The sequence below is a fragment of the Mixophyes fleayi genome, chromosome 11 (assembly GCF_038048845.1).
Source record: "Mixophyes fleayi isolate aMixFle1 chromosome 11, aMixFle1.hap1, whole genome shotgun sequence".
NCBI classification, from domain to species: Eukaryota; Metazoa; Chordata; class Amphibia; order Anura; family Limnodynastidae; genus Mixophyes; species Mixophyes fleayi.
The window spans coordinates 94,161,397-94,305,575 of record NC_134412.1 but is presented as its reverse complement, the minus strand read 5'-3'; the positions used below and the strand labels follow the sequence as shown (position 1 = coordinate 94,305,575).

The 144,179-nt window shown below is 43.2% G+C and overlaps 4 protein-coding genes across 6 annotated transcripts in view; 2 read left to right on the top strand and 2 right to left on the bottom strand.

The window, feature by feature from the left end:
* ROBO4 (roundabout guidance receptor 4) overlaps positions 1-43,993 on the bottom strand; it is a 70,088-nt gene extending 26,095 nt beyond the window's left edge. Inside the window, exons 1-13 of one of the 2 annotated variants that reach the window (XM_075190392.1) lie at positions 43,493-43,993; positions 27,544-27,846; positions 19,783-19,940; positions 17,608-17,728; positions 16,724-16,862; positions 16,184-16,311; positions 12,894-13,015; positions 10,273-10,498; positions 8,358-8,470; positions 5,861-6,032; positions 5,404-5,586; positions 4,874-4,916; positions 2,209-2,348 (exon numbers count right to left, since the gene is read on the bottom strand). In XM_075190392.1, coding sequence (XP_075046493.1) covers positions 2,209-2,348; positions 4,874-4,916; positions 5,404-5,586; positions 5,861-6,032; positions 8,358-8,470; positions 10,273-10,498; positions 12,894-13,015; positions 16,184-16,311; positions 16,724-16,862; positions 17,608-17,728; positions 19,783-19,940; positions 27,544-27,846; positions 43,493-43,670 — 2,026 coding nt within the window. In that variant the 5' untranslated portion in view covers positions 43,671-43,993. Of the gene's footprint in view, positions 1-2,208; positions 2,349-4,873; positions 4,917-5,403; positions 5,587-5,860; positions 6,033-8,357; positions 8,471-10,272; positions 10,499-12,893; positions 13,016-16,183; positions 16,312-16,723; positions 16,863-17,607; positions 17,729-19,782; positions 19,941-27,543; positions 27,847-34,142; positions 34,381-43,492 lie in introns of those variants that run through there. The other variant, XM_075190393.1, reaches the window with a different exon arrangement.
* Positions 43,994-63,547: 19,554 nt separating this feature from the next.
* Positions 63,548-82,841, bottom strand: HEPACAM (hepatic and glial cell adhesion molecule). The gene is made up of 7 exons (XM_075190402.1): positions 82,720-82,841; positions 77,038-77,379; positions 71,770-72,051; positions 70,214-70,307; positions 69,458-69,531; positions 66,191-66,261; positions 63,548-64,003 (listed from the first exon to the last, which is right to left on the bottom strand). The coding sequence occupies exons 1-7, from the start codon at positions 82,802-82,804 to the stop codon at positions 63,743-63,745; spliced, it is 1,209 nt and encodes a 402-aa protein (XP_075046503.1). The 5' UTR covers positions 82,805-82,841; the 3' UTR covers positions 63,548-63,742.
* Positions 82,842-87,378: 4,537 nt separating this feature from the next.
* CCDC15 (coiled-coil domain containing 15) lies at positions 87,379-104,488 on the top strand. The gene is made up of 10 exons (XM_075190400.1): positions 87,379-87,606; positions 90,606-90,755; positions 92,847-93,062; positions 94,694-94,804; positions 96,120-96,263; positions 96,458-96,577; positions 101,954-102,057; positions 102,513-102,674; positions 102,993-103,141; positions 103,782-104,488. Exons 1-10 carry the CDS (start codon positions 87,424-87,426, stop codon positions 103,895-103,897), a joined length of 1,455 nt encoding a protein of 484 aa, XP_075046501.1. The 5' UTR covers positions 87,379-87,423; the 3' UTR covers positions 103,898-104,488.
* Positions 104,489-116,619: 12,131 nt separating this feature from the next.
* Positions 116,620-140,291, top strand: SLC37A2 (solute carrier family 37 member 2). 2 transcript variants are annotated; one of them, XM_075190398.1, is made up of 19 exons: positions 116,620-116,856; positions 121,935-122,016; positions 122,965-123,055; positions 127,830-127,908; positions 129,825-129,960; positions 130,711-130,787; positions 132,272-132,438; positions 133,273-133,310; positions 133,572-133,730; positions 133,821-133,911; positions 135,553-135,615; positions 136,057-136,142; positions 136,767-136,815; positions 136,898-136,971; positions 137,214-137,292; positions 137,799-137,896; positions 138,052-138,116; positions 138,658-138,714; positions 140,008-140,291. In XM_075190398.1, the coding sequence occupies exons 1-18, from the start codon at positions 116,798-116,800 to the stop codon at positions 138,680-138,682; spliced, it is 1,518 nt and encodes a 505-aa protein (XP_075046499.1). In that variant the 5' UTR covers positions 116,620-116,797; the 3' UTR covers positions 138,683-138,714; positions 140,008-140,291. The 2 variants fall into 2 exon arrangements, with proteins under 2 accessions (XP_075046499.1, XP_075046500.1); XM_075190399.1 differs by lacking the exon at positions 138,658-138,714 and having other exon boundaries at positions 116,621-116,856.
* The last annotated feature ends 3,888 nt before the right edge of the window (positions 140,292-144,179 follow it).

Genomic DNA, 144,179 nt, shown 5'->3' with positions numbered 1-144,179 from the left:
CATGTCTATAGATATGGTGTATCCTGATAGACCTGCAATAATATCACACTGGGGTCATGTCTATAGATATGGTGTATCCTGATAGACCTGCAATAATATCACACTGGGGTCATGTCTATAGATATGGTGTATCCTGATAGACCTGCAATAATATCACACTGAGGTCATATCTATACATTTGGTGTATCCTCAGATGTCTGCAATAATCTCACACTGGGGTCACGCCTATAGATCTGGCGTATCCTCTGAGATCTGCAATAATGTAACACTGATAGATGGCTGCTACTGATCTGGTGTATTCCACAATCAGACATAGCAATAATCTAACACACTGATCGGGTTTATTGATCTGACGTATACCAAGAGGTCAAGACTGAGGTCAACTCTATGGATCTGTTGCATCTTTTACAACTTAGTAAATGTTCTGCTCATGAAGATGCCATAGAGGGTGCAGAATTTAACAATATGGTTCCCACAAATATATATCTCATATAATAAGTGCAGATCGGAGAACCTATTTATTATACTTGCATAGAGAATATATGGAGGATGCTGTACAAGTAAAAACATTGCAACAATGTGTTTACAGGGAAACAATAGATTTGATGTTTCATTAGAATTAGAGAGAACAGCCCCCAAAATACAGAACTATTTCCCTACACCAGAGTGCCAGTCTGCCTCCTAGTGGTTGCATGCTCTCATTGCAGTTCTCTGTGTGTGCAGAACTTAAATTGGGATTTTAATTGAGGAATTTCAGATTTTCAACCACATCCACAGCTGACAAGGATACGCTATTAGAGACATAACTAAAATGCAGAAAATGATGTGTAAATGTAAGGCAGCTAATTACCAGGCGGACACAATATTACGCCACTAAAACATTCATGGCTTCTATTACCAGAGACAGTAAAAGTCGTAAGAAGTGAAGTAGATGGGAAGGAAGATTCAGCCGCTGAACTGGGATTTTCTGGAACAAACCCAAGGAGAGATGTATAGATCCGAAGGAGGAAAACCTCTCACCTCAATTAAAGATTTTGCAGTGCAAGCACTAACAAGGCTATAAAACGCTCTATGTGCGAGTACTAATTACCGCGCTGGCAGAGACGGGTATTGGGCTCTGCAGCGGGCAGGACATAATTTACATGTCTATTATAAAGAAATCTCCTTCTTAATACTGTGCAGACTCTGTTCAGAGAGCCACAATATTTCCACTTAAATCTACAGTGAACAGGAATGACGGAATTATAATGACGACATTCTAAACCTTATATTACATTACGCTGCGTTTTATAACACTGTCCACTGACCCCCACCGTGACCCCTTCACACCATCAGCACTGTATAAATGTGCACTGTATACTTCCAATATCACCGGGATTCCCGATAGCGGAAGAATCCCGATGGTGGACCTTATATGGAGATGGGCGGAGCTTTGACAAAAGTGGGTGGATCAGAGTGGAATTTGGGCGTGTCAGGGATGGGGCACATTCTGTCCTGACTTTATATGTATAAATGTTGGGCGATAAGGATAAGGTCAGGACATAATATTTCCAGCATTGAGGATTCCGTGTCCATCATACTATAACGCAGACGCACAAGTTTACAATAATCTGAGCTATAGGTCAGTTTGCTCGCTGAAATGTAATTATGATCACTATATTTGTGATCAGTGTAATGTCTTACTGATACATTGTCATGAGAAAGACGAGAATGAAGGCGAGGAGCTGTAAGTATTGTTCAGAGAAGCGCATGAACAAAGGCAAAGTATATTTTCTTTGTTACTTTGGCATAAATCTGGAATGTCCTGCTGTGACCACCGTAGTGAAAGACGTTATTATCGATGAGGACCAGTGATGTCAGAGTTTGTCCAATATGAGAATCTCTTTCCCAGCTGTTTCTTCACATATTCCCACCACACATATGTATGAACTACAGGGCTATGCAGGAACTACAGCGCTATGTAGGCACTACAGCGCTATGGAGGAACTACAGCGCTATGGAGGAACTACAGCGCTATGTAGGCAATACAGCGCTATGGAGGAACTACAGCGCTATGTAGGCACTACAGCGCTATGTAGGCACTACAGCGCTATGTAGGCACTACAGGGCTATGGAGGAACTACAGCGCTATGGAGGAACTACAGCGCTATGGAGGAACTACAGGGCTATGGAGGAACTACAGCGCTATGGAGGAAATACAGCACTTACTGGATTTCTGGAAGTCGCCAGTGTCCTTGTTTTCCATCCACAGCAACTGGCTGTTCATGCTGGTTGTGCTGCTGTAATTCCTGGAACACGACGCAGATTTCCAGGTGTTCGAGAGCCAGGGCGAGTCGCTCGTGTCCATCCTGCGGGAATAAATGGATCATCATGTAAACCAGGGGGGGCACAAACCCTCCAGCCGCGCTCCCTACAGGCCAGGGCGTCTGGATATCTCACCGTGTAGTTAGCAGATCTATGCTCACAAAAAAATAGCAGATCCTTCAAATGCTGTGAGCCCCCAATGTACATCTGTTCAATGTCTTATTTACAGTGCGGGAGAGAAGAGGTTAATCTGTAGATGCACATTTACATCTCCAACAGCCCCCAGCACCTCCCCCTATCCAGGACCACCAGAGAGGGTGGGATGTTGTAATACTAGGAGGCAGAATCAATTTGGCGCAAGGAGACGCGATGAGTCACCAGAACAGTCCGCAGAGACAGAGTTTATACTAAAATCTCTGCTCATGATCCCTCATGTCCTATAGTCATGCAAGGGAAAATAAGCGGAGATTTCTGTACCGTATTAGCCGGCGAAATGCCCGGCTGGACATCCAGGCGGCGTCCGGCGACACCTCACGGCTAATTGAATCTCCCCTTCGATGTCAGAGAACAGTATCACCCAGCATTGATCCCTCAGCAGTCCAACACCCCAAGAAACAGTCTTACGTTGTAGATTTCCAGTTCAGTTAAACATTTCCACACACCCCTTTGACCCTCCGTAATAATGTATTCACATATTTACGTTTCTGCATTCAGTGCTGTACACCCCCAGGTCCCTGATTCATCCTGTCTGGGAATGGATTTGACGGGTCTGTTATTATAACACAGAGCACATTAAAGTACATTACATAGGCCGCAGAGCTGTACGGAAACAGCGGCCTGCAGACCTGTCAAACCTGTAACAATTCCTACCGGAATAGGGAGCACTGAATCACTGAAAAATTATGTAAAATTAAATATATATAAAAACTAAAAAAAAAATGTCTCTTATGGGAAATAATGTAAAGAGCAGGGGGCAGGAGGGAATTTCAATTTAGCAAATGACAGCTTTAAAGCAAATATGTCTAATGTGAATTGACGTTAACCATTTCTGACATTAGCCAAGTCATGCACACCATACAATGCAATATGTATTCTTATTACTTGCAGATTCAGTCACAAAGACATTTCCCTCTTGTGTTATGGTCATAATTAATATTGTTATCTGTGCAACCTGATTCTTATATGAGAATCTATTACAAGGAAGCGGGAGACTATCCTGCGGTGGCGTGTCATTTCAGTACCGGTGAGACGTGTCGCGCAGAGTACACGCTGCCATATATCTCCCTGGGCTGCAATTTATAGCTGGATGTGAAGGACGAACGCAAATGAGTCTTATTGAGCTGAGAACTTGCTGAAACATAATGATATTTTATAGCAGTTAATGGCGCTGCCACAAACCTATTTCCTAACTTATTTTTTTCTTCCATTGAATTACGTCCTGCCTTCATCTGACATGACACCGAATTCAATACAAAGTGCAGCCCGTGGTACTGTACAACGCAGCAGCTAAGGATCGTTCCTAATCACGTTATAAGGTGATGAAAGGTGGGTATCTTGCCGTTTTTCTACAGAAGGTGGGCGCTGAAGATCACATGACTAATATGCCATTGTGAACAGTCCCAAACCTGTGCCAAGATTGGATTTGTGGCATAGCGGGACTGGACTGATTGCTAGCCTCTGACACCAGCCGTGAATGTCAACTGCAGCGCTCTGGGATGTTTTAAAAATACATTTTTCCTTATATATTATTTTTATTTATAGGAATTTATTATGTATACTGTAAAAGCCTAATTAACTCTGAAAAAGAAACATTTTATTTCAGATTACTGTGATGGAGTCCTGCTGTGTTTAGTATCGGCTGCAACTTAAACTCAGTGTTCAGCTGTCATTAAACGCTCAGGATCCCCGCCGTCCCCTGCAGACCTACAGATTGGAAGAGGACCTGAACATGTGTTGTTTGGTGGTCCTGATGAAGATGGTCTCCCCATTGTTGTGGAATGACAAGGAAACCTCACCCTGGCTTCTCACTAAAGACCTGCACATCACAGGTGGAGGGTCTTCTAGTCCTTTAAAGTGGTTGTCAAATTCCGGACAACTCTCTTTCAAAGCTGCCACCACCATTTCAGCATGGAGGCCTGTATGCAGCTGTGGTCAGAGGAGTCGCAGCTCTAGCGTTACAGTCGTCTGCTTTATTTACTAACATTCAGGCTCTGCCAAGAATTGGCTGCTAAGAGAAGAGCGATTTTGCTTCATCTCCTGGGAATGACAGCTGCATTCAGGTAACGGCAGATGGACAACCCCTTAATTGTTGCGCGCCTCAAACGCCAGGACAGATAGAATAACCCTAGCAACACCCCTGTTGTGCATCTCTATCCAGAGATGGTTTCTAAATAATGACATTGATGTTCTATTTCTCCTCATTTCTTCCTGCTCGAGCCCCTGCTGACTATATATACAGCCCAGTACGTGATCTGACTGCGGCTCAGTCACATGACCACTGAACAGATTTAAATGACGGATCCATGAGATCGCTGGACGACAGACACGAATAAAACGGCTACTCTCCTACCTGTGTTTAATGATGGTATCTTCACTTGCAAATCTGTACAGGCCTGGAATAAAATGGAATAATTGCATTTAGGTCACACTCTACGGGCAGGAAGTAAATGATCACCAATATCTGCTCTGTTGGTTGAAATCTTCTAATATTTATCAGTAAATGCACAGATGTAGCGATAAAGGCTTGGCTCAATCAACATACAGAGGCCTTGCATACGGGAATCCTTCTAAAGCGACGTTTCACAACAAAACAAACATTTCTGTAAAATATTTCCCAGATTACACATTCATGAAGATCACTGATGGTCAGCCGGTGACCACCGGTATATAAGAAACGAGGTTGGAGGTTGTGGAAGCACGCACGCTGAATGGATCGCCATTCGTGTGTCCACTTTGAGGGCGGCTCTCTGTGGCCTTGTGTCAGTGATTTCACAGATAAATTTACTTATATTTATACTTATATTTATACTTATATATTTTTCAGGATGGATATTCTCACACAAAGCATGAATGTAATAATTTGAGGACACGGTATCTCACCGCTGTGCTTCTTGGCGCTGTAACGCTTTGAGTGTCGCTGACACAAGTAGACCACCGCCGCCATTAGCATCACCCACATGGCTCCTCCCACTGTAGCTATAAACGCCGGGTGTTTTATAACCTGAAGGATCAGATCCAGAGGAATCTTATCTTCCTGCGTTTCTTGTCTCACCTCCGGAGGTTCTACAGGACAGTAATGTAAGAGGAAGACTGAGGAAACGGATGAGGACATCGGAGAAGACATAAGAGTTTGGATGACATTTCTTGAACACGTTCACGGCATCCGCCTTTGGCCGACACCAGGAGTCTCTAACCACAAGATACAATTATTTACAGATGCAGGGTTGGGGCATACATGGACGGAGATTACACAGGGTCTGTCTGAGCCACTATCCCGCTCTCCCATACGAGACCCTCTCTATTTATAACATAAATCTATCATTGTGGGTAATCTCACCTATGAAGACGTATTTTGGATTACTTGGTCTTCCCATCCCGGCATCGTAGATGGCCGCCACCTGAACCTGGTACTTGATACCGGCGGACAACGTAGGAATCTCCAGGCTCCTGGTTCCTCCGTCCACTGTCCAGTTGGCTTCATCAAGGGTCTCATTTCCAAAACACCAAATCTGAGGAACAGATGGAGATAAAATTATATTATTAGAGAGGAACACAGACACCGGACAGGACCGTGACCTGACTATAAGTAGAAGCTCATTGGATTTTGTGAACGAGCAGGAGATCCATGAGTTTCTGTAGATCCCTCCAACATTCCTGCTGTGGGTTTACAATTATTTTCGGATTCCAACATGTGATAAAACCACCTCTTATTGGTTACCTGTGGAAGAAGCGTGTGGTGCGCATGACATTGTAGGTACCCTCTGTTGTAATGCTTCCATCCCTATCTGCGGCTCGAAAACTATGTGACAAACGTATTGTCAAGATGTATCGGATACAAGATATCACAACCATACAAAACAGGTCTCTGTACACAACTGTTCAACTCCTAGTCCTATATTAGGGTTAGTACTTCCTTAGACTGGCTTCCTTTGCGCATTTACATATATTCAAACCCCCCCTAAGCACAAATCTGGGATTCAGAACAATATAAACTGAGACACTACATTTATTTCATATATACACTAAACTATTACACATCATACACTTCAATGAACAAACCAATCTGACCATAGTTTTGATTCCACTATAAATTATCTGCCTATTAGAACATGGTTAATTAATGTGCGCAACACGATAAAAGTAATTAATTCCACCAACATGATTGCATGAGGCATAGTGCAATCTCCAGATACATAAACTGAGATAGGGGAGGTCAGGTTTGAAAAAGTGGAGATTTTGCCTATAGCAACCAATCAGATTCTAGCTGTGATTTATTTAGTGCTTTCTATAAAATGATAGCTAGAATCTGATTGGTTGCTATAGGCAACATTTCCACTTTTTCAAACCCGCAGTTTAGTAAATGTACCCATAAAGATATTTAATTCTAAGACGTACTGCTTAATATAAAGTGCAGCAGATGTAAAGTGACTGTATTATAATAAACAAAATTGGAAGCAGCTGTCACTCGGATCCGGCAAAGCATTCGGCCGTAACAGGATGACCGCCGTAGGGCGTTGTACACCTCCTAATGTGTGTGTTCTGGGCACACTCAGAGATCTCACCATCCACTTCACACATTTGTGCCGTCTCTGCCAGCCAGAGACAAAGCTTAGCGGTAGAGACAGACCGACGCGGCCAGAATACGCCAATCTACGCCAATGACCAGACCCAAGTGTTTACCGTAATAATATAAACTGAATCCCAGTTATTAACAACGTCTGCTCAAACCAATGACACTCTTCGTTAAGATCTTCTGGATGTTGATGTAAATTAAATATCAGGTTATTTGTAAACTGTAAAAGTCTCTTTTCCATATTACCGCCCAGTGCCATTATATGAATCCTATCCATCCCCTGTATTTGTAAGGTGGAAGGACCACATTTGTAGGTAAAATGACAAGAACCATAACAATTACAGATTTAGCTTTGGGTGGTATTTTACTTACAGGCAGCCAGTCACTAGTGCGCCTAATCACCTTGTTTACATAAACACTGGGGTTGTCAAGCCCCCTTTCCTCCTGATTAATGTGCATGAGAAATTAAAAGGGGGAGGGGCTCTGACAACCCTAAATAAGGCACACTTATTAGAGGGGATTGTCTGCTTGGGACTATTAGACACTTTGGGAGACCGGCTGGAGCGCAGGTCATATTTAGTTCTATGTACCTCTCTTAAACGTAAATTTGATTCAAACATGAACAAATCCTGTTATTTAAACGTCTGCTGAGTGATGAACCACAGTGTGGAATCTTTATCTTACACCTGAAGTACAACTTTGTCATGTCAACCTCATAGTATTGCTACAATGCAGCCGTTATCTCCCTGAAATAATCAGCTATATAGGGCTGGATGTGTTAGAGACTTTCAGGTGTCATTCATAATAGGAGAACACCTGATGAAGTGGCTCCGTGATCTGCCACCCAGTCACATCCATCCCTCCTGTGTGTCCGAGACGTTACCCAGCAGAGAATCAAATAATTTCCCGCTGCGTGAGCGTCTCTGCGTTCTGCTTCCAGACAAGTAAATGCTAATTTGTAATGAAAATTAAAATACAATTAATAAAAACTCCTCTGTCAGATGTGACTGACCGGAGCCACAGTCTGTTCCCGAGAAATTGTCATTTGCATTTGTAATAAATTCTGAATTTCAACACGATCCAAAGATCCCTAGTTCAGAGGTGAACATCACAGGGGAGCGTAGAGGGTTTTACATGGTATTGTCTGTTCATCAGAAGCAGAAGGAAGTGACTGCAGCTACGAGAGACATTAATGTTGTAGAAAACGATTAGATAACATGGTGCAAAGGATGGACAGGAAGTTTTTGCGGAAGGAACTCACTTTATAAGCTTTAATGTTCTCGTTTTGCGTCGGAGGCTCCCAGCTCACAATCACTGACCCGTTCCCACCGCCGGCCATGGTGACATTGACGTCCTGAGGAGCGTAGCCGGGAACTAGGAGAAGTGGTGACAAGGTTATCATTCATAAACCGGTTCATGGTAACAGTGATGTCATCATGATATTGCTCCGTAAACCTAAGCGCTGTGGTGGAAATCTAGACGCACTGGCACAAATCGAGGAGTGCGGCACCATCACAGAGAATTATGCATTGTGCCTCGGCTATTGTGCACTTTGTAAAGGAGGCACAGAATGACTGACAGCTTGGCAGTCTTGCTTTGCAGAAATGCACAGTGTGGATTGGTGGATTTACACATAGGATGTTGGGGTTTAGGTCACATAGAAGCACACTTAGATGACATTAATATCCTGTCTTTTTTTTAGAAAAATATAGGAGCTCGGATGGTAGCGTGTAATAAATGTTTGAGTTACCGACTTGATCTAAGTCACATCGACACGCAGGTCTGATCCGCTGCCTATCCCGAGCGCGCTCTGTGGCGGGGAAGCGCAATCGCCATCTGACACCCGCATTGTGTAAGAGATCTGTGCGGCTACAATGTAGCGGATACAGGTGGTTTGTATGAATCACACAATATCCGGCCGATTCTCTAATGTGATATTGATAATTCAGTATAGATTTTGGGCTACGCTGCAGTGTCTGTATTAAACACAGACACATAATTTAATGTACATAATATTATGTAGCCGAATGTATTTCCTAAACAAGCCGTGCAAGTAAAGGGACACTGGGACTGTGTTCATGCATCACATTTCTACATTCACATGATGTTTACCGTGATATTTCTTTTGTGCCACCTGCAAAAAAAATGAAGTTCGCAGGTGGAAATCAAATTTTGCATCCATCCCTGAACCGGGACCACCTCCACTGAACCGGGACCACCTCCACTGAACCGGGACCACCTCCCCCAATGCCCAAGTCTGCAGCTAATACGAATATCTTTTCCTGCAATGTGACATCTTATTATTGTACTTTCATGCACCTAACCGGTGATTAGCGAGGACTATCCCGATCCGCCAAGCTCCTGCCATCAGAGGGGGAACGTTGCTCCCTACAATCATACTAAACCATGTGCACAAATTATAAACAGAAGCAAAGAGCAAAATCAGGCGCTCGGCGTCACACAATTTGCGCTGCGCAGTCGCCGTTATGAAGGCCCAAAAACATGTATGCAGCTGAATTCATATAACCAGAGCTCCACCCGCAATGTCATTTATTGACGCATAGGTGCTCTCCTGCACTTTTATGAAATACATTTATTTTCCTTCTGTGCTTTCCAGCCAGGTATTTATTTAACTGTACGCAAATTGTTTATTGAGACAGGGCTGAGATTGAGGCAGAGCTTTCCTTTGGAATCTTATTATTTGTTTATGAATAGTTTTTTTTTTATATAGCGCCTACTTCTGATTCGGAAATAACATATAAATATTGAGGTACACGGTGGCACAGTGGTTAGCACTGCTGCCTCACAGCACCGGGGTCATGGGTTCCACTCCGACCCATCTGTGAGGAGTTTGTATGTGTTCTCCGTTGTTCGTGTGGGTTTCCGAAGCCAATTCAAATTGCAAGTAGGGTGCACTCATTTATCATTACCTCAGTGAGCCCTAACAGTGCAGGTTTTCCAGATCTCCTTTCTGGAGCACAGGTGTAGTCATTAGTGACTGATACAATGTAACAGATCCACAGGTGGTGTTATTATATCACTGGGCACCTGGAAAACCTGCCCTGTAGTGGTCCTGAGAACTGGGTTTGGGAAACTCTGCCCTAGAATAAATGATATGAATGGCTCCTTGTTACATTAAACACATACAGATATAATGCACGTAGACACCCAGTTACCTCCATCAGGAACATGGACGTGTTTGATGTTACTGTCCGCGCCGTAGATTGTCCGCCCGTACGGTCGTACTTTAAACTCGTATCTCTGTCCTCTGCCCAAGGCTGGAATCACGATACTGTTCTCGTTGATCGGGACCAGGTGCCACTTCACCCAATCAGAACTGGCGGGTGTATGAGGGCGATAGAACACGGCGTAGCCCTCGGTGTATCGCGAGGCTGAGGACACCTGGGTGACAGAACAATGTCAGAGAACTTACACCAGGCTCAACCGTTGTAGAAAACATTGTTTACTGACAATTTTACGAACATTTGCTGACAACCACAGTTTTATATTGATGCAGATCTTACATAGTATGTCAATGGAAAAAGAATTTAAAAGATCAGTAATGTAGAAGACAAAGGGGTCTCACTAATTGGAAGTAGGGGGTCCACGAGACAGCTCAGGCCTGAATGCCTAAAACAAAACAACCATTATGGGGTTGTGTTCAAACGAAGTTACAGGTCGGGCAGTTCCTGTTGTCCTGTAAGATGATTATCTTTAAATACATATGTGTCGTATTGTTATTGTATCATCCATCAAAACAATTTACTTTTGCCAAAACTTTCTTATGAATGGTTTTACTTTCCATTAGGAACATAACACAACTTAAATTATATTGACATATTTTGACATTAAATTATATTGAATCATAAGGATCGTAAATGCCGATATGTGTCGTATTTCCTTTAAACTCGCTTTGTGCATTCCCAGAAACGGACTATACATTGCTGACTGCACACACATGTTCTAGCTGTATACACAGCCGTCGTCACTAGTAACCAGCACTTACACCTGCCCTGTAGCTGCTGATACAGACACATGTTCTAGCTGTATACACAGCCGTCGTCACTAGTAACCAGCACTTACACCTGACCTGTAGCTGCTGATACAGACACATGTTCTAGCTGTATACACAGCCGTCATCACTAGTAATCAGCACTTACACCTGACCTGTAGCTGCTGATACAGACACATGTTCTAGCTGTATACACAGCCGTCATCACTAGTAATCACCACTTACACCTGACCTGTAGCTGCTGATACAGACACATGTTCTAGCTGTATACACAGCCGTCATCACTAGTAATCAGCACTTACACCTGCCCTGTAGCTGCTGATACAGACACATGTTCTAGCTGTATACACAGCCGTCATCACTAGTAATCAGCACTTACACCTGACCTGTAGCTGCTGATACAGACACATGTTCTAGCTGTATACACAGCCGTCATCACTAGTAATCAGCACTTACACCTGACCTGTAGCTGCTGATACAAACACATGTTCTAGCTGTATACACAGCCGTCGTCACTAGTAACCAGCACTTACACCTGACCTGTAGCTGCTGATACAGACACATGTTCTAGCTGTATACACAGCCGTCGTCACTAGTAACCAGCACTTACACCTGACCTGTAGCTGCTGATACAGACACATGTTCTAGCTGTATACACAGCCGTCGTCACTAGTAACCAGCACTTACACCTGACCTGTAGCTGCTGATACAGACACATGTTCTAGCTGTATACACAGCCGTCATCACTAGTAACCAGCACTTACACCTGACCTGTAGCTGCTGATACAGACACATGTTCTAGCTGTATACACAGCCGTCATCACTAGTAATCAGCACTTACACCTGACCTGTAGCTGGTGATACAGACACATGTTCTAGCTGTATACACAGCCATCATCACTAGTAATCACCACTTACACCTGACCTGTAGCTGCTGATACAAACACATGTTCTAGCTGTATACACAGCCGTCATCACTAGTAACCAGCACTTACACCTGCCCTGTAGCTGCTGATACAGACACATGTTCTAGCTGTATACACAGCCGTCATCACTAGTAATCAGCACTTACACCTGACCTGTAGCTGCTGATACAGACACATGTTCTAGCTGTATACACAGCCGTCGTCACTAGTAACCAGCACTTACACCTGACCTGTAGCTGCTGATACAGACACATGTTCTAGCTGTATACACAGCCGTCATCACTAGTAATCAGCACTTACACCCGACCTGTAGCTGCTGATACAAACACATGTTCTAGCTGTATACACAGCCGTCGTCACTAGTAACCAGCACTTACACCTGACCTGTAGCTTGAGCGAGTGATACAACAGAAAATCACATACCTTAGAGATGCCCAGAGCTGACTCAGGTGCTGCTGAGTGTGCTCAATGTTGACACGACCTTACTGTACACTGACTACGTGGATACACCCAATGCCCTCCCCGTAACGCCCCAGTATATATAGTAAGCTGTCGTAAGGGTCCTTTGTGCTTGAAGATGAATTGGACGTTGCTGCGTTCACAGGCTACGTCCGGTTCTAGGCACACGCAGAGCGATTTTATACAAAATACGCAACGTATCAGCATTTACGTTCCATAATGAATCAGATCCAACGGGGGTAATTTAGAGTTAGACACAAGTGTATTGGAATTTTGCGTATTAAGTGCATGTCCAGCTGACCATCTGGGAGCCCACTACTCATCCAGAAGAGCGACATAGGTCTCTGACATCCACAGTAGAGATGTACAGAGGAGAATGTGGCCTCATGGACTGTCTTACCCGCCACTGGACTCTGACCGATGACGAGTTCTGTACTACGACGGCGTCCAGGTAGACGCGGACATTGGATAGTTCTTCAATGATCTCCTTCTGTCTGTCCCGCTGACCGGTATCCAGAGGATCTACGACAATAACACATTCACTGGTAGAATGAACTGTCTCGTATGTATCTCTGACAGGTGTCGGCATCCCTAAAGAAAATCTCGCCCACTAATTCCAAAATACATAAGTCAGTCATAAGCCCAGAAGATCTTACTGTGAGGGGTTGTGAATGCCGTAGTCAGTGTCGTTTCCTAAATTAGTAATTGTGCCTGAGAATGTCATGTTTCCATATCCAGTGCCCTATAGTTATATCTGGGAATGATCAATAGTGCAAACAAAAAAAGTAACAAAATCTAATTTTACTATCGTCATCTCAGCATATCTAAGGCTAGATTTACTAAACGGCGGGTTTGAAAAAGTGGAGATGTTGCCTATAGCAACCAATCAGATTCTAGCTGTCATTTTGTAGAATGTACTAAATAAATGACAGAGAGAATCTGATTGGTTGCTATAGGTAACATCTCCACTTTTTCAAACCCGCCTTTTAGTAAATCTAGCCGCTAGAATTGCCATATCCCACAATATGAATATATATTCCCTACCATGTGCTGCAACAGCTTTTCACATAGGAAGTCTAACATGCATAGGAAAAATACTTCCCGAATTAAATGCAACTTACATCACCTATATGTTCCTAAAACATGGACCTATATATGTGTGAGCAGTGATTAATGTGACGCCAGGAGAAGACTACACATACGTGTCCCCGGCTACATGGCCTGGCGGCTGATATCTGACATGGACACGTACATAGATGGCCAGATCTGATGGCGTGACGTTAGCGAGGGTGAGGGTGATTAGCACAAACACGGGCAGGAGCGCACATTGTCCGAGCACATCTACCAATTGTCCCATTCAACAACCGATGGCCCTCTGTCCGATCAGACGGGATCAGAGGCCTTTTTATGTCCAGATAGGTTTCCTTTTGTGTCCAGACAGACCCCCAAATCTCAGCCTGCGTGGGCACCTACAGGGAGATTTGCAAGATACATTCTCTAAACATAATATGCAAATAAGGTCCTCACAAGGAGAAGGGGCTTCTGGGTAATATACATTGCATTGGTAAGACGTCAGGGGCTCACTCCAGTAACTCAGAATCCCCTCTTCCCTAATCACAGAACCTCCCAGTTAGTGTGTATATTAAATGTACTAAAATACATTGAGCCTGAGTCATTAGGGCAGTGTTGGCTAACCTGTGCCTCTCCAGGTGTTGTAAAACTACAAGTCCCAACATGCTTTGCCAATATATAGCAGCTTATTGCTGGAAGGGTATGCTGGGACTTGTAGTTTCACAACACCTGGAGTGTCACAGGTAAGCCAACACTGCATTAGGGAGTAAGACAAAAAAAGGAGTAAAAATTCTCCTGTACAAACCATGTTACAATACAAGGGGTGCAAATTAGTTTATTATTTTGCACATAAGTTAAATACTGACTGTTTTTTCATGTAGCACACAAATACTGGATAGCTTATTGTGACACTGAAATATAAAGTTGATCTAGGACATGTCCTACCCCAACTATAAGTCTGTCCCCACATTTTACATTTACCTCCCCCTCCATAGTTTTGCCAAGATGCAAAGTTACTCCTTCATTTTTGATTGGCTCTCCTTAATGAACCAGACCACTTGTCTGCAGCCTAGGACACATTCCCATGGACATCTCCATATGTTATCATGAACATTGGCCTCAACAAAATGACCGTCGTCACTTTTCTCTCTAGTGTATTATTTATACAGTTGTGTATCTAGTGCTCTGTGTCTGTGTGACAGAAAATACAGAAAGTAAATGTCCTGTTATCACTGCAGTCTGATGTACAGCGATGGGTGAGTCACTGTAACACTGAGTTTAATAGTTTTTAATTTTAATTGTGTGTGAGAGGATTAATATTAGTTTTGTAGAGTAATAGTAATGTGGTTAGATGGTCAGATGTATATAAAGCAGTGATCACATTAATGTACAGATTACTTTATGCCTCATTCTTTTTTATGTAACATTTTATTACATTTATGTACATTGTACTGTTCTAATTTTAGTTTTCATATGTAAATATAGCACTAATGCCTAATTTCTGCTTTGTATGTAATTCTGAATTGTTTTCGTTATGCTGAATGTATAGGCACTGCACAGTACCACTTCTATTTATGTCATTTGCATGCTGTCCATATATACATGCACAGTACCATTTCTATGTAGGTCATTTTCTATGCTGTTCATAAATACATGCACAGTACCACTTCTATTTATGTCATTTGCATGCTGTCCATATATACATGCACAGTACCACTTCTCTGTATGTCATTTGCATGCTGTCCATATATACATGCACAGTACCACTTCTGTTTAAGTCAGTGTTGGCTAACCTGTGACACTCCAGATGTTGTGAAACTACAAGTCCCAGCATACCCTTCCAGCAATAAGCTGCTTTATATTGGGAAAGCATGCTGGGACTTGTAGTTTCACAATACCTGGAGTGTCACAGGTTAGCCAACACTGCTTTAGGTCATACTTGCCAACTCTCCCGGACTCCTGGGAGAGCAGGCAAGTCTCCCGCATCCCGCAAATCCCTGGCCAAAATAATGCGATTTGCGGTGAATTGCAGCATTTTGGCCCCGCCCCACGACAAAACGTCATTTCCATCGCGGAGGGTGGGTCCAAAATGCCGCGATTGACCGGCCCCGCCCTCTAGTCACGCCCCTCTCCCGTACTGCACTACCTGAAAGTAGGCAAGTATGCTTCATGTCATTCTCACGCTGTACGTTTGGGAAAATCTCCCCTGCTGATTCACCACCTAAAGTCTTGGAGCCCTGGCAGTGGCCATGTTTTTTGTTTGTTTGTTTTTTAATTAATGTTAAACTTACAATATAAAAAATTTCCTGATCAGGGTCAAAAACTGTGAATAAAACCGACAAGTGGAAACAGCGGAGGAAACGCCTCTCAGTAGCGGTTTCCGCACCAGTTATTAGATTACGTTTTAAGTCTCTGTTGTCGGATTATTGCAGTAAGTTTGTTTTTCATTGTTTTTGCTTTGTTCCAAAGTCAAACATTTGGTAACCCCACCCCCCCCTACAAACCCTGGGTTTGCTCCGGACGTCTAATCTCTTTGGGTAATGATAGTAGATTACTCGGAGGGCATCAGTCACCCACAGGAAAACACAGAGCGGGTACAACTTGCAGTGTTATATTCACCTTCTACCAGCAGCTGGGCTGTAACGGAGACGGCGTCCACCTGGTTCCTGGCCGTGCACAAATATCTCCCCGAATCCTGGATCGTTACTCGCTGAAGACTTAACGTGTTCTCATTGGTGATCGCATACCTGCCAGAGAGTGACGCTGGTTAAACCGACCAATCACTGCGTCCTGACTGCCAGACCCTGACCCGGGGAGCTGACACTCATTCCGTAGTTACCTATATTTTAAAGTGATTTCCAAAGACGTCATGCAGTCACTGCACTACAATTCCCAGCATGTCGCCTTTACTGGACTTAACTACTTTGATCCTTTTTAAATATTCCACTTATATGCATATTGATTTATAAAGCCCAGATAATAAGAATAAATGTGAGAATAGAATCTAACATGCAGAAAAAGAGGGATTTTATTGTGCATTTGGTCAATATTGAAAAACAGGGAGATCTTGAGGCACAAAATCGGAAACCATTGGCAACTACGTATTTTAGTGTATAATGACTTGTATACATTATAATAGTTAGCTGTAGTTACACCTACCTCCCAGTGGGGAGCGCTCCCTGCTCTTTGCTCCATTGTACAACAGGTCTGGGGAACCCCTGCGCTCCGCAGGTGAACTGGACCGTGCTTCCAGACTTCGTCACCACGTCGGCCGGCTTACTGGTGAACTGGGGGGGTTCTAGGGAACAGGCAGAGTACAACGTCTTTAAGGGCCGCCCTATGTTTACACGTCTGTCTGCTGCAGTGTGCAGGGCCATCTTAACAACATTATGGGCCCCGGGCAAAGCAGTGCACCGGGGCCCATATATATATATATATATATATATATATATATATATATATATATATATATATATATATATATATATACAGATATAGATATATAGAAATAGAGATATAGATAGATAGATAGATAGATGTACCTGCTCAGTGACCCTTGAAGAGTATTTTTGCAGGGGTTTTTTTTTTTGCAGTATTATTTATTCTAATTAAGAGTCCTGCCTATGGGGCCCCCTTGCCCGTGGGGCCTCGGGCACCTGCCCATCGTGCCCAATGGAAAAGATGGCCCTGGCAGTGTGACCCTCTCATGAGACCAGGCGTGTAACATACCTCCCAACTGTCCCGATTTTGCTGGGACATCCCAATTCCAAAGGGGCGTGGCTTAACTGAAAAGTGGGTGGTGTTATACAAAAAATGTGCCCATTTGTGGGTGGAGTTTGAATGGGGTGGGGCTTATATTGTCCCACTTTCAGGATTCTAAATGTTGAGGTGTGGTTTAACGCTTTCATCCCCGCGGCGGTAGAACATTTGATAGTGACAATACAGTTCTTGCATCGTGACAATGAGACGATAACCAGCTCTCCAGTCTGTACAATGGAATAAAGACTTTATTAAATGTGTAAAGGAATGAAAAGCTGTCTCACCCAACACGGAGATGTGCGCAGCGCGGCTCGTCTTCTCTCCGGCCTGATTGGCGGCAACACAAATGTACACCCCTGAATCTGTCCTCAGTGCGCGGGCGATGGAGAGCTTACCAGCGGCAAACTGAGGGTTAATGAGAAATCAATCAATAAATAGCTTTCTGTATAGAGGAGACACTAAAAGTAATCTATTCAATGTGTATGACTTTGGTGCTTATATTGGCGTGAATGCACCTGTTGGTAAGAGCATGAATCAGCTAGACAAGATGGAGGCATGTGCGGCAGTGCTAAAGACGCGGCTTCTGATTGGCGGATCAGGAGCGCAGGCCGGATGTATGAAGACACTTAGTGACAATGACACATGCAAAAGCGAGAATGGTTCAAGATTATTTAAATCAGATCAGTGCCGGATAAGGGGGATTTAGGGGGGGTCGCTGTGCTTAGTGGGGGGCCACGGGGCATTTTGCTACCTACAAAAAGACTCATTTCACAGGTTCTCAGGAATTGTCTCAGGTGCCCTTTGTACAGAAAAGCGCATTATAACCAATGCAATAAAACGTTCACACACAATGCCGGTCTCTCCCGTTACACTTGTGATTAATCTACTCCAGAAGCCAGGCCAAGTCCCGCAGTTTTATAAGAGCAAAATGGAAACGTTTAAATGAATGAAGGAGATTATGCTAAAGTGGAACCAGATTGGACTTTGAAGTCCGGTTTTCATTCTCTCCCCATTTCCAGATCCAGCAGACATAGGACTTATATTCTGGGGGCTGTTCCCGAAACCCAGATGTGGGTGGTCACCTATCAATATGCTAAGCAGAAGATCTCTGAGCGGCCGTGTGTTTTGCAGGAAGACAAGGGGTCGATTTATCTAACTTTAATATAAGGAAAAGTGGAGGTGTTGCCCATAGCAACCAATCAGATTCTACCTATCATGTATCTAGTACATTCTAGAACACCTAGGGGTAAATGTATCAAGCTGCGGGTTTGAGAAAGTGGAGATGTTGCCTATAGCAACCAATCAGATTCTAGCTGTCATTTTGTAGAATGTACTAAATAATTGATAACTAGAAGTTTTCCTGCTATAATACCACCAGCCCTGGCCGACATAATCTAGTGTTGGTACTGGTAATTTTGGGGGGACCACATACTCTTTGTCCGTCCAATTTTGCCAGTACCAGCCGAGGCCGGCAGCAATTGGGCTGGTTATGCTTTTTTGGAGGGGCACATTTAAATATTAATTTTGATTTTCCGACCTCGGGGCCCATTACATATAATAGGCTTTAAGTGTAACTTAGACGCACCTTTAGATACATGCGGCTCTGAAGCAACGCTTATGTTGTACCACTCTACATAAAGCCACAAGTGTGCTACATAAATATCATTAACAGGAATACAACGGTTTAATGAAGATGTGACTTCTGTATTACATCATTTCATTACGTCTGCTCATTATAGAACATTCATATTGTTTTAATTAAATCAGAGGAAGATTAATGAGCACAGTCTCGTAATATAATGAAATCCAGGTACAAATGCATCATTGGCTTTAATTACCTAATTACATTATTTGGGTTAAATGAGCCCAGCTTTAATAATACAGAAATGAGGAAAGAACCATATTCAGGGATACAAAGTTGGGGTGTTCTGTTATTAATTTCCTCCGCTAAGGAAGGAATCTCCGCAGATATCATATACGTTAGCGCCACCTAGTGTCACACAGGAAATCTGTCTACAGTAGGGAAAGAACCCTGAGAATAAGACGGTGTGACGAAAAATGTTAATCTGTTATTTTACTACTAAATTTGCGTGTGGGAAAACTTGTAAAAATGAACAAAATTAAAAATAGATAAATTGGATTTAAATATTCAAAAGAATAAAGCATTGTTTAGTGAGTTCAATCTGTTAATGCCAAGATGGCGGTGAGAAAACAGGTATCGCTTTTGTTGTTTTAACTTGTTCCGCCATGATACTCTGTAAATAGTATTTGACATTTATAGTAAAACAAAAAAACAAAGCTTATCGCCAGTGAGGACTCCTTTTCACCCTTTGATAAATCAGTCCATAAAAGTGTGATAAGTAGTTTGCACCTGGAGAGCCAGGTGTTGTATAGGTGTTGTATATTATAGTAGTTGTAGAAATGACACAGTAACAGTGTAATTAATGCATGGGCTGTACCGTGTAATGGCTGCTATTCCGGTCCAGGGCCACTCCGTCCTTCTTCCATGTCACCACTGGCTCCGGGTGCCCTTTGGGCGGGGAACACTCGATCACCAGCTGTTTGCCGGTGGCCGCCACCTTATCGGAGGGCTCATGGCGGAATTCTTCTTTTAGGACTGGAACACAATAATAGCAGATGATGGGAGTGAATATTACATAACGTAGACATGGTTGGGGGGGTGTCATTCACAGGAACCATAAACAGTGAGCGGGGTACCAGCGGGTTACAGGGCTCTGAGACGTTACTGCTCCCGTCTATTCTGTGCACCAGCTGACATGGGGCTGTACCTTCTACATAATGAGTACGGGGAAGGGGGGCCTGAGTAGACTCGGGGATGGGTCTGTGGTTGGGACGAGCCACAGAGGGTTTTTCAAAACACAAATTTGACTTTTACACCTGTAGACTGTGCTAGGTACAAAGCAGAACCAGAAATCAGGCACAAACCATTTATTCGTTAACGTACCTTGGCTGTTTAACCTCTCGCAGACTGGAGGGTTTCTGCCCTTTCATGACTAAGATCGAATTCCAATTTTTATGATCTGTCACTTTGACTTTAAAAAAAAAGCATTTCTTACTTATTAGTCCACTAAAACAAATATTATATTGTTTTTTCTTTTGGGACAGATAGCACTTTTTTATGGTAGTATATTAAAAAAAACCTCATGATACTTCCTGTAATTACTTTAATGCAGCAAATGCAGCCAGAGACATTTATCAGAAGACAGCAACACCAAATATGTGTGAAAGTGGTGGGACTGCAAGGTGCCAAAGACACCATGGTTCCAGCGTCAGTGCGTCAGGGAATTGTGTGTGACCACCATTAAGGCAATAGGCACGTGATGAAATTTCTCCAAGGACAAGGTTATAACTACTTACAGCAACACTGCCACAGCACTAAGGAAAAGGGGTTCCTACGGGCATACTGGATTTTCAGATGACCGATACGGGAGCTCTACACTTAAGGTGACTGTTTGCTGTATCGGTAACGTGTTACTTTGTTGCTGTGTTCTGTGCTACTGTTATATAAACAAAAGGAAGATCTGAAATGTGGGAAAGTAGGGGTGCTCATGTCACATGACCCCTAATAGACAGCAACGGACAGCAATCGAGAAGGGGGCTTGGAGTTATCTAATTTTTCCCATGAACCCAGTTGGCGAGGGCAGGACTTGTATCATTTTTTCCTGTCTGTTAATAATGATAATACTTTGGCTCTGGACAGTATCTATGTTGCTTCCTGCTTGCTACGCCACTCTGTGTCCTCTCTGGCTTACACACGGTCATCTGTCTGTCCTGCAGGACGTCTATACACAGCACAGTCTCACACTCTGCAGCGTTGCTCTTGGTGCTATAGGACAGGTATGGACACAATCGTGTAGAACACAGTGATTATCAGTACAGGGATCTTGTGGATCTCCTCCCAGGATCACAGGTGTGTCAGACTGTGTGATCAGTAATTACTCCTCCTGAGCTCATGGGAGTAGTTGCCAAGTTCATGTTAGTGAGGCCCTGGTGTAAAGTGCCGGGGCTTGTAGGAAATTGATAGACTGCTCAGTGTGTATAGGAACTGAGAGAGGGACACTCTATAAATATATAGAAGATACCACAAGAATGAGGCAGCAGCAGTAATATATAATACAGGTATGGCAAGAGGGATCCTGTGGAGTGTCCACCCCATGTAATGAATCTAGGTCATTCCACCAAGTAGGTTACTTGTCCTCTGGATGACTCCATATTAACATGACACAGAGAACTGATGGACCCAGGAACTTGTCACATCACATATAGTATCATACAGCAGCGCAGTCTTTCATTGTGAATGGTGAAGTAACTGCGGTTTTAAATGGCTTTAGGCTCTGATTCCGCACTGAATATAGACAGCCAGGGAGGCCGTGTACACAGTGCTAGTGATTACAGCCTGGTCCAAGCGGTTCTGAAGATGGAACATGATGTCACATGGGTATAAAGATACATGTTGCCCGCTGGAATACCTAGATCAGTGATGGGCAACAGGCAGCCCTCCGAGCCCTCAACTACGGCCCCCAGCAGGTGAAATGAGATGTGTGTGTGTGTGTGTGTGATATATATGTGGATATCATACATCTTTATAATACAGTACGTGAAGAGAAAGCGCAGAATCAGAGAGCAGGATGTCAGACAATATCACACAGTCCCTTCCTGCTTCCTCCCCTCTCTGAGAGCTCAATCTCTCTGCTTCCGGACCCACACCTGGACTGGGATCCCCCGGGGAATGTCTGTATAGATGGGACATAGCTGGGGAATGACTGATTGTCAGATATACTGGAGGAGAGTTAAATGCTCACACTGAGGTTCGCCATCTATAATTAAGAACAAGGAGCAGGGTCTCCCAAACCTAGAGGCACCAGACCCCAATTCAGGCTTATATCTTACAACATAGTATGGGTTTGTAAAGACCCCTTGACATAAGATATGGGGTCATAAACAAGTGAAATAATCCTGACACCAAAGAGATAGGGGTAAGAACAGTAGCCCCCAGCATGCACTTTTCAGTGTCAAAAATAAGCCACTTATGGGGCACGTTAAAGATACTTTTTTAATGCTACAAAAGCAGAGAAATCGGATACAAAGGTTCTAGAGGTCAACTCTCTTAGTAACAGCGGAGATCAGGCAGTGGCTCTAGACCTCAGGTCTCGCCATAACAGCAGAGATCAGGCAGTGGCTCTAGACCTCAGGTCTCTCTATAACAGCGGAGATAAGACAGTGGCTCTAGACCTGAGGTCTCTCCATAACAGCAGAGATCAGGCAGTGGCTCTAGACCTCAGGTCTCTACAACAGCGGAGATCAGGCAGTGGCTCTAGACCTCAGGTCTCGCCATAACAGCAGAGATCAGGCAGTGGCTCTAGACCTCAGGTCTCTCTATAACAGCGGAGATAAGACAGTGGCTCTAGACCTGAGGTCTCTCCATAACAGCAGAGATCAGGCAGTGGCTCTAGACCTCAGGTCTCTACAACAGCGGAGATCAGGCAGTGGCTCTAGACCTCAGGTCTCGCCATAACAGCAGAGATCAGGCAGTGGCTCTAGACCTCAGGTCTCTCTATAACAGCGGAGATAAGACAGTGGCTCTAGACCTGAGGTCTCTCCATAACAGCAGAGATCAGGCAGTGGCTCTAGACCTCAGGTCTCTACAACAGCGGAGATCAGGCAGTGGCTCTAGACCTCAGGTCTCGCCATAACAGCAGAGATCAGGCAGTGGCTCTAGACCTCAGGTCTCTCTATAACAGCGGAGATAAGACAGTGGCTCTAGACCTGAGGTCTCTCCATAACAGCAGAGATCAGGCAGTGGCTCTGGAGCTCAGGTCTCTTCATAACAGCAGAGATCAGACAGTGGCTCTAAGACTTTCACCTGCTGCATCAGATCTCTTCTGCATTGTACAGAGCCAACCAGAAAAAATGCTAAGTTTAAAAGTTGAAAAACGTGTCAATTTGAAATTTTTAGTAAAATTGCACAAAACACCAAATGAATGTTTTCAATGCTTACTACGGCCTATGGGAATGACTGCCTGTCTCGTGCGCGTGTGTCTGAGTGACACAAAAGATTTAGCGAGGGAAGTGATAATGTGGAAGATGATGAACGCCCTGGACGACCTTACACTTTAAGAACCGAAGAAAATGTAGGAAAAATCAGTCAGATTGTTGGAAAAGACCGCCGACTCAGTGTTCGATGATAGCTGAATCCGTGAACATTGACAAAGACACCGTATGGAAAATTTTGCGTGAGGAACTTAACATGACGAAAGTTTGTGCAAAGATGGTCCCAAGGGTTCTCACACCAGAGCAGGCAGAACGTTGCAAGGAATGTTGTGTTGATATTCTGCAGCAACTTGACACAGATCCAAACCGGTTTCATAAAGTAATCAATTGTGATGAGCCCTGGATCTTCCAGTATAATCCTGAAACCAAAAGACAGTCAATGCACTGGAAAACACCGTCATCACCAAGAATGAAAAAAGCTTGTCAAAGCAAATCAAAATTCAAAGCAATGCTCATTGGTTTTTTTCGATATCAAGGGTGTCATTTTGGAAGAATGGGTTCCAGAAGGCACAACAGTTAATCAGCATTATTATAAGGACATTTTGCAAAAGCTGAGTCAGAAAGAAACGGCTGCAACTGTGGAAAAATGGTTTCTTCCTTCACCAGGACAATGCGCTGCTCACACAGCACTTTCTGTGAAGCAGTGTTTGACCGACAAACACATTACTACTTGAACATCCTCCATATTCGCCCCATTTAGCAGCTTGCGATTTTTATCTTTTCCAAAAAGTTAAATCAGTGCTTAAAGGGGCACATTGTGAGTCAGTTGATGCTGTAAAGAAGAAAACAGCAAATATGCTGAAACAAGTGACAGACATTGATTTGCTCCATGACTTCCACCAGTGGAAAACAAGACCACAGCCATGTATTAGTGCAAATGGGGAGTAGATTGAAGGGGACAAACATTACATTTGTAATACTAATAGATAAAGGTGGGTCTCGTTATTTAATAGACATACCTCGTATCTCTATTGTAGATCACTGTATATTTAGAATATAATGTATGTGTTACTGATACTGTTTGTATGGAAGTTTTTTTTGATTTATGCATTTAGTTTAATGTATAAAACACAAGCTGTCTGATGGCTGCGGGCACAGTTTTCCCATGTCTGTTCATGCAGTCATGTAACTTAGTGAATATATATGAAAGGAGAGAGGAGGGGGTTGGGAGCGGTCCCCTAAAATAGGGATTGTCTTGCCTAAATCTGGATAGTTTAGATATTATACAGTTAGTGGCAGTCGTACCTGCGCCCTGGTCTACTTGTATCGCAATCACGTTTGTCATGTTTTGTACACATGCACAATATAAAATTGTGTATTTTACGCAAATAAAACAGACCCTACATGAGCCTTGCAGAGTTTAAGCAGATAAATAGGTGCAAATTTAAAAAGCAGACGTATCTATGCTGCCCCAGCGCCGCGCGGGGCCTACGTCTCGCTAGTCCTACAAACCGGCTTGTATGCTTGTGGTTTCCTCATTAGAAATGGTTGTATTCTTTACACTGAGCGCCAGCGGAAGAACAGGCACTGCGCTCTGACACTTTTATGCCTTTCCCATCGTGTTACATGTGATAATGGAGCCCGCCGCCCTCCTCCATATGAATATTTATAAACACCGACCCCTGGGAGCAGCCTATATAGAAATCCCGTGGGAGCCAAGAAGGAAAATTGTAAACTTGACAACTAACCAAGTGTTAATTAAAGACTCTGCCTTTATGTTTGTCAGGAATCAATTACATTGCTAATTAATCAGCTCGTTAGTTGTTGTTCTCCATATTACTCCCAGAGTATACACAGAAATCCCGGCAATGGGGAAGAGAATGGATCAGTGTAACTTTGTGTCCCGCACAATCACAGCGGTTGTTGTGTTGGTCTTACACACTGGAGCGGGAGGTGGTGAAATGGTTAAGTCTTAACGCTCATCTGCATTGTGTAGGCTGCAGATTGTGAAACATTTTCATGGTTGTTGTGAGGACTTTGACAAGACACCGGGGGTCATTTCATGGGCCGGTACAATCACATCATGTATGGGCACATCACGGTACACATATGGGATTTAGATGCTGATAGGTGGCATACGATGGCTGCAGGTCACACTGTATAAGTGTGGGGTACGTTATTCCTTTGATAGTTATTGTGATAACTAATATACCGACAAAATAATACAGAACAGTAAGAGTCCGATATGAATTAAATGTAGACTTACTATAAACAGACACAAGATCTGCGACCCGCCTGCTTTCAATTCCGAATACATTAAATGTCGGCACTTCACATTTACATCACATAATATAGCGACATTGGGATTTCCTCATTTAAAGCGACAATGCCGGGTCCCGGCAACTGTGCAATATAAAGTAAGGGTTAGGGTTAGGCGCCGGGACGTGACATTGCCGCTTTAAGCACACCCACAGCGCGCAATACGCGATTCTGATATTTATTATAAATCTGGGGGGTGGGCTAGTCATTGCTGATATGGAGAAGACCTTTATCACTGGTTAGACCAGGCTTAGGCAGCTTGTGACACCAGCTGTGGTGAAACTACAAGTCCCAGCATGCACCACCATTTTTTGGGACTTGAGGTTCCAGCACAGGTATAGGCCAAAGGTTGTCTATTTCTGGGTCAGAGGACACTCGTGTACTGAAAGAAGTACTGTGTAAAGCAAATATGTAAAGAACGCTATGGAACACAATAATGACACATAACACAATAATAACACAGAACACAATACCGACACGGAACACAATACCGACACGGAACACAATACTCGCACCTTTTATTCTGCACATCGTATCCTTTATAGAGACACCAAATATATGCACTTTACTGGAGGTGTGGTCTCTATTCTGGGTCATAATATTATATATTTTTGTGTGTCTGTGATTTTTTTTTAGTTGTATTTTGTACCTTTATTAACAAAAAGTTATTGTAATTTTTTTTCTAAGCCATGTGTTATCAATTTGCCTAAAACAGAATGTGGAGTGAAGCTCTTCCTCTGTGTTATTAATGTGCAGGTCGTTGTGTGTCCACAGGAGCAGCCATGACTCCCTTTGTGATAACCCTCCATTCGCTCCATTCACTCATAGACAACACTATCGGCTAATTTATGGTAATACCAGGTACCTGTCGTCTGCTGCACCTTTATACTCGGGAAGACTCCGCAGTAAAACCAGCGGCAGCATCAACAATAAAACAGTACAAATTGGTCTATTTATTACATCACGATGATAAGTGATGTAATGATCCTAAGACGGCGTTACCAGAGCAGGTATGACTGCAGTACAAGTACCACCGCCATATTTGTCAAATAGGCTTTTCCAATGTTATTATAACTGAGGAATTATTAAGGGAAATTCAAAGATTAGGTGTGTGTCTGTAACTTTATTTGTCTCCTCTCTAAAGGGGTTAAAGTGGACAGGCAAAGATCCTTGGGTACGCCCAGATTGTATCCTGTTGGAGGTCACTTAGGCCACATTATAAATTTCCCTGGCGGCCTACGCTAGGTGGGATCACATTAGCCTAATTTATGTAATGGCAGAACCCGCCTCCCTACAAGTCAGGCTTTGGTTTCGGGACACGCACCACCCTTAAGGGCAGATTTGTTGACTGTGTTCCGTTAGTCCAGCAGGGACGCAGGTTCTCGAATGGTTATGATAAGGGATATCCACGTTTTGATAAGGGTGTTCCCGGGTGAAATTGTTCCCCATTTCTTTATATCAAGAGGGTAAATGACCCTCACCGTGATATGATGGGCATTGGTCCTGCCCGAACTGTTTATCATATTATCCTCCACCATAAACTGTTTGTATTTTAATAATTTCCTTTTTTTGCCAAGCTCTGGTTTTGTGACTTTTGCTTATTAGTAGGTTTGTAAGAAGGGATGTTAAATGGGGGACTTATCATTATGTGAGAACATCAACCGTTTTATTGCCTGCGGTAACGAACTCTATCGATGGTGAAAACTCAATTTTTTGGATGGCAACAGTACTCGTCGACCTTTTATAAATAGACCTTTTGTCTGCAAAATTGTATCAACACAAAATAGCTATTGATTATAGAGTGTAAAGATAAGTTTACACATTAATATAAAATATTCAGACGTGTGATAAGAGCGTGTCTTTATGCAGCTCTGCATCGGTTTTCTTACCAGCGATGGAGAGAGACGCGTTTCTGCTGAGCGCGGTACCCAGGCGATTTGTAGCCAGACAGGTGTAAACCCCCTCATCAGACTTCCCTTTAATTTGATAGAAGAACAGAGATCCGCCCAGGATGAGCGAGCTGCGCGATGTAGACAAGTCCACGTACTCTCCGTTCCGGCGCCACTCTATGCTGGGTTCTGGGTTCCCTTCAGCGCGACAGTACATGGTGCCCGGCTGGTCTCTCCGTACCACCAGGTCCGAAGGGTGCTCGATGATACGAGGCGGAAACTCATCAGAGCGGGATTTTGGACCTAAAAGACAGTAACATTATCTTATTATTAATCATTATCATCACCGTGCCACAAGATCACGATGGAAATCTCTACGGGAAGACGTGAATGTAGCGTTAGGTGGTCTCAGGGTGATCAGCCACAATTACTCCCACAGGAAAATATTCCACTCCACTGGGACGAGATAGTGTTTTCATTACACATAGTACAAGCCTGTAAATTTCATCGGTGCTAAAAGAATGACATGATCAGCATATTTTTTCAGTTCATGTTCTCCCACTATGTCTATTTGTCTATATTCATACATTATTAGGTGCCCATACATTCCAGAGCAGAGGGTCTGTACACTTGTCATAATGCAAAGTGTGACTCACGAGTGTCTGATTCACACTTTGGGCATCTCTAAGGTATGTGATTTACTGTCGTATCACTGGCACCAGCTACAGGTCGGGTGTAAGTGCTGATTACTAATGATGACGGCTGACGGCTGTTTATGCAGCTAGAACATGTGTTTGCAAACAGGAGCAACTGTAAAAATGTATTTTATATACAGTAGACATTAATAACATCATGAATAAATGGGGAGGTGGGATTTTTTCCAGGTGACATTAATTTAACTTTTTTCTGTGTGCTCTTTATGAATTGATATTCCATATATGTATTGGACGTATCCTATGTATCTTACTGCTACGTCTCAGAGAAACACTTACTCATCAATTACTATACAATATGTTTTACATACATTGTTCCTAGGATCCATTATGTATCAGAGAAATAGTTCATTAGTTGAAAGATTTAGGCTGGGTACACACTATACAAAATTTCTCCTAATGCAATATTGTTAACGATTTTACCAACAATTAGATAAAAAAAAGAAAGGTCCAGATCAGAATGCTGATTCCTGTGTACACACTATACACGTTGTACACAATTTACCCTCATATCTGTGCTCTTCATCATAACCATCGGCTGAAAAGATGATGACTTTGCACGGAGTTAGTATTTATTATATATTATAGGATTAGAATATGTCACCCCGAGTTATATAAGAAGATCGATGTCTTTGGGGTCATGGTCAGCTCTGGAGGGTGAGGACACCGTCATATCGGTCACATTGTAATCTACATTTGTAAACAATTACAACCAAGTACAATTCGTATGAATTGTTCAAATGCTCTGGATGAAGGCAATAGTGGTCTGTTTTGGGACCAATGCAGTTTAATTCTTTTTATAAATGATGTAGATGCTGAAATAAACAGCACTTTGTGTTTGTAGATGATATACAATGGTGTAATGGAATACTGAGTCCATAAAAGACGTCTTATCCTCACAAGGGTACTTAGAGATTGGGCAGCTACCAAGCCGTGGATAAGGTACATTTGGGGTGGGTGAAGGACAGCATTTACCAGACATAATGAAACTAAACCGTGCGGTATTTTAGGAGAACAACATAAATGTTTATATTAATAAAGATACAGCTTCCACAGTGCACGTTTCCGGGGGCAGACAGATTTTACAAGGATGTATCCCAAGTGCTGGAAGTGGTTAATTAATGACCTCTGATAATAATTGAGTAGACAGAAGTGCTGGTAGATTATTTTTTCCTATATGAATATATCTGTATGAAATGCCAGGAACGCGGTTAGCAGGAAGAGGTTCCGGAAAGGACAGGACACAAAGGGACACGATGACAGTCACTTCCTGGAAATGACTTTGGTTATATTTAGAGCTTGGCAGTCTGTGTGTTTACTGGACACAGACAATGGCAGGAAATAAATATTGTGATGCTGAATAGCACATTGTAAATAACATTATATTACAGGTTGTACCTGCCTGGTGTGTATTGGGCCTCTCCTGCAGTCGCTGATTCCACCCACCCTTACCTGTACTGTAAAATCTCCCAAAAATGCTATTTTATGTATTAAACCTTTAATCTTGCACTGGCCCCTGTATAATGACAGCAAGCAGATGACTGGGACAATTATAGGGGTTCTGCTGTAAGATACAAATCGCACCTGGCAAACGGGACTGGTCTTATTCATTCTCTCGTCCCTTACACAAGGCAAAAACGGCTCTCCATATGTTATGGAACTACCCACTCCCAGCATGCCGTTCATCCCACAGACAGTATCCAAAACAGTGGTTACACGATACTTTAAACATTACGTATATGCTGATATAATAGCAGGCACTTGGATTAAAAGTTATTACTTAAAACATTATTCAAGTTTTGTAAAGTTTCCTGCTTGGAGCCATGAACTAGCACAGTACCTGTAATCATCAGCTACCAGGAGCCAGGAACTAGCACAGTGCCTGTAATCATCAGCTACCAGGAGCCAGAAACTAGCACAGTACCTGTAATCATCAACTACCTGGAGCCAGGAACTAGCACAGTGCCTGTAATCATCAACTACCTGGAGCCAGGAACTAGCACAGTACCTGTAATCATCAACTACCTGGAGCCTGGAACTAGCACAGTACCTGTAATCATCAACTATCTGGAGCCAGGAACTAGCACAGTGCCTGTAATAATCAGCTACTTCGAGCCAGGAACTAGCACAGTGCCTGTAATTCTCAACTACCAGGAGCTAGCACAGTGCCTGTAATCATCAACTACTTGGAGCCAGGAACTAGCACAGTGCCTGTAATCATCAACTACTTGGAGCCAGGAACTAGCACAGTGCCTGTAATCAACTACTTGGAGTCAGGAATTAGCACAGTACCTGTAATCATCAGCTACTTGGAGCCAGGAATTAGCACAGCACCTGTAATCATCAGCTACTTGGAGCTAGGAACTAGCACAGTGCCTGTAATCAACTACTTGGAGCCAGGAACTAGCACAGTGCCTGTAATCATCAGCTACTTGGAGCTAGGAACTAGCACAGTGCCTGTAATCAACTACTTAGAGTCAGGAACTAGCACAGTACCTGTAATCATCAGCTACTTGGAGCCAGGAACTAGCATAGAGCCTGTAATCATCAACTACCTGGAGCCATGAACTAGCACAGCACCTGTAATCATCAACTATCTGGAGCCAGGAACTAGCACAGTGCCTGTAATCATCAACTACCTGGAGCCAGGAACTAGCACAGTGCCTGTAATCATCAACTACCAGGAGCCAGGAACTAGCACAGTACTTGTAATCATCAACTACCTGGAGCCAGGAACTAGCACAGTGCCTGTAATAATCAGCTACTTGGAGCCAGGAATTAGCACAGCGCCTGTAATTCTCAACTACCAGGAACCAGGAGGTAGCACAGTACCTGTAATCATCAACTACCTGGAGCCAGGAACTAGCACAGTGCCTGTAATCATCAACTACCAGGAGCCAGGAACTAGCACAGTACCTGTAATCATCAACTACCTGGAGCCAGGAACTAGCACAGTACCTGTAATCATCATCTACTTGGAGCCAGGAATTAGCACAGTGCCTGTAATAATCAGCTACCTGGAGCCAGTAACTAGCACTGTGCCTGTAATCATCAGCTACTTGGAGTCAGGAACTAGCACAGTGTCTTTAATAAGCAACTACTTGGAGTCAGGAACTAGCACAGAGCCTGTAATCATCAGCTACTTGGAGTCAGGAACTAGCACAGTGTCTTTAATCAGCAACTACTTGGAGTCAGGAACTAGCACAGTGCCTGTAATCACCAATTGCCCGGAGCCAGGAACTAGCACAGTGCCTGTAATCATCAACTACCTGGAGCCAGGAACTAGCACTGTGCCTGTAATCATCAACTACCTGGAGCCAGGAACTAGCACTGTGCCTGTAATCATCAACTACCTGGAGCCAGGAACTAGCACTGTGCCTGTAATCATCAACTACCTGGAGCCAGGAACTAGCACTGTGCCTGTAATCATCAACTACCTGGAGCCAGGAACTAGCACAGTGCCTGTAATCATCAGCTACTTGGAGCCAGAAACTAGCACTGTGCCTGTATATTCACCAGCTGCCCAGAACAATAAATGAGAACGGTGTCTGTATCGACTGACTGCCTGGAATTGGGGACTACCACAGTGCTTGTAATTATCAGCAAACTGGAGCCATAAACCTGTACCTGTAATTATCAGCTGCCCAGAGCCATAACCTAGCACAGCGTCTGTATCCACTGAACCTATATCCCCACCACCAGCTACAGTGATTATTCTGCTGTCTTATGTATCCAGTGTTCCCAGCACCTGTTACATTGTAAGCTGATTTGGGCAGTTCACCTCTATACCATCTGTTTCATGTCATTGTATGTAATTTGTCTATATCACAATCACCTTAATGACAGCGCTGCATAGTATGCCGGCACTTTATATATAAAAGATATAGTAATATATTATTAATATTATTAGCGTTATTGGATTTATTTCAACTTCATTTTCAACTTATTTTCAGTCAGATATATGATCATACATCTTAACAGAGACAAATTCATTGGCATATTTAGCCTGTGAGCTGCCATCTTGTCCAATGTCACCTCAAATCAATGTGACGGCTCCCCGCGTATTACAGGCGATGGTAAAGAGCTTGGCTCAGTCAAGCAGTAAAATGAGTGATAGCCTCTTCTCAGCACAAGGAGGTGTACAGAATACCCCCAGGAGCATTAATATAACCTGGCACACTGGAAAATGTCATTGTGTCCTATAGAAACTAGTCAGGGGTCTGTACATTTATACCGCACTAAAATTACAGACAGTTAGGGGCTGGCACTCTAAGTGGTTAGCACTTCTGCTTTACAGCACTGGGGTCATGAGTTCGATTCCCAACCATGGCCTTATCTGTGTGGAGTTTGTATGTTCTCCCCGTGTTTGCGTGGGTTTCCTCCGGGTGCTCCGGTTTCCTCCCACACTCCAAAAACATACTGGTAGGTTAATTGACTGCTATCAAATTGACCTTAGTGTGTGTGTGTGTTAAGGAATTAGACTGTAAGCTCCAATGGGGCAGGGACTGATGTGAGTGAGTTCTCTGTACAGCGCTGCAGAATTAGTGGCGCTATATAAATACATGATGACGATATTCCAGCATGGACTATATTGCTGGTATTTCTTGAATCACAAGCACATGCATATCCTTATTTACACACTTTTGTTGTATTGGGCAGCGGTCATTCCATTATACTGGGATGAACATAGTGGCCACACCAGGGGTCTTCAACCTTGGGGGTGGGGGACGTGTCTCACAGCCATGCGCCGACTAGCCGGGGGCTGGTATCCACAATGACAAGGGGATGTTACGCTCTGTGTTATAACTTCCATGGATGGATTGTAGTTGTGCATTTGCTAATTGTGTATAATTGTCACACCAGGCAGATGTGCCGCTCACACAACACAACAGTGGAGCAGAGGAGGGTTACGTTTAGCCCTGGGACACAAAGAATCCACCAAAATGACTTCACAGCTTTGTCATGTAATCAGACACTAAACAAAATGTTACAAAACTAATTATCTGCAAATTAGTTTGTTAAATGGAAAAAGCAAATTAAAAATCGTAACAGTAGTAAGTGTTTGTTTTATAATATCATTGCACATAGGCCTGACCTGACGGGACATCCAGCATACATGATGCTTTATTCATATGTAATAATAATGAGATAGTTACATCAATAGGTAACATTGGTTGGGGGGCTGCACACAAGACTCCTGGGTCACAATGTTTCCAGGTTTACTGCATTTAGCAATGTGGTATTTTTACTGGGATCATTTATGAAAAAGGTGTCCCAGCTTCTTGTTTAATATAACAGGATCTGCCGTTATACCTCCTGTGTTACTGTATTTAGATATTGTTTCTCGTCCTTCGTAATTATGTAGCATATTCACAATCTCACACTATTATTGGAGGAGGGGGGCATCCATATATACACTCCAAACGCAAATATAGCCAGTCATGTTCACTTCAGTCAGAAGTCATCAGCAAACTGGGAATCTCTACACTCCGAGCATTGCTGCATGTGAGTGACCACTCCACACAGCACATAATGACATGTGAGAATCTCTTCACTGCCAGCATTATATCACTACACAATGAGAACGTCTCTTCTCCAGCAGCACAGAACATCTCCCTCTGAGAGCCATCACCACCATAATTAAACTTTCTAGACTCCCAGCAGTATAGTGTGACCTAGTGTGAGAATCTCTTCACTCCCAGCATTATACAATAAGAACGTATCTTCCCCCAGCAGCACAGCACATCTCCCTCTGAGAATCTTTTCACTCCCAGCATTGTATATCTAGATCATGATATAAGGCCAGTATACGTCGTCACAAACAAATGTCCCAAATATTGGGATTCTAGACTCCCTGCATCGTATTACACCCATGAGAGTACTCACCTTGTAGCAGCTCAGTCTCTGCCGCACACACTATAATCACTAGGTAGAGACCCCAACAGGGAGACATGTCTGTCCTGGACCGCTGTCCCGAGTCACCAAAATCCTGTTCTTCCTTTCCAGGCAGCAGGTCACATTCCTGGGCTGTATGACAATGATCCCTCTGCTACCACTAAGAGTCCTGTTTCCTATTTCCTCCCAGAAAAGCTGCTGCTTGTCAGCCCGTGACCCAGGTCCCTCCCAGCACAGAGCAAGAAACAATTCAAAGTTACTGGTTAACCTCAATTTCTAAGGGTCTGTTGTGGCATCATCCCCCCCCCCCCCCCCTGACATCTATCATCGTTCCATTACTGACTGCTAGCTATTGTCCTCCTGTAACACAATAACAGCACATTTAAAGGATAGGAGGGATACTTTATAAAACACAAAAAAGATTGACATATCTAAAGGTTATCTGAAAATAAAATATTCTTCCCATACTGTTGTGTGTGTGTGTGTGTGTGTATATATATATATATATATATATATATATATATATATATATATATATATATATATATATATAATTACATTACAGACAGGACGAAACAACCTTCTGTCACACTTGGTGGTAAATTCACAAATGTAATAAGTGTTTGTAAATCTAATCAAATTTCACTGGTTCATAGGCCCCAAACATGTTTGAGGTTCAGTAACTAATAGACCCAGACTGTGGGTTTGTTTGCAGCTCACGTTCACCACCAATGTTTGCAGTTCACTTTTCTTGGTCAAATTAGTGTGTTTAATTTTTTTCATACTATTTAGATAATATTTTTAATTTATTAAAAAGTATATTAATGGGTTTTTAAAAAAATAAATAAATCTCCGAACAGTTTCAAATTCACTGTTCTACAATTCAAGAAATTCCAATGAATTCTAGAACCAAATCACCGAAGTGAAATGAAACGCAGACGCATGTGTACTAACCAGTAATACACATACTGTAGCCCTATTAGTAAATAATCATCAAACTCCACCCTTTTCATCTAAATGCTACACTTATTAACTACAGTGTATTTATATAGCGCCACCAAAATAGCACTGTATAAAGAATATTTAATTATTCCTACCTGAAGTTTTAAAGGTTTCCTGAAATTCACCTTCCCTGGTAAGTACATTAAACTCCCTAAGTACCCTGCTACGAAGTCCCCTACTTTAATCTGACACCCCCCCTCTTTCATCTATGCCCCTCTCTCCACATCCTCTCTACTGTCTGTCCGTGGCCTGATTCACAGTTGCATGCAAGTGCATTTAAGTGTTGCATGTTGTTATTTTTTTGTCTCATGTAAAATTTGTTGCACATTCGCACAGTTTCAGTCAGTATTTTGAGCAGCAGGTATCTAACATTTGCAGCCTCCTGCGTTTTCGAGAGGCGGATCAGTGCATTCACAGTACAATAACTACAGAGTTGTGTCTGAAATGTGTAAGATCTGTGCAAGTACTAAGTTGTACGTTACTTTTATCCGTATTTAGCGTTGAGGTGTACCCAGGTGCAACATGGTAGAGATGTATTTAGCTTGAGTAGGTTCATTTTAGCATATTTACATAAATCACCACCTTTATGTTCTAGCAGAGAAACAAGCTGGGAGGATGTTTCATATCAAGAAGCCAAAGAACAAAGTCATCCTTATGGTATATAGTATCCATAGTACAGAACAAGCGCTATTTATCCTCTGTATCGCCTTAGAGCTAGTGAGCAAAGCTCTCTCATGGTCTGTTACATGGTATTGTTGTGATAGCACGTCCTAAGTGTACAGCCCTGCAGAATATGTTGCCACTATGTAAATAAAGGATGCTGATGAAATTCTCTACACACTGCAGTAAGGTTTATTAGGAGGGAAGAAAAAGAGATCCTATCTCATTACACAGACACAAGTTAAATCAAAGCTGGTCAAATGTATTCATCACGTTTAAGTGCTTGCTCACACCTATCAGCTGTAAGTGTGCTTCTCAGCTGCCAACCGCATTACAAATGGGATGAATGGTTTATTATGGGCTAATTGCAACTGTTCCATTTTAAAATTTGAACATTGCACAAGAGCTCTCTCATGCGCTATCGCACGAATCCTGTACCATAGATTGTACTGGTAAGAGAGCAATGCATGGAAAGCGCATGAAAAAATGTTAGAAATGCATCGATGAAATGGTCTAAAGTTGCGCTTGTTGTGAGGCTCTTTACCCATTTACCAGTGTGTATGTGTGCACGAGCTATGAATGGTGTGCACAGTGTACTATCATATACCCGGCTGCTATAAATATGTTTACTGTAATCATCTGATCCCCACTTGTAGAAATCAATGACTGGAACATGGAGATCAAAGCTCTGTCTAATTAAAGGAGAGAAACTAAACACAGGCCCGGGACACACAGTGTGCTGCAGATCAGACACACCGACAGTGTACACATCAATCATTTCTTGCAGGATGATTGCACTTGTAGCAAAACTGCTTGTTTAAATGCCTGTAATCTGATTTCATGATGAGATGATCATTTAGTAAATAAACTCTAATAAATCGGGAGGGAGGGAGATTAGTGACTAGAATGTGCTGTTTATTTCTGTTATCTCTACAGGACACATTAGGTGATGAGCTCTTATAATAGATTTGCTAGAAAAGCCCTAAGAAGTGAGAATTATAGCTACTGTCTTAGAACGATCCTATTTATACACATTGTAGACTAACCATGAGCAATTAGCCAACAACATCCCTGAGAAGGCGGCCTCTGAAATCCACAAGAGACATCACTGATACCTCCCAACACTGAACCAGATCCAAATTGGAACAAATTTTGTGCCACCGCGCATGCACACAAAAGGAGGTGTGGTCACATAGAGGGGGCGGTGGTTGGGCTCTAGACCACCCCCCAATCCATCTCCCTCCCCCTAAAAAGGAACTGAGAACGCAGCCTATCCTGTCACTAGGAACCAGTGACATCACTGAGAGTGCAGCCTATCCAGTCACTGGGAACCAGTAACATCACTGATAATGCAGCCTATCCAGTCATTAGGAACCAGTGACATCACTGAGAATGCAGCCTATCCATTCAATAGTGACCAGTGACATCACTGAGAGTGCAGCCTATCCATTCAGTAGGAACCAGAGACATCACGGAGAATGCAGCCTATCCTGTCACTAGGAACCAGTGACATCACTGAGAGTGCAGCCTATGCAGTCACTAGGAACCAGTGACATCACTGAGCGTGCAGCCTATCCATTAACTAATGACCAGTGACATCACTGAGAATGCAACCTATCCATTCACTAGGAACCAGTGACATCACTGAGAGTGCAGCCTATGCAGTCACTAGGAACCAGTGACATCACTGAGTGTGCAACCTATCCATTCACTAGGAACCAGTGACATCACTGAGAATGCAGCCTATCCACTCACTAGGAATCAGTGACCTCACTGAGAATGCAGCCTATCCACTCACTAGGAACCAGTGACATCACTGAGAGTGCAGCCTATCCATTCACTAGGAACCAGTGACATCACTGAGCGTGCAGCCTATTCAGTCACTAGGAACCAGTGACATCACTGAGCGTGCAGCCTATCCAGTCGCTAGGAACCAGTGACATCACTGAGAATGCAGCCTATCCACTCACTAGGAACCAGTGACATAATTGAGCGTGCAGCCTATCCACTCACTAGGAACCAGTGACATCACTGAGAATGCAGCCTATCCACTCACTAGGAACCAGTGACATCACTGAGAGTGCAACCTATCCATTCACTAGGAACCAGTGACATCACTGAGAATGCAACCTATCCATTCACTAGGAACCAGTGACATCACTGAGAGTGCAGCCTATGCAGTCACTAGGAACCAGTGACATCACTGAGTGTGCAACCTATCCATTCACTAGGAACCAGTGACATCACTGAGAATGCAGCCTATCCACTCACTAGGAACCAGTGACCTCACTGAGAATGCAGCCTATCCACTCACTAGGAACCAGTGACATCACTGAGAGTGCAGCCTATCCATTCACTAGGAACCAGTGACATCACTGAGCGTGCAGCCTATTCAGTCACTAGGAACCAGTGACATCACTGAGCGTGCAGCCTATCCAGTCGCTAGGAACCAGTGACATCACTGAGAATGCAGCCTATCCACTCACTAGGAACCAGTGACATCATTGAGCGTGCAGCCTATCCACTCACTAGGAACCAGTGACATCACTGAGAATGCAGCCTATCCACTCACTAGGAACCAGTGACATCACTGAGAGTGCAACCTATCCATTCACTAGGAACCAGTGACATCACTGAGAGTGCAGCCTATCCAGTCACTAGGAACCAGTGACATCACTGAGAGTGCAGCCTATCCAGTCACTAGGAACAAGTGACATCACTGAGAGTGCAGCCTATCCACTCACTAGGAACCAGTGACATCACTGAGAGTGCAACCTATCCATTCACTATGAACCAGTGACATCACTGAGAATGCAGCCTATCCAGTCACTAGGAACCAGTGACATCACTGAGAATGCAGCCTATCCAGTCACTAGGAACCAGTGACATCACTGAGCGTGCAGCCTATCCACTCACTAGGAACCAGTGACATCACTGAGAATGCAGCCTATCCACTCACTAGGAACCAGTGACATCATTGAGCGAGTAGGTGTGCAGAGCATCCGGGCCCATGAGTCAGGGGGGGTCCACCTCCAGCCCCTGCACTTGTCGGTCCAGCCTGCACACATGGGGCGTGCTCGTTGCACCACCTGGTGTCTTTCTCCAGCGGGCCACGCTGTCTAGTCCTCTCCCCCTGCTGTGGAAGAGCACGAGAGCCACGACACAGTGTCTGGAATAAGAGAGCACCGCTGGTCACCTTGTGACTTGGAGCCGCTGCATCACGTGTACTGGTGCAAGGACCGCAGGGAGAGATCCTTAAACACAGTGAAAGAGGAAGAGCGGACAGGAGATGCAGAGAAACATTAAATACGGAAGAAAATGCAGAATGACTCAATGCTCTACAGGTGTCTCTGCAGGATGTTCATGGTTAGAATCTTTGCTCATTTTTGCTCACTGCTCGTAGAGGTTATTGCTACTGTTTGACTTCATCACTAAGTGTTTTCTCCTACAATCACTGTGAGGAGCACTGATAAAGGAGAGAAGTGTCAGGGGCAGTGTGGGAAAAGGCAGGTCACTTTTATATATAATTTAGTATATTTTATTCATTGTGTTCCGAATTATGACAAAACCTTAAGTCCCAAGTGTTACGGAGCATAGACCTGTACATATCTTACCTTATTCACATATTAATATGTTATGAAATGTCATCTGCTTCTTAAATACAAGATAAACTGTATCTGTGGGACATATGTACTGTACTATGGTCTATGGAGGTGATATTGCAGCTGGAAATTTGTATCTTATCTCAGTAAGTGTGCGTGGTGTGAACAGGAAAGACGTTAATCATCTAGATGGCAAATACTTTACACCCCTGAAGACCATTCAAAGAAGAATCCAGATTGTCCTCTGTCCTTGAAAACAGGAAGTCAACGTGGCGGCCTGATAAAGCCTCGGGGCACAATGACTTGTAATAGAAGAGAAAAGGCAGGAAATATTACTACAATGAGAAGAGTTTCCAAATACAGAAATGTCGTGTCCAGTTTTAGACCCTCGTAAAAAGTGTGCATGCCGTGGGCTCAACCGCGCTGCGCTCTGCTTAAAAACATCAGGGCGAGAGGTCACAACGTCTCTCAGTGTTTATTTTGTGTTGACTCTAATTTGACCACTGCCGTCATTACATGGAAGTAGACCGTTGACTGCCGGAGGGTGTCTGACATCTGTCCAACAGCAGTCCTTATACCAGTAACTCTCAGGGATACCTACTGGTTCTAATCTGAGGGTAGGGAGGTTGTCAGTCTCTCATCTCAATAGGTGGAGCACCCCGTAGTAATCTCGGGCCAGATCAGTATATATCCCAGTTGTGTTTACATTGATTTACTCTTGTTTCCAATTGTGGTAGAATAATTTTAAGGCATCTACCACTTCTGCAGTATAATAATAATTTTATTTAGTATCATTTAGTTATATATCACCTGCATATTCCGTAGCACTGTACAGAAAATAAACATTCACATCAATCCCTGCCGCGTTGGAGCTTCCAGTCTGAATTCCCTATCACACACTAGTCAGCAACCAATTAACCTACCTTATGGGAGGAAACCCAAAGCAAACACGGAGAGAACATGCAAACTCTACACAGATGGGACTGTGGTCACATTCAAACTCATGACCCAGTACCGTGAGGTAGCAATGCTAACCACTGTGCCACTCAGTATTCCAATACTTACAACACTGTAGCCAATCCAATCATAAGAACATTTCCTGGACTGAGCAAAGTTTTATTTAATCAGAGCGTGAGACACATTAACAGAGCTGCACCAGCCAGAGTATGAGACTATTGTCAGGGTTGGAATCAACCTGTGGCCAAAGTTTGAGAAAATTCACAGCAAAAGGCAACCAACTGCCAACTGCTATAGCAATGATAGTTATATAAATCTATATGTAAAATGCATATGTATAATGAACCAACGTTTGTAAATCCAGGTATTTTATATACGATTACCATGAATAGTATAAACGATAAGTTAGTAATGTGGTATACAAAATATAAACCCAAAGAGGTAAGAGGTATTTCTCCCGGTTGCTGCCCACTTCCTAGCAAAGTGGACGGGATCGGGGGCCTCAGTGATGCAATTTGCGACACCATTACTGCTTGATCTCCAGGAGTGTTGATGATGGAAGTTGTCAAGTATGTGTTCCTTACATATCATGGCTAAATATCACCATCATCAAAGTGTGTAAATAAGGATATGCATGTGCTTGTGATTCAAGAAATACCAGCAATATAGTCCATGCTGGAATATCGTCATCATTTATTTATATAGCGCCACTAATTCCCCAGCGCTGTACAGAGAACTCATCCACATCAGTCCCTGCCCCATTGGAGCTTACAGTCTAAATTCCCTAACATATACACAGAGACAGAGAGAGAGAGAGGAAGAGACTAGGATCAGTTTGATAGCAGCCAATCAACCTACCAGTATGTTTTTGGAGTGTGGGAGGAAACCGGAGCACCCGGAGGAAACCCACACAAACATGGAGAGAACATACAAACTCCACATAGATAAGGCCATGGTCGGGAATTGAACTCATGACCCCAGTGCTGTGAGGCAGAAGTGCTAACCGCTGAGCCACCGTGCTACCCTAAATGCAAATGTATGTGATTATGCAGTGACCTATAGTGGATTTGCATACCTGCCAAATTGCAAGTCGCCGGTAGCGGGACGGATGGAGGCATGGTGACGCCCCCAGAGGGCTGCCCAAAGTTGTAAAACGCTAGGCTGACCATTTGCTACCTCCTTTTCACTCAAAAATTCCCACCCACGGGACAAACGTGTCATGGGACAGACAGCAGGATAAAGCCCTAAATTCAGGACTGTCCCACTGAAATCGGGACGGTTGTAAGGTTTGGGTTTGGTTCTAACATTCTATGAAGAAACTATGTTCTGTGCACATTGGTTAAATGAATGTACTGACACTTCCTGCATGTGTCCCATGTCTGTAACCTGCTACACACAAGGGATATGACTGTTGCAGTGATCACTTGCAAGTCTAATGCTCAACATTATAAACATATCCTTAGTCCTGCTTCAGAAAGTCTCTAACATTGGAGTGAGAGTATTTTACCGGGGATGTATTTGTAGGGGTGTTCCTTGCAATGTGAAGACCTGGGGGTAAATGTATCAAGCTGAGAGTTTTCCGGTGGGTTTGAAAAACCAATCCGATTCTAGCTATCATTTATTTAGTACATTATACAAAATGACAGCTAGAATCTGATTGGTTGCTATAGGCAACATCTCCACTTTTCAAACCCGCCGGAAAACTCTCAGCTTGATACATTTACCCCCTGGTCTCACTTAAGGGGATTCCCGTTGCCCAGAAACCCCCACAGACTGGAATCTCCCAGTTGGTGCATAAAAAAACCCTATAACACTTTGTCTGCAATCTAAGACTAATTTTTGAGGGTTATGCCTGTTTTAATAAGCTTGAGCTTCAACAAAATGGACGCTATTATTGCTGTTTATTTTTTGCCTTTAGTGCATGGTTCTTAGTTATAAAATGGATCTAGTGTTGTTCTGTAACTCGAGACAAAAAGAAAATGAAATAAAAGTGAGTAACTGTAACACTAATTGTATATTTTTATTTAATTGGATGCTACTCACTTTATATAGTTGTATTCATTTACAAAATATTATATATTGTTACACTGATATAAATTGTACTTTTCTAAAAACAATTATCAATGCGGAAAGTGTTTTGTTTTTATTTTTTGTGCTTTGTTCCGGAATCAAACATTACAGTACGTGACACAGAGCATCCACCTACACTTATATGTCTGTATTTGTGGGTGCACTAGTGTACAAAGTGGTTCAGCCACAATCTCCAGGAGAGTTTATTCACAAATGGAAAAATCTTTATTGAGAAGGTAAAAAACGGCTCTGCGGGTCTGACAGTAATCGGACTAGTTTTGCACCATGAAGTTGAGGTGTGAGGCATGATTTAATACATGCATCTTAAAGAGACTGAACAATTTAAATGACTTCAGCATATGGTTATTAAAGAAGCAATATTAAAGCCACACATAAATGTTAATCCAATAAATAAATATACATACACACACTTAACACAATCGCTTAATGAGTCCCACAAACAAGAAAAACGAAATGAAGAAGAGATGCGCACTAGCATGTCTATGTAGGTATATCAATGATAATATGCCCTGTTAACTACAGTGACATCAGTAACAGACATATGAAATATTTTAAGAAGCCAGATCCTCTGTCCCAAAGAGCGTACATTCTATGTAGCTTCTATTGTGAATGTCTTAAAAATGATTCCCCAGTCACTGATATGGTATTTTTTACTAGGCGTTTCAGGGACAACAGAGGAGAGCAGGAAGTATTCTCACACCTTTGGTAATATTAATGTATTATAGTAATACATGAGTACATCCCACAGGATGCGCTTACAGTATTAGTCATTTCTTCTGACTATAGACATTTGGGCCAGGCCCTTGGTTTCCTCAGTCAATTATGGATTTGTTTAATTTTTCTGCATTTGAACAAACTGCGGAAGGTTGTATTCTTCTCTATGTCTCAGTATCCCTGCAGTACTCGAGGAAGAAATTCCAAATATGCAACTGATGTTCCAAAGAGTTTACAACCTGTGTAGTTTCTACTGTGCTCTGATTGCTGGATGGTTTGGGTCAGACTCAGACTACCCTTGGCGGCCACTCTTACCTCTCATACGGTGCCTCCTGCTGGGTCTCTGGTGATGAAGGTGTCTGGGGTGACGGTGGGAAGTTACCAGACCACGCTCCTTATGTTCTACTGCTTGGCGGCACGGACAATAGTCCACCTGTAAACTCCATCCTAGTGTCGGCCAGACACAAGCCATGAGGAGGACAGTTATAAACATATTTATCGAGAAGTGTTCAGCGTAGTTCAGCGTATAGCTTTGGGTCAGGTAAAATAAACTCCCAAGAGACGACTCTCAAATGAAAAAGCGAAGAAGGACCTGTCTCGCGGATAAACTTGCAGTTTGTGCATCCTACCCCCTTCTGTTCAGCCTTCTGCTAAATTATTCAGAATTTGTTATTAAGGATGTTTTTCAACAGCTTTTGTTCTCTTTTTTTTACTTTCTCTTTCCTCCTCCTTTTTTTTTCATTATGAAGTTGCGGAACAATGGAGGAGAAAAGCATGCAGACCCCATGCTGGGAGAAGGGCTAAGAAGTTTAGACAGGGGCTCCTGTCTCCTCGGCATCTGTGTCATCTGAAAGTGGAGTGGTGGGGGCTCGTTTGATAGCATTTTGCACTACTCTGATATAAAGTAAACAGTGAAGTAATTTATGTTTTATTTTCGCATGAAAACTGGACTGATCGTTTTCTCCGACTTTATTTTTTTTGCCCTTTTGTCTTACGTTTCTTCTTGCGCTTTGCGAAAGTCCTGTGAAAATGCGATTTTCAACATTCCTCCACAAGATTGACTGCACAATTGAATAGCAGAGCAGCTTTGCTGACGACCGTTTCCAAACTGAATTGATTGTCCTTTGATAGTGCTTAAAGCATCTGAGGGGTCTTTGTCAAACTGGTTGAAGAAATGTGAATTTTGAAGGCAGCTTAAGACATTTCCAATTGTCGGGAAGGAACAATGCCCTCTAAATGTCCGCAATCACATTTACCACCGTAGGTTGCAATTATTTTTGAGGGGGTCACCAGTGTTGGGAAACATTCGTCGATGGTGGCAACTCTTAGCATTACCGCTTCTTGTTTCCATGTTGTGGAGCCCAATTCTTTCTCTCCTGGTGAGGTACAAACATAATTAGCTGTAAGAAATTTGTACCACTTAGTGTTCGATGTATGGACCATTTATCATCCTAAATAGCAGAACCCCTTGAATGGCTGTCAAGACTGTGCTGAAAGTGATGAAGAAACCATTTAGGGCAGAAAAACTTGGACTGTTTAGAACTGAATGATGTTTTGTAACATGGGCCAGAAGAATTGAGAAAATGTTGATTGTTTTCTCAATGAAATGACTACACAGTGTTATAGGTTTCAGTAATAATACAGTTTGCACGTGATTAGTGATGGACCATGACGTTTGGTTACATTCATTCCTTTGATGTTGGGGTGGGTTGTGCTGACCTGTTATTGGCCTTTGTAGATTATCCCCTCTTCCCCTAAATGTCTTGGCCCACCAATGTATAATAGCTACAACTCTTAGTAAAAATTGCAGGTAGAACAGATTTGGTAATGAGGTGTGTCATTTCTGGCTGTAAAGACTTATTACTAAATGTTCTTAAGTCCACTGAGTTACCCGCTATGTAACTTCTTTTGTTTGATCACTGTACGTGTATAGTAACAGTCTGTTTGTATTAATCTGATCAGTACCTGTCACTCTATAGATTTGTATAGGATCAGTTCTAACCAAGAGCTGCTGACATGGTCCTAATATGTATTCAGTTCCTGTATTGTTACGTTGCATGGTTTTATTAAAGAAATAGAAAGTCAAATTTAGCGTAACAGGAAAAGGTTGATCACTATGCAAAATATAAGGTCTTATAGCCTGTTGTCTCTATACCCATGTTGTAGCATTGTGAGTGACAGCCACTAAGTAGTAATCAGTCATGTCAGAAGTGTCACATTGTCTTCTGTTTGATCCTGTGAGTGTCCTCGCTGATCCACTGCTAGTAGACTCGGCAAATAAGCTGCTTCCTTGGTCTTGGCTTACTATTTCTTGAAGCAGCCCATCCAATCACTCATTGGGTCCTGCTGCTTGACCACAATGTGGGATATGCAGCATCCATATATCTTTGCTACTTGCCCAGACAGTATCAGGAGCCCGGCGGCCGCGGGCACCACTGCGACTCTCCTGCCTTTTCCCGGCGTCCTGGCTGTCTCCATGACGACCGGGACGTCACTTCCTGGATTCGGCCCGACCGTTGCCAGGGCAATGGCCGGACGCCGAAAATTACTGTGCTTGCTCCCCGGCAATTCAGAGCAGCCAGGCGCGCATCACCAAGCCTGCGGGCTAATTTAGCTCCCTGATTGGCCAATAGCAGTATTTAAGACAGGGAGGGCTTAGCCTCCCTGCCGGTTATAGTGTCCTGATACTCAGTTTGCTTACCTGCTCCTGTGCTGTGTTGGAGTATACCTTTTTGGATTGCTTTTCTGTGTATGACCCTCTGCCTGTTACCTGGACTCCGAACCATCGCTAGTTGCTCTGACCGTTTGGCTTGTTTACTGGACTCCGCAATTTGCCTGTGACCCTGACCTCGGCCTGCTTCTGTCCATCCGCTCCAGCCTGGGCCAGCGCTCCTGATTCCACCTGCGCTGTGGCCATCTTTGCTGAGCTTTTACTACTCTGAGTCTAAGACCTGGGGGCATCTGAGTACCTGTGAGCATATTAAGCTCTACGGGAAAGGCGGCTGTTATAGGTGAAATCTACCCTCTCTGTTCTAAAAGCTCATCTAGGTGGTCGTAGGCCATAACAGACATGGACTATTTTTTGCAGTTAAAAGTGTACTGTTATCACTATATTGTTTGGTAGACTCTAGGCTTATATGAGTGAATTTAGATGGTTCCAGGTTTAGGGATCAATTAACTAAAGAACAAAAAGCCATTTTTGCAAGAGACAGGGCTTATCCACATTTTTGTGCAGTACTTGTTCTACCTATTTGGTTATCAGGGGAGGGCTGGCAAATTTCATCCCGGGAGGACAAAACTCGACTAGGCAGCCTATTTTAAAAGAAAAAAATGCAGGTGGCCCAGTGACCCAGCCCAAGATAGCCGGTTGTGGGACCGGCCCAGGGGACAGATGCCCCCCTGCCCCCCAGCCCAGCCTGCCCTTGTCGGTTATCGCCATTTCAGTCCCACTGTGCATGTATGAGCCAGCTCACACAAATCTACAGAGACAGGCCCAGCGCAACACAATATTAACTCTTACAGCTCCTTGGCACGATCAGTCGGCTGACCTGGCGGTATCTCTTTGTAGTCTACCTGCCCTACTTGGTTAGGCATTATTTATCTTGGTTGGCACTTTCTCACTTCTGCGTATGTAGTACAGTTTTAGTATTTGTCTAGCCCAATAGTAAGTTTTCTCTTTTCCAAAATGTCGACTTGCTCTCCAACTTGGTAACAATGTTGTTTGGCCTCTGAAGAATAACAAGCTATCAGTGTAGATCACCAAACGGTTTTCCTTTTTTTCTAGGATCACCATTGGCAGTGTTTGAAGTTCTCATACTGGCTTGATCCACCATGGCTTTGCAGTTGCAGGATTGTTTCATGATCTGAAAGCGACTGCCACCCATAGGCTTTATTTACCTCGGATGGTGATAGATCCATCTGTAAACCACAAATGTTGACTTGATGCTCGTTAGGAAGTTGGTCAGTTTTTTTGTCTCTCACTCATCCTGTATTTGGCAACAATGACCCCAGTATTTGTGAGGGTCCTGTTTCTCTCTGCATCCAACAAGGCCCAGAGGGCACAAAGGAGTTGTTTCCCCAGTAGGAAATGTTTGGTTTGTGCGGTACATAGTGCCATAAACTCCATGTAGCAGTGTTCTTTTTCTCGGTTGCTTGCAGTACAAACGGCATGCCTGGATGTTTCACTCCTACTGAAACTGCACACTCACTACACATCACACTCTTGATAAACAAGTGGGAAACAGAATGAAACACTTTTAGAACAAAATAACCAATTTATGCAAATAACAATTATTCAATAGTTTGAGTAGTCAATCACCATGAGTAAATTTGCACCTGGGCAAAACTATGTTACATTGGAGGGGGAGGTAAATTTAAAATGCGGGGACAGATTTATTTTTGGGGTAGGGTACGTCCTAGATTGACTTTTTAAATTTCAATGTAAAAATAAATCTATCAAGTATTTGTGTGCTACATGAAAAAACAGCCAATATTTTCCTTACGTGCAAGATAATAAACTAAGTTGTACCCCTTGCATTGTAACATCGTTTGTCCAGGAGCAAATGTACTCCTTTTTTCTTGTTTTGCTCTCCTCAATGACTCAGACCCATAATGTCTACATGGGCATAAGGTCGACACAGTTAAAATGTCAACAGGTAAATTGTCTACAGGGTTGTAAAGTCTGCAATTAAAATGTAGACTAAAGCACTAGATTTAAAACTGCATTATATAATGCCCCCCCCCCCCCAAGCAGCTTAACCAACTCTGAGCTCAAGCCGACATTTTAACTGTGTCGACCTTATGACCATGTAGACATTATGACAGTAAATATAACTGTGTCGACCTTATTACTGTAGACATTTTGGCGTAGACATTTTCACAGTTGACTTTTCATACCCAACCCAGAAGTCCTTGTAGATTCCCCTGGTCTTGTATCCATTCTGCAGTTATATCATAATGTAAGACGTATACTATCAATTTATAATTAAATAGCACTAACCGCTTACTAATCACTAATCTTTAGTTTTGAGTGGAATGTTCTTAACTAAACCCCAGTCCTCAAGTTACCACATGGGGTCAAATATTCAGGATATCAGGACGTCCTGTGCGCTCCTATACACAGACAACACACTGTCTGGAAAAGACTGCGACGACAGGAGCAATTAAGAGTGCGGAAAACCTCAATGGACTCTCCTCAGTCCTGCCCACTGCGGGAGGGATCACTAGTGACCACAGAAGCTTCGGGAGCAAGAATGACTTTGCTGGACACTCTGCATATGCTAAATGCCAGGGGAGGGCTGGCAAATTTTAGCCTGGGGGGCAAGACTCGACTCAGCAGCCTATTTTAAAGGAAATAAATGCAGGTGGCCCAGTGACCCAGCCCAAAGTAGCCCACTATGGGACCAGTCCGGGGGGCAGATGCCCCCCCTGCCCCCCAGCCCAGCCTGCCCCGGATGCCAGATCACTGGTAAGTACGTTTTTTGGTTTCTGAGATAAGTGTAAATTTAATACATTATTCCCCTAAATCTCTGGAATATATTCCATACTTGCCTGCTTTTTCAATTTGTCTTCCGGGAGGTCCAGAGGCAGGTGTGTGTGTGTGTGTGTGTGTGTGTGTGTGTGTGTGTCCGCAGTATGTTAATATAGTGTGTGTGTGGCTGCTGTGTGTTAATATAGTGTGTGTGTGTGGTCGCAGTATATTAATATAGTGTGTGTGTGTCCGCAGTATGTTAATATAGTGTGTGTGTGTGTGTCCGCAGTATGTTAATATAGTGTGTGTGTGGCCGCTGTCTGCTAATATAATATGTGACTGAAGGGAGGAGCTTAATAAAGTGTGGGAGGTAGGCTATTTAATGGTGAAGTGTAGGTGGGGGATAATTATTTAAGGTGCCTTTAATTTAATGCTGGTGTGGTTTGGGGCTATTAATTGAACATGGGGCTGATTTTGGGGAGGAGGGCTATTTATTAAATGTGAATTATTTAATGCCGGGGATGGTTGTGGAAAATGAGGATATTTATTAAACGTAAATGCTATTTAGTTTATTGCTGGGACTGCTTGGAGGGAGGGAAATAGGTTTTGAGTAAATGGGTATACTGATAATTTAATGTTGGGGCTGGTTGGAGGGAAATAGGTCTACTTATTAAATGTGAATATTATTATTGTTGGGAATTGAGGGAGGCCTAATTATAAAACGAGGGTGCAATTGATTTAACTCCGGGGCTGGTTGGAGTTTTCTAAATCTTATGTACCAATTTTTTTCCCAAATAGGACATCCAACATTCCAGGATCAAGTCAATCAGAAACTGAGCTAAAGACACCAGCAGCCACAGGTGGTGAAAGTGACAAGAACAGGTAGGAGAGAGCAGGACAGTCTGCCAACTGCCCTGGATCTGGTGGGGCAGTCCTGAATTTGGGTGACTGTCTCACTTAGTCAGGATTTGGTCTGTCTGCAAGGACAGTTGGGAGGTATGTCCCGCTTCACAACATACTGCTTGTGAAAGCAGAGCTTTGTGCATCTAACAGTAGTGCACACAGTATTGCCTGTGTATTTATCTAAAATTATAACCATGTTACATAATAGGGGCCCTGCTGTCTTAAATTCCCTTGGCCCCCTGAGCCTTAATCCAGCTCTGGTTAGGGGAATGGAGCTGATAGCTGCTCCTGGTCCCCGTACAGGACACAGCTTGCAGAACAAGCAGAGGAGCTCTTAGTAACACAAGATTTGGTAATCTCGTGAGACAAAGAGCTTCCCTGCTCACTCTACAGGAAGTTTCCACCCTGATGGATGCCAGCAGCACCAGAAGGATAGATAAGTACAGTGAGCTGAGGGTGTCATAATGTGGCTGGAAGGGCGTGATAAATGTAATTTTTTCTTACAATATATGTATCAATGCCCCATGTTGACCACACCCCCAGCACAATGTGGTCACCCCCTTTTTGGCACCGCCGTTGTGCGGCGGCAGACAGTTTCTTTACTACTCGTCTATGGAGGGGGGTCCCAAAAGTTCACTGTACCCAGGCCCCAAATTTCTCTTGCTGGTCCTGTACATACCATTATCTGATACAGGTGCACTCTATGCTGCAAATAGAGAGTCAAGCTGTGCGTAATACATTTCTATCTCACGGGACACCGTATAACAATGATCTTTGCAAAAAGTACTGTAATATTATCATCACCTGGAACAGAGATGGACCTGTGTGCTTTAAATGCCAGGGCTGATTTTTAGTCCCAGTCCGGCCCTGGCCATCGGAACATATCCTCCCCCCCCCATACAGTGCTTAGCGGCTGATATCTCTTACTTCACTTAACCTCTTATCAACCTTTAGCCACTTAAATTAAATAACACAAGGCGTAAGTGTGGCAAATCAAAGAACTTTTATTTAAATGGTGTTGAAAAAAATAGCAGTGTCCGACTTCCGCCAGGCAACCAGGATGTCCCCGCATCAACCAAGGGACAACCACAAAAAATGGGGACTCTAACCGCGGGCGCACATATTTACCTCCAGGACACCTGTCCTGGGCACTACTGACCCGCAACCCTTCTGGGTTAAAGGAACGTATCCATAAGTCTACCCATCGGGGCGGTACTTGGACCGAGACTATAAACAACTGCTCTGACAGAGGCGGGATCAGTGTGCCCATTCCCTTACTGTGCGCCCGACCACTGGGCATCGTTTTCAACTGATTTTCCGGCCACTCTCCATCCGCTATTTCCACTGGCACTGTACTGAATGCCAGGCAGAGTATATTGATCCCAGTACAGCTTGCCTCTGACTGCAGGCATCAATGTAACAATCGGGGAGAGTGGGTGGGCAACACCAGGAATTCCAAATACTGATTCTATCTCCACCCATCCTATTTAAAGACTATCTTCCCTCTCCTGTGACCCCTCCAGTTAAACTTTTGACCTTGAGGACTAACTAAAGCCTAGTGTCACATCCTAAAAATGTTATTATCCTTCATGCTTATTTCAGCCCTCAGTTCTTATTTATCATAGAAAACCACATACTGGTCCCGATTCAAGTCTGAACGCAAATTTGGCGTAGCTTACGTGTTTAAAAAGAGTATCTAACTTATTCAAATCAAAGCCATTTGATATGATTTGAATAGGAGTGGAAATATGCTCTGTATAATAGTACTTTCCGCACGTAGACACACATAGCTGAATAACGTACATGTACGTGCATATATACAATGATTTCACATCAGAATGCACAAACCTAATCTCGAACAATATAATAAATATAAAATATAAGTTTTTCAAATATAATTTTGAAATGAAATCTTAAATGCATTCTGTGATAGTTATTGAGATGCATACAAGTCATGTGAATTTTGTCCAATCACACACTAACCTGCTACATAGACTGTGTGACTGTGCTCACTGTGTGATATCACCATCCAATCACACACTAACCTGCTACATAGACTGTGTGACTGCGCTCACTGTGTGATATCACCATCCAATCACACACTAACCTGCTACATAGACTGTGTGACTGCGCTGTGACATCACCATCCAATCACACACTAACCTGCTACATACTGTGTGACTGTCCTCACTGTGTGACATCACCATCCAATCACACACTAACCTCCTGCTACATAGACTGTTTGACTGCGCTCACTGTGTGATATCACCATCCAATCACACACTAACCTGCTACATAGACTGTGTGACTGCGCTGTGACATCACCATCCAATCACACACTAACCTGCTACATAGACTGTGTGACTGCGCTGTGACATCACCATCCAATCACACACTAACCTGCTACATAGACTGTGTGACTGCGCTGTGACATCACCATCCAATCACACACTAACCTGCTACATAGACTGTGTGACTGCGCTGTGACATCATCATCCAATCACACACTAACCTGCTACATAGACTGTGTGACTGCGCTGTGACATCACCATCCAATCACACACTAACCTGCTACATAGACTGTGTGACTGCGCTGTGACATCACCATCCAATCACACACTAACCTGCTACATAGACTGTGTTATTCACCTGTCCATTTATCTAACCACTTACCTATTAATTTATGTCACCACTCGCCTTTCTACCTATGTAACACTTCCCTGTCTGTCTATGTCGCTACTCACCTGTCTATCTACATCATCACTTCCCTTTCTATGTCACTACTAAATATAGTGACACAAAATAATATTATAAAATTATTTTTGTGACGTCGCAACCCAAATTTAAATACCCATAAAGTAAGTCTACCACCCTCTCAGTCACTGCAGAAGAATTATAAACACTTCATTTATTTCATGTATATTCTTCAGCTCAGTAATACACAACATTTATATATATTAATGTCAAATGGTTACTTTACTTTCTTAAACGTACAAAACCCCCAAATCTATCAGCCAGCCGAAGCCTTCCATACCAAACCGCCCTCCTACACCTGTGCTGCATTATGGGTATGTTGTGGTTACTCTGATCATTGCGCCATATACACAACCACATCATCTTTAAGACGTTTCAGGGAATATTATTTGGTGAAGAGGCCAAACATGTGTCGCCATCTCTAATCTTCACAGGACAGCGCTTTAGTCTACCAGCTGCGGCTCCCGTTCTCCACATCGCCCCCTTGATATTCTGGTCACACGTGCAAGACAAAAAAAAGGCCCCTCCATTTTATGTTACACCAACAATGGTCCCTTTCATCCACGGCTTTCAAATAGCAGTGTTTGCAAACATAAAACTGCAAATAAGACTGAAGTCGTCTTTGTAGGACTTCATCACTAGAGCAAATAGATTATTGTCTCTGGCCATTATTCAGAGACTCGCTATTCAGGGACTTGTGATGAACCTGTAACACTGGACAGCGACAATGCGAATGTTTGTTTCTGTCTGTGATCAATATATTATAGTACCTGTTCTCCGTCTGCGTCAAGCAAGACATAGAGTTAGACCTGAAAAAATACAGAGACAAAGAATGCCTCCTCCCTTCTCAACCTGAATGTCAGGCTGAGCAGTAACATTTGCGAATACGGTTGTGCAAAATAGTATCAAAATTACTGTGTAAAGCATATAGGAATCACAATATTAACTACTATAAACTGTGTAGCTCAGTTAATCTAATTGTGGATCGTTATAGCTGCTAAAGAGCAACTATATTTATTGCCACTTAGAGAATATCTGTCAGAGGTGGCAGAAATTATGTCACAAGTAGGGGGGTATTCAATTACAATTTGCGTCATTAAGGTAGCGCAATATCGCGGATTTCTGTGCGCACCCCACTGATGTGCACAGAAATCCACGATGTTGCAGTACTAGGACCCGTGCTTGCGGCCGCGAATCGTAATTGAATATGCCCCGTAGAGTCAGAGATCTGGGAAATTGTAGAATTCTTTATTACGCATGAAAACTTACAAGAGTTGAAATGGTAGGGAGTCATTAGGCTGTAGGGGTAGATCAGGTTTGCATATGGGTAGCCGAGTATCTGCAAATCAGGATTGCAAACAGGTAGAAGAATTCCAGGAACTCACAATTTACACTCATAGCAGAGATTCAGAAATTTAGGATTGCATTCAGGTAGCAGAGTGCCAGGAAATCATGATAGCACTTGGCTTGAAGACTTTTAGAAACTCGGGATGGCACAGTGGTAGTGTTAGGATTCAAAAGCAGAAATAAAAGGTAATGTTGAGAAATAAGCAATAGTTTATTTCAACCTACAGGTAAATTGTAGACAAATGGCAGAAAAATGAAGGAATGCAAGACAGGAGCAGTCTCAGGGTATGGTAAGGTTTACGGAACAACTTTGGCAATTGCAAGTAGAAGCAACAGTCTATGTAAACTTGAGGTAATGCAGATAATATGGTAGCGTTCACTGAACAACTTCTGTATTGCAGATAGAAGCAGCAATCTATGTAAACTTGAAATAATGTAGATAATATGGTAATGTTGACTGAACAACTTTGGCAATGCACATAAAAGCAACCAGATAAGATGATACAAGTACCAAGAGTTCTAGTTCTAGAATAATGTGATGTACACAACAAACGATGGAGACACTGGATATACAAGAGACAGAAATGCAGATAGTTCAAACGGATGACAGTCCAAGCACCACAGAATTGGGATTCAAAGTTGAGCGGATGCTACTGAGACTAGCCCCTCAGTGCAAGATGTAAGGAGTCACAAAGAGACTCTGTGCTACTGTGTATATCTGTAAGTCTGTGAAAAGTTCCATAGAGTTCACAGTCAGGAATCAGAGGTCAGCAGTGTACCGTCTTAACTTCCAGTGCATCAGGAACCAGAAAGTAGCAAAATACAATGACAGGGTTTAGAAACCAGAGAGCACAACAACCAGGAAGCTAGCACAGAACAGTATCACTGGCAAAGGAAACGTCTTAAATAGTGCAGCTCACCAATCAGCTATTCAGAGGAAGGCACACCTGCACAGCAGCTCAGAACTAATTGAAAGCAAAGGTGCAGGGAACAACCAGCTGATCCCTAACAGGTGGCAGACGTCCAGGAACTCACAACTGCACACTAGTCAGGGGCGGGCTGGGCCGGGGAGCAGGGGGGCATCGGTCCCCCGGGCCGCTCAGAGTGACCATTTTTAGGTCTGGCCGCACCCCCCGTGGATGCAATATTACCTTAATATTGCATCCACGGACACGCGATGTGGCCGCGTCAGCGCACAGGCGGCCGCATCACATGACACGCGATGTGGCCGCGTCATCAATGATGCGGCCGCATCGCGTGTCACGTAATGCGGCTGCCTGTGTGCCCCCTGGGCTGCATGTTGCCAGCCCACGCCTGACAAAGCTCACAAATAGCAGGATCAGGATATCAAGAAATCAGAATAGCAGGGTCAGGATCTGGGTGCTGTGTTCCTCCCACAGTCAAAAACATACTGGTAGGTTATTTGCTTCCGACAAAAATGTATCCTGATCCCTGTGTGTGTGTGTGTGTGTGTTTGGAATTTAGATTGTAAGCTTCAATGGGGAGTGATTGTATATTTTCTGGGGAATGATAACAGATTCTCTACAGCGCTGCGTAATATGCTTTTGTGCTGTAAAAATAAACAATGATACTAATAATACACACCAAATGCAGCTGCAGGGCGAGGCTGAACAATTAACACACAGATTAATAGTTTCAATATTTATTTTTACATTTCATAAATAATTTTATATTAAATAATTCTTCAGTGCGTACATTTTACTGAGACGCAAGTATAACATTTAATAAATGGGGACATCACTGTGTCAGTCATCGCCACCATCCTGCAGCGGGTGCAACTGATGTAACTGACAACATATGTGGTTAAACGATAAACACGGGATTTGAATTAACGGCATCTCTGTGAACGCGTCCTGACTGTACATGGCCTATGTTATACCGCCCCATACCTCCTGTGTTCCACTTCTCCTCTGGTTGTAAGTGTCAGACACGTGGGGGATATGAATTCCGTGCGATTATGTGCAGATGTGTAAGTCTGGTTTCTGGGCAAGCACAGTGTGAAATCACGCAAGATATGCTGCGCAAACAGGCGTCAATCAGGCTCTGGTTGTACAAAGCACAGGAGTAAATCGCTATTTGGTGCAGTAAAACAGGACAGCAGATATTGTCTGATCTGCAGCATTTTTATCATGGTAAATATCTCCCATTCGCTGCGGAAAAGTGACTTTCTCTTTCCGATTGTTCTTTTTTTGGGCTCTCCTCAGCCCTGTCTAATTCCCCAGGCCGTTATTTGCAGTCACCTGTGAACCGCTCTCAGTTGGGGCTGCACAGGACACACTCCAGCCCGGCAGGCAGGTAGTGTCAGAGCAGCGTGGGGCCTTTACATATAGCTTGACCCTTAAATTGGACCCTAATCATCCCCACGGGAATGCTCAGCTTTCTAATCCCACCCGAGGAGAGGCCATTTCTCTTTGCCCTGGCCCTTTTGTTCCCATCCTTTGCTATTTGACAGCTTCTGACGATACAAAGTGTGGAGCTGAGTAGATGAAGGCGCTTCTAGAAATTGCTAAATTCATCCTCACCGCAGGTCAGCCATTTTGGCGTGGTTTTTGCATTTGGCACAGGCCACACATGATTACCATAGCAACCCCCCCCCCCCAATGAGACAAGAACTGGCCCATGTATTTTATGTTCCATCTACCCGCTGCTCATGAAAGGAAATATGAAGTGCGAGGCGCCCTTTCACAGTCAGTTAAAATGAAAAGTACATCTTTCTCTAGGGACTTCCCAATGGAGGGAGCGGAGAGGTGCTGGAAGTGGAATTTTGTTTAACAGAAGACAAAAAAGGGGAAAGAGATTTGAAAGGGCCGAGTCTGAGGTCTCCCTTCTGCTTGAGTGATGCTGAATGCTGGATACACTGGCTGTAAGGAAGGGGATCTCTTTGTGACTTCTTACCAGCTGGATCCTGACAAAGGGGTTGGTATACAGAATCTCCAATGACACAGTGATTCAGCGGACCATTGTTCCCAGCATTTTCCCACTCTGAGCGAGGAAGGGTTGGGGCGTCCTAGGGTGGGCCGAGCAGTGAGGAGATCAAGGTGCTGATTAGCCGCCATTGGATTTGCATACATTTCTCAGCTCGTGCTCCGCGGCTGACATGAGTTCTCAAAAAACAAGGTCACTCGGATAAAAATCCGCTGGTTCTGCTGGAGTCGTTCCCAGTGAGAACAATGAGTCATAAGAGGGCACCAAGATAGGTTCAAACGAAAAGGGTAGATATAAGTTATCACGCCCTGGCACAACAGGTTATATAACACCCTGGAGAATAATATTCTAACACACTCACCATAACATCAATATCAAAAATGATATAGGAATCTCATAAACATCCAGCCAAACCCGCCGGTGGGCAGAGATATCAGTGTCACGGGTAATGCCAAGGGCTGATCACTTGTCCTGTAGACCTTGGTATACACTGATACAATTATCGTGCAGATCACACGATAAACGACCGTTTGGTCACATATTGCAGTAGTGTGTATGCTTCCACGATCATGTTTTATTGTACCAATACACATTTTATCATTTGACTTGTTTTATCAGCTTCACGATCAATGATGGAACGATGTCGGGCAAATGTGGCAGTGTGTACGCACTCCCCACCAGCAGCGTTGGCAGATCTCTGTAGGGTGTACAGAGTCACAATCTTTTCAGCAGATGTTTATGAGAGATGAAGTTCAAGTTCTGTAGGTAAATTGTGTATAGTGTGTACGTAGAAATTGGCATGCTCATCGGGCCCTTCAGTCGTTGGTAAAATTGTTACAGAAATTGTATCTGAAGTAATTCTCAATAATGTGTACCCAAATTTACAGTTATATTTTTAATGCAGGTTCGTGTTGCTAACCTAGTAGCTGCCAGCATGAATCCTTGTTTTCTGATACTGTAATTCAGTTTGTGTGTACTATAATACACTTTTTGTATTATACTACAACCCTGTATTATATAGTTTATATCAACTGTGTATATCTCAGATGTACATTATAACTTCCAACTGATGTGTTAATGTGTTTATACAGTACTTAAAAAATATGGTTTCAGCTATATTATTCAGTGTGTATATATATGTGTGTATATATATATATATATATATATATATATATATATATATATATTATTATTATTATCATTTATTTGTTAGGCTCCACAAGGTATCCGCAGCACCGCACACAGTACTAACAGTAGACTATACAGGGTGAAGCCATACAGAACAATGAACAAAAAGTACCAATACTTCAGAAACTCCGGCTAGTCATATGCAGTAAAGACGGAGCGGAAGAACAGGTATGGAGACAGGAGGGGAGGGGGCCCTGCTCATACGAGCTTACATCCTAAGGGAGGGTAAACAGACCAGGCACAAGAGGAGCCATTGTAGAATTCAGGAGACTGTCATATCTAGAAGTGGATCTCTGGAGCAAGGGAGATTGTATATATACAATATACAGGATGGGTGGCTGTAAGTAAAACAAATGGGTTTGAGAGCAATTAACCGAGCATGATTTGCTTGGTTATTTGAGCTTTTTGAACCATTGTAACACCCTTTCAGTCATTCAGGTCACAAGGCCAATGCTGTTAGTGATAAATGGGGAGTGCACTCTCCATCACATTTTTCTTTTAAATGGAGCGGCAGTGGAATGTACTGAATAGAGCATTTTATCTTACATCTTAATGAACTGAACAAACATTGTCAAATGATCACTAATCCTAATATGTACAATTCATTTATAGGCACATTTTTTTTGCCTACTGTTGCATGAACCCACTGGCCCATTTGATAACCGTCAGCGTGTGTTACAGAGACCGTATACTGGATCATACGGAACATTAAAGCATCTTGCTGGTATTAAATGATGACTGTGCTCCTGTCTGCTCTGAGACCGCTCTTATACAGGACGTTGCTGCACTTAGTGGCTTAGATTAAGAAGATATATCCCGTTCATGATTAATTCATTAAATGTATCTGTTTCCATGCAAGGAGGACACCAGGCTCAGGGCTCACGCTGAGCAATCCTTAGGTGAAGGCACTGACATTTATGATGTCCTGTCAGTAGTGGGCACCCTGCGGGGGATTACTCCTGGTACAATGTATGGAGATGAGGCATCAGAGTATGCCTGTCACTTCATATCCCTCATTCTATTCACAACCTTTCAGCATTATCCAAACGAGGACCACCCTGCCCACCGTCCCCCTAATATCTGTCAATGTTCCACACTGATCTCTACAAAATATTTTGGCCTTCACTGCACAATGTGACCTTTCCATACATGTAAAATGTACATCTAGTGATTCTGTCACCCAGAAGGCGATTTGGACGCAGTAACAATACTGATCTGCATTCCAAGACCAATGTCTGGTTTTCAACAAGACTTTTTTGATTCAATAAAAAAAACTGCCCCATACATGTCCCAAATTCTCTCATCCTACCCAGAGAAATAGGGCGAATGTACTAAAGATGTCAGAGCATTTATTAAATCCATGGCTGTCAATCTACTAACGATATTGGAGGGCATTTACCAAGTGCAAAATATCAGCTACAATTTGCAAAGCAGCGTTGTATGTGTACACAAGATGTACGCAACAGCGCAGAAACAAAGTATCACTCTGCGCACCGCCCCCTATCAATACAGAGGTCACTCTATACATGCTGGTATCAGTGGGCATGCAGTGACACACTATAGTATGTTACACACTTTGTGGAGGTCATTAATAAAAGCAGAAACACACATAGATAAATGCAGGAAGACTGCACGGCTAAAGCCATCATTTGCAATTGCAATTTTTGGGCCAAATGTGATGGCAGATGTTACTAGGATCTTACTTTTTCAGACACACGTTTCAGTGCTGACAAAAAAATCTGCCAAATGTCGTGCAAAGTTCTAGTGGAAAGAGGTAACGTGGAATGGGGCAGTGCATCTAGAATAACGCTTTTCAGATGTATGGATAGTACATAATCTGCATTGACAAAAGAACTAGACGTATACTTGTTTTCTAGAGCACAAGTAGTAAAATCAGGTTCTACACAACAATTAAAAGACTAAAGTGCAATTAAACGTGTCTGTATCCTGCAGACCACCCTAATGATAGGCGACTTCTAGCTACATTCACTTACAGTATATGCATTTATTTCACACTACAGAGAAATCCTCATTCATCAGCATTAGATCAAGTCCTACTTAACGCTGATTTTCTGTGTTTACTGATGACAGTTTGCGCTCTGTCTAATTATAAACAATTCTGAATTCACATCTTGAACAGTTGACTACACCGAGTCTACCGCTTATTCCAGGGTTTCCTAAACCAGTCCTCAGGGCTCCCCAACAGTGCAGGTTTTCTGGATCACATGTGACATAATTAGGACCACCTGTGGGTCTGTTACAATGTGACAGTCAGTTATGAATACACCTGTGCTCCAGCAGGGAGATATGGAAAACCTGCCCTGTTAGGGATCCCCGAGGACTGGGTTTGGGAAACCCTGGCTTATTCGACAGCATTCGGTGAACAAACCTTTGTAAAACAACAATGAACTGAGCAGGTGGACTGCAGTCTTCAGTTCTGGTTAATACTAAGCGCTGACACATCTCTAACTACTTCAGCTAGTTCATTAAAGTTTTTAAAAGTGCAATTTGTGTTCACAACACAAGGCGATGTTTCAAGTGTCTGCGCGTTCCTGCACTGCCCCCCTCCTGTCTTCCAAGAAACACAACCCGTAACTAATAGGATTGACTCTGTTTCATTAAATCCCCTTTATTAGGCCAGGATTGGTTTCCATCACACGTAGCGATATCTTTCCAAACATCTATCATGGGCTCAGGAATGCGGTGAGCTAATCGGGATTGCTATACATCTCGTAGGACACGCAGGGCTGCAGGAAAATACTGCGAGGGAGATTAAAGGCTGTGTTCCTCTAATACGTTTTCACGCTGCTGGGCGTCTGGTTTTATATTTAAGACGCTGCTCCTGCCCATGTTTTATCATGCAATGGTTTTCAATGAGATGAGCAGACACTTCATCCGTCTAGTGTTTTTTTTATAGGAAGGATTTTTTTCTCGTCAGATAATTTAAAGGTTGTTAATTGTGTATCACAAAAAGGTAGTGAGTGTAGGAATAAGGAAAACTCTATAGGATAGATTTACCAAAGCTTCCTAAAAGGAAAAGTGGAGGCGTTGCCCACAGCAACCAATCAGGTTCTAGTTATTTATCTAGTACATTGTAGAAAATGATAGGTAGAACCTGATTGGTTGCTGTGGGCAACGCCTCCACTTTTCCTTTTAGAAGCTTTGGTAAATCTACTTCTAAGGGTCATTTACAAAAGCATATGCTTCTGGGACCCCTAACAGTGCAAGTCTACCAGGAGCCCGGTGATATAATTACACCACCTGCGGATCTGTCAGTAATTAATACACCTGTGCTCCAGAAATGAGATCTGTAATACCTGCCCTGTTAGGGCCCATGACTTGCGTAACCCTGGGGTAGAAAGTTACTGGTTGCCATGGGTTACATCACTCTTTCTGCACCTCTTGGTACTATTCTCATAAATACTTCTCACTGCAGCTCCTGGTGTCCGATCTATGACGGGATTCTCTATCTCATGGTTACACTTGTGCTGTAGCACATGTGATATTGCAGTGATTATAGGGACCATATGCTGGGACTGGTGGAGGACCTGGGACCTTTTAGTGCTGCACGTTTTCCACATAAATCCCCCCCCCCCACACAGACTGTGGTCTGCCAGTAGTTTGCAATATACTGTTACTAGTTTCTTACCGTGTCCACATTGCCCACATACAAACCAGGCTGTCTGACCCCCGTCCGAGTGCTTGTTACAATGTTGCAGTTGTCACTCCTGAGCTCCAGACACGCGGGGGCGGAGCCTGTTCTCCCCTCAGAGGTATCTGGGTTCCGCGCTGCTCGTCCTATGAGAGGAGGAGGAAGGGCTGCCGGGGGGCCCAATCAGCGCAGGGTATAAGCTCTTCACACCCGCTGGATGACACCCAGGTTCCTACTTCCTGCATTCTCATTGGTTCAGCCCACAAGATGTCTGCCCCCACTGTGTCCAGGTAACAGGTTCTTTTTAATGACTTATATATTCCTTTTTTTTCTACTATTATAACACTATAAATACTGTTATTCAGCCTGTTCTCTATTCAGGGCATGGACTAGGGTCCCTGAAATTTCTCCTGGCTTTAAATGATACCAGCTGTACATATTAGAGGGTCCCTGAAAGCTTATTGCTGTAAAGCAGACAGGGTTTAGTGTAAAATCATTCAGAGATGTCTTTTTTATGAAAATGTCTAATCCATACTTGTCAACTCTCCCGGAATGTCCGGGAGACTCCCGGAATTTGGGTTGGTCTCACGGACTCCCGTGAGAGCTGGCAAATCTCCCGCATCCCGTAATTGCAGGGCTAAAGTGATGCGATTCGCGGTGAATCGCGTCATTTTGGCCCCGCCCCATGCGACAAAACGGCATATTTGGCGCAGGGGAGGGGCCAAAGTGCCGCTATTCACCATGCCCCGCCCCTCCCGTCCTCTAGACACGCCTCTCTCCTGGATACAACTTGCCAAAGGTAGGCAAGTATGGTCTAATCTCAAGTTCCACCTCATTTACTGACAGAGCGCTGTGATGAGACAACTTACTGACACCTGTAGGGAAAAAACTGGTTTTCGGCAGAGATATCAATAAGCAGGTGACTATCCTGTAATCTGCTATAATAGTCTCACATCCAGATGCATCTGTGATATAGGATCCCCTTCTAGTCTTACAGGCTTATGTTTGCTAATGCTACATTACCATTTAGGAAAATACTTAACTATGAGGTTCCTCCCCCTAGCTGGAGCCCCCAGGGAGAAAACAAGAGGGGGGGTACCCTTTGTATTGACAAGGAATACATAAGTGAGGTTTTAGTGAGACGATATTATCTACCTATTTTTTACCTTCATAGTTCAAATTAGAATATTTAAATTTGAGGATTTAGAGTTCCGTTATGATCCTAATGGAGAAATCTGTATTATACCTTTAGTCACACACCACTGTTGGTGCATTACTGAGCTAAATAATATACTGTACATGAAATAACTGGAGTGTTTATACACAGGGGTGCCAGGGGGTGGGTAGAAGTGACAGGCCTGGGCCTGCCTGGGTAGTGGGAGCAGTTACCAACCTGGTGTGGTCTGCCCCCTTCGGAGGCTATGTAAAGGGCCCCAAAAAGTTGCTGTACTGGGGCCTGAAATTTCACTTGGCGGCCCTGTTTATACATAACTATACAAATTATAGTCTCTCACTCCTCTGCAGCAGTCTGTCCTGTCAGAGGGGAGGGGCTTCTCTATACACGGAGACAGTGACTGACAGCTTGCCCATCTTGCTTTGTGGAAATGTGCAGTGTGGATTGGTGAATTCCAATACAGGTGTGGAACAAGTGATCTCACAGTAACTTAATTTCAGCTTTTTGGCCTGTATGAAATCCTATCTGGATATTGTTCTAAATATGTCCGTAGTAGAGAGGGGAGATGATGGTTTGCTATGTAGCAGGCACTGGAATGTCAGGGTAATACTGAACAGTGTATTTTACATTTTGGGATTTTACGGTCCTGATGGAGAAATTCCTCCCCAGGCTCCTTCTCCTTCACAGCTCTACTGGAACAAAAGACCGGCATCAAGTAAACCAGTGAAGCCCCTTTACTGGCAGATTACTAAGAATATTTACTAATAAGTTTCATAGAAGACTTTGTTTATCACCCCTTATAAATAGTGTACCTCCCTGCTATATATAGTATTATACCCTTGTTCATGTCACCCTAGACCGCTGCCTGCTTTGCCCCAGGCCTCTGGTTGAGAACTAGTGAATATGTAAAGGTGTTTTAGCGAAACATCAAGTTCATTGTTTCCTGCAGTGATTTGTCCACTGCTAGAAGTCACTTTATTCTATCGCACTAGATTGAGGAGTTACAAGGCAGTAATACACATTATACGCCCTAGAAGAAAGTGTGGCCCAGTTACCCTAATCTTTAATAAGTGTGTCGCCGGATCCCAGTGATTGTAGGGTGATTACAGTTCCTGTTCCAGGTTGTGGGCGTCACTCTTCTTCCTGCTCCCGGATCATCTGCACACCGGCGGCCCGGATCGTCCGGACTGTACTTCTGGGGGCTGCTGGCAAGGGTGGAGATCCGTGGTCTTTGTTGGCAGGTGGTGACCTCACAGGGGAACGCTGGCACCTGTGAGCGCAATGGGTGGGAGATCTGCTTAGTGGGGCTGTACTGGTATAACTGGGAGACCCAGACGTGTCGGATGCGGTCCTGGATTCTGTGGGGGAGTCTTCTTCTGCTTCCGTGGATTCCTGATGGTAGAACAGAGACCATATGTCAGCATCACAGCTATATATTATCCGCTAATCATTCCTTTCTATCCATCACTGCTGTTACATGAATGGTCTATGATTGGGAACTCGACTGTCAGGGGCTGCGCTTGTAATATAACACCTGTCTCATTACGGTAAAGTGTTGGAAGATCGCCGTCGAGAGGCCATTTCTCCAGCCACATCGGCTTCGAAGAACACTGGCTCCAGTGATGAACCATCCAAAATATAGAGACGTGATCTGTAATCTAGAATCTACAGGAATTAGGGTTTTCTGGGTAAGGTTTGTCAATTGAAGCATCATGCCTAAAATATTCTAACTTATCTTGGCTTTCTTCTCATTAGCAGAGCTCCTCATAGTGACTGTTAGAGGAGACACTTGGAAATCATGTTTGTGTGGAGGACATTACCAGCAGCAATTATCTAATATATAAATGCTTAGTGGCGTCTGTCTGTCTGTATGTGTGTGGAAAAAAAAACCCAAATTGCAGCGCCACCTGCTGGGCAGAGTTATACACTGACCTACTAAATTCTTAGTGTGTGTGGGAAAAAAAATTCAAAAAGGGCTGAAATTTGGTAGGGCTCAAACTCATTTTCGTGAGGTAATTTTATCTCATGAACACACATGTGTAGAGGCGTGCGTTAGTGTGTGTGTGTGTGTGGAAAAAACTATTTTTTCAGAAAGGGCTCATCCAATTGACCTGAAATTTGGTATACTGACATTATTTGACCAAAAAATTAGAATAGTCAAGTCAGTTAACTTCCATCATCCCCCCTTCCCCCCGTGGGAGGGGTAGTAAAGGCTAAATTTACGAGTTGAGGGGTCAAACTCATTTTCGTGAGGTAATTTTACCTCATGAACACACATTAAAAAGGGCGCTTGCGTCGGGAAGTAACGATCTTCCTCTGAGGAGGCCTAGGCTAGGCCCAAATGCATGACAAGAATTTTTTAAGACCTTAAGTATCTTGATTTGACTAGAATGCATGAGTATCATGCACGGGTTAACTTTATGGTTTTCAGAATATTCTACAGAAAAGACCCCTTGCCTTTACCTCACCTGCTCCAAACTAATACCTAAATACCATGTGACTTTTCTCCAAAACACAAATAAAGACCCAGACATCACCCTACCAAGCCTGAGAAGGTCTGCGGGCAATTAATATGATCATTTAGAAGTGCTTTATTCCTACTTTTAATGTGTTCCCCCAGCACCTATTTCCTGGGTGCTCCACCCGGCTGGTTTTACTTGTCACCCGGCTCTTGGACCCCAGCAGAGTCCTATTATAATAGAATAGACCATTGTTTCTCCTATTAGAACAGGCACTATGTGAGCACTACAGCCAGCAGAGTGTGTTAGACCACTGACCACCAGTCTGACCAGTCCTGGCAGGTGTGGGCAATAAGATCCAACATTTGTCATTATTATTACAAAGTATTAGACTGCCCCCACCCGGCTGCTTCTTAATGCCAGCCAGCTGGCACATTTTTCTGGGGAGAACTGAACACTGCATCTATATGTATTGTACCCCAGCAGTCAGCCACCATTGTAGATAGGCAGATTGGTGCTGGATTAAAGGGGTCTATTTCAGAGAGCCCGTAGTATAACTAAATACTAAGGGACTACTGTATGCCACTAAGGGCGGGTGCCTCAGGATAGGGCCACAATCCAATGTACTAGCAGGGGTGGAAATTTGTTTATCAAGATTTCGTTACTGGTTTCTTTTAAACATTAATGTCCTTTTCATGTATAACAAAATATATAACTGTTAAAAACAGCAATGAGCTGCCATGTGCATCCTGACCTGTTGTTCAGTCACAATTTAATTTCACAATCATGAAGAACAGAACAAGAGTGACACCTGGTGGAGTCATGACAACATTACACAAATATAACTGAATAATATAAGGGGTCTATTTAGCAAAACCCTTGTTTATCACAGTGATAAAAGATGCTTTCTAGTACAATTTAACAATAGTATATTGAAAGCTAAAAACTAAATAGCTGAAGATTTTAAGAGTGATCAAAATCCCGAGGGCTGTATGTAATACAGCAATACAACAGCGCCACGCGGTGGCCAGATTATTCTTAAACTTGGAGGAATATTTGCATGAAATATACCTTATACACTTATAACATCTCAGCATAGTTTCCTCTGACATAATCTCACCTTTTCTTTCAATATGTACAAAGAGACAGGATTCTTACAGTCCCGCTCCGTGGCCCGAGGAATTACTTCAACTGCACATTAATGGGAAGAAACAATAAGCAATGAAGATAATATAAATATATATTTATATATATATTTTATTTTATTATGCGCTCTGATGTGACCTTTTAGTGAACAGACGCTTGTGTGTATCCTGCAGTCTGTTCTCATTGTCTATGTACGGCAGCGCGTACTTACACCCAGATTCACATGGAAACGTATCTTTCAGATCCGCTTGGATTTGAATACAGCTGGAACTACACTCAAGGTCACATTTTTTGACACAAGTTGCGCGCAGGTTACGTTGCTCAATGCTGAGTTATTACATGCACTACCACGATTATTCCATTATTAATACAACTACAACTTCCATTCTGACTAATTACTACTCCCACTAACTACACTGCTGCCAGGGCACAATGCTCCTATATGTATACCAGCAGAGTCTGCTGAGCAGACAGTAATAAGTACAATATAAAACAAATGCTCTCACTTATATCTCACAGACGCCATAGACTATATGAGAATGAGCATAGGTCACACTTGGAGATGAAAAACACAAACTAACCATCCACCCCAACACAATTTGTGGGGGGAACCAGCCTTACCTCTCATCCTACAGAATATGTCTATTTCATACTTTGCCTAAAAGCAGATTAGGCTTTATATACAATGTTGTTAGGGATGCACCAGGAACTTGAGCTGTTCTATGACTGTGCTCTATTATAATCACAAACGGGGCAATCTGCTCACCCAACTTTATTGTTTTCAGTTTCATTCTTCCAACACTACTCAAATGACCACCAATCGCTGCTGTCTAATCAAAATCAGATTGTGTTTGGGAAGACTGGCAAATATGAGGTCAGACAGAGTTTTGGGGCCTACTTCATCTTCAGACGTAACCTGCAGCAACCAGTGTTTAAACCACGAGCACGTAATTTGAGTGTGGTTCCGATCATATTCAAATACAAGCGGATCTCAATATACGTTTCCATTTAATCTGTGTATAATTACGCTCTGACTATACGGTACTTGCCGTATGTGATAGACAGACTGCAGGGTACGCACATGGGTATGTGCTATATAAAGTCACATCAGAATACGTGCACAAAAAAAGACTTTATAATATAAATCAACACTACTGTAATTGTTAATAAAAATATGTGTTAAAAACAAATGGTTTTTATCTTTTTTTTTTACAGTAAATACAGTCATGGCCAAAAGCTTTGAGAATGACAAGTTTTGGTTTTCACAAAGTTTGCTGCTTCAGTGTTTTTAGACGTTTTTGTCAGAATTTGCTATGGAATACTGAAGTACAATTACAGGCATTTCATAAGTGTCAAAGGCTTTTATTGACAATTACATTAAGTTTATGCAAAGAGTCAATATTTGCAGTGTTGAACCTTCTTTTTGAAGACCTCTGCAATTTGCCCTGACATGTTGTCAATCAACTTCTGGGCCACATACTGACTGATGGCCGTCCATTCTTGCCTAATCAATGCTTGGAGTTTGTCAGAATTTGTGGGTTTTTGTTTGTCCACCCGCCTCTTGAGGATTGACCACAAGTTCTGGGGAGTTTCCTGACCATGGACCCAAAATTTTGATGTTTTGATCTCCGAGCCACTTAATTATCACTTTTGCCTTATGGCAAGGTGCTCCATCATGCTGGAAAAGGCATTGTTCATCACCAAACTGTTCTTGGATGGTTGGGAGAAGTTGCTCTTGGAGGATGTTTTGGTACCATTCTTTATTTATGGCTGTGTTCTTAGGCAGAATTGTGAGTGAGCCCACTCCCTTGGCTGAGAAGTAACCCCACACATGAATGGTCTCAGGATGCTTTACTGTGGGCATGACACAGGACTAATGGTAGCGCTCACCTTTCCTTCTCCGGACAAGAGTTTTTTCAGATACCCCAAACAATCTGAAAGGAGATTCATCACAGAAAATGACTTTACCCCAGTCCTCAGCAGTCCAATCCCTGTAGCTTTTGCAAAATTTTAGTCTGTCCCTGATGTTTTTCCTGGAGAGAAATGGCTTCTTTGCAGGCCTTCTTGACACCAGGTCATCCTCCAAAAGTCTTCACCTCACTGTGCGTGCAGATGCACTCACACCTGCCTGCTGCTTTTCCTGAGTAAGCTCTGCACTGGTGGTGCCCCGATCCTGCAGCTGAATCAACTTTAGGAGACGGTCCTGGCGCTTGCTGGACGTTCTTGGGCGCCCTGAAGCCTTCTTCACAACTATTGAACCTCTCTCCTTGAAGTTCTTGATGATCCGATAAATGGTTGATTTATGTGCAATCTTACTAGCAGCAATATCCTTGCCTGTGAAGCCCTTTTTGTGCAAGGCAATGATGACTGCACGTGTTTACTTGCAGATAACCATGGTTAACATAGGAAGAGCAATGATTTCAAGCACCACCCTCCTTTTAAAGCTTCCAGTCTGTTATTCTAACTTAATCAGCATGACAGAGTGATCTCCAGCCTTGTCCTCATCAACACTTTCACCTGTGTTAACAAGAGAATCACTGACCTGATGTCAGCTGGTCCTTTTGTGGCAGGGCTGAAATGCAGTGGAAATGTTGTTTTTGGGATAAAGTTCATAGTCATGGAAAAGAGGGACTTTGAAATTAATTGCAATTCATCTGATCACTCTTCATGACATTCTGGAGTATATGCAAATTGCCATCATAAAAACTGAGGCAGCAAACTTTGTGAAAAATAATGTTTGTGTCATTCTCAAAACTTTTGGTCGTGACTGTATATAAATCAGATAAGCAGCAATATTGTGTCTAGTGCGCTGCCTCCATGTTAAAGGGAGACCCAGACAAATAAATTTAAGTTAACTTTCAAGGGTTACGCTCATTTTTTAAATTTTTGCCCATTGTTCTCTGTGTCACACACCTAAGTTATTCCTGTCACCGTGCTACCAACAGAAAGCTCTGTCTGCCCCAAGAAACGCCCAGGTTAACCTCACTAGGATACACAATCCGTCACATCATTTAATGCCAGCTTAATGAACACAGAGCGAAAGTGTGACTTGGGCTCTGGGCGTGAAGGGGTTAATCCGGGTGTAGGGGCTGGTATCACTACGGGGACCGTCACAGCCACTAATAACACTGATATTCCCTCCACACGCAGACATCTCCGGGTGAACATGGGGCAGGTCTCTGTGTGATTCCTCATGACACACACAATGCCGTGTCACATGTTGATCATACATGGAAGTCACCTTCGTGTTTTAGAGGATCCTCTGTGTGCTCCACGTATTCACAAGACGCCTGTGACTGCAGCTTGTGTTTTTCCCTAGGAGATACAATTGTAGAAGTGATACATGTTGTAATTAGCAACTGCTAGTATAGTCTCTAAAATGCAGTGATTAATAAATATGCCTGTAAGACACCAGTGGGCCTTGGACAAAGCTCAGTGGACCTGTCACTCCTTTACAAAACACTTCCACACGTTCCTCCTACACAAAACATCAGGACCATGGAGGTGGGTTGTGCTGGGTTAAATCTCAGTATTCATTAAAAAAACAAAAAAAAACTATTTAAAGTCATCTGCGGTGATGTATTAAATCAGTTTCTTAAGCAAGGTGTCTTTTGTCTTCCTTAGCGGCCAGGGACTTTATATAGGATCTTTTAGAACTGTCCACTATCTACACCTATCTATTAGGAAGGGAAAATGATAGTTCCCTATTCTGGTGGGGAAATGCCCTTTGTGTCCATTTATTAAAAGGACCCGGCTATCTCATTTACATTATGTGCAGCCATGTGTAGATCAGGACCATGCTGCGTGTGACGATAAAGGGCCAAATCCGGCTACAGCGCAGATTGCACGCGGACAAACCATGTTGCGCTGTAAGGGGTACACGGGGAATGTTTGTCTACAGGGAAATCACTGTGTGTTTGCACACAAATACTGGGCAGTGATTTAGAGTTGAGCTGGGATGGAACCAGAATGAGAGTACTCCTGTTTGTCACCGTACTTCCTGGATGGTTTCCAACAGGCGCAGACTGTTACCAAGGTAACCAGCAGGAATATCCCCCCTGTGGACAGGATGATATACAGAGAACTTCTTCCTGTATGAGAGAACAGAGGATACAATGTAACAGTTGTGAGTGTTCCGGGTGATGCCGTTAATCTACCTGTGAGACATTTCCCTCTAGAACCGTGTTCCCACCATAGTACAGCGCACTCTGGTGTGATGTGAAGCATTTCTTTGTGTACGGCAGTGTCTGCCCCTAATACACAGTACAGGAATGCAAACATTCTGCTATTATAATATATATTTAATTAGATCAAACCTCTCAACATTTATAAATGCAAAATGGGACAAAATGAGCCCCAACCCCAATCTACCCGACCCAAATTTGCCAAATCTGCAGGTAAGCCCCACCCCTTTCGAGATCTGTTAATATGTTAGATGGTATGAATTAGACCCATATATGTTTAAATAGAAAGTGCTCTCCTTTACATTCTACCCTGATTCTGGAATGTGTTTGATATTTACAGTGGCTCAGTGGTTAGCACTTCTGCCTCACAGCGCTGGGGTCATGAATTCAATTTGTATGTTCTCCCCGTGTTTGCGTGGGTTTCCTCCGGGTGCTCCGGTTTCCTCCCACACTCCAAAAACATACTGGTAGGTTAATTGACTGATCTCAAATTGATCCTAGTCTCTCTCTGTATGTGTGTATATTAGGTAATTTAGACTGTAAGTACCAATGGGGCAGGGACTGATGTGAGTGAGTTCTCTGTACAGCGCTGCGGAATTAGTGGCGCTATATAAATAAATGGTGATGATGAGGATGATATTTATTAAACATAAATTAATATATGGGATAATATACCCCTTAATATGTAGAAAAGTGGACATTCTATTATAATTAATAAGTGTATTAGAAGTCACAGAGGGGGTCAAGTGATTGCAAAGATCGATGACTTCAAATATACTTATAATCTACAGAAAGAAGATGTGTTATTGATTATAATACACAAATGAGGACATTATTAAGACATAAGTATACCGATGTCATTTGCCGTTTTTTTCAATATATATATATATATATATATTATTTTTTTTATTTTTTTTTATTTTTTTGTTACACTTAAATGCATTACGTTTTTGTCTAATGTATGTAATGACTAAAATAAAAATACTTGTAAGTAACTTTATTAAAGCTATAGGGCCTGATTCATTAAAGAAAGTTAACCAAAAATATTGTGTAAGTTTTCTTACTCAAGTTTTCTGGACAAAACCACATTGAACGCGAGGGGTGTAAATTAGTTTATTATTTTGCACATAAGTTAAATACCGTCTTTTTTTTTTTTAAGTAGCGCACAAATACCTGATAGCTTATGTGTACAATGAAGTTTAAAGTTGATCTAGGACACGCCCTACCCCAAATATAAATCTGTCATCACATTTTAAATTTACCTCCCCCTCCAGTGCAACATGGTTTTACCTCACTTACTTTTGCTTATATTTCCTTAATGAATCAGGCCCATAATTATCTTGTAATAAGTCTCTATTCTCCTACTTACTGTAGACCGTCAGTTTAATTGGAGCGCTACGTCCACTGCTGATGGGATTCTTGACCAGACAAGTATATATATTGTCATCGGGTAATAGGACCTTTGTGATGGTCATCACACGATGGTTGTGGGACAGGAGTATCCTGGAGTCATTGGTCAGTGACTTCCCGTCCTTCAGCCAGGTGTATATTGGCTTGGTACCATTATCATGGTCGCAGGTGAGGGTGAAGTTCTCTGCAAGCTCCAGAACAGTGGACGAGGGAGCCAAGACTCGAGGCTTAGATATAGGAACTGGTAGGAAAGAATGAACGATAGGTAGATTAGTCATCCTACAGTGCAACTAGTGATGTCTGGAGTTAGACTCAATGAGATTTTCTGCACCATGTTCTGGAATATGGCTGGATGCATCCTCTCTGTTTCAAGTGACTATTTTGTGAATGTTTAGACTAGACTTCATTTGGGGAGCTTCTTATTTTCTTCTATCTTCCTTAGTGTTTTTCTTCAAACTGCTTTTAAGGATTTACAGTTTGGTAACTGTCATGTGATTGCCATGGCAACCACAGTCACATGACATATAATGTAGTGAGCAGAGGCGTTGGAACACCTGTTTTCTCAGCATGCATGTTCATAGCATAAACTCCCCCCCCCCCCCTTCCACTGCCATCATGTGACTGCTGAAGAGCTTCATGACTGACTGGCTCAGACTCCAAGATCAGGTTACACTCTCCTCCGAAATGAACTAAAACCAAATGCATTCAGTTGAGCGACACCTTTTTAGAGTGGCATAGATGTAAGTAGACTACCTAAGAGAGATTTAGAGAGGGATGACTGAGTTTTAAGTGAACTTCCTGGAGAAATTAAACCCGCTTCTTATTACTAAGGTAAATTAAACTGACTGTTTGAAAAAAAACATACAAGAAATGTTTATGCCTTTAACTAAAGCATTCTGTCTGTTTACAATACACCAGTTCAAAGGCACCAAATATGTTTGCAGTACAATAAACCCTAATTTGAACTGTGGGTTAAGAATTTGCTGCCTGAACTCCTCATTCATTTCTCCTTTGTATTTCGCTGTTCACGTTTAAAATTCATCATTTAAATTTTTTGTAAAACACTATTTAATATTTAATTATCTGCTCAGCCAATCATAAGCGACTAGTATGGCAAACCGCATGTGATTGGCTGAGTGACTACCGACCCTCCCAGCAAATTGAGCACAATGTTATTTCTGGGCCAGGTGTTCCCAGTGAGCAGTTATTATGGCATAATAGAGCGTTTTTAGTTTACTCTCTGGACTACATCGAGAAAGAAGATTCCTATTAGACTGTATTGTGAAAGACTACATTTGATAAAGGATGGCCAAGCGAAACGCGTCACCAGTTTACTTTCCCTGGAGCAAGCTGTATATGTATCTGCACGTTGAAGTGGCTGCATTTACTGATAAAGAGATATATATCCCAGTGGCCACCATGGGGTAATTATATCCTATGTGTCATTTTATCACGTCTGACTCTAAGCAGCTGGTCTAGTAGTACTGACGGTGGAACTGAGTTAGTTTGTACATCCTTGTGACACAAGTGTATAAAGTGCTTATATCAGAACCAGCTGCATTGGATATTGTAGACTGCTTGTAAAGAAGACGTTTTATCCACCTGGATCCACTGACACTCGTAGAGGGATTTTTCTCATCATTTAATAAGGAACTCTTATATACCCTATTTATACCAAGTCACCGAATAATTGTTTCCTGCAGTGGATAACAGTCTTGTACTCTGAGCGTAATTGTTTTAGGTCTCGTTAGATCTTTTTTTGTATCTATGTCTATAATTGTGTGGTTTTCTATGAATGTAATTTATATCATTTATATCATTTTGCTAGTTTTGGGAGCCTTTATTTAAATAAAAATAGTTTAACCCTTTGTGTGTGTGTTTTGTTTACTTACTAGTGATATATTCGTATAATGGGAGAGGGGTCTTAGTGAGAAAGTTACCTCTCCAGGGTGCTGTATTTTTTAATGGCCATTAGCGTAAAACCCTAAAGTCCAAGAGTGTCGAAAAGAGAGCATTACCATTCAGCACAGAGCAGGTTGTCTCTTGGCGTGTTTGGGGTGCAGGGGGGCACACAGTTTTTTTTTCCTGGCAACCCCTGTAAAAGCTATAACCCTGAGCTGACCAGATTGTGTTTGGTTTACTTTATGACAATGCAGGTCCCATTTCCAGAGAGAAAGCTATATTCACCATTAACAACGCTGCTATAGAAGAAACGTCCCAGGCTGACCTTGATTTGACTTTGGAGAAAGCTGCGTCCATCTGCAGAATCATAGAGACTGCAAAAGCCAAAGCAGAAGCTATGGGTGGAGGTTCATGCGAGAGGTCAGTGCAAGCTCATTCTCAGTACTAAGTAAAGAGTTAGGACACATAAAGCAAGGTTTTCAGAGATCAGTTAATACACATGTTATCAACTGCAGGCAGGGCGCTCGTTGGTGCAGAATTGATGAACTTGCATCATACTTATACCTGCACATATCTTACACCTGTGACACTTTGTGTTTGGAGGGACACTAAGAGAGAAGTCAAACAGTAATACCAGAAATCAGTCTTAAGGATCCTTAATGTTCAATAACTGAAAGAACTTTCACAGCTTCTTAACTTGACACAGTGAGTCATTAAGGAAAGTAAGGTAAAGAAAGGAGGACAAACCATGTTACATTAGAAGGGGTCAAATTAGTTTATCATTTATAGCACATAAGGAACATATTGGCTACTTTTTAGTCATGTATCAGACAAATACTTGATAGCTTTATTTTTACACTGAAATTTACAGCTGATCTAGGACATACCCTACCACAAATATAAATCTGTCCCCACATTTTAAATTTACCTCCCCCTCCAATGCAACATGGTTTTGCCAAGGTGCAAAGTTACTCCTTTTTTTGCTTTGCTCTCCTTAATGACTCAGACGCAATCATTCTAATTAAGCATACATGTTGTTAGTACAGTATGTATATATTAATGCCTCAAGCAATTTAGGATTTTTCAAGTAGATATTTTTTGATATATCAATGAAATAAAAAAAAAATAGATTAATATATTTTCTCTTTATAACGTTTTAAAAAATACATTTTGCATATGAGCGCTCTCATTTTTGTATAATAGCTTTGTGGTTCATAGGTGTAGAGGGTTTCATTAGCCCTCAGTATTGAGAGCTGCAGAGATGCATAGGACACTGTTGGGTTAATTAGTAAAGTACAAGATATGTTGTTGGCGCCTGATTGATTATGTTCTTTTATTAATTTTGTCAAGTAAACAAACCAACCAAAAATAAACCTTGTAATAAAATAAAATAACATGAGATACTGGAGCTTCCTTGGCAAAAGTTATCAACTGACTTTTTATTCTAGGGGAAAGGGATTTTAGGTGATTGTGGACTATTTCTCCCGATACAATCATTGCAAAACTTCAGTCTGTTTTTCCAAGACATGGTATTGCATGGGGTAGTGGTTTTAGATAACAGGTCGTCCTTCAGTAGAGAGATACAATGGGGAATTTGACTAGTTCACTCTAGTCCTGGATATCCTCAGTTGGGCAAGTTGAGAAGACGATGTAGACTGTCATTTACCAAAATCATTCGTCACTGGTGTTAATAAATATTTAGTACTTCTCCGGTACAAATACCGCTCCAATTACTGATGGGAAGAGTGTTGAAAAACGCTCTTTCTGGAATTATGCAGACTCTTTATCTCAAAATTCCTGAAAATGCTCACAAAATGTTGCTAAACATACGTAAAAAGCAAGGACGTCACTACAACCTTGATGGCAAAGCTCTGCCAGTCTGTCATCGTGGAACAGAGTAAGGATCCTCGCTAACAATGGGTGGCAGCCAGCAGTGTCTGTAGGGCCTACAGCAGAGCCACAATCATATAAGGTAGTCACGACCAAGTCAAGCGTTTTAACGGAAGAACAGACTTCATGGGGAACATGTATTTTTATTATTATTAATTTTTATTTATAAGGCGCCACTAGGTATCCGTAGCGCCGTAGAGGGACAGACAGAAACACGATACAGGGTGAGACAGCACGGTACAGTTAACAAAAAGCACAGTAACTCAGAAGCTCAAAGTACAGCTAGATGAGAGGTGAGAGCCCCCAGCGGTGAAGCTAGAGGGGCAGAAGGGCAGGAGGACCTCACGGAGGAGACAAGGAGCTGGAGAGCAGAGTTAAGGTGGTGGAGAACAGGAGGAGAGGAGGCCCTGCTCAAAGGAGCGTACAATCTAAGGGGAGGGTAGGACGGATAGAGACACAAGGATAGGAGGAGGAAAGGGGGAGAACGCAGAGAGGGAGAGGGGGGAGAGGAGAATGACGAGGAGGGAGGCAGGAGGAGGGCAGGATAGGGAGGGCGGTACAACATGTACAAGAAGATGCAAGCAATGCATCCAGTATGAATGCCCCCCCGGTTTGCACCAAAGATTATTTTGGTTTGGTGCACATTAAACAGTTTTTATTTTTTACTAAGTGCAACTGAAAGCCTAAATCTGCACCAGCAAGTAACTCCAGCTATTACGAGCTAGTACCGTTCATCTGCCTTGGTGATATTTCCTTGATAAATAAGATCATTTTTATTGCAGTGATGAAAAACTCATAAAACTTATAAGTGGGTCGGGGACATATTGATAATCTGTCCATATGTTACCAGTTAAATATTAACTGTCTTTCAGAATACAGTCATGTTATAGCTAAGTATAAGGCTACTTGTCTTCCTACTAGTTTTATTTGAAAAGGGGTTTGTCCTTTATAGTACTGTCACTTTAAATGTTAGATAGTACCTGGTCACATGGTATTAGTATGGATCGTTGGGGTGTTTGTTGTCTAGTGCAGAAACAGACAGAACTGGGCTGTCATTGGGATGTTTCTTCTCCTGTTGCAGTAAAAAGCTGTCAATAAAGTGAAGTTTTTACAACCTCAGTTCCCAGGTCTATTCTTCCCCTGGTTGACTAACGCCCACCGATTGCAGAATGTACTTCTAGAACCAAAGTGAGCGACTGCAAACAGTCTATAGTAAGATAGGACTGTATCTGTCATGAAGGACTAGTGAGGTGAGACTGATGCATTGTTCCCACTAAGCTGAGTGATTGAGAAATGAGTTCCTAACCTAACGTGTACTTCATCCTGAAGGACTGCATAGAGAATCTCCTGTTCAGTGCAACCCAGCACAATGGACTTCCCATGTCCTGCTTTTAACACTAGCCTTCCGCAGCACTCAGAGAGAGCTAACACATACCATCCACAGTGAGGTTGATGGACTTCTCTCCGGTGAACGTGTCATCAGTGATAGAGATCTCCACCTCGTAGGTCCCCTCGTCGGACAGAAGGAGGTTGCTGATCAGGAGGGAGCCATTCTCGAAGATTTGTATCCGATCCTTGTAGTCCATGCGCAGATTCCCTATGATCTCTGTGCCGACGGACTGCACTACGGTTACGGCTTTCTCTCTCTTCACTTGCCATTTCACCACTGGTTTATCACTGCTTGCGCTGCTGTACTGAACTGAGAGAAGGGCCGACTTTCCGTACGTACCATGGATGTGCTGGATGTGGCTGGTGATGTTGACAACTTCTACGAGATCTGCAAGAGAAGATATGATGAGGACTTCCTGATGGTGAAGGTCTGTCCTAATTAGTGGATATTACGTGACTAATACCTCAACTAAGGACAGGTTACTGGACAATGACTGAGTAACATCCTATGGGGGCAGTATGGTGGCTCAGTGGTTAGCACTTCTGGCTTACAGCACTGGGGTCATGAGTTCAATTCCCATCCACGGTCTTATTTGTGTGGAGTTTGTATGTTCTCCCCGTGTTTGCGTGGCTTTCCTCTGGGTGCTCCGATTTCCTCCCACACTCTAAAAGCATACTAGTAGGTTAATTGGCTGCTAACAAAATTGACCTTAGTCTGTGTATGTGTGTGTATATTAGGGAATTTAGACTGTAAGCTCCAATGGGGCAGGGACTGATATGAATGAGTTCTCTGTACAGCTCTGAGGAATTAGTGGCGCTATGTAAATAAATGATGATGGATGATATGGGTAAAAGCTGCCAGGATCGAATATGACATTTTGATATGGGTACGAAGGTTAGACATTCATTTGATTGATATTCTGAAAGTTGACAACATTAGATTGACAATTCAAATGGTCAACAGTGTTGTTAGGTGGACCATGCGACTGTAGACAGTATTACTAGGTTAACAGTAATATCCCTACTACCTGGCATTGCCCAAGACTGTGTTACCTTGCACCAGAAATATCTTCAGTGTTCTTAGTCATAATTTACATTACCTTAGACTGTCATATTCTGTTTTGCACATAAGTTAAATACTGACTGTGTTTTCATGTAGCACACAAATATCAACTTTAACTTAACTTTAACTTATGTGCAAAACAAATTGCTAATTTGCACCCCTTGCATTGTAACATGGTTTTATCCAGGAGACTGAAATAAGACGTTTCTCAAGTTAAGATCCTTAATGAATCAGGCCCTAGAACTTCAAATTTCAGGTTTGAATTTGAGTTAAGAGCCTACACTTTAAAATAAGCGCCACAGTCCTCTAACCAGAAGCTAGCTGCATTATTTTGGAGATTGGTTCCACTAAATGTTTGTAGTTGTCCACATATATTATTGTAACAAATATTATTGTAACAAATCTAACTTACTTGTTCTCCTACCCATTAGTACTATATAGAACATCAGGATATGCCACCTCAGTTACCACTTCACCTTTACACAGTAACATCTCAGGGCAGGATTCACAAGCAATCAATTAATAATTAACTACATTAATAGCCATTCCCTGTGTTGTGGAAACACTTCTATTTCATAGGCTAAGTTTGTCCAAAATTAAGTTTATAGCTAAATAAATGTAGTATCACTTTTACCCTCATCAATAATAATCCCATTAAACTAAGATCAGACTCTCACGTGTAGAAACTGTTTGTGTGGAGTCACTTAGTTATTTTAATTAGTTATTTATCTGATGCAGTCTGTAAAACAGGAACCCAACCTCCCCAGCTATAAAATACTCGCTCCGTCAATTATGGACTGTGCTTTAAATAACAGTTTCTCCTATTCTGGATACCAAATGCAGTTTTCACTTTCTTGGTTGTTAACATAATATTTTTTGCAGTAAAAATGTTAAAGTGCTAAAATAAATCATCAAGGGGCCTGTCTGCAGCAGTGTGTAAGACTATAGTACACCCCCTCCTCTTCCGCATATACCCCATGACAGCCCCCCGACATTATGCAGGGGGGGTCAGTTGACACATACGTCATTAGCCCTGTTCTAATGAGATCGGGAGCAGCAAGTTGGGAGTCCACAAACAAAGATTCGGCGGACCGTACACCACCTGTTGACTCCCTCTTACCTGCCAGGTCTCGACACTCCAACCAACGCTAATGTTGGGAAACCATAGTCTTACATAGACTCTGGTCCCCACCTGAGGCTGACATACCAAAAATAATACAAAATAACACATTTTCAAATAAATTTTATTTGAGTAAAACACTCCCCAAATCCTCAATCACCATCTTATAATTAAATAACTTTTTTTTTTTTGTTCTTCTGGTTTTTCAATCCAATGGGACTGGTTCTTAAACAAAGGTCTTCAATTGATTACTCGTGTCTGACCTTGGCTTCCTGCGACTTCCCTCCCAGCGCTATTCTGCCTGGCATCACCTGACCAATCTTCTATACCCCCCGCTACTCTTCTGACTATTCCACCTACCCTGCATTCTGCCGCTACCGGCACAGGTACTTTCATTATTACTTCAAGTTTGGCTCAGACTTTAACAGGCTTTCTGATATTTGAATCCATCTTGCCGGAATCATTGGTTGCAATTACACTGTTTAAGGATGAGGTCCTTCTGACAAGAGCTGGTTATTTACTATAGAACTGACAGGACAGTAATCACAGACAACCTGTTCCCTGTATGCAGTGAAGGAAATCATTTAGTGGAGAAAACCTATTTGTAGAAGAGTGCGGAAAACAGGGCAATATAGTAAGTGTCTGGAACAGTGACTGAGTTATACACACTCGGATTGCCGGGATAACTGGATAAAGTCAGTTCCTGTGACCGCCTGCTGCTCTGGGACTGAAAACATTCTGTTGTAAGAAAAAAATCAGCAAAACAGTAGTTAAATAACTGTGACTGCACCAGTGACTCCTCTCAATAGTCACAGCCTAGACGCCTGCTTCTGGGAGCATGAAGCATGTAATCCCATAATCTCCAGCACCAGGACCGCAGATGTAGGACTGGTTATAGCGCCATAATTGGCACTCGATGTTCATCACAAAATGCCAGGATGGTCCTCTCAGAACTGCCGAGGTGTGCAAATCCCCCCCCCCCAATACAACAAGGAACATCCCTAAAAAAGACTCTCCTCTGATGTCTTTTGGGTGACCTTAATTGGCTGCTATCAAATTGTCCCTAGTCTCTCTTGGTGTGTGTTAGGAGCTCCCAAGCCAGTACAGTGAAACTCGGGGACTACTCTGAAGGCCCGGTATTCGCTGGAGCCCCTAGTGGTGGGGACAGACTTGGCTGCGGGCCAACCGAGGGTCGAGTAACGTGTACTGACTTAAAGGAGAACCCAGGAGTGAGTGATTGGCAGGCCGAAGTGAGGAAGAGATCTAAGGTCAAAAGGACACTAGCACAGGTACGAAATCCAGGGACAGGCGAAAGGTCAGGTGCACAAGCGAAAGGAGCAAAATCCGGAGTTCAGGCAAATGGTCAGGGTCAGAAGCGAGGGTTCAAAGGTCCAGGAACAAGCAGAGGTCAAACACGGGTAGTCAATCAACGGTAATGGTAACCAAACAGGGAGCACAAGCAGGTAGCAGAACTGAGGACAGAACGCTATAACCGGCAGTGAGGCTCAGTCCTCACTGCCCTAAATACCTCTGCTAGCCAATCAGAGCCTAGCTCTGAAACAAGTCACAGCCCCTGCCTGATTAATTCCTATAGGTTGCGCTAGACTGCGCATGTGCCCAGCTGTTTATTGCGCCCAGAGCGCCTGGGTAAAGTTCTCGGCGCCCGGCCGTTGCCCTGGTAACGGTCGGGCCGGATTTCCGGAAGTGACGTCCCGGTTGCCATAGCGACAGCCGGGACGTCAGAAGAAACATGAACGGAGTCGCGGCGGTGCCCGCGGCCGCCGCGGCTCGTGACAGTGTGTGGACGTGCGTTAGGGAATTTAGACTGTAAACTCCAATGGGGCAGGGACTGATGTGAGTTCTCTGTACAGCGCTGTGGAATTAGTGGCACTATATAAATAGATGAAGATAATGATGATGACCTCCATGGATTTTTTTATTCAGCTTGCCCACTATAGGCACAAATGTGATTTTTTTTTTTCTTTTGTGATTTGTGTCATATATTACGTGATTGCATAGTAATGCATCTGGGACAGCTCCAACATGCAAACATGAGATTTTGTGTTGCAATTTGAATCTTATCCTGCCATTTTCAAGGGAGGTTAAAGTGTAGATTTACCGGGAATTCCAATTTTGGTGGATGGCTTCAGTGCCTTTAACCCCCTGGACTTGAATGTTACAGGTTTTCAGGGTTGCTGCAGATTGGACGTTAGTTTCGATGTGACACCTCACACAATCTAGGTGCAGTTTATACAAGTGAGGACGTACACACAGAAATGGTCTTTTGATAGATAAAGATGGAGCTAGCAATTTCATCCACACCTATATAGAGGAAACATTTAAAAGCCGTCTACAAATTCTTGTTATAGTCACTTCTACAATGGAAACACGGAGGTTTTCAAAGTATCAAAGTCGACAGGTAAGAATACTAGGAATACATGTCTAATATTCACAAGTCTGTAGGGAAAAAGTTCTCAGAACATGAGACAACTTTATATATTTGACCGGGTTTGGTTTACAAAGTTGACAGTGAAAATGTCTAAAGTCAAAAGGTTACACTTTCTTTCAATCTGAGTGCAAGATACTCTGTGTGGCTCCAAGCAAAGATCTTCAACAGACCTACAGCTTACAGGAGAACCTACTTTCCCCATAATCACACCGTTAATCTAGATTATCTTTGTATCCCTGGTAATAATTGCAGGCACTTGTCAGCACTGTTTGCACCTGTACATAGAATGTTATTAATATCCTTATTGTAGTAATGAAATCATCTCATGCTTGAATATAAAAGTGTCATTGTCCATCTGAAATCACTTTGAAAGAACTGACACTGTCACTGTGTAACCTTTGGGCTATCAGTATATATTGATATCATATTGATACAAATATTGCAACAATGCACAAATTGGTGATGACAACCATTGAAAATCCATTTTACTGTCAACGTTATAAAATACTGATGACTGACATTTATAACTGACACAGTATGATACCACATATCAGAACCTGTCTCGGAGAGGACGTAGAAGCATCTACAATAAACTGGGGAGTCGGGGTTATAATAAGGGGTTCACAATCTCCCATGATTCCAAAATTCATTGGTGTGATCCTTCTCTGTTTCTGACTGTTATCAGGACTGGGACAATTTTTACAGAGTTCAACTTTTTTCTTATCGACGAGTGAAAATAGTGCATAATTTTTACTGACAGTAACTGACAATTGGAAAACCTCGGCACAAATGATTACAAGCATATAAATATATCTAAATGCATTTAATAAGAGATGTGTATCTACTGACAAAACCTACTGCCAGTGCTTTAAGTTTTTATGTAATTTCTATAGCTTCTAAAACTTTCCTGATGATTTAAATGTTCCATGTGGCAGTGAGTGTTGTATTATCCCTAACTGACAATAAACATGTCCAATGGTTACATAAAAACAGGAGAATAGAGGAACATCCTGTTCTGGGACAACACTCACAGAACTATAAAATGACCCACAGACTGGTATCCTGAGATACTGTAATAATGCACAAGACATCTCACCTGTGTACACAGCCAGCAGCCAGACTAGGTGAAGCAAAGTGGGGGACCGGAGAGCCCGTACTGAGCCCGCTCGCTCTGTCTTCATCTTGGTTTGATCCCCCAGGGATGATTAACATGTTTTATCCACGCTGGGCACGTCTCTTAGTACTGCTTGGTGTTCCGTGCCAGCGTCTGTTGAATAGAGCCGCCTCTGTGCTTTGTTCTCAATTCTCTGCTGTGGTTTTTTGTTTCTTTTTGCTTTTCATTTCACCAAACGCTTTTTAAAATAACATTATCCTAAATGCCGCTACAATCCCAAACACATATACACAAAGAAAGAAAACATGTCCGTTATATTGACCTATGCAATACGGTTGCTTTACTCGCTATGTCATCGATGTATTAAGGGCCCAGAAATTTGGGCACTAGTGGAAAAGACTACAGATGTTGTGTAGCGAAAGTCACTAGAGACATGGATAAGTAGAACGTAAGGCATGTTACCTTATTATTTGTATAACTATAGGTTTGTCACCAAGGGATGGGTGTTATAACATATCTAGCTGGCTGGCAAATCTTAATATGCATATATGATTCAAGGCTAGGAAGTGATTCGGGAGAAGGGCCTACCCGGAATTCAGGAGTTTACCGGACATTCCGTGAGTGTGGGCAAGTATGATATAAATTCCTGTTCCTCTCTCAACCTCCCGCTAAACTTATTCACTGATGCACTTGTGGTCCCTGAACAGTTTTATAAACTACTACCTTGCGCCTCATTTATCAAAATATTTTTTTTCTATCACTGCTTATAATACTTAACTTACTGCTACGCTGCGCCAGTCTCTGCAGACGTACGCATGCGCGTGCCGCTTTGCACTTCCGCAGTGGAACTAAACGCCCGGATGATAAAAAGTAGATAAATAATGGTTTATACATAGATCAAATTTATTTTAAAAAGCAAAATAATAAAATGAAAAGACATTTATGCATAACACATTGAAAGAATATAGCATTTTTTTGATCCTGAGATGGCAGCGACAGAACCGGTATCGCGGTGTGCAAGTTCCGCCACAATACTTGGTAAACAGACTTCCCTGTGCACAGTTATGTGAAAGACTTTGCCGGGGGAAGCTGGTGGAATGCTACCATAGGCAGGAGAGCAGTACTGTTGTCCAGTTATGTATTGGGCAAAAATAACAAATAATCCCTATAACTGGCAATAGAGTTTTTAACCCTTTATCGCACTTAGATTCCTGCAAACAGGTGAATGCACCTCTCTGCAAGCAGCCTTTTCTTATAGTAAGACTTTATCACAACCTGCTGCTCCAACCTCCACCTCTTGCTCTGTTGCTCTTCACCCCTCACCCTTCAGTGGTTCTTGTCCTCTCTCTCTCCTCTGATGTCACCTTCATCCCTTTATGTAAACAGTCTTTACTCGCCCTCCTTCCATCTGTAGCCCAGTTCTGCTCTTGTCAGTCACTTCTCCTTGTTCCTCACAGTCAGACCCCCTGTTGCTTTTCCCTATAACTTATGTCTACATCCTGTTTTTCTGGTCATTCCAACCCCCGCAGCTGCCTCTTCCAGCCCAAGAATTAACTGTTTTGCCACTTTCACTGCTCCACTTACCCTCTCTGTGACAGATACATAGACATCGCTTCCGCCACATCTCCTCTATATCAGAAAATTGTTAGTAAACTCATCTCTCAGGAATGTTTTTGTAATGCTGGGGAGCATCCGCTGCACCAATAAAGTAAGATGATAAAACAAATGACAGTTTGCTCCCTCTGCCGTTCTAACGCCTTAGGCTGGAGCCTACGTGGACTTCCCACAAATAAAGGCCTGGAGGTAGATTTACTAAAACGCCTAAAAATGAAAAGTGGAGGTGTTGCCCATAGCAACCAATCACATTCTAGTTATCATGTATCTCGTACATACTATAAAGTTATAGCTAGAATCTGGTTGCTATGGGCAACACTTCCACCATTCCTTTTTAGAAAGTTCAGTAAATCTATCTCCCTGGTCACTTCCCTGCAACGCTTAACGCCCTGTAACCCTATTCTCCATTACTCACAATCTACAATGCCCCCCCCCCCCTCTAATTCTTACATCTGACCATATTATCATGATGGGTAATATCATATTATTTGGAACCATTCTCAATAGTTTGAGGGCAAAAATAAGCAGGTGCTACAAGTTGGAATTCATACAGAAATAAAGATCTTCCCTGAAAGTCAAGTTACTCTCAGCCTGGGAGGATCTGTCGCCTGAAAAGCCCAAAGCACCGAAAGAGTAAATAAGTGTCCAGAGTCCGCCCTGCTCCTGTCCCATTCATCGGATGATTTATGGCTGGGAAAAAAACATTGTCCAGCTTGGAGGCCTCACAACCACAGGCAGGCCAGCTTGTTTCTTCCTAAAACACTTCTGGGAACTGATACAGAGACCGTGCCCCTCACTCCAAGAAGAGCTGAATTATTTTAGCTCCTGCAAAAACAAAACCATGTAATATACAATGTTTTAGAACATCGATGGGCACCCTGATACACTTCAGGGGCCACACTCTAACCTTTAAAAGGGCCACACATTACCCTTAATATCTGTAATAAGATAAATCTCAAGTCTTGATACATCACACAATTAACTCTTTCGCAGCGCACTATGAAATCGATCATTATTCATATGAATATTTGTGTTTACTAGCATGAGTTATAATACTTCACCATGAAAGTATAACTAGTTATTGGCCACAGACTCCCTGGATCCCTGGAGTGGTCCTACTCTTTGATATTCGGGTTGTCGCTTGTTGTATTTACCCATGAGTGGCTTAATGCTTTAATATCGGGATAATCATAGTCCGTTCCTATTGTTCACTCGATCCAGGGTAAATGGAGATGGTCCGATAAGCAGGATATGTCACTAGGAGAAGGGGGCACAGGGAAGGTCTTTATTTTTGTGCTACATTTGTGCTCATTAGTGGTCTTATTACATGTGAAAAAAGCACCTGGTTGGTGCAGGTGGCAGCTCATTGATCCTGATCTATGCCACATATCATAAGATGTAACAATCAGGTTGTATGCTCAGTCTGCCACTGGATAAGCCATTGTGAACCTAGGAAAGGGCACAGCTGCAGAAGCAGGAGCGCGCTGTCACAAACCAGTGTCTACATTTTTGCAGTTTTGTAAATGACCCATATAGGCCACTATAACGCCACGTCCTACCCTGGCATGTCACTTTAAATCCTATGCCATATTCTGCAATGTAGTGGGAAGTACGGCCTCGTGGGAGACCTCGATGAATGGGGCTGGCAAAGTCATCATTATTGTTCTCTCTTTATTGCTGTTTTTAGGAACAATTTATGTGACATGTGACATTAGCCTCGCTATGGAATGACATTGACAGGACTGCCCAGCGTAACCGACAAACAGGATTCTGTCATTAATCGTTGGCTGTTTAGCAGGTTTATAACGACATCATTTGTCTCTCATTTCCATACAACAATGCTCCACTTTTATGGGGAGTATTAGATATTTATGTTACTGTGTACATGTTTTGGGTCCGGAGTAAAGAAATAGGATGCTTGATGTTTGTTTTGTATGACAGTACAGTATTCCTGGATCATTGTAAATGTGACAGGAGCCTGTTATCAGTACTCAGAGCTGCTGGGGACCCTACTCCTTTAACTATCAGTCTGTGGCTACCTGCTGCCTCCATTCCCCTCCTCACATCATGTCACTCATCTCCTGATACACTCTGTGCTCCATGAACATATGAATGCCACTGATACATTGTATCACTCTGTCTCTGGGGTTAGTGGTAAGACCACATGGGGGATGTCGCCACTAATAACCAATACAGATCAGCTTTCCCATGCTCTGACCAATCAGAGCAAATCCACTCTGAATTGGTTAGAGAGTTGTTTGCGGCGCAGCTCCTGAAAGGATCGGTTCTTATCTCTAAATGTTGTTATTTTCTTAAGCCTTTGGGTTGCAAGCTGGTATGAAAGAAGAGGACCCCCTGGATTTAGGTGAAACATAAAGAGGGTAAGAGCTGGGGAGTGTATTTAAAAAAAAAATAAACACATTGTCATTGGGTATTTTTATTTAAGTGTATTTTAGCATAGAGAGTGCTAAGTGTAAGGTGCGTCCTGAGGCTGCATTTTTCACATGCATTTTACGCTAATAAAATGGACAATTTGTCCAACTCTTCATGACGCTTTCTGTAATAAAAATGACATAATATACATAGAAAAAGTCATTAAGGAGCTAAGAAACCAGTAATTTCCCTGTCAGCTGGCTAACTGCCCTTCAAATATAATATCCAGAAGGGGGTGAGCTGTTCTCACTGACCCTGTAGTAAATGTAACAGGTATCTTAGCTGTAGGACAGCCTGGTCAACCTGTGGGTCTCCTAGTCTTGTGGAACTACAAGTCCCAGCATGCAGTACCAACTATCAGCTGTCTATCTACTGGCAAAGCATGCCGGGACTTGTAGTTTTACACACCTGAAGAGCCACAGGTTCAGCCATAACCACTGGCAGAAATTCAATGTTGGATAATGGGAAGATAGCTGGCCAATCAGAATGAGCGACTCATCTGGCTCTGATAAGCCGAGTTCTTTGATTGGATGAGTGAGCAGCTAATCAGCGTTCTCTCAGCACGCCGGAAGTCTGATGCTGTTGCCATGGAGACTCCTGGACGCGGCCGTTTGAAAGTGTTGGTTTGGATGCGGGAAGATGGCGCCGCCCGGCCCGGTCCCTGTGAGGAGGAATGCCGGGGAGAACCCACAGCCAGGTAGTCGGAAAGCAACCCGGCTGGTGGTGAACCAAGCAGTGCTAGCGGAGAGGAACCCGGGCTCCATTGCACCTGTGGGCGCCTGGATAGAGCCGGCTGACTGGGGGGCGGAGGGTCCAGCAGTGGTGAGTGTGACCTGGGGGAGCAGGGGTTACAACCCCCCTATTCACCTGGTACATGATACTGTGCCCCCCAACATCCACCTGGTACGTGATACTGTACCTCCCAATATCCACCTGGTACGTGATACTGTGCCCCCCAACATCCACCTGGTACGTGACACTGTGCCCCCCAACATCCACCTGGTACGTAATACTGTGCCCCCCCAACATCCACCTGGTACGTGACACTGTGCCCCCCAACATCCACCTGGTACGTGATACTGTGCCCCCCAACATCCACCTGGTACGTGATACTGTGCCCCCCAACATCCACCTGGTACGTGATACTGTGCCCCCCAACATCCACCTGGTACGTGACACTGTGCCCCCCAACATCCACCTGGTACGTGACACTGTGCCCCCCAACATCCACCTGGTACGTGACACTGTACCTCCCAACATCCACCTGGTACGTGATACTGTACCTCCCAACATCCACCTGGTACGTGATACTGTGCCCCCCAACATCCACCTGGTACGTGATACTGTGCCCCCCAACATCCACCTGGTACGTGACACTGTGCCTCCCAACATCCACCTGGTACGTGACACTGTGCCCCCCAACATCCACCTGGTACGTGATACTGTGCCCCCCAACATCCACCTGGTACGTGACACTGTGCCCCCCTAACACCCACCTGGTACGTGACACTGTGCCCCCCAACATCCACCTGGTACGTGACACTGTGCCCCCCAACATCCACCTGGTACGTGACACTGTGCCCCCCAACATCCACCTGGTACGTGACACTGTGCCCCCCAACATCCACCTGGTGCGTGACACTGTGCCCCCCAACATCCACCTGGTGCGTGACACTGTGCCCCCCAACATCCACCTGGTGCGTGACACTGTGCCCCCCAACATCCACCTGGTACGTGACACTGTGCCCCCCAACATCCACCTGGTACGTGATACTGTGCCCCCCAACATCCACCTGGTGCGTGACACTGTGCCCCCCAACATCCACCTGGTACGTGACACTGTGCCCCCCAACATCCACCTGGTACGTGACACTGTGCCCCCCAACATCCACCTGGTGCGTGACACTGTGCCCCCCAACATCCACCTGGTGCGTGACACTGTGCCCCCCAACATCCACCTGGTACGTGATACTGTGCCCCCCAACATCCACCTGGTGCGTGACACTGTGCCCCCCAACATTCCCCCCCTCATTCACTTGGTACATCACACTGTGCCCCCATCCACCTGGAACATCACACAGTGCCCCCCAACATCTCCCCTTCACCTGGTACATAATGCTGTACCCCCCTCCATCATGTCCCCAGACCCCCTAAAAGGTCCACATCAACATGGTACATTGTATTCTGTCCCCCCCCCTTCCCAACATCTCCCCATCCACCTGGTACATAATACTGTGCCCGCATCCACCTGGTACATAATACTGTGCCGCATCCACCTGGTACATCATACTGTGCCCCCATCCATCTGGTGGATTATACTGTGCCCCCCAACGACCCCCCCAGCCACCTGGTACATAATGCCCTTCCCAGCAGGTGCGGATCTAATATTTTTTTTAGTGGAGGCCATTTATACCCCGCCCCCTTTGTTACTTTTATTAATGGACTGCCTGCGGCCGCGCACTGCAGGTCCGTGTCAGCAGGTAGTGTATGCTGCCCAGTCGCTATGATTGTGGTTAAAACACAATGATTGAGGCCGGGCAGGATTCTCTGTCTGCTGACACGGTCTTGCAGTGTGCGGCCGCAGGCAGACCACCCAATACTAGGTCCTCTAGGAGCTCACTTTGGATCCTTATCAGGCTGAGACTGGGGTGCACTATAAACAGGGTGGTACGTGATGGCTCAGCCTACAGACAATCACAGGAGAAGTCACCTACTGTGCTTTTTCCTCAGCTGTCTATGCATATGTGGGTCCTCTGCTGGAATTTGAAATAAACTACACTGGCCTATAGGTGGCAGCATGTACTAGTGGGGTTTATTGTGACAGCAGGCTAGGTTTATACCTGTTGTGATGTAACTTACTACTGATTTGGTTTATGACACTGAGGAGCCACAGTTATCCCCCACAGTCCAGCCACCGCCTACCTTTCCATTTTTTTAGTGTGTGTGACGTAATATGGAATGGGCTTGGCAAATGTTTAGAAAATCTCGGAATATAAATAGTGACACAGACCAGTGCTGGAAAATTGTGCTGACACATGTCTCTTCCTATATGAAGTTCTTACATCTGACTTTCTTCTATACCTCACTGCTGAGAATATGAGCAAGAATCATTTTTTGTAGCATTATGTCCATCTCTCCTTGTATTGGCTCAGGTTGTATGTAGTTGTAGATGCAGCCACTAGATGGCATGATTTACATCCATTGCTGTAGACAATGAAACTACTGTAATTCTTGTGGTGGACACGTTCTCTTCATAAAGGTTTTAGGTGGATTGTTGAATGGTTTTGTTAGTTGCCTGATTATTGCTATATATTTGTGTCCACTGACAGTGTTGTAACGCTCCCTTATTGTTATATCGAACCCTTATTCTTATCCTGTTACCCCCCCGTTACACAGTTTCACACAAGACAACTACCCCCTGACCGACATTGTTGTGTGATGGGATCATTTAGCTTATGAATCACTTTTACCTTTGCAGTCTGGCAGAACCGAAATGCAAAATGTAGACTTAACCTCATCTATCAAACTCCCAATGTCCCATAGATTGTAAGCTTGCGAGCAGCCTTCTCACCTCTCTGTCTGTTTTACCCAGTTTGTTTCTTACTGTATTTGTCCCCAATTGTAAAGCGCTACGGAATATGTTGGCGCTATATAAATAAATGATGATGATGAAAAGTTCCAGTATATTTGGCTGTGCTACACAATGAGTGATTCTTCTTAGACTACATGTAGTCACCAGATGGTTATGCATCCCGGCTATAATCTGCTCCTATCCATAAGTGATACTGAGGCATCTGTCTTCATATTCCTCCTTTTTTCAGGTGTCTGCTGAACAAATTGAAGAACAACTAATTCAATACCAGAGGGAGAAACAGCAGAGATTGATCCGTTTTCAAGGGGAAGTGAAGCATAGGGTTAATCAGCATGCCAAACAGCGCAAGAGGCATCAGCTCCAGAAATCCTATGATGCAGTAAGTTGCGGACTCCTGACCCGCTCCCTCCTCCCTGTATTGTATACAGTGCCCACCTATCCTGGTCCTGCTCCCTCAGCCCTGTATTGTGTACAGTGACTACCCAGCCTGGTCTTGCTCCCTCAGCCCTGTATCGTGATCACTGTCTACCTCTCCTGGTCCTGCTTCCTCATCCCTGTATTGTGTACAGTGCCTACCTATCCTGGTCCTGCTCCCTCAGCCCTGTATTGTGTACAGTGCCTACCCATCCTGGTCCTGCTCCCTCATCCCTATATTGTGTACAGTGGCTACCTCTCCTGGTCCTGCTTCCTCATCCCTGTATTGTGTACGCTGCCTACCCATCCTGGTCCTGCTCCCTCATCCCTATATTGTGTACAGTGGCTACCTCTCCTGGTCCTGCTTCCTCATCCCTGTATTGTGTACACTGCCTACCCATCCTGGTCCTGCTCCCTCATCCCTGTATTGTGTACAGTGCCTACCCATCCTGGTCCTGCTCCCTCATCCCTTATATTGTGTACAGTGGCTACCTCTCCTGGTCCTGCTTCCTCATCCCTGTATTGTGTACACTGCCTACCCATCCTGGTCCTGCTCCCTCATCCCTGTATTGTGTACACTGCCTACCCATCCTGGTCCTGCTCCCTCATCCCTATATTGTGTACAGTGGCTACCTCTCCTGGTCCTGCTCCCTCATCCCTATATTGTGTACAGTGGCTACCTCTCCTGGTCCTGCTCCCTCATCCCTATATTGTGTACAGTGCCTACCCATCCTGGTCCTGCTCCCTCAGGCCTGTATTGTGTACAGTGGCTACCTATCCTGGTCCTGCTCCCTCAGCCCTGTATTGTGTACAGTGACTACCCAGCCTGGTCCTGCTCCCTCAGCCCTGTATCGTGATCACTGTCTACCTCTCCTGGTCCTGCTTCCTCATCCCTGTATTGTGTACTGTGCCTACCTCTCCTGGTCCTGCTCCCTCAGCCCTGTATTGTGTACAGTGCCTACCTATCCTGGTCCTGCTCCCTCAGCCCTGTATTGTGTACAGTGCCTACCCATCCTGGTCCTGCTCCCTCATCCCTATATTGTGTACAGTGGCTACCTCTCCTGGTCCTGCTCCCTCATCCCTGTATTGTGTACAGTGCCTACCTAGCCTGGTCCTGCTCCCAGCCCTGTATTGTGTACAGTGACTACCCATCCTGGTCCTGCTCCCTAATCCCTGCATTGTGTACAGTGCCTATCTATCCTGGTCCTGTATTGTGTACAGTGCCTACCTCTCCTGGTCCTGCTCCCTCATCCCTGTATTGTGTACAGTGACTACCCATCCAGGTCCTGCTCCCTCATCCCTGTATTGTGTACAGTGACTACCCATCCAGGTCCTGCTCCCTCATCCCTGTATTGTGTACAGTGGCTACCTCTCCTGGTCCTGCTTCCTCATCCCTGTATTGTGTACACTGCCTACCCATCCTGGTCCTGCTCCCTCATCCCTGTATTGTGTACAGTAACTTAGTTGCTATTCTTAATAATAAGGTAACTGATCCAGCAGCCATAATGATACTGTGACACCCCTGCCCTCAAACTATAGGGGGTGTTTAAAAAAAATTCACTGAATACTATTAAAAATCTATCATTTTGTTTTAGTTCCTTATTTTTAAACTCCTCTCCTGTCGGACACATTTATAGAAGCTGTATTGTGAGCCTCCACCTTTACGTCACCAGTGTACTGTAGCCGGTCACATAGCCGCGCTCCTGATGACATCACACATATGGTATTATATGACACATCTCTGTCACACCCACATTGATATTGTACATCTCAGCCATATCCCCAGTGATATCACAGCCACAGTTTATCAGCCTTTTCTGTGAGTCTGTTATTTTTAATTTTCCTGTTCCAAAATGCTGTTCTACCAGAGCACTGTCAGTGTTTGTGCATTATGAGAATATAAACACAACATCTTCCCTCTGTTAGCACTTAATAAGGGCAGGTTACTGGGTTGACGTATGTGCTCAGTGATCTAGTATATACATTGCTGTGAGTGCTGTCTGCTGCACCAGTTCATAGGACGATGGATTTGTCTAACTCTGCTTCTCCTGTTCAGCTTGCGAGGGAAGGGGCTATTGTCAAACAGTCCTCTGATGCCGCCGTTCCCTTTACCCCCAAGAGGAACACCTGCGTTTACCGCAATACACAAGTTGCCATCTGTTGTCCCCGCGCCCGCCGTGTCTCTGCTCAGAAGATCAGTGACAACGTTGAGGAGGAGCAGGAAGAAAAAGATGAAAACGGAAATAAGTTATTTAAACAACATGCTAAAATGGTAAGCGTCTTCTGGTGACACCTGCGCATAGTCCTGACATGACAGAACACTAGTCTGTTATGTCAGGACTGTGAGCGTGTCATGATATCACTGTGTGTATAGTTAATCACACTGTAAAGGTTTTTGGAGCCAATGTCCACAGAAAAGATTTGAAGGTCCCATTGGTTGCATAGTGCTTAGGTGACGTGGCCAAGAAGAGCTGTCAATGTATATTAGCACAGGGTCCACCCTCATGTCGCTTTGTGCTTGGCATGTGATATTGCTCCGTGCTCATTTCCGTCCATATTTCCTGTTTTATCGCAGTCCGAGTGGTCTATGGGTAATATGCAACTAATTCTGTATTAGAAGTGTAACACTGTCAGTATAACTGTGGCCTGAACGCTAAGCAACTTGATCTGTGTCCATAATGTCCACCCACATGTGTGACCTCGCACACTGGCAGATCGTGGGCGTCGATAGACATTAATTTTCCTCCAATTTCAATCAGCATCTGACGAATCCTGGTCAGATATTATATAGCGGCATATTGGAAAGCTAGGGTTGCTGAGTCACTTCAATCTCCCAATGTCAGGTGTCCTGCAGAGCCTGTCCGACCATAGACGGTCAGCAGACGACTCCCCCCTATAGATTTCTCTGTAGCTAATGATAGAGTCCATGTAGAGAGGACATTATTTCCCTGTATGTGCAGTGGAATATAACAGCTCCCCCAGTGGAAATGTTGTCATATTGGCCATAATTAATGGATTTTCTATGTATATATCTTGTAAATAAAAACTCTCGGACAGTAATTCCCCATTTCATTCACCTAGAACTGTAGAAAAGCTATATACATCTCATTCAGAGGGATACAGTACTAGATGTAGTGTATAATTTGATCTTTGCCAACCTGCTCACACAGAGATTCCACACCAGTAACACACAGGAAAATATTACTGTGATAGCCTACATTGCTCTATATTTAGAATAGGAAAACAATATTTTCATGGTCATGTACCTTTAATGTCTCATCCACTGTGTAAATTAACAGTAACTATTTGTGATGCTCTTCTCCCAATACTGTCAGTTCTGTATATTAATATTATTGGAATGTTTCTGTTCTGTAGAAATGAGATGTGATTAGATCTTGGTCTGGTTTTACACACCCGACTTCTGGTGTCCTGACTCGATCATATTGCTTTATATATCCTATAACTAATGTCCCGTCTGCCCGCACACATAGGTGGCCGGGGATCAGACTGTTATGTTCTGGGCTGCTCCTAGTTCCCCTTCTTGGTAGGGTCAGAAGCTCACCACAAGCGCAGGCTGATAGTGGTCCTTGACTATCTGCATTATCAGGCTGTTGTGGAAATATCATGTTTATGTGGTGGTGGTTTTTTATTTTTGTTTATTCTTGCGGTGTTAGCACTTATCTGCAGTCATTTTCATGTTGCTTCCTCCAAGCGACTCAGTAGGAGTGTCAGCTCTTAAAGGCCCTGATCCACATCTGTTTAACTGAGCATATATAGACAATTCTCTAAGCTTATAATTTTCAAGCCCCCAGGTGACGTGTTCTGGGGAGGGTATTGTGAGATATCTCTGTAACCTGGAGACGTTATGTATCTTTGTCTTCTCTCCCCATGATTTGCTACCAGCTGAAGAGAACCATGCGGCAGGTGCGGGAGCGTCTGGCCGCTCTGAAGACTGTGGAGAGCGAGGAGTTAACCCTGCCTGGCGGCGTGTGGAAGGTCTCCCCCACCAGAGACGTGAGTGCAGTGCCCGTTTATGGCGTTTTACTGTGCACCATTCCAAAGGGCAGAGCAATATCACATCCTCCAAACCGTGACTTCAAGAGGGTGAAATACCTAATCCCAAATTTCCACTTTTATGGCGCCTTTATATCCTCGGGCGATTCCGCTCATAAATCTTTTATTCTTGTAATTGTATGTTGCAAAACCAAATCAGCCAGCAATAAAATATTTGGGGCTTTGCATCTCAGCAGAATATTGTATGATAAAAGTAATTGATGTACTGATGTAATTGTAATTGATGTGTGTCTTCATTACACAATGCGGGTCTTGTATCCAGGTTGTTGATCTGCCCGTCCTGTCACACTTGTCCTGTCTTTTTATGAGCAGTCCCAGTATTTAACATCTGCATCACCCCAGAATACAACCTCCTGTACACAGGCTGACATGACGGCAATTTGCGCTTTTTGTTCAGATTCTCTGACCTTGGAGCTTTTAACATGGATAGTGTCTAACAAGTGACCTGGGCCGTCTGGTGCAGTGATTGAATCTGCCTCCTGCAGACGCTACAGTGGATTATTATTGTCAGTAATGTATAAAGTTGTTGTCTTTTCCTGCATATAACTGAGTTAAACCTTAATCACTTAAAAGAAGTTGTCCACCTTCACGTGACTTTACTGGAGGGGGTACCAAATAGTATATAATTCATCAGCCGTAGGGTAAGTCTAGGAGCCAGCAGGGCTTTTAATGAACCGGGGCATCAATAGAAATGACTTCCAAAAGTTAGACCCCTGCAGTAATTTTTATGTTACTTGGCTTCAGGTACTTAAGTGTACCTGATTGTGTACACCCTCCTGCAAACTTTACTAAATACATTGATTTCCTCTTTCCTTTTCTTCTATGTTTTTAAATCACCAGTAGAGTGGATTCAAGAGCAATAAAAACATTCTGCCTGATTAAATAGTCGTACATTATTATAATGCAGAGGAAGAAATCCTAATGCTACATCAATGTATGTAGCGACATATGCAGAAGACGGTGAATAATCTTGTAAATTAACGTCTACAAGGTGGACTTGCGTCCTGTGATGCCCATCGGCGGCTTCTGGCCGCGCCATCCAGGGTATCTGTGGAGAGAGATTCCTATAGCTCATACTCAGCCTGTGGCTCTCCGGGTGTTTGTGAAACTACAAGTCCCAGCATACCCTGCTAGCTATCGGCTGGCAAAGCATGCTGGGACTTGTAGTTTCACATGTTGTCCAGACCTGCTCCAGTTCTAAGCTCAGTGCATGCTGAATACTGACTGTATGGTGACATTTAATCTGCCTCCTCAGCATCCCGTCTCCCGGAGATCCCTGGTCCTACAGGTTCCAGATGCTGAGGGAGATGAACCACTTCTGAGAGGCCGTCATGATCTGCCGGTAGAGCTCCTCACTCGTGGGTCGGAGAACGTCAACCCCATGACGCCTGGAAAACCTGTGAGTTTAATCTGCACGTTCTGTCATTAATATAGTAATACCCACAAATATATGTAACGCACAGGAGAGCCCATTACTTGCAGCAGGCTGACCTGGCGTTCATACCGCGCAGATTACTGCGCGCTCTGGTTCTCACCGGAGCCTGGGCATCACGTAAGCATTGTCCTTACTTCACCCTGTGGTCTCCTTTCCAGATGTGCCATCGGTTAATGAAGGCGTCTTATCCAGCTGGGCCAGCGCCAGCATTCAACACAGATTATCATGCCGCTCTTGTACTTCGCCCGGGCGTTGATGAAGAGGACGACCGAAAACAAGTGGGTGAAAGATTAACGATTTATTAATTTGTTTTTATTTTTAATAATTGTGCTGTGATCTCAATATTTATTACAAGGGGTTGGGTCTTGGCTGACTCTCAAATCCTCTGTTCACCTTCACGAACTCCAAATACCTGGTTCTGCTTTCACCCTTAAAGGAGAACTCCACCTATGAACTATATGCTCCCCCACAAACCCCCTCCCGACACCTAGTGTACTGACCGGGTCCCAACACGGTTCCTGCCGCTACCTGTAGTTACACATTTCCCAGGGTGTGAGCCGCACTGATCACCATCCCACGTGTTCCAGCTCAGCTCATAGACCTACTGAGCAAACCTACATCTGAGATAATACGGTGTTCTCAAATTAGTAGTAAAGTAAATGTAAAATCTCATTTTGCATTATTGTGACTGTCTTTATTTAGAAAATACAAAATGTTACATTTAAAATTGTAAATTGAAATGAAACCTTCTCACAATCCTTTTTAAAGATTTGTTGTTCCAGCAGTCCAGTTTTAATTTTTATTTTAGCACACTTAGGGCTAGATTTACTAAGCTGCGGGTTTGAAAAAGTGGGGATGTTGCCTATAGCAACCAATCAGATTCTAGCTGTCATTTTGTAGAAGGTACTAAATAAATGAAAGCTAGAATCTGATTGGTTGCTATAGGCAACATCTCCACTTTTTCAAACCCGCAGCTTAGTAAATCTAGCCCTTAGAATTCTTCTCTACATAGAGAACTAAATGAAACAAGGCAGATTGTTGTAGACTGGAATAAACTGTGTACCCACCATAAAGAGGGAAGAGCAAGGGAAACCTTTCCTTACAGTATAGAAATCTTGGTACATTATTATTATCATTTATTTGTAAGGCGCCACAAGGTATCCGCAGCGCCGCACACAGTACTAACAGTAGACTATACAGGGTGAAACCATACAGAACAATGAACAAAATGTACCAATACTTCAGAAACTCCGGCCAGTCATATGCAGTAAAGACGGAGCGGAAGAACGGGTAAGGAGACAGGAGGGGAGGGGGCCCTGCTCATACGAGCTTACATCCTAAGGGAGGGTAAACAGACCAGGCACAAGAGGAGCCAGTTGAGGCAAGAGGAGAGAAGGGAGGACGAGGAGATGGGGGTTAAGTAGATGGTTGGTAGGCTTTGAGGAAGAGGTGAGTTTTGAGTGCACGTTTGAAGGAGCACAGAGTAGGAGAGAGACGGATGGAACGACATACATATTGATAAATGAACCGATGTAATTGACCGGGACCATTAAGACAAAAATAGGATTGTACGTATTACAGCATTCTCACCATTGTACCCGTCCGACAATTCCTAGGTGTCTGATTGGCTATGAAAGACCACCTGACCTCTTCTTTTTAGGTCTTAATATGATAAATGATGTAAATAATGCTATATATCACACATATAAGACTACCCCCCCGCCCCCCTGCACTCTCGTCCTTATATAAAGTGGATAATAAATCCCATCAGATCCGCACGTTCTGTTGGCAGTGATGGTCTGGGCTCTTGTATCGGAACGAGCGAGTATATTTCAGTGTATTTATTTAAAAGAAGTAATTAATGTGTATTGCTGTCAGTTTGACATGTGCCCCACGTGTTAGTCACCCTGAGTTCTAGAGATAACAGCCATATAAATATATAGAGGTGTGTGATTGTCCTGGGAGTGTCCGATCATCATCACAATTAGTATTGATGACTTCCTGACTTGCAGCAGGTTATCCTTCAGGAGAGAGAAGTGGAGGCTTCTAGAGGTCAAACGTCTTCCACAACCATCTCTGGGACGCGTATTCTAGACCACATCTCTACATTGTAAGCTCTTGTGGCCAAACTAAACTTGTATAGAATTTAGTTTGTTGATGAAGTCAGCTGGGTTAATGGAGTCAGCTGGTTTCTGCCACCCATATTTACCCCAAACTGTTTCCGTAACTCCTTGCTGCTGCCCCCAGCTGGAAAGACAATCCAAGCGTGAGCCCCCAATCCTAGTCCTCCCAGTAGGGACCTCTCTGCTGCTCTCCGTCTGTTTCTGGTTAAGGCCCCAGATTGTGTTTGTTACTGTGTAATTCTGACTTGTAGTATCCTGGTAAGTTTCCTTCTTTCTCCTCTCTGGGGGATGCAGGGCAGATATATACGATATTCTGGGTAAACCATGTGTCCCCCTCCATCCGTCATGTACAGGTTGTACGAGGTCTCCATCACATGAATGTTTCATAGCGCTGCTTCTTGTAGTATCCTCCCCGTATTACATTGTATAAGGAGAGTAGCGCTGATTCTTGTAGTATCCTCCTCGTATTACATCGTATAAGGAGAGTAGCGCTGATTCTTGTAGTATCCTCCTCGTATTACATCGTATAAGGAGAGTAGCGCTGTTTCTTGTAGTATCCTCCTCGTATTACATCGTATAAGGAGAGTAGCGCTGCTTCTTGTAGTATCCTCCCCGTATTACATCGTATAAGGAGAGTAGCGCTGCTTCATGTAGTATCCTCCTCGTATTACATCGTATAAGGAGAGTAGTGCTGCTTCTTGTAGTATCCTCCCCGTATTACATCGTATAAGGAGAGTAGCGCTGCTTCATGTAGTATCCTCCCCGTATTACATCGTATAAGGAGAGTAGCGCTGTTTCTTGTAGTATCCTCCTCGTATTACATCGTATAAGGAGAGTAGTGCTGCTTCTTGTAGTATCCTCCCCGTATTACATTGTATAAGGAGAGTAGCGCTGCTTCTTGTAGTATCCTCCCCGTATTACATTGTATAAGGAGAGTAGCGCTGATTCTTGTAGTATCCTCCTCGTATTACATCGTATAAGGAGAGTAGTGCTGCTTCTTGTAGTATCCTCCCCGTATTACATCGTATAAGGAGAGTAGCGCTGATTCTTGTAGTATCCTCCTCGTATTACATCGTATAAGGAGAGTAGCGCTGCTTCTTGTAGTATCCTCCCCGTATTACATCGTATAAGGAGAGTAGTGCTGCTTCTTGTAGTATCCTCCCCGTATTACATCGTATAAGGAGAGTAGCGCTGCTTCTTTTAGTATCCTCCCCGTATTACATCGTATAAGGAGAGTAGCGCTGCTTCTTGTAGTATCCTCCCTGTATTACATCGTATAAGGAGAGTAGCGCTGCTTCTTGTAGTATCCTCCCCGTATTACATCGTATAAGGAGAGTAGCGCTGCTTCTTGTAGTATCCTCCTCGTATTACATCGTATAAGGAGAGTAGCGCTGTTTCTTGTAGTATCCTCCTCGTATTACATCGTATAAGGAGAGTAGCGCTGTTTCTTGTAGTATCCTCCCCGTATTACATCGTATAAGGAGAGTAGCGCTGCTTCTTGTAGTATCCTCCCCGTATTACATCGTATAAGGAGAGTAGCGCTACTTCTTGTAGTATCCTCCCCGTATTACATCATATAAGGAGAGTAGCGCTGCTTCTTGTAGTATCCTACCGTATTACATCGTATAAGGAGAGTAGCGCTGCTTGTAGTATCCTCCCTGTATTACATCGTATAAGGAGAGTAGCGCTGCTTCTTGTAGTATCCTCCTCGTATTACATCGTATAAGGAGAGTAGCGCTGTTTCTTGTAGTATCCTCCCCGTATTACATCGTATAAGGAGAGTAGCGCTGCTTCTTGTAGTATCCTCCCCGTATTACATCGTATAAGGAGAGTAGCGCTGCTTCTTGTAGTATCCTCCTCGTATTACATTGTATAAGGAGAGTAGCGCTGCTTCTTGTAGTATCCTCCCGTATTACATCGTATAAGGAGAGTAGCGCTGCTTCTTGTAGTATCCTCCCCGTATTACATCGTATAAGGAGAGTAGCGCTGCTTCTTGTAGTATCCTCCTCGTATTACATTGTATAAGGAGAGTAGCTCTGCTTCTTGTAGTATCCTCCTCGTATTACATCGTATAAGGAGAGTAGCGCTGCTTCTTGTAGTATCCTCCCCGTATTACATCGTATAAGGAGAATATCGCTGCTACAGAGCTCTCTTTATAAGTACATCCAGTTACACGTCGTATGTATTGTTGCAGGATTTACACCATGTGCTCTGTGTGCACACAGAATGGTGATAATTCTAGAGGTGGGGAGGGGGGCAGAATAGGATCTCGCCCACCGTGCACAGTGTTCACATTTACGTTTAACTATATGTGGGGTTGCAATGCAAAATGATATGGTCCATAGTGACCCCCCTCTTGTTCTCTGCACACACACACTGTATTCAGCCTGTTTCTGCGGATATATAATTACTGTACATGGTGTATGAGGTATGATGGACACGTCACGGAGGCCTGGTGGAGGTGCGGATCCTGCGTATACTCTGGGAGAGCCACGTATTCACTTTATAAAGGTTATAAATACAAGTGTTATCCCTGGAATTATATGGTGCTTTGTGTAAATAATATATGATTGTGCAATAAGTTCTGGCTGTGCCTTAGATAAGTGACAGATTGGATATTGAGTGACATATAATTATTATAATTGCGCTGTTTGGAGAGATAATAGATGTGTCACCCGGGAGACTGTGCTGTTTGTGTTTCTGGCCACGATGGTGAGGACCTGTAGTCTCCGACACTGGCACCGTGTACGGGACACCATGAACGTGTGTATGAGGAGCTGACAATCTATGGATGGGGAACGTCTAATTGCTTAATATGAGATTAACCCAATACGTAGGCCGAGAGATGATACCGTACAATGCAGAACGTTACCATCTTGTGATGCTGTTTATCGCACATATATACTGATCTGTTAGTATCTAGATAAGCAAATTACTATTAATATAATACTACGATTCACCGTGACCATAATAGTATAATAAAGCAATAAATTAAACCATATATTAAGCTCTAAAATGTAATCTCAAATAAATCCTAAAGATACAGATCATATCTATATATATCTATATAAAGTAATATAATATTCCCAACGGCAAGTAACACTAAACTAATCCTATGTACATATTGAGGAAACAACAATTCTATATGTAATGTATAATATCCATATGAACTAATATAAAGGACTAAAATGCCAAATAGACTGGTAAGAAAAAAACAATTCTATGCTTCAAATCAATAATTTTTAAACAAATATTATTAAATATTCAGAAAAATTTCTAAATAAATACAAACAAATAACAAACTCCGTAACTCCTCTAACTAATGAAGTAACTGCACTGTCAGTACAAGTTGTGATGATGATAGAGATATATATTATATTTTATACTAAAAAAAAATCTGTGTTTATGTAATTTGTTTAATAATAAGGGGATATCCCATAATGTTGTTGCTCAGTCTGATAATTGGAGAACATATTATATTATCCATTACACGTGCCTCTGTAACATTATATATAAACACTTGTTTCCTAGAGGCAGAATCAGTACCTCATGTACAGAAGACTTTTTATGGACATTGAGCGAGAACAAGTGAAAGAAACACGGAAACAAAAGGAGCACGAAAGGAAGATCTCTAAGTAAGGACATTGTGCAAATGGCGTCTCCAGTATGCTGCTCCACCTGGTGGTGACTAGGGGGAGTGCAGGGTTATGGAGAACCTGCCCCCCCCCATATCCCACATCACCTTATAGTATATTTTGTAGGTAGTAAAACTAAACAATAATGCATAGATGTGAGCAAGAAAGTGGCCCTAGGAGAGAGGGCCACGTGGTCTTTCATCTGTAATCTAAAAAACAAAACAAGCCTTCCCTTTAATTTACTTTATTAAACCCAGACAGCTCCTCCTACAGGAGCTGGGTGGGTACAGGTGAGCACAGGAGTACTTCCCATTGATGGCACCAACCGGCTGTTAGTTCTTCTACTCACCGTCCTCAGATCACTTTGACTTTCACAGACAGGCCTTGTCCAGACCTCGCGCTTTACACATTCATTGTGCATTCAACATAATTAATGTCTTTCTTTTTCCGCACAGAATTAAGAGTGAGCGAGAAGCTGAACGGCACCTGGAGGAGCAGAGAATGTGCAATGCAGCGAGTCACGATACTCGGAGGCAATCACGTGCGTTGGAGGTAATCCGAGAGCAGGAAACCACTGAACATAAAGAGAGAGCACAGAGAACCAAAGAACATAACCGGTAAATCACTGGATTGTCCACTGGATCACCGGTAGCTTCTCCTAATGGTTTCCACACTGTAAAGTGGCACATTCTCAAAATTGCACATTTGTGGTTAAACTTCGCTTTAAGGGATGTGTAAAATGTGATGTTTTTGTAGATACAATCTTATGCTGTGTATGGTTGGAACAGAGGATAGCGCTGCAGTTATTATCTCTGTAGTCTTTGTGGCTGTTATCACTAATTAGCTGATAGTGTTCTCACGGTATTACTGAACTATGATAAGCCAGCTGCTGTGTGTGTGCCGCCATCCTCCTCTTATCACGCTCTGTGTTGCAGATATGTAGAGGCGTTACGGGCCCAGATGAAAGACAAGATGATGTTACATAAGATTGAGCTGCCGCCGTTGTGCTCTTGTGGTTCTGATTTCTGGGACGCCCATCCAGACACCTGTGCTAACAACTGTATGTTTTACAAGAACCCCAAAGGTACTGTGTAGTGTTATGTGGATGTACATGAGCCCAGAGAACATTGTGTATGAAATAATAGATATATAGACTTTAGTAAGTAATACGAATCACTCTCTGGGTATACTGTATGTATGGGGATCATTGGTCCTTTTTTGGAATTTTGAAGTGCAAGTAAAGACCTGATTTGACATTAATGTTTATTGTATATTACTGAGCTGAATGATATTTATGAAATAACTGTAGGTATATACATAGGTTCACCTTGCTCTCTAGCACTCTTGCAGCAGAGTGTGAGTGACGGCTTTGCAGACTTTCATTGCAAAAACTGTGCAGCATGGATTGGTTTACTCATATACAGGGGCGGAGCCAGTGATGGCACAGTAACTCTCTGCTTTTTTTTTGGCATCTATTTGGACACTCGTAGATGTGGGAGGGGATTCAGCTGTCAGTAATTGTGTGGGGAGGTAATACTTTACATCTTAACACAGCGGAATGTCAGGGTAACACTGATATCCCCAACTGTATATGAACCTTGGAGTCCATTGTTCAGTGTTACCCTGACATTCTCAGGTAACTGAGAATAACTGAACAATGCCTGGCCTTCTGTACCCTGGCAGCATCTCCTTAATCTTCATGTTCTGTTTTGTGTGTTGGTCAGTGTACACCCGTGCCTTGCAGTCGGTCCTCTCGTCTCGTGATACGTGGGATGGAAGCGCCAGCTCCAGGTTTTCTGTCTGTAACATCAGCTCCTCGCGACCACGAGCCTTCAACTAATCTGGATAGAAAGAAGTGTCTGTGTCATTGTTTATTGCTTGTGGATAACGAGAGATGAATATTCTGGTTATGAATGTAAATGTTCCTGTCCCATGTACAGAATCAGCTATGCTGTCATCTTCATTCTGTTGCCCTTACCCCGAGATTACCGGTGTGACCTCCATAACATACTCCATATTGTACCATCATTTCTAAACACACCTAAAGCTGGGACATAAGCAGTTATACGGTCCATGTCGTATATAGTTACTGTCAGCGTGAAGTGACCCCGTTGTGCGTTACTACAGATACTGGGATTTATCTTCGTTTTATGTCTGTAATCCATGGTTCCTGTCACTGGGTTTATAGGACTGGAAGGTACCGGTCCCGGTATCCCTGTTTGCCACGTGTACATTATGGGGTGACCCAGCTGGGGAGCTATGAGCTCGCTGGAAGCTTTCAGTTACACATACCTGTACCATGCTAGTAAGTAATCAGCTCATACTACTACAATGTACAGAAATGGTAAAGAAGATAGGTGCGTATACAATACTGATCCCTTCCTCTATCATAGATGAGTTCAAGTGCAACATTCCCAGCAAATCAGTGTATTGTATATATGGCGTCACCCTCGTGGTTTACATAAAGGTCTGGCGTCACCCTCGTGGTTTACATAGAGGTCTGGCGTCACCCTCGTGGTTTACATAAAGGTCTGGCGTCACCCTCGTGGTTTACATAGAGGTCTGGCGTCACCCTCGCGGTTTACATAGAGGTCTGGCGTCACCCTCGTGGTTTACATAGAGGTCTGGCGTCACCCTCGCGGTTTACATAGAGGTCTGGCGTCACCCTCGCGGTTTACATAGAGGTCTGGCGTCACCCTCGTGGTTTACATAGAGGTCTGGCGTCACCGCAGTGATGTAACTATGCCCCGATCTCTATAGAGAGTATCTGTGTATTAGAGGGAACTGATCTCGCCAACACACTGACTTCATGTGACAGCCCGGCCTGGCTGTATTGTGTATCACCGCAGGTTGTGGATAGAGGGGAGAATTGTGTGTGTGTGATGGGTGAGATTATTCTGTGGTTGCTGCTGGAAGTATGGTCTAATTATGTCAGATGTCCCATTACTGTATAATATGATATATGGGTTTTGGTTACTTATTTAAAAAATAGTTTTGTATTTGCTATAAATGTCCAATTTCAAGATATATTTTTTCCCCTTTCTTACCTTTTTTTTTAAAAAAGAAAAAGTAATTTCCTAGTTTCCATGTGTCTCAGTGAGGAAAGACTAAGAAACAGTTTGTTCCCAGAGAAGTGCTGTAATTTTTGTCTCAGAAGGGGATTGGCTGAAAGTCTCGGTATCTTGTCCTAATGTGGGGGGTGGTCCCAGCCTAACTGGTGGTACCCACCTACCTGTTGTATGATGACTCTGAGATAGCGCTGCTATTTACATATCTGGATTCATTTATATTTGTTTTTTTAATTAATAATCTATAGACGGGGTTGTTTATATCACCACTAGAAAGCAACAAAAAATTGCATATTTAGACTTTCCCAGCACCCCCTTCCCCCTTGATTTAGAGGAGTCTTGTGCTTGGATTAAGGACCGCGCCCTAGACACCTACAAAATCCTGGGCAATTGTGCAACTGCATTTTTGCCCCCAGCTCCGTGTTTGTCTTTCAGAAATTATATTTATATGAATAGAGGATATCTCAGAAACCGTAGCTGTGAGAGAGGCTGCCGACACTGAGTACAAGACGCATAGTAGATAAAACACACAGACACCCCCTCCCCCCCCCCCCCCATGGTCAGGAATCGAACTCATGAGGCAGAAGTGCTAACCACTGAGCCATTATGCTGCCTCAGTTGTGGCCTATCCCTATTTTCTGCATGACTCCACCCCCTTCATACTCTGACCTTTTGACCTGTCCTTATTTTCGGGATCTCTTCATTTCCTGTCTATCTGACTTTTCACTTCCAGCTGCAGAAAATAACAAACCGTGTGCGGCATATGGTCATTTCATTGTACAGAATAATTGTTCGTTTTGTTACTGTAGTAAATCCCAATACAATTGTCGCATACAAGTCACTATTCTGTAAATGGTCCAGTGTAAATGCAGTGTTTACGCTTCATGTATATCTCTGTGTAGAATGGAATTCTTGGCCGAATATGCCATAAATAAGATCTTGTTTGAAACACTTTAAGCCAAGTTTTGGCTCCAAGGAAGGAAGTACAGCTGATTAAACCAATATAATAATTAAACTACACTCATAACATTTTATTAAAATGATAAAAACAAACTAGCCTCTGTTTTATTGCCGCGGTCAGAACATTGTGTGTAATGTCGACATGTTTTGTGTTTTTCCTTTCATTCCATAAGGTGATTAATGTTGTTATAGAATTAGTGTTGTCCTGTCTATGGTGCCCATCAGCCTGAAAGATTGTATAACCGGCCTCTCTAAATTCAATATACAGTATAACAATCCAAATAGATCAGAATACCAAATACACACCGACCAGCCACAACATTAAAACCACCTGCCTAATATTGTGTAGTTCCCCCTCGTGCTGACAAAACAGCTCTGACCCTTCGAGGCATGGACTCCACAAGATCTCTGAAGGTGTCCTGTGGTATCTGGCACCAAGACGTTAGCAGCAGATCCTTTAAGTCCTGTAAGTTGTGAGCTGAGGACTCCATGGCTCGGACTTGTATTTCCAGCACATCCTACTAATGCTCTATGGGATTAAGATCCTGGGAAATTTGGAGGCCAAGTCAACACCTTGAACTCTTTGGGCTAGATTTACTAAACGGCGGGTTTGAAAAAGTAGAGATGTTGTCTATAGCAACCAATCAGATTCTAGCTGTCATTCTGTAGAATGCACTAAATAAATGATAACTAGAATCTGATTGGTTGCTATAGGCAATACCTCCACTTTTTCAAACCCGCCATTTAGTAAATATACCCCTTTGTCATGTTCCTCAAACCGTTCCTGGACAATTTTTGCAGTGTGACGGGGCGCATTATCCCCCTCCAAAAAAAAAAAAGAGTGTACTCCCTTAATCTCAGGCCAGCTCTTCTCCCCTGACTATCAGTCCATCTCTAGTAGGTTGCAGGCATCTAAAATGTAGTATGTGTATCAGGCTGATCAATACCCAGATATATTGTATTGAGGCTGGATCACTTATAAATAAGTCATTGTATAAATATATTTAAATTATTAGCGCAGTGCGTAAATTTATATCATTGCAAATGTACTGATATTTTTTTTATATTTGTGTGTATTTCGGTATAGGAAATGTCTTGATCTCTAATGTATAATGAAAGCATTTGTTTGAGGAAATCCTCATTAAGGCTAATTAGACCTTTTTCATGTGGATTGTCAAACACTTGCTTTAGCCTAAATGCACCGCAGGAGGTCATTATCTTCCTTTCATATGTAGTTTTCAACCTGTATTTTAGAACCTGTATGAATAATGCAACCAGTAAGCTTTTTCATATGTATCAGATTGGTGTCAATTTTGTTAACTTTGCATTTAAATCTAAGTTTGGAAAACATATTGTATCCTGATACTAAATATCTGATGTAATATCTCAGTCTTTGTGGAGCCATCTAGGATCAGGGGACGGTGTTACCCCCTGCTAACGTGTGTCAGAAGGTGTATAAAAGGAGCACTGTTTGACCATGTAATGTATCATTTCCATCTGACTTCTGGATTATCACCAGTACCACTAACTGGTGTGTAATGGTCCTTGTCAGGACTCTTGAGCAATAAATCATCACTGCTTGATGGTTCTGCCCGAGACTATTACCTGCTGTATCCTGTGACCAACAGGTAAGAGCTTGCGTTCCCCAGCGTTGCTGTGTCAACGCTCTGCCCGCAACCCAACAGTCCTGCTCCATAGTAAGCAGTCAGGAGCTACCAGCCAGTCCACAGCAAAGAGGCGCTGCAGCAGCTATACCAACTACCCCCAAAAGTACGTGGTTCTGGGTGCTGCAAAAGAACCAAGTGGTGGCAGCTGAATTCTAGTACAACTATTGCACAGTTGGCATTCGCAGTCGACGTGACAAGGTGACACCAGTAAGAGGGGTCAGTAACGCTCTGTTACTGACGGTGAGAAGGAAACCCAGATAAACTGTGCAGGAAGACCTTCCCTCCGTCTATTCCTCCTTTTCCCACAGACTGGGTGACCAAGTTAGCCCAACCGGGTACATGTATTGTATGTTAGTCTGTAATTGTAAAAACGTAATGGTCACACAGCGTAATCTGTACCACTGGGAACATAACGAGAAAATGGATGTGTGATTATTTTTAGAAACTGTAACTATCTCACCTGCAATGTATCACCCTCGTGGTTTACATAGAGGTCTGGCGTCACCCTCGTGGTTTACATAGAGGTCTGGCGTCACCGCAGTGATGGAACTATGCCCCGATCTCTATAGAGAGTATCTGTGTATTAGAGGGAACTGATCTCACCAACACACTGACTTCATGTGACGGCCCGGCCTGGCTGTATTGTGTATCACCGCAGGTTGGGGTTAGAGGGGAGAATTGTGTGTGATGGGTGAGATTATTCTGTGGTGGTTGCTGCTGGAATTAGGGTCTAATTATGTCAGATGTCCCATAACTGTATAATATGATATATGGGTTTGTTACAAATTTACATTTTTTGTTTTTTATTTGCTATAAATGTCCAATTTGAAGAGAATTTTTTCTAGTGATTTCCTAATTATCTTTAATGTCTCTCAATGAGGAAAGACTAAGAAATAGTCCCAGAGAAGTGCTGTGTTCATTGTCTCAGAAGGGGATTGGCTGAAAGTCTCGGTATCTTGTCCTAATGTGGGGGGTGGTCTCAGCCTCACTGGTGGTGCCCACCTACCTGTTGTACGATGACTCTGAGATCCTTTTTATTAATGAGGTTTTAGGTAATGCACCCTCAGACCCCCCCCTTGATTTAGATGTGTCTTGTGCTTGGACTAAGGACTGCGCCCCTAGACGCCAACAAAATTCTGGCACAATTACACAATTGCATTTCTCTTTCCCAGCACAGTGTTTGTCCTTCAAATGTGATATTTATATGATTTTAGACATTTGGAAAATTTATGTAAAGTAGAAAAATACAAATGTACCGGTGTTCATTTATTCAGAACAAGATACTATTAAACATTAATAGTGAAAAATTCCTGTTTTGTCCTTCTAGGAGGATAAGACGCATAGGATTTGTGGGGGAAGGCGGTGCGGATAATTAAAGGTTTTTGTTTTTTTTGTTTTTTAAGATAACAGTATTTCCTATTTTTCGGGCTTACAAATTATTCTCCAATCCTCCTGAATGTCTGACTCAATCCCCCTGAAATTGTAATTTATAGCTGTGAGTTCTGGGCGTAGGAGAGACCTAGCGATGATAGACTGTAATCTGGAACGGATCTCCGGCCCTCCGGTCAGTAATGTCAGTCTATCGTCATGTAATAGAAGCTAATTGTATCCTGAGAGACCGAGGTCTGCTCTCTGGGAACATGAATTACAGGATGGGGGGGATACAATCTGTCACTTATCTGAGCCTTGATTAGTACATTATATGTGATTATTGGATTATTACATATTTATAATTCACTTGTATGTTTCATTTCATTGTCTATGTACAATTATAATTAATTTATTTTGAAATAATGAGTGTGTTCAGCTTCTCTTCGTCCTCATTCCCCGACATTCTACATTGTGAATGCCCCCACCATTTTCTGCATGACTCCACCCCCTTCATTCCCACTTCTTGTACATTGACTCCACCCCCTTCATTCCCACTTCTTGTACATTGACTCCACCCCCTTCATTCCCACTTCTTGTACATTGACTCCACCCCCTTCATTCCCACTTCTTGTACATTGACTCCACCTCCTTCATTCCCAGACCTTCTACATTGTGATTGGATCACACGTCCAGCATTACTCCACCCATTTCACTCTCCGACCTTTTGACCTGTCCCTATTTTCGGTATCTCTTCCTTCATTTCTTGTCTACCTGACATTTCACTTCCAGCAGCAAACTATAACAAACGGTACATTTCATTGTACAGAATAATTCTTAGTTTTGTTACTGTATTAAATCCAGTACAATTGTCACATACAAGTCACTATTCTGTACATGGTCCGATGTAAATGCAGAGTTTACGCTTCATGTATATCTCTGTGTAGAATGGGATTCTTGGCTGAATATGCCATAAATAAGATCTTGTTGAAACACTTAAAGCCAAGTTTTGGCTCCAAGGAAGGAAGTACAGCTGATTAAACCAATATAATAATTAAACTACACTCATAACATTTTATTAAAATGATAAAAACAAACTAGCCTCTGTTTTATTGCTGCGGTCAGAACATTGTGTATAATGTCTACATGTTTTGTGTTTTTCCTTTAATTTCATAAGGTGATTAATGTCGCTATAGAATTAGTTAGTGAATTAGTGTTGTCCTGTCTGTGGTATCCATCAGATTGTCTAACAGGCCCCTCTGCGTTTAACACACAGTATAGCAATGCTCATAGATCAGGATACCAATATCTAGTATATAAAATACACCTCCGGTCAGTGTACAGAGTGGTAAAATGACTTTATTACATATGCTGTAATTATGCAAGCCATATCCAGCTAATATTACACCCATACCCTATAATGTAACATATCGTTCCCAGTGTTATTAGCACCATGTACTGGATGAATCTGTGATCTGGCCATAGACCTAAACATTACACGTCATACATGTGGTTGCGCACGCACAGATGGACCCAAGCCTGGCCAGTATCACCCGGCATCTGAGTATCACGCCCCGGCGATATCTTAGAGGTAGATGACTGCGATAGAAACTCTTAGGGGCACATTTATCAATATTCACATAAAGTGAAAAATAGTTTTCAATCCTTATCGCAATGATAAGGATTGAACTATTTCTCAAATTTATGTACAACCCTGCACAGAAACAGCAGTTCCCATAAACTGCTGTTTCTGTGATGAAAAAAATCACACCCGACCTCTTCGGAACGCGATGTCCACGGATCTCCTCCAGGTCCTCTTCTCTTCTTACAGCAATTGCGCATGTGCTGTTCGAAGAACTGCACATGCGCACAAATATTTCGCTCTGTCTCTGCAACTATCGTTGCAGAGAGAGAGCGGTGAGTGGGCAGCACAGTGGCTCAGTGGTTAGCACTTCTGCCTCACAGCACTGGGGTCATGAGTTTGATTCCCAACGATGGCCTTATCTGTGTGGAGTTTGTATGTTCTCCCCGTGTTTGCAAGGGTTTCCTCCGGGTGCTCCGGTTTCCTCCCACACTCCAAAAACATACTGGTAGGTTAATTGGCTGCTATCAAAAATGACCCTAGTCTGCCTGTCTGTCTGTGTGTGAGTGTGTCTATATTAGGGGATTTAGACTGTAAGCTCCAATGGGGCAGGGACTGATGTGAATGAGTACTCTGTACAGCGCTGCGGAATTAGTGGCGCTATATAAATAAATGATGATGATAAGTGACAGGGAGGGATCATGTGATCCCTCCACACATGCGCTGTCCAGAGCAGAGCTGACAGCACTTAAATTTTTCATTTATGATAATGTACGCTAGCTTCAGCTGACGTACATTATCAAGACAAGTTACCGAAAAAAACTTTTTTTCGGAACTTGTTAGATTGTGGATGGGAGCAGTCACCATACTGTAGAATGGTGACTGCTCCCAAAAACGAAAAGGAGCATGGATATCTGCTGCGATGCCCCCTTCTTAAATATGTGAGGGACACAGAGGGCGATGTAATTTACGGTATGCCCCTTAATATCACCAGCTAATAGTAACTGTCTGCAGTATAGTGAAAGGTGACAGCCGGTGTGACTGGACGGTTATTTACTATTAAGTGGTGATAGAACATGTTTATCACCGATGGTAAAACCTCCTCCTTTCACCGCGGTGTACTTATAAAATGTGTCCGTAGCAGCTGAGTGATCCTTGGGCTCCCAGCGATACTGGCTGACATGGAAAGGTACCACCTCTCTGCTGGTTACATTGGCTTCCCTGTGCTTTGAATGGACAAGCTGTCGCCTACCTAGAGCGTTTGATGGGGCTATTGAGACATTAATAACATCCCTATAAATGTATTTTATGAAGGAAAATTAAACCAAAAAAGTTTTTTTGTTTTTTTTTTTATAAATGTTTTATCATTACTGACTATATTATTAACGGGTGACCTTAATAGTTTTCTTTGTTTCTCATTTATTTCTGTGCGATGTTTTGTGACTTTATATTCCACGTATGTATGGGACGTATCTGCAGTGTCTGTTAGAGCAGAGCGCACCTAGACCCGTATATATCACCAGACGTTAGACCCGTATATATCACCAGACGTTAGACCCGTATATATCACCAGACGTTAGACCCGTATATATCACCAGACGTATCTTCACATCTGCTCCATGTTGAGCATGGACCTGCGTATGTCTGATTTATATGCGTTTAAAAAAAAAAATGCACAATATGTGGCTTTGCCGGCCTTAAATCAGGCAGAGCGCTAGTGCATCAATGTAAGAAATAGATATATTAGAGCTTTGGCTGCTTCATGTGCTCAGGACGGAGCACAGAAACTCTGTGCAGACTGTTGGCTGAGGGAGGGACTCTGCTTGGAAACCATCCCGTGTATTGCTGTGCCCTCGCCCCTGGCACTGTCAGCTCTCCGGCCTTGTGGGGGCAATGCTAGACAGCACCCAGCAGTGAGCACAGGGCCGAGCGTGAGATCAATCTCAGTCACATTTGTATCCAGCCCCCTTTACACTTATAGTGCATTGGGCATTAAACAACTAATTATAAATGTTTCTTTAAGTGATACCTCCCAACACAGGGTTATTACTGTCGGCTGAAGTGTAAGGAGGCGGTGTGTTACCTGGGCGGTGTGAGAGGCAGCGCTGTGATTGGTCACAGCATTGGCAGAGTCTTGTTGGCGTGACTGGTAGGTACATTGTGTTGTAACTTTAGAGCCAAGTTTCTCCAGTTATAATCCCTGGCACCACAGGACACTTACATGTTCAACTAATGCTGCTAACAAGCTCCTTGTCCCCACAGTCTCACTATTAAACGTTTTTCCTTCTTAAGAATCAAAACTAATACATATCAACACCTGAACATTACTGAGCAAGGTCGTAATCCGGGAACCCCCAGTGTGTTGCTGCTTCACTGAATATGTCCAGCGGGGTCGGTAGAGACCCTGAGATCAGCACCCAACACCGCTCGGCCTGACCGCCCACTGGTCTGATACGCTCAATAGTTGCCCAGTTTAATGATCCCGTTCTAATGCTGATCAAGGTCTGAAATCGTTTATACGCGCTGCAATTCCTGGACAACTAGGATTATAATAATCGAATTTTCAGCATTTGTGGACACTAAAAGAGCTGGTTCTGATAAGAGTCCAGGGTTATAATCCTCCATTATAAACTCCACTGCTCCCTACATCTCCAGCCTCCTCTCCATCAATGCTCCATCCCGCCCTCTGCGTTCGGCCAATGACCGTCGCCTCTCTTCCCCCCTGGTCACCTCCTCCCACGCTCGCATCCAAGACTTCTCCCGTGCTGCCCCACTCCACTGAAACCAGCTCCCCCGCTCCATCAGAACTTCACCCAACTTGTCCAGCTTTAAACGGGCCTTAAAAACCCACCTCTTCCTTATAGCCTTCCAGTCCCCCACTTAACTGCCCTCCTTCCTGTCCCCCAACTACCTACCTCCTCGTCGCTCTCCTCTCTTCCCCCCCCCCCCTCCGTCTTTGCCTCCGCTCTCCCCCTTTCCTCCTCCTACCCTTTCGTCTCTGTCCGTCCTACCCTCCCCTTAGATTGTACGCTCCTTCGAGCAGGGCCTCCTCTCCTCCTGTTCTCCACCACCTTAACTCTGCTCTCCAGCTCCTTGTCTCTTTCGTGAGGCCCTTCTACCCCTCTAGCTACCCCGCTGGGGCTCTCGCCTGTCATCTAGCTGTACTTTGAGCTGCCGAGTTACTGTGCTTTTTGTTAACTGTTCCGTGATGTCTCACCCTGTACTGTATTTCTGTCTGTCCCTGTACGGCGCTGCGGATACCTAGTGGCGCCCTATAAATAAATAATAATGATATTTAAAAATGAAAAAAAAAGCCTGAAAGAGAAATTCATGGTAAGATTGAACATGGTATTTTCTATCCTGCTTCATATATTTACATTATTATGTTCGGGTTTAATTCAGTAGGTCCGGTTGAGACAAGGCTGGTCTGCAGCCATTATTCCAAGCTCACCATCAGTAACAGAAATATTTAATTGTGGACGGTTGCTGTTGTGTATCTATGTGTAATTCATGCTTGCCAACCGTCCCTATCTTCTAATGGTGGGCCCATGGCCGGCTACACAAGGGGGTCCCATATTTGCCTTTTTTGCTTTGTCCTGTTATGACATAGTGTTTTACTATATGCTCTCTGCTGCCCCCTTGTGGCATCTTATAAATAAAAGCTAATCATAATAATGGTCATGCGGCACCGATGCCCATGACACCTGAACTTAATTCTGCAATTTGGGTGGTATCTCCTGTTATAACTGTAAATTTACTTCCTGCAGGCTGGGCAGTTGGTCTAACGGATTGAGAGCCAAAATCAAATCTGGGATGCTCTGCTAGAGCCTCTGACTGGCACGAGGTCTGAAGTAGAAAACAGAGTCCCAGGTTTGTAAAATCCAGCCTCCCACTAAAGGCTTTGAACCACCAGAGTCAACAGACAGAGATTCCCCAGAATGGGTCTGAGGGCGTCGGACCTGCATGTTGCTTTGGATGAAATGAGTGGCCAAGTGTAAGATTGTCATATAGGGACACGCATTTCGTAGGAAATGAGTGGCCAAGGGTAAGATTGTCATATAGGGACACAGGTTTTGTGGGAAACGAGGGGCCAAGGGTCAGATTGTCATATAGGACACACGTTTCGTGGGAAACGAGGGGCCACGGGTAAGATTGTCATATAGGGACACGCATTTCGTGGGAAATGAGCTGCCAAAGGTCAGATTGTCATATAAGAACACGCGTTTCATGGGAAACGAGTGTCCAAGGGTAAGATTGTCATATAGGGACGCGTGTTTCGTGGGCAGCGAGTGGGCAAGGATCAGATTGTCATACAGAGTTTCTGGACCTCTTCGCTTCCAGGGCCTGATGCCAACTACCTTTTTAAAATACTTATGGATGTATTGGTTTTGAAGGTGGAAGACTTGTTCAATTTAATCATAAAGGGTGGGAAAGTTAAAAAGGCAACTACTAGTGCAAAAATAGTGTTAATCTTCAATCCAAGAACGGACCGTAGCCAACGTAATCGCCCAATATCTTTGTTGTGGAGCTCAGGGTGTTTGCCAGAATCCTCGTCACTAGATTGAACTCTGTGATCTTGACTTTAATTCACCTTTATCCTGGAGAACCAGGAGCACAATAGCTGTCTTCCACGTGGCTAATTAGACCAGTTCCCCAACTGTGGTTATGACCCTGGATGCAGGAAACACTTTTGCTAGAGGGTCATGGATGCTTTCCCACGTGGGATTTAAGGATGAATTTGGTAAAGGGATAGGTGTATTATATTACGATCTGTTTGTGATGATACCAGGCAGGGTGGTCCTTTGTCCCCCTTATCTTGTCCTTTATGATTGAGGCGCTCGCAGCTCATATAAGAGCTAATAAGAAGAGGGGGGGTCTGGTTATCTTCAAGGGACTATAACATAGCCCTAAATGGCGACATTGTTCTTTTAGCCGCGTTTCAAAACCTGCTTCCAGAGCTACAAACTTACAGTCAATCTTGGGGTTACACAGTTACCCCTGGGGGCAGTCTGTATGCAGCCAACTACCACCCATGATGGGCAATTGGAAAAGACAGATTGATGGGACATGAACCTCCTACCTGTAACAATAATCATCCTTTTGCTGGGAGAATGAGGCGTCTGTACACTTTCCTAAATGCAGCCTCTGTGCCTTCAACCTTATTTACATATTCTGCCTCACAAAAAGAAATATCATTATTGCGGGTAGGTGCTATAATATCCCCCCCTGTCTGCATTTAGTTCTGATTCACATAAGTGCTCTGATCACACAGCTCAAAATTTTCCATCCCCCCATAGATGACACCATCTCCATGAGCAGATCCATAAGCTTCCTGTACAAACTAGAGCATTTTGAGGTTTATCACATTACACATTTACATATCCATTGTAATGGGACATTTTAAATGTTCATAAATGACCATAGACTTCAAGAAAACTGCGCCACCTTGTGGACAAATCATTGAATAGACAATGCAGAATACTCATGACAACAAATGCATGTTTTCAAAATCATGTTTTCACCATTTATTTGTTTCATTGTAACCCAATATTGTAAATGTGACAATTTCCACCATAATTTTCTATATAACTGAAATCATGCAAGTCCCAGAACCCCCCTGCCAGCCTCTACAACAGCTGGAGAGCAATAAGTTGCTTATTTCTTGCAATGGACAAATAATGTTTATTGCAGCAATGGTAACAGACCATTGTAATCCCAGCAGTATGATTCTACTTTGTACAGTTACAATCTGCTATTTCACAAGCTCAGTGCTTCAAGCAGAATCATGACATTTATAATATTGCAACACAGAAGTGTCATCTGATGACTAAATATATTACTAAGTGTCCAGACTGTGCAGGGGTTAATGAGGGAGGGGTGTATGTCAGTCCCCGCCCACTACAATCACATGACTGCTGTGATCACATGGTGTCTCCTAATTCCCATTCATTGTGTGTTGATGTTGGGTTGGGAGGGTGAGTTCCAGTATAAAACCAAGGACCTCAGCTGAGATGTGATTGTACAGCCAGCAGCCCATCACTTCAGTACCCACCAGCCCCCCAGCATCTCTGCAGAGCATCCAGCAGCTTCTAGCAATGAGGTCCTCCCTGGCTCCAGCCATTAGGCTGCTCAATTCTGTGTCCAGAGACAGCTGGTAAGGGGGGTCTGTGTGTTCTTTGTTTGTAATGTATGGGTGGGGATGTGCCCACAGATCTAGTGCTGTGATGTGGTCAGATAATATTGAACAGTCCCCATAGATATCTGAATAATATGATTGCACTGGATCTGCAGAGAGGCTCAGTCTCTGTACTGAATACTGTGATTAACACCAATTAACAGGATGTATATGAAGACTAAACAGCATCTGTTCTAACTTTACCTATGAAATTGCTGAGCTTAAATGTCCAATAGGTTTATAAAGGCACAAACAGGACATTTTTACATAAAAATGCCAGTATTTCCATTTTAAATCTTTTGTGTCTTTGATACTTAAAGTAAAATTTCCTCTAAACTAAGTAATGTGTCTTCTGCTGATATCTGGAGGCATTAACAAGTTATAGTTACATTGTAACAGTCTACATTAACTGGTCTGTCTTCCTATGATCATACTCAATAGAGGAAAAGTTAATGGTTACATTAAACCTAAATGTGATGGGTTATATCTACTGCTTAACAAAATGCCACAGAGAGGTTTATTTATTGGAAACATAGAATTTGATGGCAGATAAGAACACCTGTGGTAACCTCAAATCCTATTTGGTTCATTCATCTTTGTAAGGATATCCATATATATCTATCCCAAGCATGTTTAAACTGCTCTACTGTATTATCCTCTACCACCTCTCATGGGAGGCTATTCCACTTATCCACTACCCTTTCTGTAAAGTAATCTTTTCTCACATTTGCTCTTAAACTACCCCCCCCCCCCAGTGTCAGTTCATGTCCTCGTGTTCTAATACTTCTCTTCCTTTGTAGAATGTTTCCTCCTGTACCTGGTTAAACACCTTTGTCCTCTGAAATGTGTTTTTATTTCTTCTTTTAAGCATATGAACCCATCAATACAAATCTATTGTAAAACTGTAACTGGGTTGATGTACTTCAGAACTTACAATCTAGTGAGTGTTCTACGTAATATACAGGATGCACACAGCAATCTGTATATGAATGCTGTGATGGAAAGATGTTTATATCCGTGTTTCTGAGACATTCCAACAGTGTAGCGGATTCTTCCTGGCTGCAGGAATGTGTACGGAGACGGTATCACTAGGCATCCTAGCATTTGACCAGGGACCAGGACATGATAGCGGGGAGGGGTGTCTAGCTGGTGTTTCTCCAAGAAACTTATTTTCTCTGCAGTCATCTGTCAGTCCGAGTGTTATGAGCGGGTAACGGTCTCTTTAATTGCTCAGCTGTTTTCTCTATCGGTATTACAACATCTTGAAACTGCAGGACATCAGCAATGTATTTCTCCTTTCTCAAACAAAGCCACAATAACCTGTGTAAGCAAAGTGCTCACTTGTGTGTTAGGCTGCTAAGTGTGTGTTTTGTGGCTGATAAGACGACTCTGATGTGAATCCACACTTCTCCCCTTACTAGGGACACACAAACTAACATCAGATGTAAAAGTAAGTTACACTGTTCTCTTTCTGGCTGACATCTATGCTTCTCAGCAATGCTTTTATAGTATCCGGCAGTTTATTTGCCATTTGATAGACATGGCTTATCTGTGCCCTCTGTTTTGATTAGAGATGCTCAGGCTCGGTTCCCCGACAACCAAACACACCCGAACTTAACAGATCGCTTGGTACTTTCGCGCACTTTCAGAATTGAAAAAAAGGCAAAACGTCATCGTTCTGTCATCGGATCTCGCGAGTTTTGGATTCTATAAGTACCACTCTCCACGGCAATCTAACGCCATTTCACAGAGGGACACAGAAAGGGTAGCACAGTCTGTAGAGCAGTTGGGCAGCATCATAAGTAGAATAGAAAGCGGAGGGGTAGCCGTGTTCTTCAAAGTCTCCAGTGACATTCAGGAGAGCTCCATTGCTAATTGTAATTGCTGAAATACAAATACTGGGGCTGGCAGGCTTGGTCTTCTGAATTTGCAGTCAAATTGTACTGTGTTATACAGGTAAAGCACAATTGCACCACTTTTCTTTTCTGCCACTGCTGTATGGCAATGTGTCCTAGATGTGGTAGGAACTGCCGTGTGTTTGTGTCATTGCTCTGTCGCTTACCATCCAGCCAGGTCGCTGCAGTATTTGTCTGAAAGTGTATGAAAATAATATTGTGACCTGTGAGGTGGTCAAAATTGATTGCAAATGACTTGAAATTAGTGTTATTGAGGTTAATAATAATGTAGGAACAAAAAAAAGAACAAAATTATGTGTTTTTGTTTTTTTTTTAGCATTTTAAAAAAAAAAAAAAAAAAAAATCCAAAACCAGAACATGGGGGTCAGTGAACATCTCTAGTTTTGATACCACTGTAGCCATACAGCAACTTTGTGTCATATCCAAGGGTGACATATCACTATAACTCTGCTTTCCCTCCTTGTCTTTATATCGTCAGGCAAAGTAGGAAGCCATAAAGATGAAACAATGCTTTAGTAAAAGTGAGGTGGGCACAGACGTGTTTTGTAGCTCTTTAGTATAGAAGACATTGAGGATATAGTCCTGACACCATTGCTGTAGAATTAGAGGCGCGTAACGATTGCTGTGGTCCAGTTTCTGCACCTGCAATGTTGGTGTTGCACTGTTGCATTATAAGAAATAGCTGAAACTAAAACCCAGGTAGTGGATGTGTCTTAGTAAATGGTGGTAATAGCATAAAGCAATTGCAACCAACAGCCCCTGTGACTGCAGTCCCACCAGACAAGGTCTAAGTGATGGAACTAATATATCACTCGGGCAATGAAACCTGTAGATTGTGTGACCTTATTCCACGTTTCATATGATACATTATATTGCGTCACATCAGCGTGAGTTATTGTAATAAATAAAAGCAGACGTCTGATTGATGGAAACTTCAAGCTGAACATTGGTTTTGGGTGATGCTAAACTATAAAACGAGGGGGCCCATTGGCTGGCATGGTCTGGTCTCACTGCACTCATTGGTTAGTCCTGTTACTGGAGAGGCGCAGGGGGTCAGGGCAATATAAACTGCTGAATCTTCATAAATGTGGCGCTCAGTACTTCTTCTTTTTTTCTTATTACAACCTGTAAACCAGTTATCGTAAAACATATTTATTTTATTTGACTACTGTAATGTTAAACAGCAAGCTTATCTATGGGCACAGAGAGAAGAAAGTAATGTGGTTACTTTTATGTACAAATATGATCTAGGACAGACAATATGCGTTGGAATCCAGGGGACAGCTGGCAGATTTAAGCCCAGGGGGCAGACTGGACTCAGCAGCCTATTAGTAACATTTTAAAGGAATAAGAATGCAGGTGACCCAGCCCAAGTTAGCCCAGTATGGGACCCCCAGCCTGCCCCACTTGTCGTTCCTCGGTACTGTGGAGACGTTTGTCAGTGAGGACCTGGGATGGGAGGAACAGAAGTGTCATCTATGTAGCTCTCAGTGTGACACATTGTCTCTGTGGTTTGTGCATCTAGGGGACAGATTGAGTCATCGTCATGTGACTGATCTGTGCCTGGGCTGCATTTTGGAAATCTCTCTAAATTTAGGAATGAGATCTAGTCTTTGTTATGGCTGCAGCAGGTCCATACAGACCATTGGTTTATGTGAATCTGTAGCATATGATGATCTGGGGGGATCTGTCTGCATTAATGATGTACTAGGACTGCAGATTGATGATTTAGATTACACTATATATTTAAAGGGACCCTAAGACCTGCTTCCAAACACGTGGTAATGCGCCTCTGCAGTGTATATGACCTTTTGGGACGTCGTACGCCTGTGTTTGTGGACATGCTCATGTTTATACCGTGCGTGGATCTGTGTGGTAAGATGGCGGCATTTGCAGTGGGCGCAAATTAAATATCTGCGCCATTGCATATATATATAGTAATCTATACAGAGAAACGGGTGCAGGATAGATGGTGGCAGATTCTGTATGAAGATATAACAATGGGGGGATGTTTAATTGATCTGTAAATCTGTCAAACATCTCATTGTGTTTTGTATCACTTAATCTCTTCTTGTGTTTATGTAACTGTTCAATGTTTGAGAGACTCACAATGCAAATATTATAATCATTGTGTACCCCCTACCCCCATCAACACAATCCTCGCCACTAATAATCTCCGCTCCCTGCTTCAGTACCCACCTCCCTATCGGGTCTATTTACTATCAGAATGCAATATGAAAGATTCTGTATAGAAAGTGTTCTCTCATCTCCATTTACTAATGACAATATTGCCTGTTCCACTTTTTGTCCAAAAAAAACCCCAATAAAATAAATCTGAAACAAATGAAAAAAATATATAAAAAATGCTTTATATTAATAATAATAATTAATAAAGCATTTTTTTCAGCTACTTGAACTCCAGAGCTAGTGGTACTGATAGGTGGACGGCTGCGGTACTTGTGCGCTCGGACCTGGAAATAAGTTATCGCCAAGTTTGGTAAATAGAGAAAAATACCATCTCTTGTGAAAACATCAATTTGCACTGGAGAAAAATATTTTCTCCCTATAATAACTCGTCCCTTATGTCCTGTGTTTGTCCTGGGCCCCTAGCTTCAGCTGGGGGCCCAAGTTTTCAGAGCTTGAAAAGCATTAGGATTTTTTCCACTTCCACTAAGCTGGTAACCATCAGCTGGAAGTACAAAATGTTTTGTTACTTGTATTTAGCCTTTATTTCTTATACTTTTTAGTCCCTATCTTTTCTTATATCGTGGAGCTGAAAGCGGCTGATTCATGCGCAGATTGAACCCGCGGAGCGATCAGTAACTCGCTGGGGGGGAGCGGAATACGGCTGAGCGGCCCCAGAAATAAATTATTAACAAATTCAAGCAAAATATTTTTTACATTTTTTTTTTTTTTTTTTTTAATTATTATTATTATTGTATTTTTTTTTTCACAAACAGACCCCTCGGTTACTCGTTGTTAGAGCGGTATCTAATGACCATATTGGTGTTGGGTTGGAGTGTAAAACATCTAAATATCCAATGATGAAGCAGAAGTTCATGCTGTGCTATAAATTAAAGAGCGACCCCATTATTATCTTGTATTTGTTATACCATCTAACGTTCTTATTGTTTGTTGTAGGTACCGGGGGTTTATTATTGTGCTGACGTTCCTGTTCTATACAAGTTATCACCTCTCCAGGAAGCCGATCAGTGTTGTGAAGGTGAGTTGTTGTGTTTCCACATTCTGTCTGGGGGCATAAGGAGCACTATAGGAGATCAATGTATAGATTGGGGAACGTCAGAGAGCGTAACTGTAACCATGTCAATCCACACTACCGCTAGAGGGCCCGACAGTGCAAGGGGCCCCCGATCCAGAGGAAAAAAAATCTGTGCCTTAAAGTACAAACTTAATTTGGCTACATAGTAAATTTATGGGAAATAATGAGAATAAAATGACGCGTATGTGTGTATGTATATTCACTGTGACAGATTAGGATTTGCCATTGACAGATCTTTTCAGGAAAGTTAGTAAACTATAAATATCAAGGTCAAGCTCTTAATTCTCTTAAACAATGATCTTTTGTGTGAATTTACTCTTTAAACATGTTAAATCTCTTGTGTAAATAATGGCTATAATCACACACTGGAGTGATGGCAGAATCTGTTACTGAAGCGCAGAAAACAAATAGAATCCTCTGTTACTGACATTTCCGCCCGTGCAAGCCGTGTGAAAGGTTACCGGTCATTATATGTTGTGTACATCACCAGACTGTCCCAGAACCACCGATGCTAGATATTGCTGGCTTGGCTAGCTTGCATTCTGTCCTCTGGATGCAGCTAAACTAGGGTGGGAGATATTATTGGCAGCTATAAAGGAGATGGCTGAAAAGGGTTAATCGCAGGCATCATCCTCATCTCTGATCACTGAAAATTAACTGTTTTCACCTAGAACGTAGCATTCACACTGCAGTATGAGGATGGGAGGGCTGGGTGCATGTTTAGAAATGTCTGGGGGCTATTCTAAAGGAATGTACTGGGATCTAACAGGCCACAAAAGATCACTGTTCAGATTTGTGACCCCTGGTTCATACGCTGCTCACATCACCTTGTTTATACCCCCCCCCCCCTCCCCAAATGCTGCACACTAACACTCCGTCTTCTGCTCCCAGAGTCAGCTGCACAGGAACTGTTCCGAGTTTCCCAACCCTCCGGCGAATATCTCTGAAAATGACACAACGTGGTGTAACTGGGCCCCGTTCGGTGAGTGGAAACAAATTATTCTGATAACCACGAACTTGTCGGCGTTCAATGAAAGGGAAAATATCTGTCTATTACTAATTTGTAATCGGTCTGGTCTGAAACTCTTATATTTATATTCCTGGAAAGAGTTATATCCTCGTCTGTCTCCTGCTATAGAGAATGTCCTCCTGTCCAACCGTACAACAGAAGCCTCCTGTAGTGGCTCACAGTATTTTTGTCACTTGCTCAGTTCAGGGTGGGTGGAAGGTGTCCCCCACGTCTTACCTTGTGAGGGGCAGAGATGGAGGATGTCCGTCTCGGTGCTGTCTGTGATGCCGATCCTCCAGGAACGTGGCACCGCCCAGCGCCACCCTCCCAGCGGACACGGAGGAGAAGCAGCGTCACAGCACACGGTAGGAAGCCTGCAGGACGCACTCACGTTAACTTAAATGCAACCCACCCTCCCGCTTGTCAGACAGTGAGGAAGGGAGGTCTTTAATTTAAATGCCCAGGTTGACTGGCCCTCAGTGTGGGTGGGCTAGGAAAAATATAAACGCTAAGGGCCTGATTCATTAAGGAGCGTAAAAGTCGATACGTTACGTAATATCGCACTCATTCCCAGAGTCTGAGCATACGCCGGAGAACGCAGCAACGTCCAATTCATCTTCGAGCGCAAAGGACCCTTGCTACAGCCTACGATTTCATGGGAGGATCGAGGAGTGAAATGGACGTATGCGCGTAGTCCATGTCCAGTAAGGGCGTTCCCTTGCAGACACGTGCGATTCAAGCTCCAGATCGCGCTGTTTTTCAGACGTACAGTTTGCAGCTGCTCAAGGTGAAGTCTAACACACAGATGATGGTGATGGACAAACACCACATTCCTCAACTAATGGGAGAATTGACTCTTCACCTACATTCCTGCACTCATCTCGTTATACAACGCTATATAAGACTATATAAGACTATATAAGACTATATAAGACTATATAAGACTATATAGTGCCGTTTCATAAAAAGGGATTATTATATTCTATTGTATGCTGAGTATTATAGGATTGTGATATACCAAAGAGGTAGGTGCGTTCTTTTATATTTTACAAGCACTGTGAATGACATTGTCTCTGCTATTCAAATCATTTCATACATTTTTAACGTAGCAATGTCACACATTACCAATGCTTGTCTGGTTTAACATTTTATGTGCATGTTGTATAGTGATTGTGTGCATTTACAAGCTTTTAAAAGTCTTCCCTATGTAGTACCGTACATTTGTAATATAGTTGGTGTTTTCTGTTGTTTTTTTACTAATTGAATTTAATTGTCATGTTTCATAATTGTCCTGTCATGCTTACTTTTATATATTTTTGGACTATTTTATAGAAACTTGGTGATGAGCATTAATAGATCCATGCTAGTTGTAAGTATGTCTGTCTAGAATGTATAAGGTACAAGTAGACTACAAAACCTGCACGGCATTGCAAGCGCTTGTTGTCCTCCAAATTTGGAGGACAAAAAGCGCCATCCAATCCGAAACCAGCAGCTTGTAGACAGTCGCCAACCCAGGGACCGTGTGCTCAGGCCATGTGTCAGCCTCTTTGGGATGTCTGATGCTGAGGTGGTCTGTCGCTATCCGCTCCCACTTTGTGTCATCACAAACACACTGCGCATTGTGCAGTGTGATCTGGAGCCTTTGTGCAACAGCAAGAACACTGCTGACCAAACTCTTGTCGGTATTGCACTTTTGTGCGTCTCTATCTTTCCATTTCCGTCTCTATCTTTTTCTACCTCAGTGGGTGTTGCAGCAGGATTGTCCCAAGCAACCTTCAGTCGTGTGCTTGGGAAGTTGCGCATTCGGCACTTCATCCATCAACCGCTCGATGAGAAGTCCCTTGTGCCCATACAGCGACAGTTTTCACCATAGCCGGCTTTCCGCACGTCATGGAGGCAGTAGATGGTACATATGCAGCCCTGGTCCTGTTGAGTGAAAATGGTTCTATTTATTGGAATAGAAAGCATCTCACTGGATCACTGTCCAGGTTATATGTGATGCCTGGGAGCACCAACAGAGGTAAGGCGGTGTACGGTCACATGGTGACACGTGGAAATTAGGTACTATTTTATATTGCATAATTATTTAAAAGTAACCCTTTTGTTGTTCTGAATACATTATACATTGTAGTCATAAATGGTAGATCTAGCACCTTTGCAAAATATTAACACTCTTTACATTATGGTGTACTTGTAGCACCAACTACTGTAGCCATGTGACGTTAAAATATCTCCCTAATAGTTTGTATGTTTAGTTACTCATTACTAATTTTATTTTTGCTTTCTTGTTGCTCTTTATAGGAGACAACGCTTACCCTTTCCACCTTGGGCTCCACGCTCACGCTTTAAATTCACACACAAGAAGTCACATATGTCCACGAGATCGGTTATAGAGCGGACTTTTGGCCTTTTTAAAGGCCAGATTCCGTTGTCTTGACCAGTCTGGCGGAGCTCTTATGTATGCACCATAATTGCATATCGATAATTTGTGGGGGATAATCGTTTCCTTTCCTCACACAGTGTAAGGCGGCCCGGCCGATATAATGGCACAGTGTACGGCGGCCCGGCCGATATAATGGCACAGTGTACGGCGGCCCGGCCGATATAATGGCACAGTGTACGGCGGCCCGGCCGATATAATGGCACAGTGTACGGCGGCCCGGCCGATATAATGGCACAGTGTACGGCGGCCCGGCCGATATAATGGCACAGTGTACGGCGGCCCGGCCGATATAATGGCACAGTGTACGGCGGCCCGGCCGATATAATGGCACAGTGTACGGCGGCCCGGCCGATATAATGGCACAGTGTACGGCGGGCCGGCCGATATAATGGCACAGTGTACGGCGGGCCGGCCGATATAATGGCACAGTGTACGGCGGCCCGGCCGATATAATGGCACAGTGTACGGTACTTCTTGCCCATGTATACTGTTCAATGTTTTTTAAGATCCGCTCCTTGTTGAATACAGACGTGCATATGCCTGATGTATGTGCGTTAAAAAAAAACCGCACATTGTTTTCCTTGACGACTGAGGCCCTTTACGAGTAACATGATGTCATACATTCATTCAGCGTTTTAGGCGACCACCTAATGGTAGGTAGAACCATAATGTGCCCCTGTGTGTAGTATAAATTATTGCAGCAAGGAGATAAGTGGGATTTTTTTGGGACCACAAAGACACGTTAATGTTTACGCTGGTAGACGGACTGCTTTGTGGCCCCTCCACCCCCATCAGTTTTGCCATGCTGCCCGATGATGTAGTGTTGGAGACCGATTTGTAGACTTCTCTATAAAGCAGCCGATATGTTGGCAGAAGCCAGTGAACCGTGAAGCTGGATTGATAATGGAGACTGAGGGCTTGTGGTAAATACATGTGATTGGCACAATTACCTGCCCATTGCATCCGCTCCAGACCACACAGTTGGGGGTAATCCCTGCAATACATCGTTTACGCTGTAGGGGGAGCTCCATATCGTGGTGTAAAAAGAGAGCTGCCCCTGATCTGTGTGTTCCCTCCATGCAGAACAACATGTCTTGTACGTCACGTGACTGTTATTATGGACAGCAGCTACTATTTGTCACTCTAATTAAATAAGATAGATTTGTATGTGATACTGTAATTTTATAGGTATGTTGGCACAAATAGAGCATTAAAAGTGAAAAATTTTCTTTGTGTGTCTTTTATTCCCCGTCATTAAAGGCCAATCGTGAGTCATTGAGTTTAAACACATTCGGTAGATAAACGTTGGTTTTGTAGGGTTATTAAATGCCCCAATCATTAGTCTCCACTTCATACATTTGTTGTATGGTTCTGACCAGTCAGCGCAGGGCCATGTTGTGAATCAGAGGAGACTTTTACCCGCCAATTACTTAACTATATAGAACCTATAGGCAGTTCTTGCCCCAACTAGAAGACACCTCCGCATTTGTCTAATACACCCGTCAGTGCCTGTAGACTCATGATTCTCCAGGACACACAGACTGGCGTCAGAATGTCTGTGGTTGACGTGACTTGTCCTATGAGCTGACATCTGCTCTGGAGCATCATGGGACTACAGGGGCGAGGGTCTGACCTGCTGGGCGCTGAGCTTGGGATCCTGCACCCCTGCACCCCTGCCCTGCCATTAGGGGATTTATTGCAAAAATAAAACTTTACATGAACTTTTCCTTTATATAAGTAATGGATATAGTCTGTACCCTTCCTCCAAGTCGGATATGTCTGTATAGAGCTATTCGTGTAATGTGTTCACACTGCGGACACAACAGTGTTGTTTTCTTCACATTAGATCAGAGATTTTTGAGGAAGTATCGTTATATAGTTTCCAGGATGGGTAAGAAATATGTCCCCTCTTTTCTGTAGGGTGAGGAGTACACAGCTATTTATAGTAAATGTTTCCATTCTTGAAATACAATTTTCCTTGGAAAAACTTTAGATCCTAAACTGAACCTCATCCACCACGTGGCCCGCTGTGGGGAATTCTCACGTGGCCCGCTGTCAAATTTTCCTTTGCTAATAATAGAATATTTTTGAGTCTGCATTAATGAAATAAATCTGCTGTGTCTAGTTATCATTGACTTTGTTTCCATGTTGTTCTGTAGGTGCTTTGAGCTGAGAATGTGGTTGTATAGTGTTGAGGGGGAAGCATTGTTTGATGCACACAGGATATCCTGCCTGCAAGTGTTGAGATCTGACTGTTTGCTGCGACCACCAGCTTACAAGTTTCTTTTTGCTTTCCCCTTTCAGACCAGTCTAATTACAAAGAGCTGCTGGGTTCCCTGGACACAGCGTTCCTGGTGGCCTACGCCATCGGCATGTTCATCAGGTGGGTGCAAAGACGTGTTCTGAAGCCTTGAGGTGATCCGCTGCTGAACAGGGACCGTCCCTTGTTTACCAAAAGATTATCCTTATTATATAGCGCCATCATATCCTGCGGCGCTGTACAGAGAATATATGTTATTACCATCAGTCCCACCCCATTGGAGCTTAAATAGCCAATTAACCTCCCAGTATGTCTTTGGCGTGTGGGAGGAATCCCACACAAACACGAGGAGAACATACAAACTCACAGATACGGCCCTGGTCGGGAGTTGAACTCGCAACCCCAGCGCTGTGATGGTACAATGCTAACCACTGTGCTGCCCTTAGATAGGTCCTTTGCCTGAAAATGTGCATTAAATCTATTACTCCCATATACACAGAATAAATAACTGATTCAAGGGGGCCAATTCAATATGGCCGCATTATTCCTAGATTAACGCGGCCTGCGCACTATTACCGCTAGTACGGTAAAAGTGCGCAGTATTCCTGTTGGTACGGTAATTTTAACGCTGATTTTTGCTCACACTTTTCAGGGGCCGCAAGTAAAAATTACCGTATTAAAGGTAATAGTACTAACGCCTCGTTAATCCTAGACCAACGTGGCCGAATTGAATCTGCCCCAGGGAATCTCGCATACAGTGTACGGAACAAGAAGTTGTACTGTTACATTCATTTCATTATTTAAACATTAAAAAATCCTAAAGTTTTAATGGATATGGAGGGCACCCCAACGCCTAATGCGGGTACCCCCCTTCTAATGATGGTGGGACGTTAGATGTTATTACTCTGGCCTGTATTGACAGTACCCCACTGATTTCCCATAACACTCTAGGAGAGGAAGTCTATTCACCATGAGTCACTACCCCTGAATTGCTTTCCCAAATCCTGTTATTTTTAAAACCAAAGAAACAAAGTATACCCATAGACAGTATGTTGAAAATAGAGCACACTACGTTTGGTAGTCTTTGGTTAGATACACTCTCATAAAGGGTATCTAGCACATACTTTCAATCTATTGAAATATGCAGATCCTCTTTGCACACCGATTGCCTCCATGTCATCACTTGTCAATCTCCCGCTGCTTTCTGACAGGATCCCCTCTGAAACCTATATCTAGAGATCTGAGTTATATTGTTCTTAGTAGTTGTTGTATAGCATCTGTAGAGGATCTGTCATTTAAGTGATGCGGGAAAACGGCCAGTTGGCTATATAAAGTGACATATGATATGTTTGGGTATTTCCATGTGTACCGATGCTCACGTTTGTGGCGTGTAATGTTTATTTTTCCCGAACGATTACTTTATTATACTTCTAGAGCCGCACAGCATCAATTTCTTCATACAACTATATAATTGACTTTATTATAGTACAACAACGTCCCGGAAAGTGCTCCTGTTAAACGACAAAGGGCTGTAAAGGTTAAATTGTTTTGCACTTTTACAAAAGGTTGATAACATAGAATCAACTTTGTTTTCTCGGAAAGCTAAAGGTGTGTAAACAAAAAAAAAACTTAAATCCTCGTTTGGCCGTGTTCCTGTCCTTTTGAAAATAGGAAATCTAATATGTAGCGGCTAATGATCACATGATCAACTGCTGTTTTCTCCTCACCGATAAAACCCTCCGATTTAAATGGTTGATGAGACGCGTTTTGCTAATGTCCTAGCATTTGGCTTTACCAAAGTAGAACCTGTCCTCCAGATTCTCTTTCAAGGTTTAATCAAAGTCTACTGATCCCCTACACCCAGTGTAGGCAGCCATTTTCTGGGCTGAACCAATGTCACTCTGTGATGTCATTAGTTCCTAGTGAACTGATTGGCTGAGTGTCGCCTCCGCTTTCAGTCAGGAGCCGGTGTATAGTGGAATGAATATGAAAGTGTTCTTACTGCTTGTTATGGAGTAATGGATATATCTCTCTTTCAGTGGTATATTTGGTGAGCGGCTTCCTTTGCGTTATTACCTGTCTGGCGGGATGATCATCTCTGGCGTATTCACAGCCTTCCTGGGACTGGGATATTATTGGAATATTCACGCTCTCTGGTACTTTATACTCTTCCAGGTGAGAATGAGTTACTGAATGTAACCAGCGACAATAAGACGAATCTTACCTCCTGTTCCCCTTTATATCCCTCTTGTTACCTAGATTAGTTATTATTACAGTTCCTATAGGTTGGCACAACCTGCAATGCCTGGAATTGTACAGAAGTCAGTTATGTTGCTAGCTGGGTGTACATTATACATTTGTATCAGCAGCGTTAGTCTGATTTGCTCTATAGCAGTGTTGGCTAACCTGTGACACTCCAGGTGTTGTGAAACTACAAGTCCCAGCATGCTTTGCTAATATATAGCAGCTTATTGCTGGAAGGGTAAGCTGGGACTTGTAGTTTCACAACACCTGGAGTGTCACAGGTTAGCCAACACTGCTCTATAGTGATCTTCAGATAATACATCTGCTCATACACGCTGTCATTGTGACGGGCAGTTAGGACCCAGGTCACAGTAGACCACTAATCGCAATCTACGTCTGACCATACCTGTGATGTAATACCTGTAATGTAACCGCTTGTGTGATTGAGCGGCTGGATCTGAAAGGGCATCTTTATAGACAGGAAACAACGTGCTTGGGGTATAGTCTTCCTCCATGCATGACCTTATGTTAGGAATTATTAGCTCAGTAAGAATAATTTGCTGCTTCTTCCTGGTTGGATGTAAGTTATGTTCTCCCTGTGATTAATCTTCAGTGACCGCGTTTCTCTACAGTGAATAATAATAATTTGTTATTCATATCGTGTATCTGATCATTCTACAGATATTAAATGGTTTGGCACAAACTACAGGATGGCCGTCGGTGGTGGCCTGCATGGGAAACTGGTTTGGTAAAGGAAAGTAAGTTATTAATATTTATTGGTTTACAGCGACTGTAATCTAAAAAAATGTATTACCTGCGTAGAACAGGTAATATACTAGACGTAGCCTGCACAGAGGGATAACCGATCGGCAAAGGGGGCTTGTGTCTGCTACCTGCAGCCAAATTGGGTTAATGGGCAAGAGAAGAACATTAATGGCGCCTCTCCTGAATGGCGAGCTCTGCATAGCACTATTATAGAAACTGGTTATAAGTCCTATAACAAGAATATTTGTATACATTGATTGTGATGTCTTAATATTTATATTAGTCCCTTTAATAACGTGTAATTGGTTTTTATTCTTGTTTTGAGCTGGTGATGGAGTTGCCCGGGGTATAACAGAACAGAACTCTGCTCTGAGTCCCAGACACCAAAATTAGATTGTAAGCTCTATAGGACAGGAAACATACCTGAAGATTCTGTGCACAGCAATGCATAAGACATTACAGAAGATAAAATAGTTGTGGCTGGGGGGAGGAGTGTTTTGGATTAAGCTGAAACGATCCTAACACACTAAGGAACAGTGTCTGCAGTGTTGGCAAAGAGAAGGTTATTAAGGGGGAATTCATGGAACATAACGCTTGGAGAGATTTGTTTGGAATTTGTGGACAGATAATGCTGGAATTATGTAGTGTAAAATCTCTCAGAACCATAGTGTGTAATTTATGGACTATAAAACTACAAACCATGAAATTGTTATGACTTAAATATAAATATCTCTCTCACCGCTGCGTCCACTGCGATGACGCAGAAATGTGTGATGTCTGATAGGTGTGACTCCTCTCTATAGTGTATAGCGATGATTCTCCTCCTGCTTCCTTCCATAACCTATTCGTGGTGGGACGCAAACATTGGGACAATTCCACTGTAGATGTTTGGGGTGGGTGTAGTCGGTCAGTAAGTGTGACTCTAGTCTTCTGTTTAGTGTGAGTGTGCCGTGTGTGCGTGTCGTGGTTTCTGGTTACACGGAGTAAACGCCACAAACCAGTTCTGTTGTGTAGAGTCCTCTGGTGTCTTTGCTGATCTGTCAGGAAATAAAGCTTAGTAATATCTCTGATTCTCAGACATTGATAAATCTGGTCCTGTCAAATAGAAAAGGTTAAAGTACTTTACCCGTTTCTATTTGACAGGACCCTCCTCAACATTGTCACAAATATCCCTGACTATTAGTCCAAATCTATATTGTGGGAGGATTTTCATGTACCGGTCAGACAGTCAGGTTCACTCTGGGTGAAGCTAAAATGATTCTGGGTAAGAGAGGAAATAATGGAACTCTACTAAATGTTTACATTACAAGCAGTCTTACTGTACCCAGCATAGAAACTATGTAAAGTCCTATAACAAGAATATATTATACATTCATGTTTATAATAATAATTACATTATTGGATACAATGGGAATATCACAAATATAGGGTTAAGAGACCCATTAAAACCTCATTAACTGCTCGTTTTCATTTTCAGGAGAGGCTTCATCATGGGGATTTGGAACTCGCACACAGCTGTCGGGAATATATTGGGGTCTCTAATTGCCGGGGCGTTTGTGTCCTCCGCCTGGGGATTGTCCTTCATCGTGCCAGGAATTATAATCGCTTCATTTGGAGTAATCTGCTTCTTCTTCCTCATTGAATGTAAGTTAAGAATTTCACACGTGTGTCAGATATGTTTTCTTTTAGTGGGGGTAACGCCTTCCTCAAATAATGGAAAAGTGGCTTCTAAATACTTTAAAGACTGATGTATTCGAGGTGGACACCACTTTAGTATCCAGTTCTTGAACGCTTCGATATTTAGTACATACGAGTAATATGCCCCAACTGTGTAACTGCAAATGTTGTAATTCAGCGGATGCCCCCACCCGGTGGGTCCATCGACCTCTGCGGGGGCCATAGGAAGCTGTCCTCATTCCTGGCGGCAGTGTTAGTGATGGTGCCTCGGCCAGAGCTGGTAGGGTCACCGGAGACTGGGGATTCTGCTCCTCAGGCCGTCTGTTCCCCATTAACAGAACTGCTGTAAGGAGCGGAGAACACCTTCCCTGTCCGCAACAGACGTCCAGGTACCGTCCGGATCATGTGGATCTCTGTAATGCGGGTAACAAATTAAATTCCACCACAAAAACAAATGTTCAGTTTTTGATGATGAGATTGGTCTTAACTCCAAGAGATCTTACGTTTTCCAAAGTATTGTTGGCATAATTCCTTAAGGACCCGTTATCAGGACCTCCAGCATTATTACATAGAGCCCTCTGCCCTGTGTAATAAATAATAGGATTCTCCTTGTGTGGGTGTATTATATGGGGTCTCTGGAGAAGCTTCTACGTGTAGAAGTAGGAACCACCTTTTACAGCAAAAATAAATTAATTTTGATCATTGGCTGAACTTCATTCACTGTGTGACCAGACTATATGTGGGCTCTGGAATGTACGCTGTCCTATACGTTATCCTGATATCTCTATCTTTTCTGGGCAGATCCAGAAGACGTCGGCTGCCTCTCTCCTGACTCTAACGTAAGTTGTTGTTGTTGTGTAACGTTGTTGCCCAATAAGCGTATTGTATTTCCCCCACAAATACATAGAAATCTGTGAAACGTCGGCTCCGTCCAGAGATCCGATGGTGTAACTGGGTGCGAGCCGGGGCTCTGTATGTGTAAATACATTCCCCACTCCATGTTATATTGTTTGTGGTGCCATAAATGCATCATTTGTGCTGTAAACGGACCATATGGTTAATGAACCGTAAAAAATAATTACATTTTATATCAATTTCAGGATGCACCGAAGGACGAGTTGGAAAATATCCAAGTGGTGAACAGCAGCACTGAGAACATATTTAAGCATCAGTCTGGGGATAACATAGAGCATTCTGGGAACCAAGACCCTGCAGAACACCCGCACGCCATCAGCTTCTGGGGGGCCCTTAAGATCCCGGTAAGCAGGGTCCTCGCTCGGAGATATTGTATGTGATCTCTATATCCTGGTCTGTATTCCCTGCTGACCGGTGACCTTGTCTCTATACAGGGAGTGGTGGAATTCTCCCTGTGTCTGCTTTTCGCAAAGCTGGTCAGCTATACGTTCCTATACTGGCTCCCGCTGTACATCTCCAACGTCGGTAAGATGTCCCTCATTATTCAGACGAATTAAGGGTCTGAGACCCCTCTCTGTACTTTTCCAACATAGGTAGAGTAAAAAAAAACAAACAGATGTTTATGTTGTTCATGTCAATCAAATGTCCTAAGTCCTGGTACTTGATCAAGGCGTGTTGGGCCCAAATATGAGTGTGATGATGTGGAGGCCAGGATGTAGCCACAGTCTTGCATAGCCATTGAAATGTATGAAAAAAACCTGCAATTTCGGCGTTCTAGGGGTAAATGTATCAAGCTGCGAGTTTCTGGCTGGTTTGCAAAAGTGGAGATGTTGCCTATAGCAACCAATCAGATTCTAGTTCTCATTTATTTAGTGCATTCTACAAAATGATAGCTAGAATCTAATTGGTTGCTATAGGCAACATCTCCACTTTTCAGACCTGCTGGAAACTCGCAGCTTTGATACATTTACCCCCTGGTCTTCTATCCAGCATATGTTATGTAGTTTGACCAGGCTCTGCACATTTATGAGATATTTCCCTGGCTGATGCTTATCTGACTAAATACCACAATGCAGGTATAGTAAAGGGTAAGTCTCAGCCATCCCATTGCCAACACCAATTACACCTATGTGGTGGCATTACAGGGCTATAAAGAAACTTGATGCATGTGTTTAAAGGGGATATCTAACCAAATATTTTGTATAGCAAACTTATCCCCTTCCTCAACATATCAGAACATCTTTCCCGTGGGAAACTCCTCTGTTTAGTTAGGGTCCACAATGGAAGGACATATGTTTGCATTGTCTCCAGCTTCCCTCATTACCTATTAATGCTGGGACTTCAAATATTAGGTCAATTTTACTGTTATTCCTGGGTAATATGAAGATTAGTAGATGTTTGTTGGGGCATTATAATGATATAATGTGTCATCAGGGCCCTCCAAACATTTACTAAAGAAGGAAAAGTCCATTTCATAAATTCTTAAGTTCCAAAAGTAGTTCAGTAGTTACTCTCGTCTCCTGTGTAGTGTGAGTGTGCCGTGAGTGTGTCGTGGTTTCTGGTTACACGGATTATACCCCACAAACCAGTTCTGTTGTATAAAGTCCTCTGGATTCTTGGCTGATCTGTCGGTAAATAAAGGTTATTAATATCTGCAATCTCTGACTCTCAGACTTAGATAAACCATACTGTAAAATAGAAAAGGTTAAAGCACTTTTGTAAATAAAAATAACGAGGGATTTTAAGGCTGTAACGTTTAATGAAGAACTATGCGGTAAATCAGGAGAAACTGTCGAGGTATAAAGGCTCCTTCTAACCGGAACATTACGGGATCCATCGCTCGTGCTTCTCCATGTTACCGTTCTCTCTATTGGGGCAATATGTCATCATAGGATTTGCATTCATTTAGAACATTTGAGCTGATGGTGTGATTAATGTGTCAGTCTCCGGATATTTTCCTATGTAACTAAAGGTTTAACCCAGGCCTGTCCAACCTGCGGCCCTCCAGATGTTGTGAAACTACAAGTCCCAGCATCCCCTTCCAGCTATCAACAGGTTGTCTACTGGCAAAGCATGCTGGGGCTTGTAGTTTCACAACACCTGGAGGGCCGCAGGTTGGACAGGCCTGGTTTAACCAGTAATGTAAATGTTGTTTCCTTCTTTCAGCTCACTTTGATCCCAAAAGGGCCGGAGATATGTCCACTCTGTTTGACGCTGGTGGTATTATAGGTAATATGTTTCCTTTCCTATCACGTCTGTAAGGTTTTTGTTTAGTCTCTGTCCCCACTTACAATTTTTATACTTTTGTCCCTAACTATACCTTTTGCTAAGCAAACTACATTTTAGAATCCGTTACTGCCCTCACCCTGGTATCAGCAGCCTCTGCCCCCGTGTCCATCTCACAGCCCACTTATGTTCCCTTCTTGTTGGTATCTATTTCCCCATCGCCATTCAGTCTCCTAACCCACTGCTTCTCTCTTCCTTGCATCCAATCCTTAGGTCTTCATCTCTATTCTACTACCCCCATCAGAGCTCCTACTGCCTCCATCGCCCTTCCATCCAAATGTCTATTCTGAATCTTAATCCATTTTATGCCCTTTGTGCAAACACTAAATTTATTCCACAATTCTCTCACTTATGCCTCTAAATCCTCCATAAAATCTCTTCCAGGGGGAATCTTGGCTGGGGCAATATCCGATTACACGGGTGGAAGAGCCATCACTTGCTCTGTCATGCTGATTCTAACTGCCCCCATGGTGAGTGTCTAACACTAGAGGGCAGTATTTACTAACATGAGAAGTTAAACTAGTAGTGACTGACCACAACTCCCATGTTGTGGAGCCCTTATAGCGTAGAGACCCCTTCACTTACCTATACTACATGAATAGGTCTTTGCTCACAGACAGGGACAGTTGTTATTGGTAAATTACATTAAACTTGCACGCCCCCCGCCGGCCTTCTGTTGTACTGCCCCTCTATTCAATTGGAATCTGCAAATAAACAGAAACTAATCCTAGGGGGAATTTTATTCAGTGTTTTTTAATATCAAGATTTTAATTGTTATTGCCGATCTTAAGTTAACCCCCCCCCCCCCCCCTTTCCCCACCTTACCAATCTCCTACAGTAGATCACAATTTGATGATGTTATTTGGGGTTATTACTGACCCAATGAATCAGATTATCACCATAGCCGTTCAGTGTTAGGAGAGGGCTGAATAACTCTGGGGTAACCTATAAGCCAGTATTTGCCCCCCAGCATTATACATGAGGAGTGTATTCGGGCAGCATGGGTATTGCCCAGTGGGTATTGCCCAGTGGGTATTGCCGTGGTAAACATCCAGGTTTTATCATAATCCAAACGTTTCCCCTTTACTTTCTAGCTGTTCATTTACAATCAGTTTGGGCAGACGGGCCTCTCCACCACTGTCGGTAAGTTTATCTCGTTGTGTTTGTGTCAAGTCTGTAACTGTGTGTAAATTGTGTGTCACAATTGTGATCTTTCTCTCCCCAGCCATGTTAATCATATGCGGCATGTTGGTCAACGGGCCGTATTCACTCATCACCACCGCGGTGTCTGCTGATTTGGTAAGAACTGGTGAACGATGGAGCGCTCTGCAGGGCTCACTATGAAACATGTTTACTATAGGGTCCCGAGAGTTCTCACTACTATGAACGATCTTCACATTGGCTCAATGTTCTACAGTATCCGTTTTGTGTTGACTGGATAACAATTGATAAGGTTATGGCGATTGGCCGACGGCTGTGCCGGAGTACGGGGAAATGCGCCAGTTGGGATTCTCATTCTTGGTTGTGTTTTTCTTTCCCAGGGAACACATGAATCATTACACGGAAATGCCAAGGCTTTGTCTACCGTCACTGCTATTATTGATGGCTCTGGATCGATAGGTCAGTGTGATGATCACATCCTGCTCCGTACCATCAATGCTGGATGTTCCAGGCATAGCTAACCCTAACTAGAATAGGTCACTGCATAAATCTATTTATACGCTGTGGGCTTCATTTACAAAGTGCACTTGATACGTAGCGTTGGACCGCTCTATCTGTAGGTCACCTGATAGACCTCAAGGTCCTCTGCATCCCCCCGAGGCAGGAAAATCGGAGGCGCATTGTGCAAAAGTGTTAACATCATCTCGAGGTCCAACCTTCTTACCAGATAGCTTGGGCATACTTTAATATATGGAGATAGGCGATATGTTGTGGGTCTAGAGCTGAGTTTCGCACTGTGAATGACATCCATTGTGTATACCTGTAGATGTTTATCCATGGTGCGCTCTCTCGCACTCTCAATAAATAAGTTCTACCCCATCTAGACCTTGGTCTCATTTGGGAGCCTTTATGACGTGTTCTGGGCCTACGTTCTCACAGTGCTGATGTGCGTTTGTGTTACTCAGGTGCTGCTCTGGGACCGACCCTCGCCTCGGTGCTCTCTTCCAGCGGCTGGAACTACGTCTTCTACATGCTGATCGCGGCGGACCTCTGCGCTTGTTTGGTAAGTTTACCAATACACTGGTAATATGGCCGTCTACTGTGTAACATTAATAAATCTGCCACAATTAGAGGGGGATCGTTGTTCTGATGTCACATGGGGGGAAATGAGGAAAATTCAACAGAAGATTGACGGACTGTACTTCTAATTTCTTCCAGTTATTGTCCCGTCTGGTGTACAAGGAAATTAAAGAACTCTGTCCGTGTTTCAGCAAGGCCAAAGGGTAAGATATCGTCGCAAAGTGAGTTACACCTCAAGGGAGACTCAGATTAGTTTTTGGCAAATCCTTGTTTTCAAACTTCTGAGCTCTAACCTAAAATTACCAGTAGAGTTTAAACTTCCCGTAGCCTGAACAGGTCCCTAAGCTTCTGACCAACCATTTGGTGATGTATTAGGCGTATGTATATTCCATCCGAACGGTATCTGGTCCATGCAAGATGGCACCTAGACTGTCTAATGGGATATATCACCGTTTCCACCTTGGAACCATTGCTTAATCCTGTCTAAAAGCCAAAACGTCTCATTCTTTTGAGGGGCCGTGTGGAAGATGGTGATGGTGGCAGAGGACTGGGATAGGTGGGTGGGTGATTCTCATGAGGGTCTCAGTCTTGACTAACGTTTAGAATGAAGTTGCCCAGGTAATTATTTGAGGAATGACCTGACACATTTTGAGACCCTCCCATGAATGGGATGAGGGTGTGGGTGATGGGCTGGGGGATTGGCGAGGATTCATATTATCTGAACTGTTCTCACTGTTTTTATAGCGATAATGACTTTAAAGCATCGTAACTCTGGAATTGACGATTAGTTAAATGTACCTTGTGAGTATATAATTTATTCTGGAGCTTTTCTGGTGCTGCTGAAATCCAACAGATTACTGCTTGTTACAGTCCTTTCAGATGCAAAACTCGGCATATTATGAATAAATTCTTATAGGTAGCGGTTATATTTATTGTGCCAAATAACAGATTATTTTTTTTAAACACCTTTTTAAAGTTTTCTTCAATTAATCATCTCTCCTGTTTATTATAGTGTCTAACAGTCTCTCGTTCTCCCAAACTAAATAAGCCCCTGTCGTCTGCACGTGTACCCTCCTAACATCCGTGTGTTGTACATCGCATGGTACCTTGTCCAGCTCTGCGTTTCTCCGTTCAGACTGCAGGGGGCAGCACAGATCTTGGATAAGGACCATTGTTTGGTTTAATTCCATATTTATTGTACTGGACTGAGTGGTAACAATTGGGCCACGTTTCAATTAATTAGGACTCAAGTAAAATGGGATATATGTATTTACCCACTAATTGCGTCTGTTATGTACACAACTAACACATTACCAAAGCGTGTTCAAGTCTTGCATCTGTTTAAAGGCTACTCTGCAATCTAATGTGAATATTGATGATCTGATTGATTTATGACTCACACCTATCTCCATCTTTATTCCTCTTGTATCTAGTGATTGAATAGTAATTCTGTCTATCAGGTTGTTTCACTAGATGGATAATGAATGGGGGTACAGCATGAACTTGGCAATTTGAGGGTTTCATTGTATTAACACAAACTCCATAGAAAATCAGTAAAAATTATTAATAAATATAGAACCACCATACAGGGCATATTGACCTTGGCAGAATAATATTATATTTAAATTAATATAATGAAGTTTCGATAGAATAGCCACCTAGTGAACATAACAATTAATGTTTTACTTTCAATACTTAGAGGTCCCAAATTTCTGATGGATCATACATTCTGTGCTGTGTACTTGGGGTTTTATTTTGGGGGGGGGGGCGCGCGCATGTCTTTCTGGAATCCTAATACGGCATTGAATGATTGCGCTTTGGTGGAATTGCTCTGTGTATGTATCTGAACTACAACGCAGCTATAATGTGTAATGTATTAATAATCTGGTGTTGGGTACAAATTGTATAAGAGCTATCCTGACTCTCCGTTTCAGCTTCCAATTTAATAATCTGATTTAAACTTCACCTTTGTGTATAAGCGCTGGAAGAAATGGAACCGAAATGATTCACAATTAAAATCTGCTCAATGTTGTCCTCCGTTGTCTTGTCCGTGATACGGAGTGTGGAGAAAATCTTCATTTTATTTGTTTCCAGGTTTAGAGAGATGAATTGACGTGGAGCCCGCCCATCTCCTCCATTCTCCGCTGGCCGGTTCAGCTCTCCTGCTGCTAACTAAAGTGTCACCGAACACTGGACGTTTTTGTTTTTTGTTTGGAATTGAATTTAAGGATTTCTGCACAAGGATTATTTAACCACTTTACTCTTCAGAACTTTGGTGGCAAAGACTTCTCACTGCTCCATGTCTGTACATAATGTCCTCCCGTGTATCTATGTAACTACATTGTCTCCTGTGATTTTAAAAGATGTCGTAAACTTTCTACATTGTGCCTAGTGTTATTGAATGATAGGAGCTTGGTAGTAATCTGTACATAAAGTGCGTCTGTGTGTACACACATAAAATATATATATATATATGTTTTGCAGTTACTAAAACACTCCTGTGCCAGGGATATGAATACTACGATCCTTATAGATTGATCTATATACAATAATGTCTCCATAATAGAACTCTCCTCAACTGAAAAAAAATACAAAATATCCTAAAAGCGAACAACAAATACCTAGAAGTATCCATGGGTCACTAACATCTCTTCTTATGTCTTCTCATATCAGGTCTCTGACAATGCAGATGTGTGGTGGGATTATATGCAGGCTAGAGAGATAAAACAATGAGTGCTATATGCTATTCAGCAAGGAAGCTATATAATAGCGATAATATAATAATGATACCGTTAGTAAATTGAATAAACTGGGTCTCTCATAGAACTGCTGGTGAATGTGCAGATAGGAGACCAGCACAAGTACTCTGTAATTACAGAAAACACAGAACAAATGATCTTTCTCTAATAAATCCTCACTGTTTGTAACTCACAGCAAAAGGTTCATGTACGAAATGCCGTAAATTATTAATTTGAAAGAAAATGCAATTAAATGAAAATGGTAAAGTAGCATTCAATGTGGAAGGATTTTCTGTCTGTCCCTCGTCAATCTAATCTGTTCCAAATATTTCAATATTATCCATTATAAAGAACCGGACATATCACTCAGTGATACTGTACATCAAGGGGATCATGATGTAAACATATTACATACATTACATGAAACAGACTGTATAGAGATGACCTGGACACATGAGCTTACAGTCCAAGAGTTGCGGGGGACACAGGATACATAAGGTAGCGGAATAACAATTGTAGTTGATGGTGGAGGAAGTGGGTGTGGCTACTGTAAGGCAGCAGCATTATCAGCCAATCGTAAAGCAGCCATTGGTGACTGGCATTTCTGATATATCAAATATCCGCTCAAATTCTGTCGCCCTGGTAACAGCTGTATTGTCACTGTAATCTGTAATGTGTGTCTGTATCGCCGTGTCCACAGTGACAGGTTCACTCTCTGCGTCCCATGTGACTGTGACACGGGGGAGCCCTAATTTTAGATTCTTTTTAACACTATTTAGTAAAATACAAACACATATTAGGTTTTATCACTTGTCTTTTTGTATTTTATTAAATAGTGTTAAAAATGAGGGCGTGGTTTGACTGGGCATAGAGTAGGACGCTCAGCGTTTACTCTCCCTAAAGTATCCGTGATAATATCCTTTTTCTCTACACCTACCTAACTACAGCTGCAAAACTGGAGAAATGTGCTCAATCCGCAGAGTCATCGAAGCTCCTGCAGCTGACGGCCCTTCGCTGCCAACAGAGGACCCGAATTCCATCCAACAAGTTCTTCTTGCCATAACTTTGTCTGAAAAGCGGGTCGTGGATCGTATAGGCGAGGTGTAATCTGATCTCTCACTTTTTCTGCGAGATCTAGAAAAAATTAGGGAATGAGTTGGAGAAGCAGAGCATCGTATATCCTCATTGGAAGATGTTGCAACCCCTATGAGGAGAGAAGTTACAGACTTAGCCACTCAGGTCAACATGTGTAAACCGAAAACGTCTGATATGGAGGGTCGGCTCCGTAGGAATAATATCCGCCTTGTAGGCCTGCCTGAGCGCACGGAGGGATCGGCCCCTGAAACATTTCTTGGGACTTAGCTTGTCCGTGAGTTTGGCAGGGAGGCCTTCACATCAGTTTGCAGTGGAGCAGGCCTATCGCCTTTCGCCCCGGCCGGGGGCACAGACTTTCATAGCCTAGATGCTTCATTACAGAGACAGACACCATACCTCGTCTGACCAGAACACTAGGTCCCTTCAAATACGAAAACCAAGTAGTATCAGTCTTCCCAGATTTCGCCATTGAGGTTCAGAAGAGCAGACCCCAATTTACCCAAGTTAAAAGGCGGCTCCGGATTTTCAACTGCCTTACGCAATGCTCTAACCAGCAGGGCTCCGAGTGGCGGCAGACGGGGGCTCCCACTTCTCTACGCCTAAGGAGGCCGAAGACTAGCTGGACCTCAGGCCCTGGGCTGGACCTTGGGCTAGATAAAACCTTTTCCTGGTTTTAAAAAAAAAAAAAAATTGGCTAATACTTTTTGTTTTACCTTCTATTCCAACTTGAGTGGAAGAGGTTTTATTTTATTCTATTCTCTGTATTTGTGCAGTGTGTAGAGGCTTCACTAAGGGAGAGTCCTGTGTCCAAGCTAGTACTAGGTCGCTCTCTAACGTTCTAGTAGGAATATTGTTATTTTGTTTTTTGGAGTTTTTCTTAGTTTAGATAAGGGATGTTTAAGGGACCAAGTGTTTTTTGTTTAGGTATGCGGGGTGGGGGGTTGGGATAGGTGCTAGGATGTTTGACGTAGTTCCATTAATATGCCTACCTAATAATAATAACAATATTGTAAGAACACATAGCCTCGTGCACTCAATCTTTTCAAGTGTAAGTTTTTCTACTGTGATTGTTTCCAATGCAACTCTTTGAAATTTGCTGTTTCTCACTATTCTCAATTACACTGTATATCCAGCTACTATATGGGTGGAGGATTGTTTGACATGTGTCTTAAGATAGATGATGGAGTCGCCTAGGGAGGAAGAAACGGGGCTTCGGCTCCTCTCGGTTTATCTTTCGAGGTGGATCTTTTCACAAATCAACAAATACATGTCCTCTCTGGTCCGGGGGGAGAAGCCAGCACGTATCTGGTTGACCTCTCTCTCGTCCACAAGAGTTGGGCAGCCTGGCCCTCCCTTACTATGTTGCTGCACAACTGGCTCCAGAAGTGGATTGGGGACTCCCTGACAGCTGACCTCGCTAGTTTCCTGAGGGGATGTACAGGGTTTGATAGACACCCCCCCCCCCCCCCCATACAGGCTTTGCTGGGCACTAGAGTCACTAGAGAGATCCCTCCGTTGCTCAAACAGGCTTTAATGATCTGTAACATTGTAAGGGGGGCGCTACAACCCTCAGGGCTTGATGTGGATACTCCAGTATGGGTTAACAGTACACTCCCGGAGCTTTACAGATTATAACAATTTTCCAGGTGGCGGGTGGTAGATATCGCCTCTCTTGGGCAATTATTTTCCAGTGATACCTTCAAATATTCTGCACAGTTACAGGTAGATTTCCACTTACCAAATAACTTACTCTATACGTACTTACAGCTCCGTCACACCTTGGCGGCAAAATTTGGAAGCACCCACATCTCTTTTGGGCCTGATTTCTCCAAATACTCCTTTTAAACGAGTGGGTTCTACAAAAACCATCTCACTGTTATATGCCAATGTACTCTCTATACTCACTCCCGATGATTTGTCTAGGCTGAGACAGAGTTGGGAACTAGACCTGGGAACACTGACGGATGAGGGCTGGTAATGTGTGCTTGACCGCGCCAATGAGGCCACCTCTTGTGCCAGATATAGGCAGGTCCAGCTATATATTCTGCACAGAGTGTATTACTCTCCCCACATGCTGCTCCAGATGGGTGACCGTTCCGACTCTAACTGTCCAAAATATGGAGGTTCCTCTGCCACTTTTTGCCGTCCTGTGGTAGGAGACTTCTGGTCGCAGGTGGTGGAGTGTATACAGGATACTGGTATCGATATCCCATTACTGTACCCCAAGACGTCCATATTTGGTTTGGGAGATAACCTGCTCCTGGGAAGATCAGCGTCCAGATATGTTCTAAATCTTTTTTGTCTAGCTGAGGTCACAATTGCCAGAGTGTGTATGGCGGGGGACGGCCCTGACTTTGGTGCCTGGGTGGTTCTGGGTAATGTAGTGGTGGGTGATGAGATTCACTTATCAATCCAGAGACACCATGCCAAAAT

Excerpts from the sequence above, each read along its gene's own strand:
- CCDC15 (XM_075190400.1), top strand. The coding sequence starts at position 87,424 with ATGGCGCCGCCCGGCCCGGTCCCTGTGAGGAGGAATGCCGGGGAGAAC. Across the intron at positions 87,607-90,605 it reads GGGCGGAGGGTCCAGCAGTG|GTGTCTGCTGAACAAATTGA; the intron begins GTGAGTGTGACC and ends TCCTTTTTTCAG. Across the intron at positions 102,675-102,992 it reads AGAACCAAAGAACATAACCG|ATATGTAGAGGCGTTACGGG; the intron begins GTAAATCACTGG and ends TCTGTGTTGCAG.
- HEPACAM (XM_075190402.1), bottom strand. The coding sequence starts at position 82,804 with ATGAAGACAGAGCGAGCGGGCTCAGTACGGGCTCTCCGGTCCCCCACT. Across the intron at positions 70,308-71,769 it reads AATTAAACTGACGGTCTACA|GAAGAAGTTCTCTGTATATC; the intron begins GTAAGTAGGAGA and ends TCTCTCATACAG. Across the intron at positions 69,532-70,213 it reads TGTTGGAAACCATCCAGGAA|GGAAAAACACAAGCTGCAGT; the intron begins GTACGGTGACAA and ends TGTATCTCCTAG.
- SLC37A2 (XM_075190398.1), top strand. The coding sequence starts at position 116,798 with ATGAGGTCCTCCCTGGCTCCAGCCATTAGGCTGCTCAATTCTGTGTCC. Across the intron at positions 136,816-136,897 it reads GGGCCTCTCCACCACTGTCG|CCATGTTAATCATATGCGGC; the intron begins GTAAGTTTATCT and ends TTCTCTCCCCAG. Across the intron at positions 137,897-138,051 it reads CGGACCTCTGCGCTTGTTTG|TTATTGTCCCGTCTGGTGTA; the intron begins GTAAGTTTACCA and ends AATTTCTTCCAG.